The 144,179-nt window shown below is 44.5% G+C and overlaps 1 long non-coding RNA gene across 1 annotated transcript; it reads left to right on the top strand.

The window, feature by feature from the left end:
- Nucleotides 1-66,285: 66,285 nt before the first annotated feature.
- LOC144824462 (uncharacterized) lies at nucleotides 66,286-123,699 on the top strand. Its single transcript, XR_013608961.1, has 2 exons — nucleotides 66,286-66,472; nucleotides 123,409-123,699. It is a non-coding gene; the product is annotated as an uncharacterized LOC144824462 (long non-coding RNA).
- Nucleotides 123,700-144,179: the final 20,480 nt, after the last annotated feature.

Genomic DNA, 144,179 nt, shown 5'->3' with positions numbered 1-144,179 from the left:
AGGAGGTCTATGTTTAGAGGGCGGACTTCCCCAGGAGCCTGAGTTTGGTCTTTGATCCATTAAGTTTTAAAAATGAGTTGTTCATCCAATTAAAGACCTTCTCAAGGCAGGCAGCTAGATCAGGACCATGTTGGTTGTATTGCTTCATGGAGACAATTAACTGGGTATCGTCAGCATATGTGACGATCTGTACACCAAATGGGCATACAGTTTCTGCCAGTGACCTCATGTATATATTGAACACAGTGGGGCTTAGGGTGGATCCCTGTGGGACCCCACATTTCAGAGGTATTTGTTTAGAGGAGGATTCGTCTTCAAAAAATGTAAAGACCCTATTTTGAAGGAAGAATTGTAGCCATTTTAATGCTAATCCGGTCACTCCAGCCTCTCTGAGTGTTTGGATCATCAAATGGTGATTTACCGTATCAAAGGCTGCGCTGAGGTCCAATAAAAACAGGGCTGCGCAGCCTCCTAGTTTCTTCTATTACGGCAAGAAGAGCAGTCTCAGAGCCCTGTTGTGATCTAAATCCTGTCTGAGTGGGATGAAGACGATTGTTGTTTTCTAAAAAAGGCTGATAAAATCAATTTAGTGTGCTTCCCCGCTAGTTTGCTTAATCCAGGCAGTAAGGAGATGGGTCGACAGTTTGCCCAATCTTCTGGATCAAGATTAGGCGTGCTTTGACCCTGGTATGTTTCCATAGTGATGGCACGATCCCTGTCTTGAGTGATGTATTTATCACGTCAAGTATAACTGGTGACACAACCTCAGAGATCTGGTGAAGAATGGTAGGAGGGGCAGGGTCTAGGGAAGAGCCTGATTTAGCTCTCTCAGGAACCCTTGCAGGGTGGTAAGATCAAGAGGCGAGAATTCCTCCAGCAAGGCCTGAACTTCTGAGGTGGCAGTGTCTGTTAATGAAGGGGTTTGCTGATCTATGATTTGAGGGAATGACTTATAAATGGCTTGTATTGTTTCAGAAAAAAAATCTGCTATTTGATTGCACCGCAGTTGGGCTTTGTCTGAGGCGATAGGAGGGGTGGGGTGTGAGAAGGGATTTAGCAAACTTATATATTTCACATGAGGAATTTGCCGCTAATGTGATTTTTTCTTGGTAATAGAAGGCTTGAGCATTTTTTATTTAAATTTCATATAACAAATATAGTCTTTCGCAGTGCTCTCAGGGTCCAAAGAACCATTATCTTCGGCAGTATTAAGAGTTATGTATGTGTAGAATAGACAACATACACACCCGTAGATACACACACATGTTTTAAATTTACTAAGCAGAACAACATAGAGTGCACAATAATCTACACAAATTATTAGGACAAGAAAATGCCAAGTTTCTCAAAATTGTGACTTAAAATCCGATTTTAGCAATAATGAGAGTTTTAAAATATAATTCTTTAGAGACCAAACTCAACTTTCTTATCGGCTACCAATTGAAAGTTATCACTTATTAATTGTACCCGAGTGTTATTTGGTTAGGTCCCACAGTTGTGAAAAACGAATATAGGAGTTTTTGCTACCAGAACATGTAAAACTTAAAAGTACGTGTCCAACTTTCTAAATACACTGCACCATGCCCTGTGGGGGATTGACTGCTGTGGCGGCCGGCATGGCTTGCAGGTGGTGAGGCGGGCGCAGGGGGTGAGGAGGTGGGTGCAATATAAAAAGCATTTTACAAAAATAATGGCTACTTATATTAGCACCAAATGTCAGTGATATAATCCAAGCATTAATGTCACCGCTTATAGGTTTTATCTCAATCTTCTATGAAAATAGATGAGACATTCAAGGATATTTATCAGGAACTGTACAATAATAACAGTGCATTAGATCGAGAAAAATGCATAGAGTACTCAAACAGAATCAACCTTCCCTCCTTTACAAATGAAGAATATCTCTCCATTAATAGCCCCATCACTAGTAAAGAAATTGTAGAAGCTATTACCAAACTTCAGTCCGGCAAAGCTCCAGGTCTGGATGGCTATAATGCTAAATCCTACAAGACGTTCACCTCCACTTTGGTCACACCTCTTCTAAACCTCTACTCACACCTCACTACAACCGGCCAGGTTTCAGGCACACCAGCTGAAGCCATTATAATAGTAATACCTAAAGACGGTAAAGACCCCCTACTCCCTAAGTATTACAGACCAATTTCTCTGATAAACCTGGACAGTAACATTTATGCTACAATAGTATCCGCACATATACAACAACACATTTCCAAGCTAATCCATCCCTCCCAAGTAGGCTTCTTGACAACACTAGATTACTCTGTCACGCCATAGAGAAAGCAAAATGAACAAATTCCCTACAGTAGAAATAACGTTAGACACAGAGAAAGCATTTGATAAAGTTGATTGGAAATATTTACGCATGGTCTAGAGAGATTTAACCTAGGGGATAACCTTATACAGATGAGCATGGCTCTCTACGACAAACCATGCGCTAGGGTCAGAGCTGTAGGCATTAGCTCAACCTCTTTAGACCTAAAACAAGGTACCAGGCAAGGCTGCCCCCTTTCACCCCCTTTTTTTCCTACTAGCGCTGGAGCCCTTCCTTCAACACCTGAGGGAAAATCAGGATATCCCAGGCATGATATTTAGCAGTACTACAATCATAATCGCCGTTTACGCCAGTGACATACTTATCTTCTCGGAAAAAGCCCCCTCTGCCATTGCAGGCCTTAATGTCATCAATCCAGGAGTCCTCACAAGTCTCTGGCTATACTCTCGATAAAGATAAATCTGAAGTCAAACTCCTTAATAATCTAGGTAACAAAAGATCCTATGGTCCTCTGGGCTGGCATGGCTAAAAAGATACATTAATTATTTGGGGCTAGATTTCACCAGTGATCTAATTACCACCCTACAAACAATGACAAATCCTTACTTATTAAAATCAATGCACTATTTGACGGGTGGTCCCCCAAATTCCTATCTTGGTGGGGTGGGGCTGAGACTCTGAAAATGATGATCACACCATTGGTTAACTACCTTATTAGCATTCTCCCCATGGCTCTCTCTGAAGACTTCCTAAAAAAATATAGATAACCTTTTCAATAACTTCCTCTGGCAGGGTAATAAACCTAGAATCTCACTCAAAAAAAATAAGACTGACCTAAGATAAAGGCGGCCTTGTATTACCCATATTTAGAAACTACCAAACAGCTTTTCTCTGTAAACAAGGTGCAAACTGGTTCCTTGATAACCCGGAATATACTCTAGCATGGGTAACGGTAGAAAAATCACTTATAAACAATATCCCCTTGGCAGCCCTCTTGACAATGCATTCCTCTCATTTAGCACATTCAACTTCATCATACAGAACACAATAAATGCTCTCTTATGTTTAGACCTCAAATCTACCAATAAGATACGGAACTCTAATTTGGTCGCCCTATGGAACAACCCTAAAATCAAGATTGATGGGTTCTCAATATTCCGGCCTAAATGGTCAGATAAGGGTATCAATCTTATCAAAGACATCTGTGAAGGTAGCATACCTCTACCTTTTGCCTCTCTGCAGAAAGAATTCAGTCTAGACAGCCTGGACCTCTACAAATTATTAAAAGTGAGAGTACAGATCACAAAGGGTTCATTCTCAACGGCTGAACCATCTCTACCACTCCTGTTAGGCCTCCTTTCAAAAGCTGGACACATGGAGGCCATTATGATGTCGGGCGGATTGCCACCACCAGGCTGGCGGTAGACACCGCCAGCCTGGCGGGGACAATCCACCCGACATCCACACTCAGTTTCCACCCGCCTTATTAGTATGGCGGGGTGACCTCGGCGGACGGAAAGACCGTCCGCCACTTTTCAGGTGACCGGGGCGGAAAAGGAATAATATGGTGGCGGCGTCTATCAGACACCGCCAGCCATATTATGATGGTTGTCTTTAGGTGCCTATCCGCGGAGGCGATACCGCCACAGAAAGGCATGCGGTCTTCACTCTGGGGGCTCCCTGCGGGCCCCCAGAGTGAAGTATAGGTGGGGGGTGCACAAGGGGGGTACCTGTGTTACCCCCCTTCATTTGCATTAACAAAGCGGCAGGCACCGCGCGGTGCCTGCCGCTTTGTTAATGCAAATGCTGAAATGCATTTTTAGCATTGTGGCGAGCGGTGCAGAGAGCACCGCCCGCCATAATGCTAAAAATACAGGATGTGCCCGCCACTGTGGCGGGCACATCCGAATACCCCCCACGGGACCCCCGCCCTTATGGCGAGCGGTCCCGAATTCCGACAGGATGGCGGGCGGACAAAGTCCGCCCGTCATCCTAATGACCCCCCATGGTCTCCAGAATTTACAAACTTCTGCAATCAAACCTCTCATGGAACCAACGAAATGGGAAATGGAGTTGAACTCAAGTAATCTTCCGATTATTGGGAAGTGATAAACAAACCTCACTTGAAGAACAACATTTCACCAACACTGTCCCAAACAAAATATAAATAGATGGATCACTGACTAAATATCAACCACAAAAATATAGAATGGACAAAATATCGATAGCAAAATATCGAAGATCAGAATATCGACTCCCTATCTACAAACAGGTAAGTACAAAAATATCAAAGACAAAATATCGTTGTTTAAAATATAGCTGTAAAAAATATCGATTTTTTAAATATGTTAAAAGTAATATTAACTTAATTAAATAATCAATATAAGTAAATAAAACTTACTTAATATTAATTTACAAATATTAACATTAATAAATAATATATGTAATGTCTAAAAATAAATTTACATCAGTGTTGGATAGTGGGAGGGTAAAATGTACTAATCCCACTCCAGTGACTGCAACAGTAGGGAAAGCGTTGTATAGCGTAGGGTGGGAAATTACTATTCCCACTCCAGAGAGTGCAACAGTAGGGAAAGCATTCTATAGCGTAGGGGTAAAAATTACTATTCCCACTCCAGAGAGTGCAACCGTAGGGAAAGTGTTGGATAGGGTAGGGGTGAAAATTATTACTCCCACTCCAGAGAGTGCAACAGTAGAGAAAGCGTTGGATAGCGGGAAAGTAAAAATGACTATTCCCACTCCAGAGAGTGCAACAGTAGGGAAAGCGTTGGATGGCGGGAGGGTAAAAATTACTATTCCCACTCCAGAGAGTGCAACACTAGAGAAAGTGTTGGATAGCATAGGGGTAAAAATTACTATTCCCACTCCAGTGAGTGCAACAGTAGAGAAAGCGTTGGATAGCGTAGGGGTAAAAATTACTATTCCCACTCCAGAGAGTGCAACAGTAGGGAACGCGTTAGATAGCGTAGGGGTAAAAGTTACTATTCCCACTCCAGAGAGTGCAACAGTAGGGAAAGCGTTGGATAGCGGGAGGTATAAATTACTATTCCAACTCCAGAGAGTGCAACAGTAGGGAAACCGTTGGAAAGCATAAGGGTAAAAATTACTATTCCCACTCCAGTGAGTGCAACAGTATGGAAAGTAATGATTTAATTTTTATAAAAAATAAATTAATTATCAATACCAATAAAAAAATTATTAAAATGAATTACCAATCACAAAATATTTAATAATTAATTAGTTATAAATACCAATAAATAGTATTTATTCCAAATGAGTGACCTATTAATAATTAATTAACAACCAAATAATTTTCAATAACAAAAATGTAACAAGTAATAACAATGTTACCAATTAATAATGAATTAACAATACATAAATTATCAATACACAAAAATAATTTCAATAATTACTTAATTACAAATAAATTACTTCCCACCCTATTCCCCTATAAACCCACAACCCACTCCAAATAATGAATTTATACAATTAACATAATTATCAATGAATTAATAAAAAGTAAATGACCAATTAATAAAATGTAATTACCATTTAATAATTAATTAACAATAAACTAATTATCAATACCAATAAATAAAAATAACTATTTACTTAATTACAATTAAATTATTTCCCACCCTATTCCTCTATAACCCCAAAACCCGCTACAGAACTAAAACGCAAAATTAAATTAAAAATAATTAATAATTCCTAAAAATTCATATTTAATTGACTATAATAAAATTACTTCCCACCCCATCCCCCTATAAACCCACAACCCGCTACGGAATTAAATTACAAAAATAATATACAATTTTAAAATATACTAACATACAAAACACTAAAAAAAAATCGATATGATTAAAAATTCGATATATTTTAATGCCTGTATTATGTACTTCGATATTTTGACAGTCGATATTACTTACCTGCATTGCAATATTTCTAACCACTACATTATGTCCATTCAATAATATGTACTCAATTCAAAAGAGAGAGACCCCTTGGAACCAGGGGAATAGGGTACTTGTCAACAGTGAAGTAGAGTTATCCCTTGGCAAAATTCATTCATTAAGCCCACATGTTAATTTTGAACATTTGACATTAAACACGATAAAACAACAAGTAAGTATGTAAAAAGCTTGTAACAAATTTATTGTTCTGTTAAAAACAAAGAGAAATCACATATTAAAAAAATATAGTAGTACCATATCACAAGTTATATAAAAAAGGGGAAAAGGGGAAAACCTTTTTCCTTTACAGTATTAGATAAAACACGACAAGATTTATCGACAAAGGATAACAATTTGAAACCAAACTAACAGTACCACATGGCTGGTCAGATTATACTACAACACAAAAGAGAGACACATAAAGACAATAAAGTTTTGTCATTGAAACTAAAGCACATCAAGTATCTTAGTCTCAGACTACCAATCTTAGGCACATATACTTTTTGCACTGTACAGAATTGGCACGGTTACTCAATTGTGCAGGTTATATTGCGTCGACGCGTTTCGATGGCTTATTTCATTTTCTTGCCATCTTTTTCAAGACTGTTTTGTTAAGTCTCTCTTTATCAGCGGCACTGGATGGTTGCCTTAAAATTTGAAAAGTCCTGCGAGTAAACATATTACTGTCAGTATTTATTTTCTATGTTTCTAATTTAGACATTAATTGCAAAACAGCCTCATGACATAACTGATATCTATCCATCTCAAATACTACACATCTTATTTGTACACATTTGTTAGAGGTCTGTAGTGATAACTCCACAGTCATTATCGTTATTCTTAAATGACACATGCAGCTTTATAGGGCTGACGTTAGTCTCATCATTTCCAGTCGTCTTGGCACCTACATTTGTCCAGTATTATCATGTGTGCTTGTGGTTTTCATCTTAAGTATACTCACTCCCCACGGGCCAAATCCTTCCCCATGGGCTTAAACTTGTTGGGAGAAAACCGGGAGTTTAACATTTTAAGTGTTCCGCTTCCCTGCTCGTCTTCATTATCACCTTTTTTTTGCACTTTTTAACCAAAAAGGTGCGATATATTTATAGCAGTTATTACCTTTTATTTCATATTTAACAAAGGGCTTTTCTGGATATCCCGCATCAGCATGGTGAAATCAGAGGCTGTTCTGAAAAACAATAAATTATCTTTTCACTTTGCTCTTTGAGCAGAACAATGCCTGTTCATTACGACTACTGATATTAGCCCTATTTTTACCTTCGTTCCTGCTGTGGGATTTCTTATTATTTCTTGTTGTCCCAAGGTGGTGAGGTCTTACATCCAGCGTACAAGAGGGATATCTGTAATTGGGTTTAGTATTTATATTTTTATCATGCATCTCCATCTTCATAACTCGTATCATGTGAGCTCTTCTAACATTTTATTTGTTTTAAGGCAACCATCCAGTGCCGCTGATAAAGAGAGACTTAACAAAACAGTCTTGAAAAAGATGGCAAGAAAATGAAATAAGCCATCGAAACGCGTCGACGCAATATAACCTGCACAATTGAGTAACCGTGCCAATTCTGTACAGTGCAAAAAGTATATGTGCCTAAGATTGGTAGTCTGAGATTAAGATACTTGATGTGCTTTAGTTTCAATGACAAAACTTTATTGTCTTTATGTGTCTCTCTTTTGTGTTGTAGTATAATCTGACCAGCCATGTGGTACTGTTAGTTTGGTTTCAAATTGTTATCCTTTGTCGATAAATCTTGTCGTGTTTTATCTAATACTGTAAAGGAAAAAGGTTTTCCCCTTTTCCCCTTTTTTATATAACTTGTGATATGGTACTACTATATTTTTTTAATATGTGATTTCTCTTTGTTTTTAACAGAACAATAAATTTGTTACAAGCTTTTTACATACTTACTTGTTGTTTTATCGTGTTTAATGTCAAATGTTCAAAATTAACATGTGGGCTTAATGAATGAATTTTGCCAAGGGATAACTCTACTTCAACATTCAATAATATGTCCATTCTATATTTTTAAGTCGATATTCTGTCCATTCTATATTTTTGATTGGATATTATGCCTAGTTACCAAATATATATATTAACAGAACTTATTAGACCGCCGCTAGACTGCAAGATCGGTCTTACCCCAATTCCTCCACCTGGAACAGTGAACTACATGAATGTAAACTAGCTCACATGCTATTCTATTTCCCCATACTGCAAACCTACTGGGATCAGATCTTTGGCTGTATTAAGCTCACCTTCAATATTACCCCTGCTAGAGAGTTTTCGTACATAATTCTCGGCTCCCTAGACCCCCAAATAAACCGCTTTTTTACTAGATCGTATGCTCTTGCTCAAGATTAAGCCGGATAGATGTCCAACGATACCCACATCCTACCTTCCTTACACATTGCTGACAGTCTGCTCCACTGCTCTGCAAGTCATTCAATCTCGTAAATATCCCCCTACAGCTATTTCCTAATCAAATCAATCAAGCAATGTATGCATGTGAACCACACACATACAATACCCAGGTATACTGGCTAACAGACTTTTCTTGATGCTTCTATCACAAATATACTGCTTGATAAACTGCTTGATGTATGCACTATCAACATATACCAAGTTTATCTAATTAATCTAGATATGACTAGCCTATACATAAAGCCATGAATGCATCTGTTACCTGTAGTAATACTGCTTTGTACCACAGAATTGAATAACTTATTGGTATCACTATATTAATGACAGCATAGTCTGTGCCCCTCCCCTTTTCGCTGTAAACCTGAGTTCTGGTGTATATTACTGCACCTCCTTTGAATTTATTTCTTTTACCATTGTATTTGTGATTCTTTTGATCTCTGAAAATTCAATAAAAGATTTGAAATAGAAAAAAATCATTTGGTTTATCATTAGCCTTGTATACTGATGATATACAGATAGTAGTATCTCTTTCGAAAAATTATGTCCATTCAAGCTTTGTATTTAGGAATTGTATAAGCACAGTAAGCAAATGGATGAACTGTAACTGTCTAAAGCTTAATTCAGCTAAGACAGATATTATTTTCTTTGGGAATAACACTTCTTTCTGGTCCTCTGCATGGTGGCCATCAGATTTGGAGTTCACTTCCATCACTTGTTACGTAGGTTAAAAATCTTGGAATGCTGCTCGATGGCAAACTGAAATATAAAAAATGAAGTCAATAAGGCCCCATCATCTTCTTTTAACGCTTCTAGAATGATCCAAGTAATCTTAAAATGCATTCCCTATGATCTCTTAAAAATGGTGGTCATTGCATGGGTCTTGGCAAGACTGGGCTGCTGCAACAGTCTCTATATAGATCTACACAAGGGCTCCTTTTGCGCCAAACTCTGCAAAATACTGCTGCGTGTTTCCTTCTAAAAATCCCCAAATTCTACTCAGCGAAAGTGGCTATTAGTCAATTACACTGGTTGCCAGTCAACCAACGTGTTATCTCCAAAGCCCTATGCACACCTATAAGACTCTGGATTATCAAGGCCCCAGTTTCTTCAGGAAGAACCTGTGATAGTATGTCCGAGCAGGACTCTCCATTCTTGCTCTGCTGAGCACGTAGTGGTGCCATTGTTCAAACGATCATCTTGGGCTGGCAGAGGTATTTTTTCAGGTCGACGGCGCTAACTGGAATCAACTCCCTTATAATGTGATGGCAGGTACCTCTTTCTCCGTATTTAGGAAATCGATGAAAACTTGGCTCTTCATTCATCAAACTGGCTACTGAAGATTCACTGATCCTAGTCTCATAGCTCTAAGACGCCTCAGTTTAATCGCTGTGCTCTACAAGTCATTTGTTTGATTGATTCAATCATTCGAGATGGGGTTTTTTCTTTTAGTATGTTGTCTTTACCCTGCCACGGTACCCTATAGATGCAGCTGGCATCCCTTATTTATTTATTCTTGCATGATACCCCACTGCATCTCCAGAGTGCCCTCGTTGCCGGACCCTGGTGGCGGATAAGGTGCGTATGTTTTGGAGCTGTTCGTTAGTTAGAGTGCTATGGGTGGAGGTTTGCACCATACTGTCAGGTATCACAGGATGGGGGATTGAATGATTAACTGTTTGCAGGGACTTTATAGGTGCCGTAGAACGGTTGGAGCCTCTAATTGAGTCATTACCAGGCTCCCTTGACCAATCACAATGCTGCAATGCAGCTTTGTGATTGGTCTGAGCGTCGTGGTTCAGCACTCAGCCAGGGAATGGGAGCCTGAGCATGTTCTCCATCCAGGCTGTAATGCAACCTGGGTGGAGAACATGAAAAGTATTCATGACTGTTTGGCCGGCCCAAGAGGTCAGGCCAATTAGTCATTGAGCACTCACAGAGTGCCCTCACCTCCTCCCCTTGGGCCGGCCAATTAGTCATTGAGCACTCACAGAGTGCCCTCACCTCCTCCCCTCAGCTCTGGGCGCAGAGCAGCCCCGCCCCACCCCGCAAAAACGCCACAGCAGGAACAAATAAAGTGATAATAGCAATGAGTTAATATCATTTTATTTTTCGTTTATTTCCACTGCTGAAAGAAGTGTGGCGACGCTCCTCTGCCTTAACGGTGGAGCCACCACTGGTTAAGTGGGTCTTGCCATGCACTGGAACTGCCTGTTGTGTCGTTCTGGCAAACCGTCCCCATCCAGTAGGGTCTGGCAGAGGCGGCTGCGCTGTGCTGCAAAGAAATACGGGGCATAGAAAGGCGTCCCATCACGGTGGAATGGGATGCATTGCTGACCGTTCTTCAGGACCCCCTGATGCCGATGAGAGGTCTGACTGTTTAGATATGTCATGCACCTTACTGTCTTATTCATTTCGCAGCTCGACTTCCCCTCCTCCTGACATGCCCCTTCCCCATCGCGCAATAAAGTCACTGTCCACAACTTCTTAGTCAGCAAGAAAGGCCACTTTATTAAGACAGGTTATAAACAACACATCAAACCACTTCTTTATTTATTTATTTAATTACTAATTCAAACTGCTCTCAGCCTAACAGATCATTCCTACCCACTAATAAACCCCCCACCAAGTTAACCCTAACCAAACCAGAAGCCCCTAACTCTTATGTATACCCCTTCCTTTCCTACAACTGCCTATTGAGGATGGACCAACCCGCTCCAGGCTGCCCACCCCCCACTAAAATCCGCCGAAAAAGAAAAACAACCTGTTTTAAAGTGGCAAAATAAAAAACCCAACTAAACCAGCACGGAAGCACTGGAAAAACAAAAAGGCCTAAAGAAAAAAGGGGGAGGGTGGGGGGGACAAAAACTAACCTCGCCGCCCGCCTCCCTAGTGCGCAATGCTCCATTGCCCTGCGCTGGCCCTAATTCCCCCACCTTGCCCTCACCAATCAGCACCCCACCTGCCGTGGCCATTGACCCGCGCAACATACCCGGGGAGAGACCGGCTCGCGCACGGCTCTCCCCAGGTCCCCCCTCGCGCAATAAAGTCACTGTCCACAACTTCTTAGTCAGCAAGAAAGGCCACTTTATTAAGACAGGTTATAAACAACACATCAAACCACTTCTTTATTTATTTAATTAATTACTAATTCAAACTGCTCTCAGCCTAACAGATCATTCCTACCCACTAATAAACCCCCCACCAAGTTAACCCTAACCAAACCAGAAGCCCCTAACTCTTATGTATACCCCTTCCTTTCCTACAACTGCCTATTGAGGATGGACCAACCCGCTCCAGGCTGCCCACCCCCCACTAAAATCCGCCACCCAGGAAAACCTTTAGAGTTTTCCTGCCCCACCCAAACAGTTAAACTGAACTCTGAGAGCACCACAATTGAAAATCAAGAACTTGTGCAAGTAAATCGCGGAACTCTAAAAGATGAAATGAGGGATCCATGCGAGAAAGGTGGACACCATCCGCACAAAATAGGTGCCATTCCGAAACCTGCAAATGAGGGTGATCCAAAGCATAAATACAAAAAGCATTACAAAACAGTCTCAGAGAACGGTTCAGCGTCGTACGTGCTTTGTCCATCCGCTCCAGATCCCCTTCCAGAGCCCTCCGCCCCAGACTAAAACGCCTCCTGCTCAGCCCGTAACTGTGTCCGGTCAGCCGAGGACCGACGCACTGTAGCTGTATCCTTGCCGTTGTAGCCGCTCAAGCCAGACTGCACCGTACTGATATACCCACAAACCCCCGCCGCAGCAGTGGAAACAACCGTGCATGAATCGCCCCTTGAAGCAGGCTCCCGGACAAGGATACCGCAGCATGCATAGAGTCAGGCCCAACCACCTTGCTTCCCAAAGGAAAAGGAGCGGAGCTCGGTGGCCACACACCCCAACGCCCCACAAACAAGCCGACGGAGGAAACAAGTGAACCAAGGGCCCCAGGCTGAACCTGCTGGGAGAGGGGGACAGCACAGAAGCCCTGCCAATTAAGTGGAGAGACGTAGCGAAACCTGGCCAGCCCCACTACACACCGGAGAAACAGGGGCACGAGGAGGGGCCATTGTACCCAGAACTATGCTGATGTGACGCTCAGAGCATATCCATTCGCATCCCCTCCCTATGTATATATAGAGATAACTCTAAGCATTAGATATGCAGTAGCCCTCTGTATTCTACAATTCCTAAGTAACATGTAGAGTATACCCATGCGTATCCCCTCCCATGGATACAGAGATAACAATAAGCACCAGCCTGCTCATTGTGCAACCCTACAGGCTGCATCCTCACAAGTTCCCTCTGTGCATCCCCCATGCAAGTCATGCAAAACTGATGGTTATATAGGTATGTAGTTAGTCAGCCATACACGCGTTTCCAGAAAGCGCAAAGCCCACCCGAAGGCGCCAGAGCGCTCCCCAAAAAGACTGATACAGGAGGAGAACATTACACGAACAGAGTACAAAAGCAGACGTTAAGGAACATGAGGTAAAACGACAATTGTGAGAAAACAAAAGACAGGGGTAGCAAAAGCGCCATAAGGAAAAAATGACAAATGTGCGGGTTACAAAGGAAAACAAAGAACAAGTAGAGGTATAATACTGCAATATAAGCTACACAACCAGGCACAAGCATAAACGTAACGTAGGCAATGGGGGCACCTGTGCACGTATCAAAGGCAAACAAAATGTGAGAGGAAGCAGACTGTGCGTTACAAGGGAAAAAGGTGTGTGCAAGGTACAAAAAGGTTCCCAACAGGAGTACAAAGAGAATACAGCAGTTGCAATCTGGCTTCCATGCAAAGCGCTCCGACAACCCCCCCCCCCGGGGAAAACCCGCGCCACACAAAACCGCATAAAATAAAACAGAGAGAAGAAAATAAAGGAACAGCTGAGCGAGGGCTGCTCCCAATAACCAGGTTCCTCCCCCCGCCACCCCTGGGCTCCAGAAGCTGAACGCAGAACCCCATGTCAAACTCCCCGCCCCGCACCCGAGCAGCCCGACCAAAGGACCCCCCCCCACTGCCACCAGACGCACCCCCGCCCCAGAAGGGACAGAACGTACCTGCGCAGGAGTGCCAATGAGAAGGGGGGGTCACCATCCGACGGGGAGGGGGAGGGGGGGGAAGACTCGGCAAACCCAAACTGGAACAGTCACAATATTTATACACCTCAGCTGCGTCACCGATATTCCCAAAAGCTGACTACAATCAACCATGAGATAGAAAAGCACCTCCAAATGGCACGCTGCTGCCCTCCGTGTCGACACCCAGAAACCCCGTCCCGAAGCTTCCATGGCCCTACAAGCGGCGGCGCGGAACACCGGCTGGAAGGCGCCCACCAAGAGGCGCCACGCTGGGACATCGGCCTGGAGGACAGAGAGCCCAGTGGACAGCCACCTACTGGGGGTCGCCACATGACCCCAGCACCCCTCTCCCGCCCACCATCACACAAGGATCCCGCTTCTGGACGTCGGTGAGTGAGGACCGGCTCTGCTGCACCGGCCGGTGAACAACCGGACAAACCAATGGCGCCTTGTTAACGCGCAAACATGCATGCATGCATCAACCTCCAGTGCACCAACACCAATACCGAATGTCCACCTCTACTCCACATGTGTCCCACAAAATAACCTCGGGTGCCAGGAGCACCCGAGCCACCCTGAAATGCACCAGACACGAAGGCACCCGCCCCGTGCATTTGCCCCCCTCCCAGGCCGCGCCAAGGCACCCCGGCGGCATTGAGGCGCCAAGGAGGAGACAAAAGGCACTGCAGCACCCCAGCCCGCCCCCAGGCGCGCGGCACTCACCATCTCCCCGCACGCATCCCCGCTGAGCCGCGGGGTCAGCCCAATGGTCCCCATGAAAATGAAGAAGAGCCGGAGAGCCACGGACAGGGCCACGATGGTCACGGTCCCGGGGAGGCCATGGGGAAGCCGGGGCGAGGGGGCGCGCAGGTCCGCTCCACCAGGAGTTGGCGGGGAACCTCATCATCGAGCCAGAGCCCCACAGCAGCGCGAGGAAGCGGAGAGCCCAAAAACGAACCTCGCCGCCCGCCTCCCTAGTGCGCAATGCTCCGTTGCCCTGCGCTGGCCCTAATTCCCCCACCTGGCCCTCACCAATCAGCACCCCACCTGCCGTGGCCATTGACCCGCGCGAACATACCCGGGGAGAGACCGGCTCGCGCACGGCTCTCCCCGAATCCCCCCTCATAACCATGAGTGGTTCACAATTGGGTCTGTATACCTCTACTTCCCTATATATTTCATATAGGTTTCAAGGCTCATTTTAGGTTTTGTGTTTTACCGGTTACATATTAATATACGGTAATGGAATCCGATTACAATGCATAAGGGTCCGACTTGACACGATCAAAGTGCTTTGCTGGTATATTGATAATGCCTGTACTACTGCCTTTAATGTATATTGTTAAAACTCAGAAAGATGGTTTAAAAAAAATGAGAACTGCAAGAAGTTCATGTTAGAAGGAAGCATTTCCCTGTGCTGTAAGTGTTCTGTGTATATGAAGGAGGCTTGCACTGCTGCTGCAACCTGTGCAGAAATTGTGTGTGTGTGTGTGTGTGTATGTGTACAGTGTGGGGGTTATATATCAGAATACTGATAACAAAAATATCATATGACGGTAATAGTGTGGCCTAAATATTGTTTACAAAAATATGACTCCATTTTGTAGAGTTGCGGTCTAGCTTCCTAGAGTCACGTGACCTGCGGGGTATGTGATGAGGAGGCACTGCGGTGAGAGAAGAAAGCAGACAGGCTCTCCCCTTGTAATGAGTAGGGCATAACTTTGAATAATGTTTACGGTTAGCCAGCCCCATAGTCTCTGACTCTCCTTCAGGGGGGGCTGAACTCCCTATACCACAGTGGCGACGAGGAGGAAGGACGTGTGCACCACACGAACCCCGTCCAGGTAGGGAAGAACACCGGCCCATGTCCCGATTGGCGGCGCACCACTTCCCGCGCTTCCCCTGGGTCCTGCCGGTAATGGCAGCCCTCACACTGCGCAACCTCGGCATGCATTTTGGCGCGTAGCACTTTACTCACGCTCGCCTCGGTGCAGTAAGGCATGTCAAAAGAGGCAGCCACTACCAGGCCTAGTACACAGAGTGCCGACCGAGGCGCTGCTAGGCCTGTGCACCCAGGGCAGTGACCTCCTGGCCCACAGTCAATAAGAGACATTGCTGCACTGCGAGACCAAATGAAGGTGCATATCTTTGTGCGCACCATCCACGCCACCAGTGCTTCAGGAGGGTCTACAGCCCCCGCCATCCGCCCCATATAAAGGACCAGTACTGGCCCCTGAGAGCTCGGTGACACCGGAGACATGCCACTGCCAGTGGCGGCTGGTGACATTTGAAAGTGGTGAGGTGTAAAACTATTGGCTTACTGCACTGCAGCGAGTCTCACTAGTTGCCCCCAATATTTACTTGCTGTGCCAATAATGTGGGTTAGTACACAGAAGGACCTGTACAGATGAGGATTTGGGGGCTGTGTATGTTTATTAGTCTAGACTTCTGTCACATTTGGGATTCCTTCACAGAATACTGTACCCTCCCCTGGTAGTCTGTCACTCTCTACTTTCTCCCAGGAATGCACTGCTCTCCGCCGAGGCACTGCACTCTTTCCACCTACTTAGTTTTCCTCCAGAGGCTTTTGATACAATTAGCTTTGATTTGAAGAAGGCTTCTCTCGCGTTTTCCTTCCCGGGGCCCTCTCTCGCTAACCTATCGTCCCATCCCCATCTTCCGTCCCCTGAATACATTCATCACTTTCTCCCTCCCCTCCATTAGATTCATTTATTTGGTTTGGGGTCAGACTTCTCTGATGATTTAGGTTCCTAATAGGTATCAATGATGTACTCTACGGGACTACCAGAATCCGCAGTTTAAAAGGGTCTCTGTTCTACCAGTGATGCCCATACCGTAGGAGGCCTCTTACTGACTGTCTGGACTGGCTCTCTTTTTGAAATGGCCAGGGAAATCTGACATAGTGATCGTTTGAAGCCCATGGAACCAAAAGATACCCGTCCAAATTACAGATTTCCCTTTCACCAAATCGCATTATTCTGTGCAAATCACTTAGCTGCCTCATATTATTTCCCCTGCCCTTACAAACATTTTCAAATATATAATACCTAGTGTCCATGATGAAATGTGAACATTTGAGTTGTTTAACTCATGGTCTGCCGGTAGTGGTGTGTTCCGTATGTCGAACAAGTGACGTCATGCAGAAGTCATGGTGTGTGTACCCGGAAACAGTGTTTAGCTGACTCACACTTGGTCAGTGGGTTATATTTTTTATTTACTGCAAATGAATAGTGTAGTGCAATGTTTACACTCCTATGCAGCAGCGCAAGCTTAAGTTATCAACAGAATCACCTGTCCCATCAACAGCCCTGCTCTAGATGAGCTTTTTGTCCACTACATGCCTTGGAGCTTGGCCTCTTTGCTTTGACGTAAGTAGACTAGAATGATAGCTTTCGTCACCATGCATTTTTTGACAGGTGGGAACGCCCCCTGGAAATGACGTAGGAGCCGGAAGTCCCGCCCCGGAAGTCCCGCCCCGGAAGTCCCGCCCCCCGGAAGTCCGGGGCCTGAAGTCCCTCCCCGGAAGTCCAGGGCCGGAAGTCCGGACCCGGAAGTCCAGGGCCGGAAGTCCATGGCCGGAAGTCCAGCACCTGTGGGGCAAGCCAGGAAGTGGGGGCAGGTGTAATGTGTGTGAGTGCCCTTCACACAGGAATTAATGGATGTGTATGTGTGACAATGGTGTAGAGTGGTGGTGCGGGGTGGCTGGGGCTGGCCGCAAGGCAGGCAGTAGGGCCTACAGGTGTGTTTAGGGTTATGGGATGGATGAACAGAGACCTACCTGTGTGCGCCATGTTTGTTGGGCAAGGAGGGACATGTCTGGGCATGCATGGACATGTCCGGGCATGTCCAGCGGCTAGTTGCGGCTGCAGGCTGGTGTTGCTTGAGCAGCGACGAGGTCCATCTGTGGAGTGGGAGCCCTAGAGTGTTGCAGGGTCTTTTTTGGGAGGTAGGCCAGCCCCCTAGGAGGCGTGTCTGATGGCGATGGCGTTCCTGAATGGTGGCCTGAGGCGTGGGGGCGTGCCATAGTCAGCAGTGGACCGGAAAGCCATTTGTCCTAAAAGAGGCGGGAAGCTAGACCATTGGTTTGCTGTGGCAGTAATTTTGCCTCCTAAATTAAAAAAGTCTGGACTGTGAAATGACAGCATTTATGAAAATAAAATTTAAAAATAAATAAATAAATAAAGACAAGGGTTATGCAATTGTGATTTCTTTTACATATGTGGTAATGTATTTGGGCTGATAAACATGGTCATCTTGTAAAGCAACAGCAGGGGGTTGGCAACATGTCCATGCAGTGTTTTGTAACATGGTGGACGGTCCTCCATCAGCCCCTAGACTGCTAGGGTGCCTGTGCAATATTTTGCACAGCCTAAGTTTTAAAGTGCCTGGTGTAAAATGATTCCTGTTATGAAAAGGAAAAAATAAATAAATAAATATTTTAAAGTTCGCTGATGTAAATGGTGTCTGTATGGAAACCAAAATAAGGGAAATAAATAAAAACACGGGTTGTGGAATTGTCACTTCTTTCTTTCTAAAGGAACGTAATGTTTGAGGGATAATAAACAGGGGCCTGTGTGTAATGCAACTGTGTGGGCTGTGTATCAGCCAAGTGCATGGTTTTTTAGCCTCTGTAATGTGTTGTCACAAACCTAAAATGCAAGGTTGACGCTGCAGCATCATGCACAGCCAAAGTTGAAATGTACGATGTATGTGACAATTACTAAAAGAAAAAAAAGAAAATAAACATTTTAAAGGCTCTGATCTAAAATTATGGCAATCATGAAAAGGAAAATAAAATAAATACATAAAGACAGGTGTTGTGTATTGTGTTTTCTTTCTAAGTGGGAGTAATGTGCCAGGGCTGGTAAACACGGGCCCGTCTGTAGGGCAGATGGGGGCTGCGTAACATGCCCCATGCAGTGTCCTTTAACCTGGTAATGTGCTGTCACAAACCTAGACTGTCAGTTCCCTGGGGCAACATTATGCTCAGCCTATTTGAAAGTCTCTGTTGTAAATGACACTAGTAAAGTAATGTTGTGTTATGCAACAGGCTTTGCTCCACGTGTGAGTGTGCCGGGCATGACTGATAAACATAGCATTCTTGTACAACATGCACAGGGTTCAGCAACACTGCTAGGTATATTTCTGTAACTGCAAAATAGACTACCACAGCCCAGAAAGGGCTGGATGGTGCAAATTTCACAAAAGGCGGCAAACCAGTCATGGAGTTGTAACCTGGTGAAGAAAAATGCTTTTTCAGCCCAAAAAGAGCGGGACGGACCAGAGTTTCATAAGAGCGGCAAAACCAAAAATGCAAGTTTGCTGATGTAACATTTTCAGCGCCTACAGACTCGAAGAGGCTTCTACGTGGGAGACAGCTGGCATGGACTGATAAGCATGAGAGTCTTGCAAAAAGTGGCGCTGAGGGTCTGGAAATATGCACAGTCTTGATGTTCTTAGATAGGGAGAGGTCGGTGAAAGTATGACTTTTTTAAGGCACGCTTTTAACACCTTGGGAGTGGGCAGAGGAAAAATTGAAATAGGGACGTAACTACACTTGCACTCTGAAATTTGTTGGAGCACCTAATTATGTCTTTGCGGGTAAACAGGCTTTGCCTGAAGACTACAGATTTAACATGGCGCAGAGGGGAAACAGCCACGCTGATGAAACACACTCTATACTTAATGTAAGTAGCTATGGATTTTGTTTTTATTCTATAAGGCAGTTCTGGTATTTGTTAAAATCTTTAGACAAGGAATAACTGTAAAATAAGCATGCATATAGTTATTATTGTAGTACTATGTCATAGAGACCTAACAGCTTTAAGAGGGTAAAAATCACAAAATAAAACAATGCCTTTTATACACATACCTTAAGTGTTGGTGGTCTCCGGCGTCTGCTGTATTACAAGGGGCCAGTTGTGGTAGGTGCACTGGCTGCTGCTCTGCGCACTTGTTCTACCCCAGACACTACATTTTATTGACTGCTTGCCTTCTCCTGCTGCATCTTCTGGGAGCACACTCCTCAGCATACTGATACACGATCTTTACTAAACACAGCTAGCATTCCAGTACTTGTAGTGCTGGCCATTCTCAGGCTCATACTGTTTAGGGACAGTACAGTAATGTTATTGGGAAATCAACAATGACAATACTTCCTATCAACATTCTATGCATGTTTGCATTCATTTGAGAAGACTACTGATGTTTTCAGGGTGAGTGTGAAAACATCAGTTGATGCTGTTAGTCGAGTACATTTGTATTTACAGCAGCCAGGATACAAAGTGCACATCCGGGGGCTCAGACAACACCATTGCATTTAACAATTACAGACGTGGCATTACATTCCTCACCACCCTGCCATTGTATCCCCTTATTTGGCACCGCTGATAGCCTCCTCGTGATTGTCTTCTGTTCAATCCACTGCAGTATTGACAACACTTGTTTATTGTAGTTTTACTGCTTTGAGTCCATGTCTCATGGATACACAGGTTTTGCTCTCTTGATCTCAGTTGCAAAAATTGTACGCTGTCGGACATTCTTTGCAGTGGTTAATTTAAAAAAAAATAAGGGCTGGGGCTCTGGTCAGGAGGCAGCTTGCACCAGCCCATTTCTCCTGTTAGCACCGCCTAAAACAGAACCAACTACCAACCACGAAAAAGGGGAGAGATGTGGCGTAATGGCCAGAGTTGCTGACTTCGGCACATGGAAATCAGGTTTGAGCCACGGCATCGGCTCAACATCCTGTGATTCCGGACAAATCACTTAATCTCCCTATGCATAAATGAATGTGTCCTTAACTGGTGCTAATGAAAAGCACTGGTGTTGATGATTAAGCGCCGGCTGAGCACTGGAAAACATCAGCTCAAATTAAGAACTGATTCGTATGCTTCTTTGTGCTAGAGCTAAAACATACATGAACCTGTCAATCTGTGGAAACTATTCTTCAATGAAAGTGCCTTGAAGTACATGTGCTGAGGCAGGAGGACAGATCCATGCTCCCATACACAGAGTATACTCCTTGTGTTGTACATTCCCAAATGTACCATCCAGTGTAGATAGAAAAACACAAACTTCTTTTTGTCCACACCTATATCACTCACAATTACCAACAACTGGTGCCCCGGGTTTTGGAACTAGGGGTGTAGCAGGTGCTACAGCACCCCCAGACCTGGAAGGAGTTAAGAAAGGTGATGGAAAACAGTGAAGCCTTTCAATCTGTGAAATTTTCAAACATCATTAGCTGTGTGCTCAAAAGCAGTGAAAGATCAACGGAACTTAAGGAGAGCCCAGAGAACAAAGGTATGCCACTCTTTTGAGAGGGTGATATCAGATTACAAGAACAAACCACATGAAAGGTACTAATGTAACCAATAGCTCCTTTTTAAAGTTTGCCAACATCGCAAATAAGAATCATTTGAGTCTTTTAATTGGGAAATGTGGAGACAGACATGTGTTAAAGTAGGGTGCGAAAACAAACCAATCCACAAATTATTTTACCCATGCATACATGGCTAAAACCACTCTGATTTATTAATGGTCTCTTCTGACTAACTCATTTCTTTAATATATATATTTTTAAATAAATTGACACAATGTATTCACATGTTTCATAATATCGCACCATGATGCAAACTGAACCACATTTTCACTAAAAAAGGTCTCCGACTATCATTCACCCTCTTCCATCCCTTCAGCTCCCCACTTAATACTTTTTGTCATGCTCATTTGCTACACTTGCTTGTTCAGTAACAGCAGGATGCTCTTAGAACACCTACAGTTTTAGGGGGCTGAAGCCCCTGGCCAACATTCTGAATCAGAAATGTGTTCTAGCATCGCTGATGGCTTTTCAGAGCTCATGTGACATTGTTCACCAAATGGCCCCTTTGCAAGTTCCCTGGGAAGCAGATCCTACGTTGGTTTATGGCGTAGAGCACTTCTCCGGATGAGTCTAGACCTTCCATATTCTAGATGACAGAAGATTTTTGTTTTCCAAATCCTTGTGCAATTAAAAGTGTCTCAGAACAAGGTAGACATCCTCCATCACCATAACGACCTTTAAAATATACATACTCAGTGTGTCAAAATAAGACTTTCTATGGTGCATTGAGCCGAAGAAGAAAATGGACTCTGATATCCAGAAAGCGAGGAAATAAACCTGATACTGTGTTAGTAGCAACTGTGTAAATAGGAAATAACTCTTTGTTATGTTATGGTAGGTGTTTTTATTTAGCCACCCTACACTGTTTACATGGTCTGTTAACACCCTTAAGTGTTATGGCAGTTTGCTCTCCAACAGAAGGTTCATTTTATTGGGGAAATCAGACTTGTGTATTCCTGATTTGTTGTCCGTGTGTTTGTGGGGGCTTTGCTCAATTTGCATGGTGGTGGTGTGTCTCTATCCCTGAGCCTCGAGTTTATTGTTTGTCCATTTGTGGATGTAAACAAGCAGATGCCTCTGGGTGAGGGCTGTGTGGTTTGCATTATATTTTTATATTATACTACAGCTCTGTTTGGTTCAGCAGTGTGAGGTTTTGCTGGAAAAGTTTTGCCATAATAGATAGATGGTTTATACTAGATGTTGAACACCCTCATTTTCTGTGTAAGACTTGTGTCCTTCTGTAACTTGTGTAAATAAGCAGGTTGGTATGGCTTAGACTGATGTGATGTTGCAGTGGGCGGTGTAGGTTGTTGTGGGGAGTCAAATGTGGTTTTAGCCATTGTACTACAATGAATTAAATAGTAATTACATTGCAATTTAGTGTGGTAAGGTAAGGTATGGTGTTATGAAGCATTTGGTGATGTGGTACACAGACCTTTAAGGTGAGATGTAATGATACTGTATGCCAAAGTCTGAGAAAGTGTGGCATGGTGTGGTAATGAGTGTGTTGAGAGTGGTGTGGTACTGAGAGATGTGGTGTTAAAAATTGGGGACGTGACATGATGGTATCTGTTAGTGTATGAGCTGTAGTGAGGTAGACTGAAGTGGAGTGGTGCAATATGAGATTATCTTGTGTGGTATGTTGGTGTTCGATGGTGCGGTGTGGTGACATGTACTGAGTGAACTTTGTTGTTGTATAGTTCTGCTGTGCTGTGATGTGCAATGTAATTGCTCTTATATGGATAGTTGTGGTATTAAAGGGCACGTTTACTGCATGTTGTGGTGTAGACTGATGTGGAACCATAGGAACTATGGGAGGGGTTGATAGAGGGGTGGTTTGCAATATGATAACCTGTGATGTGGCTTGGTATAAAGTGGGGGATATTGTAATCTGCTATAAGTATATTTGTATCCGGTGGTGCAATGTGTAGGATGTTGCATTTTGGTGTGGTGTAGATTGGTGTGGTGTACAGTAGTGTGGTGTTAGATTTTGTGGTGCTATGTGGCTTATGTGGTATGGTGAACAGGGAGGTGTGTTGTGGTACAGTAGGGAGGGTTGTATATCATAGAATGGATGGTCCTGTGTGGAGGTATTAAGTCAAGGAGGATGCTGTGAGGTGCGGTAGTGTAACGGGAAGAGTTTTGCCATAATAGATAGATGGTTTATACTAGATGTTGAACAACCTCATTTTCTGCGTCTGACTTGTGTCTTGCTGTAACTTGTGTAAAAAAGCAGGTTGGTATGGTTTAGACTGATGTGGTGTTGCAGTGGGCGGTGTAGGATTTTGTGGGGAGTCAAGTGTGGTTTTGGCTATTGTACTACATTGGGTTGTATAGTAATTACATTGCAATTTAGTCTGGTAAGGTGAGGTATGGTGTTATTTGGCATTTGGTGATGTGGTGCACAGACCTTTAGGGTGAGACATAATGATATGGTGTGCCAAAGTCTGAGAAAGTGTGGCATGGCGTGGTATTGTGTGTGCTGAGAGTGGTGTGGTACTGAGAGATGTGGTGTTGAAAATTGATGATGTGACATGATGGAATATGTTGGTGTATGATATAATGTGCTGTAGTGAGCTAGACTCAAGTGGAGTGGTGCAATATGAGATTGTCTTGTGTGGTATGATGGTGTGTTCGGTGGTGCGCTGTGGTGATATGTACTAAGTGAACTTTGTTGTTGTATAGTTCTGCTGTGCTGTGATGTGCAATGTAATTGCTCTTATATGGATAGTTGTGGTATTGAATGGCTTGTATACTGCATGGTGTGGTGTAGTCTGATGTGGAACCATAGGGAACTATGGGAGGGGTTGATGGGTGCCGAGTAATATGATAGCATGTGATGTGGCTTGGTATAAAGTGTGGGATGTTGTAATCTGGTAGAACTAAACTTGTATCCGCTGGTGCAATGTGTAGAATGTTGCATTTTGGTGTGGTGTACATTAGTGTGGTGTTAGATTTTGTGTTGCTATATGGTATATGTGGTATGGTGAACAGGGAGGGGTGTTGTGATACAGTAGGGGGTGTTGTGTTGTACACCATAGAATGTATGGTCCTGTATGGAGTTATGAACTCAACGAGGGTGCTGTGAGGTGCGGCAAAGTGACGGGAAGAGTGTTGCCATAATAGATAGATGGTTTATACTAGATGTTGAACACCCTCATTTTCTGTGTCAGACTTGTGTCTTGCTGTAACTTATGTAAATAAAGAAGCAGATTGGTATGGTTTAGACTGATGTGGTGTTGCAGTGGGTGGTATAGGGTGGTGTGGGGAGTCAAGTGTGGTCTTGGCTATTGCACTACATTGGGTTGTATAGTAATTATATTACAATTTAGTGCGGTGAGGTATGGTGTTATGTGGCATTTGGTGATGTGGTACACAAACCTTTACGGTGAGACGTAATGATATGGTGTGCAAAAGTCTGAGAAAGTGTGGCATGGTGTGGTATTGTGTGTGTTGAGAGTGGTATGGTACTGAGAGGTGTGGTCTTGAAAAGTGATGATGTGACATGATGGAATATGTTGGTGCATGATATAATGTGCTGTAGTGAGATAGACTGAAGTGGAATAGTGCAATATGAGATTGTCTTGTGTGGTATGTTGGTGTGTTCAGTGGTGCAGTGTGGTGATATGTACTAAGTGAACTTTGTTGTAGTATATTCCTGCTGTGCTGTAATGTTGCATGTAATTGCTCTTATGTGGATAGTTGTGGTATTAAATGGCATGTATGCTTCATGATGTGGTGTAGTCGATGTGGAACCATAGGGAACTATGGGAGGGGGTTAATGGGTGCGTGGGGTGCAATATGATAGCATGTGATGTGGCTTGGTATAAAGTGTGGGATGTTATAATCTTTTATAAGTATACTTGTATCCGGTGGTGCAATGTGTAGGATGTTGCGATTTGGTGTGGTGTAGATTGGTGTGGTGTACATTAGTGTGGTGTTAGGTTTTGTGTTGCTATGTGGCATATGTGGTATGGTGAACAGGGAGGGGTGTTATGGTACAGTAGGGTGTGTTGTGTTGTATACCATAGAAGGTATGGTCCTGTGTGAAGGTATGAAGTCAACGAGGGTTATGTGAGGTACGGCATCGTGACGGGGTATATGGTTGTAGTGAGTGGTTGCAGTGTAGAGTTGTTGTGTGAGATGACGGATGGTGGTCTCATTTAGGATTTCGCCCTTGTTCCCCAGCATCTGGGTGCTATCCGGTAAGGTGAGAATTGATCTGGACTGACGTTTTGTGATGTGAGTTGCATTGTGCTGAACACATTATAGTGGGGTGTTAAGCTTACTGATTATATTGTGTGCCAGGTGTAATGATGATGTAGTATGGTATGGAATTGGCTGCGCTGGTGATGTTTTGTGAGAGGCAGTGATGCGGTTTGATATTGTATAGTCTGGAGGTGTTTTTGAGTGTGCTGTGATGAATGCTGTTATCATATAGCAGAACAACAAAAAGCCTTTAACTTATTTTAGGATCCCAGAAAACATAGCAGGCTGAGTACAAGACCACGTTATACCGGAAACAGAGTTAATTAATTATATAATTACATTAACAATTGGTGCGTCACCCCTTCTACTCATGTTCAGGTAGTGTTAGAAGTGGGATTGAAGATGCTTTCATTGTGGATCCAACAGTATACCAAGTGGCAGTAGGTCAAAGACATTTTCAATAGCTCTTAAATAGTATTTTCAAAAGGCCCTACAAGAAAGCAAGCTTTTCACATAGCCTCCATGGCTAGACTGCTAGATATGTAAAAAATGGCAGTGCAAAAAAGATTGCCCTAGTTAGACTATCAGCTGCTAAACCCAAAGTACACCCTAAAGTACCATCTTCCATCTTACAAAAATAGGTTCCAAGGAAGTACTCTACTTATTATTCATTCATTTTGAAGGTGTGGCTAAGATGGCAGGCTCTTAGGCACTACTGTGGGGCCAACATACCTCCTTTATCAGCAGAAGTCAAAGCCGCAAGTCAGGCCACTAATCCTGTGAGTGCTACACCTTATGAAGAACTTAAATAAGCCATTTTAGCGAAAAGTGGGCTCAATAAAGAGAATTACTAAGTTGTGCTCAGTGAGAAATGTGGGCTTATAAGGAAATCCCTAGGCATTATTCTTTAGAGTCAAAGACTGAGGAAACATATGGTACAGATGGGTTTGGCTAGTGAAGGTTATTGATAACATATATATGGAGTCATTCATATATATTTTACCTTCTAGTACTGTAAGATGAGCAAAGCAACATACCAGGGTAGGCCTACAGGAAGCCATTAATAAAGCTTGCGCCAATCCTTGTGCTCAAGATTGGAAATTGGGAAATATTTGAAGTTAACACCCACTCCTAATGTCTGTAAAGGCCCACTTATTTCTCCAAGAATAGATTTTTTTGTAATGGCTCAATATTTCCAAAATGGAGCAGCGAAGAACATCTCCAAAAATAGGCCACCTTTAATGTTAATCTCTCAAGGACCAAAATGCTTTTGATTGTGGTGAATGGGTCATCTTGGTTGACTATGTCTTAGGAAACACTAGCATAAACATTCAAACATGTTTTTCAGGAAGCATTGTGCTTGCAGAAGCACAAGCTCTTCCTTTCAAGCAGGCTTTAGATCTATCAGGAGACAAGCCCATGCACTAGTAGGTGCAGGAGATAAACAAACTGTCACCTTATAGTGGCTACACCCAACAAAGAACAGAACCTTTGCAAACAGGAAGGCACATCAAGGAAGCTTTGGGAGGGGTAATAGATAAATTACTTGAGGAACATATATTTGGAACCAACAATCCCCAATTCAGCAGCAAAGTGGCAATGGCTTCGCCATTAGGAAAACCACACCATTCCTTCAACCTAAATGAGAAAAGACATGCCCAAAAAATGGAGACTGTTCCCCCTTATCACATCTCGTAACCACCGGCTTTTCTCATTTAGGTTGAAGGAATGGTGTGGTTTTCCTAATGGCAAAGCCATTGCACTTTGCTGCTGAATTGGGGATTGTTGGTTCCAAATATATGTTCCTCAAGTAATTTATCTATTACCCCTCCCAAAGCTTCCTCGATGTGCCTTCCTGTTTGCAAAGGTTCTGTTCTTTGTTGGGTGTAGCCACTATAAGGTGACAGTTTGTTTATCTCCTGCATCTACTAGCGCATGGACTTGTCTCCTGATAGATCTAAAGCCTGCTTGAAAGGAAGAGCTTGTGCTTCTGCAAACACAATGCTTCCTGAAAAACATGTTTGAATGTTTATGCTAGTGTTTCCTAAGACATAGTCAACCAAGATGACCCCTTCACCACAATCAAAAGCATTGTGGTCCTTGAGAGATTAACATTAAAGGTGGCCTATTTTTGGAGATGTTCTTCGCTGCTCCATTTTGGAAATATTGGGCCATTAGAAAAAAATCTATTCTTGGAGAAATAAGTGGGCCTTTACAGACATTAGGAGTGGGTGTTAACTTCAAATATTTCCCAATTTCCAATCTTGAGCACAAGGATTGGCGCAAGCTTTATTAATGGCTTCCTGTAGGCCTACCCTGGTATGTTGCTTTGCTCATCTTACAGTACTAGAAGGTAAAATATATATGAATGACTCCATATATATGTTATCAATAACCTTCACTAGCCAAACCCATCTGTACCATATGTTTCCTCAGTCTTTGACTCTAAAGAATAATGCCTAGGGATTTCCTTATAAGCCCACATTTCTCACTGAGCACAACTTAGTAATTCTCTTTATTGAGCCCACATTTCGCTAAAATGGCTTATTTAAGTTCTTCATAAGGTGTAGTACTCACAGGATTAGCGGCCTGACTTGCGGCTTTGACTTCTGCTGATAAAGGAGGTATGGTGGCCCCACAGTAGTGCCTAAGAGCCTGCCTTCTTAGCCACACCTTCAAAATGAATGAATAAATAAGTAGAGTACTTCCTTGGAACCTATTTTTGTAAGATGGAAGATGGTACTTTAGGGTGTACTTTGGGTTTAGCAGCTGATAGTCTAACTAGGGCAATATTTTTTGCACTGCCATTTTGTGCATATCTAGCAGTCTAGCCATGGAGGCTATGTGAAAAGCTTGCTTTCTTTTAGGGCCTTTTGAAAATACTATTTAAGAGCTATTGAAAATGTCTTTGACCTACTGCCACTTGGTATACTGTTGGATCCACAATGAAAGCATCTTCAATCCCACTTCTACCACTACCTGAACATGAGTAGAAGGGGTGACGCACCAATTGCTAATATAATTAATTAACTCTGTTTCCGGTATAACGTGGTCTTGTACTCAGCCTGCTATGTTTTATGGGATCCTAAAATAAGTTAAAGGCTTTTTATTGTTCTGCTATATGATAACAGCATTCACCACAGCACACTCAAAAACACCTCCAGACTATACAATATCAAACCGCATCACTGCCTCTCACAAAACATCACCAGTGCAGACAATTCCATACCATACTACATCATCATTACACCTGGCACACAATATAATCAGTAAGCTTAACACCCCACTATAATGTGTTCAGCACAATGCAACTCACATCACAAAACGTTAGTCCAGATCAATTCTCACCTTACCGGATAGCACCCAGATGCTGGGGAACAAGGGCGAAATCCTAAATGAGACCACCATCCGTCATCTCACACAACAACTCTACACTGCAACCACTCACTACAACCATATACCCCGTCACGATGCCGTACCTCACATAACCCTCGTTGACTTCATACCTTCACACAGGACCATACCTTCTATGGTATACAACACAACACACCCTACTGTACCATAACACCCCTCCCTGTTCACCATACCACATATGCCACATAGCAACACAAAACCTAACACCACACTAATGTACACCACACCAATCTACACCACACCAAATCGCAACATCCTACACATTGCATCACCGGATACAAGTATACTTATAAAAGATTATAACATCCCACACTTTATACCAAGCCACATCACATGCTATCATATTGCACCCCACGCACCCATTAACCCCCTCCCATAGTTCCCTATGGTTCCACATCGACGACACCACACCATGAAGCATACATGCCATTTAATACCACAACTATCCATATAAGAGCAATTACATGCAACATTACAGCACAGCAGGAATATACTAACACAAAGTTCACTTAGTACATATCACCACACCGCACCACTGAACACACCAACATACCACACAAGACAATCTCATATTGCACTATTCCACTTCAGTCTATCTCACTACAGCACATTATATCATGCACCAACATATTCCATCATGTCACATCATCACTTTTCAAGACCACACCTCTCGGTACCATACCACTCTCAACACACACAATACCACACCATGCCACACTTTCTCGGACTTTTGCACACCATATCATTAAGTCTCTCCGTAAAGGCCTGTGTACCACATCACCAAATGCCACATAACACCATACCTCACCGCACCACACTAAATTGTAATATAATTACTATACAACCCAATGTAGTGCAATAGCCAAGACCACACTTGACTCCCCACACCACCCTATACCACCCACTGCAACACCACATCAGTCTAAACCATACCAATCTGCTTCTTTATTTACATAAGTTACAGCAAGACACAAGTCTGACACAGAAAATGAGGGTGTTCAACATCTAGTATAAACCATCTATCTATTATGGCAACACTCTTCCCGTCACTTTGCCGCACCTCACAGCACCCTCGTTGAGTTCATAACTCCATACAGGACCATCCATTCTATGGTGTACAACACAACACCCCCTACTGTATCACAACACCCCTCCCCGTTCACCATACCACATATGCCACATAGCAACACAAAACCTAACACCACACTAATGTACACCACACCAATCTACACCACACCAAAATGCAACATTCTACACATTGCACCAGCGGATACAAGTTTAGTTCTACCAGATTACAACATCCCACACTTTATACCAAGCCACATCACATGCTATCATATTGCTCGGCACCCATCAACCCCTCCCATAGTTCCCTATGGTTCCACATCAGACTACACCACACCATGCAGTTTACAAACAGCGCACCACCGAACACACCAACATACCACACAAGACAATCTCATATTGCACCACTCCACTTGAGTCTACCTCACTACAGCACATTATATCATACACCAACATATTCCATCATGTCACATCATCAATTTTCAACACCACATCTCTCAGTACCACACCACTCTCAGCACACACACAATACCACGCCATGCCACACTTTCTCAGACTTTGGCACGCCATATCATTACGTCTCACCCTAAAGGTCTGTGCACCACATCACCAAATGCCAAATAACACCATACCTCACCTTACCAGACTAAATTGCAATGTAATTACTATACAACCCAATGTAGTACAATAGCCAAAACCACAAAATCCTACACCGCCCACTGCAACTCCACATCAGTCTAAACCATACCAACCTGCTTCTTTACACAAGTTACAGCAAGACACAAGTCAGACGCAGAAAATGAGGTTGTTCAACATCTAGTATAAACCATCTATCTATTATGGCAAAACTCTTCCCGTTACACTACCGCACCTCACAGCATTCTCCTTGACTTAATACCTCCACACAGGACCATACATTCTATGATATACAACCCTCCCTACTGTACCACAACACACCTCCCTGTTCACCATACCACATAAGCCACATAGCACCACAAAATCTAACACCACACTACTGTACACCACACCAATCTACACCACACCAAAATGAAACATCCTACACATTGCACCACCGGATACAAATATACTTATACCAGATTACAATATCCCCCACTTTATACCAAGCCACATCACAGGTTATCATATTGCACCCCACCCCTCTGTCAACCCCTCCCATAGTTCCTATGGTTCCACATCAGTCTACACCACAACATGCAGTAAACGTGCCCTTCAATGCCACAACTATCCATATAAGAGCAATTACATTGCACATCGCAGCACAGCAGAACTATACAACAACAAAGTTCACTCAGCACATATCACCATACCGTACCATCGAACACCAACATACCACACAAGATAATCTCATATTGCACCACTCCACTTCAGCCTACCTCACTACAGCTCATACACTAACAGATACCATCATGTCACGTCCCCAATTTTTAACACCACATCTCTCAGTACCACACCACTCTCAACACACTCATTAACACACCATGCCACACTTTCTCAGACTTTGGCCTACCGTATCATAACATCTCACCTTAAAGGTCTGTGTACCACATCACCAAATGCTTCATAACACCATACCTTACCTTACCACACTAAATTGCAATGTAATTACTATTTAATTCATTGTAGTACAATGGCTAAAACCACATTTGACTCCCAAGAACAACCTACACCGCCCACTGCAACAACACATCAGTCTAAACCATACCAACCTGCTTCTTTACACAAGTTACAGAAAGACACAAGTCTTACACAGAAAATGAGGGTGTTCAACATCTGGTACAAACCATCTATCTATTATGGCAAAACTTTTCCAGCAAAACCTCACACTGCTGAACCAAACAGAGCTGTAGTATAATATAAAAATATAATGCAAACCACACAGCCCTCACCCAGAGGCATCTGCTTGTTTACATCCACAAATGGACAAACAATAAACAATAAATTCTTCGGCATCGTCCAGACGAGCGGATCGTGGATTCCACACGACCGCCGCCCAACAACGGCCAGCGAGCCCCGGCGGAATCTAGAGTCAATGCAGCTCAAAGGGTCATCTAACCCTTTTGAACATTAGGATTCCTAACCTGACTTGAAAGACGAAGTGAACTACAATTTTAAAACCGTACTTGAAGTGCCTTGACTGCTCCATAGATGAGCCCAAGAACTTACCGAGTGCCTTCTGCAATGAAAGGGAAGCATTGAACTCCCTGGCATCCCCGCGCCCCGTGGTACAATCCATTCCCAGTTGCCCTAATTTAGTTCTCAAAAGGCTAATCCTAATTGTTAATCCAGGCAAACAATTAATTAAGTCCTGATGATGATCCCCTGATAATTAGAGCACAGGATCGAAATGTCGACTCCTTTGAGTGGACATATAGTGAATTCAATGTGTACCTGTATTTGTATGTACCACTCCAGGACGATACTGTTAAATTCTTGACTCAAAAACAGTACCCTGTTTGCTCTTTTCTTTTGCCTGAAACACCCTTTCCTATCGTCTTATTCTTCTTTCTTGTTTCCCACGGTACAGCACAGGAGTGTGCTTTCCTGCAACAAATTATTGTTGTTTAATTGCATTTAAAATAAGATTCTGATTTATTCAAACTAATAAAATTTCCTGTCCGGCTGGACAAGGAAAAGAGAAACATATAGAGCCTATTGTGGTCTACAGTGCATTGTGTTTTTTGTTTTTATATGCTTAGGACCTTTGTTTGTTGAAACTTCAGGGATAGAGACACACCACCACCATGCAAATTGAGCAAAGCCCCCACAAACACACGGACAACAAATCAGGAATACACAAGTCTGATTTCCCCAATAAAATGAACCTTCTGTTGGAGAGCAAACTGCCATAACACTTAAGGGTGTTAACAGACCATGTAAACAGTGTAGGGTGGCTAAATAAAAACACCTACCATAACATAACAAAGAGTTCTTTCCTATTTACACAGTTGCTACTAACACAGTATCAGGTTTATTTCCTCGCTTTCTGGATATCAGAGTCCATTTTCTTCTTCGGCTCAATACACCATAGAAAGTCCTATTTTGACACACTAAGTATGTAGATTTTAAAGGTCGTTATGGTGATGGAGGATGTCTACCTTGTTCTGAGACACTTTTAATTGCACAAGGATTTGGAAAACAAAAATCTTCTGTCATCTAGAATATGGAAGGTCTAGACTCATCCGGAGAAGTGCTCTACGCCATAAACCAACGTAGGATCTCCTTCCCAGGGAACTTGCAAAGGGGCCATTTGGTGAACAATGTCACATGAGCTCTGAAAAGCCATCAGCGATGCTAGAACACATTTCTGATTCAGAATGTTGGCCAGGGGCTTCAGCCCCCTAAAACTGTAGGTGTTCTAAGAGCATCCTGCTGTTACTGAACAAGCAAGTGTATCAAATGAGCATGACAAAAAGTATTAAGTGGGGAGCTGAAGGGATGGAAGAGGCTGAATGATAGTCGGAGACCTTTTTTAGTGAAAATGTGGTTCAGTTTGCATCATGGTGCGATATTATGAAACATGTGAATACATTGTGTCAATTTATTTAAAAATATATATATTAAAGAAATGAGTTAGTTAGAAGAGACCATTAATAAATCAGAGTGGTTTTAGCCATGTATGCATGGGTAAAATAATTTGTGGATTGGTTTGTTTTCGCACCCTACTTTAACACATGTCTGTCTCCACATTTCCCAATTAAAAGACTCAAATGATTCTTATTTGCAATGTTGGCAAACTTTAAAAAGGAGCTATTGGTTACATTAGTACCTTTCGTGTGGTTTGTTCTCAAAAGAGTGGCATACCTTTGTTCTCTGGGCTCTCCTTAAGTTCCGTTGATCTTTCACTGCTTTTGAGCACACAGCTAATGATGTTTGAAAATTTCACAGATTGAAAGGCTTCACTGTTTTCCATCACCTTTCTTAACTCCTTCCAGGTCTGGGGGTGCTGTAGCACCTGCTACACCCCTAGTTCCAACACCCGGGCCACCAGTTGTTGGTAATTGTGAGTGATATAGGTGTGGACAAAAAGAAGTTTGTGTTTTTCTATCTACACTGGATGGTACCTTTGGGAATGTACAACACAAGGAGTATACTCTGTGTATGGGAGCATGGATCTGTCCTCCTGCCTCAGCACATGTACTTCAAGGCACTTTCATTTAAGAATAGTTTCCACAGATTGACAGGTTCATGTATGTTTTAGCTCTAGCACAAAGAAGCATAAGAATCAGTGCTTAATTTGAGCTGGTGTTTTCCAGTGCTCAGCCGGCGCTTAATCATCAACACCAGTGCTTTTCATTAGCACCAGTTAAGGACACATTCATTTATGCATAGGGAGATTAAGTGATTTGTCCGGAATCACAGGATGTTGAGCCGATGCCGTGGCTCAAACCTGGTTTCCATGTGCCGAAGTCAGCAACTCTGTCCATTACGCCACATCTCTCCTCACTTTCGTGGTTGGTAGTTGGTTCTGTTTTAGGCGGTGCTCACATGAGAAATGGGCTGGTGCAAGCTGCCTCCTGACAAGAGCCACAGCCCTTATTTTTAAAAAATTAACCACTGAAAAGAATGGTCGACAGCGTACAATTTTTGCAACTGAGATCAAGAGAGCAAAACCTGTGTATCCATGAGACATGGACTCAAAGCAGTAAAACTACAATAAACAAGTGTTGTCAATACTGCAGTGGATTGAACAGAAGACAATCACGAGGAGGCTATCAGTGGTGCCAAATAAGGGGATACAATGGCAGGGTGGTGAGGAATGTAATGCCACGTCTGTAATTGTTAAATGCAATGGTGTTGTCTGAGCCCCCAGATGTGCACTTTGTATCCTGGCTGCTGTAAATACAAATGTACTAGACTAACAGCATCAACTGATGTTTTCACACTCACCCTGAAAACATCAGTAGTCTTCTCAAATGAATGCAAACATGCATAGAATGTTGATAGGAAGTATTGTCATTGTTGATTTCCCAATAACATTACTGTACTGTCCCTAAACAGTATGAGCCTGAGAATAGCCAGCACTACAAGTACTGGAATGCTAGCTGTGTTTAGTAAAGATCGTGTATCAGTATGCTGAGGAGTGTGCTCCCAGAAGATGCAGCAGGAGAAGGCAAGCAGTCAATAAAATGTAGTGTCTGGGGTAGAACAAGTGCGCAGAGCAGCAGCCAGTGCACCTACCACAACTGGCCCCTTGTAATATAGCAGACGCCGGAGACCACCAACACTTAAGGTATGTGTATAAAAGGCATTGTTTTATTTTGTAATTTTTACCCTCTTAAAGCTGTTAGATCTCTATGACATAGTACTACAATAATAACTATATGCATGCTTATTTTACAGTTATTCCTTGTCTAAAGATTTTAACAAATACCACAACTGCCTTATAGAATAAAAACAAAATCCATAGCTACTTACATTAAGTATAGAGTGTGTTTCATCAGCGTGGCTGTTTCCCCTCTGCGCCATGTTAACTCTGTAGTCTTCAGGCAAAGTCTGTTTACCCGCAAAGATATAATTAGGTGCTCCAACAAATTTCAGAGTGTAAGTGTAGTTACGTCCCTATTTCAATTTTTTCTCTGCACACTCCCAAGGTGTTAAAAGCGTGCCTTAAAAAAGTCATACTTTCACCGACCTCTCCCTACCTAAGAACATCATGACTGTGCATATTTCCAGACCCTCAGCGCCACTTTTTGCAAGAATCTCATGCTTATCAGTCCATGCCAGCTGTCTCCCACGTAGAAGCCTCTTCGTGTCTTTAGGCGCTGAAAATGTTACATCAGCAAACTTGCATTTTTGGTTTTGCCGCTCTTATGAAACTCTGGTCCGTCCCGCTCTTTTTGGGCTGAAAAAGCATTTTTTCTTCACCAGGTTACAACTCCATGACTGGTTTGCCGCCTTTTGTGGAATTTGCACCATCCAGCCCTTTCTGGGCTGTGGTAGTCTATTTTGCAGTTACAGAAATATACCTAGCAGTGTTGCTGAACCCTGTGCATGTTGTACAAGAATGCTATGTTTATCAGTCATGCCCGGCACACTCACACGTGGAGCAAAGCCTGTTGCATAACACAACATTACTTTACTAGTGTCATTTACAACAGAGACTTTCAAATAGGCATAATGTTGCCCCAGGGAACTGACAGTCTAGGTTTGTGACAACACATTACCAGGTTAAAGGACACTGCATGGGGCATGTTACGCAGCCCCCATCTGCCCTACAGACGGGCCCGTGTTTACCAGCCCTGGATCATTACTCCCACTTAGAAAGAAAACACAATACACAACACCTGTCTTTATGTATTTATTTTATTTTCCTTTTCATGATTGCCATCATTTTAGATCAGAGCCTTTAAAATGTTTATTTTCTTTTTTTTCTTTTAGTAATTGTCACATACATCGTACATTTCAACTTTGGCTGTGCATCATGCTGCAGCATCAACCTTGCATTTTAGGTTTGTGACAACACATTACAGAGGCTAAAGAACCATGCACTGGGCTGACACACAGCCCACACAGTTGCATTACACACAGGCCCCTGTTTATTATCCCTCAAAGATTACGTTCCTTTCGAAAGAAAGAAGTGACAATTGCACAACCCGTGTTTTTATTTATTTCCCTTATTTTGGTTTCCATATAGAGACCATTTACATCAGCGAACTTTAAAATATTTATTTATTTATTTTTTCCTTTTCATAACAGGAATCATTTTACACCAGGCACTTTAAAACTTAGGCTGTGCAAAATATTGCCCAGGCACCCTAGCAGTCTAGGGGCTGATGGAGGACCGTCCACCATGTTACAGAACACTGCATGGACATGTTGCCAACCCCCTGCTGTTGCTTTACAAGATGACCATGTTTATCAGCCCAAATACATTACCATATATGTAAAAGAAATCACAATTGCATAACCCTTGTCTTTATTTATTTATTTATTTATTTTTTAATTTTATTTTCATAAATGCTGTCATTTCACAGTCCAGACTTTTTTAATTTAGGAGGCAAAATTACTGCCGCAGCAAACCAATGGTCTAGCTTCCCGCCTCTTTTAGGACAAATGGCTTTCCGGTCCTCTGCTGACTATGGCACGCCCCCAGGCCTCAGGCCACCATTCATGAACGCCATCGCCATCAGACACGCCTCCTAGGGGGCTGGCCTACCTCCCAAAAAAGACCCTGCAACACTCTAGGGTGGGACTTCCGGGGCGGGACTTCCGGGGCGGGACTTCCGGGGCGGGACTTCCGGCTCCTACGTCACTTCCGGGGGGTGTTCCCACTTGTCAAAAAATGCATGGTGACGAAAGCTATCATTCTAGTCTACTACTGACGTACACCAATGCAGCCAGCCATTTCGATGTATATCCTGTGATCCTGCGTCTGCTGCAGATAAAAACATGTCAGACGGTTGACAGAGTTAGCCTGTTGATGCATGGACGTGACAATCTCTGTAGCTTTGTAAACAAACTACGTTTAAGGGAGATTGAGCCACAATGCTGTGCAGACTGGAGGGGTGTCAGTGAGGGAACAGAACTTTTTAAACAAGTGAAAGGTGTCATGTGCGCGTTATGTAAAAACCTTTCACCAACCTGGTGGTCCACAGGGTTGGGGACTGTGTGGCTCCACACCGTAATAGGTCCCCGAATCAACTCATGCAGCCAGACAGTGAGTTAATCACGCACACCCGACGCACCGGAGCTAATGGCCTCCATGATAAACTACAGCGCCGGTAGCAGAAACCTCGAGTCTGCGCAGTGTTTATTCAAAAGACCTGATTATATACTGCGCATACTCGATTTCTTAGCTTCCCATCTGCAGACCCTACCCCTCCCTTTCCCGACTCGTCACAGGGTGGGGAACCACCCCACTCTGACGAGTTAGGAAAGGGAGGGGTGACAGTGCTCTCCACTCCCTGATTGACGTGAAGCCCCAGCACTTCAGGGCTTCAGTCTGAGGCGCCCGGGTTAACTTTATCCCCCCTCATCAGGGGGTGGAGACCAGTCCTTCAGGCTATGTCTTTGCTGAGCGGATGACCTCAGAGGCCTCAGGTCTGTGGGATCTTCCGCCCGGCAAAGAGTATAAACTTCATGGCAGCAGGTTTTAAGTGTCACTCGGCATCTGAAATGTTATCGCACAGCAGTGGGAGACTGCAGCCGCACTGGCCTCAGCAAGAAGAAATAATGATTGTGTGTACTTGCTGCATTGATTTAAAAACATAACAAGCACTTTTATTTTATTTTAGGAATTATTCTAATTGGGGCAAAAGTAACAGAAGCGGAGCCCTGACGCCCTTGACAAGAAACCGCCACTAACCACTGCCATCACCAGCACTAGAGACACCCAGCAGAAGCACCTGCAGCCTGCCATTCAGCCAGACGCGCCCTCTCTGCCCACGCCGGCGTTTCACCCCTCCAAGTCGGTAGACGTCCTGGTGGGTTCAGCGCGCATTGGAAAGTTCCTCTGCTGTCCTTATCACACGCAGTATGTGTGCCCAAACCTTCTCCTTAACTGACCCAGTGCCCTTCCTACCAAAGTCTGGGGAACCAGCCATGAAATGGGCTGACTGGAAGGGGTACTTCTTAAATTACCTCTCAGCGTTGGAGGACGAAGGGGAGGAGGAATTCTCCAGCAAACGGCGGAAGAAAATCCTATTACATAATCTGAGGCCGGAGGGTCTGCGCGTGTACGACCAAATGGTGAAGAAGCCCAGGGCTTCGACTGACGACGAAGTCTTCCAACACACCCTCGGCGACCTAAACAGCCATTACCAGCCCGTGATATGTACGGTCATTGACCGGTACAACTTCTTCCAACGGAAACAGGTGGAAGCGGAGTTAGTGGAGGACTACGTGGCGCGCCTCAAGAAACTGGCCCTCAACTGCAAGTATGGCACCCTGCACAATGACCTCATTCGAGACTAAATCATCATGCACTCCACCCTCATGAGTGTCCAGGAAAAGCTCTGGGTTAGCGGCGAAGCGCCCCTTCCAGAAATCATAGCGATTGTGAAACGGGCGGGGTTATCCAAGAGATGCGCTCTCGCGGCCAATAAAGACATGGCTCCACCAGCCACAGTGTGTAAAATCACCGATCGCAAGGTGCCACCATCAAAGTCCACGACGGACTCCGCCTCGCCCCACCAATCGAGCATCCCGGCAGAGGTCCCGGGCATGCCCCTCAAGGCAAACAAGGTTCCTGTTACAGGTGCGGCAGTCACTCCCACATGGGTAACGACAAAAAATGCCCGGTGTTCCACATTAAATGCTTGTTCTGTGGCATCAAAGGACACTTTGGCAAGGTCTGCCTTCGGAGGCCCAGAAATGCTGCAGTCAAATACATCCAGGATGTCTATGATGATCAGGAGCGAGCAGATCTCTCAGACCCAGACAGCATTCTCTGCATCGATGATCACATCCTGGGCATAGGGGGTGTTGCAACAAAGAAACCCTCATGCAAGTTGTCGATAGGGGGAGTCCACGTCACCATGGTAGTGGACTCAGGATCGCCCTACACCATCATCCAGAAACAGATTTGGGACCAGGACTTCGCCCGAGTGGTGGGGGACCAGCTTCCCCCCCACGGACATCCATCCAGTCGCATACACAGGTGAAAGGATCCCCATGGTTGGATTCCGGCAGCTCCGGTTCGAGTACAAAGGACGGCACACCACAGCAAAATTGTACGTGGCAAAGAAGGGCCCATCGGTCCTGGGTTGCGCCAACCAGGGAGCACTCGACATCCAGCTCAACTCCGGTGGTGACACGCAGGTGCTCCTGATGGATGACAAGTCCATGCCATCCGCACGCCAAGCAGAGTTCCCCACTGTCTTCAGCAACCAAATGGGTAAAATGTGCAAGTTCTCCCACAAGATCGAACTTAAAGACGGAGCGGTACCAGTTGCCTACAAAGTCAGGAACATCCCGTTCAACTGCAGAGAAGCAGTACAGCTGGAGCTTAAGTGCTTAGAAGACAGCGGCATCATCAAACTGATCGAATGTGCCGAATGGCTTGCGCCTCTGGTAGAGGCGTGCAAACCAAGCGTTCTCTGCATTGATCTCAGCGAACTTAACAAAAACATAATTACGGACAAGTTCCCATTGCTCAAAATAAACAAACTGCTCGCCCAGACCAAAGGCATCAAGTGGTTCTCTACCATCGAACTCAAAGCCGCCCACCACCAAGTATCACTCCACCCGTCGTGCCGAAAACGTACATCTTTCATCACACCTTTTGGATGCTACAGGTTCAGACGCCTGCCCTTAGGGCTCGCATCCATGGCAGCCGTCTTCCAAAAACTCATGCACAAACTGTTCCAAAGTGTCCCTGGAGTTCTCTACTTTCAAGACGACATCCTCGTCATGGGGAAATCCAAAGCTGAACACGATGACATCCTGCACACTGTCCTACACACGCTAGCAGCTAATGGCCTCACAGCCAAATTGGAGAAATGCAAATTCAGTCTCCGCAAGTTCACGTATCTAGGACATGAAATCAGCAACACAGGAATCACCCCCAAGTCAGCAAATGTGGAGGCCATCATGTCAGCTCCCTCCCCGAAAACTAAAGATGACGTTCACTCCGTCCTGGGACTGGTGGAGTTTTACAGTAAATTTGTCAGGAACTTTGCAACTAAGACGCACAGCCTAGGCCAACTGCTCAAGGAAAAGAATGGTTTTGCCTGGTCAGAGAAGACGGAAGCGGAGTTATTAGCCATCAAACAGAACATCTGCAAGGCGTTTACCTTACATAGGTTCGACGGTTCTGCGTCCAGCATCCTCACCACGGACACCAGTGACAAGGGACTGGGAGCAGTTCTTTCCCAGCTTTCCCAGAGGGCTTCAGATGGCACCAAAACCACAGTGGGGTTCTCATCTCGATCCCTCACCCCCAGTGAAGAGAAGTACAGTGTAATCCAGAGGAAATGCTAGCTGCCATCTGGCCAATGGAGAAATTCCAACAGTATCTGTGGAGGTCACGATTCACACTCCGTACGGGCCCACAAGCCCCTGATCAAGGTCCTCACATCCAGCGACAACGTGACAGCCACTCCACTCATTGCAAAAATGACATTGCATCTGTTGGACTTCGTCTACGACGTGGAATACATCCCGGGCCCGCAGAACAGAATGGCAGATTTCCTGAGCAGGGCAGCAGCCATGGAAGAACCTGTCACATCATCGGATTGGGATGAATACAGCATCGCATTCATGGCGGATCATGAACACACTATCAGTGCCCAGGACTGGGCAGAAGCCTACACGCAGGACCCGGAATTAACCCAGGCCAAGCAGTATGTCACGCAAGCCTGGCAGAGAAAAAGCACATCGGCAGCAGCCTCAGAAAATTCAGGATATTCCGCAAGGAACTCTTACTTGGTGAAGACTCCATGTTCCTGCTACGAGGCGACAAAGTGGTGCCCCCGAAGGCTCTGTTCGACCACATTCTTCATATCAATCAGGAAGGACTCCTGGGCTTATACAGGCAAAAAGGCGGATGAAACTGCTGTACTGGTGGCCCGCCCTGGACATTCAAGTGGAAAGGTTAGTGAGGTACTGCACCCATCGCGCCAAAGCTTTCGTCACCCTGAGGCCCCCCATGGGCGAGTTCTCCACTCCCAACAACCCATGGGAGGACTTATCCATTGACATTGTAGTTCAAGTCCTAGACACCTGGGGCACACCCACACACCTCATTGTCGTCCTGGACCGTTATTCAAAGGGGCCAGAAGTCAAAATCTGTGAATCAGTGGATTCCGACGCCGTCATCACCTTCCTCACCAACATCTTCTTGAGGAAGGGCATCCCCAAGTCCATCACCAGCGACAATGGACCCTAGTTCACATCAGCCAAATAGACTGCCTTCACCAACAGAAACGGAATCCAGACGAAGCACACTCCAGTCTACCACCCAGCGGGTAACGGCCAAGTGGAACGCTTTAACCGGGTGATCATGAGCTCGATCCAGCCCGACTTGCCAAACCAGGTCCCATGGGGCACAGGTTCAAGACTAATTTGCATATGGCTGGGTTCAAACTGGAATGGCATGGTGAACAAAAAAACGATGGATTTAGGCCCAGATCTCTGTACTGGGGTGAATGTATGACATTGTTCTGCATTCTGTCCATCAATTGTTGTTTTTGCATTTGTCACCCCTAGTGGGACGGTTATGCTCAAACGTGAGTCCCGTGCTGTCCATGCCACTGGAATCAAGCTATTCTGGCTGATGAGGGCTGAAAGCCCTAAACCGGTTCTAGGATGCTTGTTTCCAGTCCAGGGAGGACCTGGCTTGGTAGTTCGGGCTGGACTGTTCCCATGGGGCACAGTGTCAAGAATGATTTGCATATGGCTGGGTTCAAACTGGAATGGCATGGTGATCAAACAAACAATGGATTTAGGCCCAGATCTCTGTACTGGGGTGAATGTATGACATTGTTCTGCATTCTGTCCATCAATTGTTGTTTTTGCATTTGTCATCCTGGTACGGGTACGATCAGGGGGTATGCTCAGAGGAGTCCTGTGCTCTCTATGCCAATGGAATCAAGCTATCTTGGCTGAAGAGGGCTGAAACCCCAAAATCGGTCCTAGGATGCTTGTTTCCAGTCCAGGGAGGACCTGGCTTGGCAGTTCAGGCTGGACTGTTCCCATGGGGCCCAGGGTCAAGACTGATTTGCATATGGCTGGGTTCAAACTGGAATGGCATGGTGAGCAAAAAAACGATGGATTTAGGCCCAGATCTCTGTACTGGGGTGAATGTATGACATTGTTCTGCATTCTCTCCATCAATTGTTGTTTTTGCATTTGTCACCCTGAGTAGGACGGGTATGCTCAGACGTGAGTCTGATGGAGCAAGGAGGAGAAACAAACCTTTGTGTACCCCTTGTGAAGTCATACTTCAATAACAATAACATGAACTAATGGAATGACGTGTGGAACTATGTAATCTGGAGTAAAAATTGCACCTACACAGATACACGTGGGAATTAACTTTGCTTATGTGTTGCAATCATAATTAACTAATCGTGTGATGTTGTCGTGTCCTAAACTAATAAGCAGCTTTGAAATAATAAAATGCAGCATAAATGTGCTTTTGTTTACGTATTTGTGGCAGAAACCAAGGGATAAGTAAGTATATTACACTTAAGTGTTGCTTATCTGCTAGGTAACTACTAATAGGGAAACCTTAGTAAGGGGGAGGTAAAGATAAGGGCTATTTTTCTCTAATTAACGTCTATTTTGTGTTTGTTTCTATGATACTTCCCATTCTGGCCCGTGAGGCTACTAGAAAATGGCTGACTTAGTAAACTGCGAAAGAAATATGAACTGAGCATGTGCAGCCCAAGCCCGAGTCTGAATGCCAGCTGCCTGTGCCGGAATGAAGTTAGTTCAAGGACAGGCTGCCCTGGAAGTCCAGATGACTGCGAAGTATGATGAATGCTTAAGCTACTGAACGTGGGAAAAGACTCCTGGGCTTATACAGGCCAAAAGGCGGATGAAACTGCTGTACTGGTGGCCCGCCCTGGACATTCAAGTGGAAAGGTTAGTGAGGTACTGCACCCATCGCGCCAAAGCTTTCGTCACCCTGAGGCCCCCCATGGGCGAGTTCTCCACTCCCAACAACCCATGGGAGGACTTATCCATTGACATTGTAGTTCAAGTCCTAGACACCTGGGGCACACCCACACACCTCATTGTCGTCCTGGACCGTTATTCAAAGGGGCCAGAAGTCAAAATCTGTGAATCAGTGGATTCCGACGCCGTCATCACCTTCCTCACCAACATCTTCTTGAGGAAGGGCATCCCCAAGTCCATCACCAGCGACAATGGACCCTAGTTCACATCAGCCAAATAGACTGCCTTCACCAACAGAAACGGAATCCAGACGAAGCACACTCCAGTCTACCACCCAGCGGGTAACGGCCAAGTGGAACGCTTTAACCGGGTGATCATGAGCTCGATCCAGCCCGACTTGCCAAACCAGGTCCCATGGGGCACAGGTTCAAGACTGATTTGCATATGGCTGGGTTCAAACTGGAATGGCATGGTGAACAAAAAAACGATGGATTTAGGCCCAGATCTCTGTACTGGGGTGAATGTATGACATTGTTCTGCATTCTGTCCATCAATTGTTGTTTTTGCATTTGTCACCCCTAGTGGGACGGTTATGCTCAAACGTGAGTCCCGTGCTGTCCATGCCACTGGAATCAAGCTATTCTGGCTGATGAGGACTGAAAGCCCTAAACCGGTTCTAGGATGCTTGTTTCCAGTCCAGGGATTATGTATAAAGCGTTATATAAGGGTTTTTGATGTACAGAATTATGACTAACATCTGTTGAGTTCGTATTACGTTATATGTAGTCCTGAAAAGGCTTCCGAGTATTGCGTGAAGCTGGTCACTCTGTCTGCAGACAGAGGAAGTGTGGCAATGAAGTCACACATCGAATAGTCTTTTTTCAAAAAAGTAGTATCGTCGTATACTCCGGTGGTATCGTCGTATATCACTGTTTAGGGACACTAAGTGTGAAAGGATAAATGTATAGTGAGGGCAGTCTATAAAATCTTGGCTTTTAAGTACAGGGATCATTGTGTATCCTGATTTAAAACTTACTGCTGGGAGAGTAATAGAGCTTAACCCGAGCTTGAGAGAAGGGTAAAGTAGAGGAAGTGATGCTACTTTATCGACAAATGTAAAAAATTCTGTGGTGGAGAAGAGGTAAGCGCTGTCTACTGGAAATACAGAATACTTGTGCGATTGAGAAAATTCTATCACTTTGTTTAGCGAAACAGACAAATGGAGTTGTTTTGTGTAAGTTACTAACCGATTTTGTAAAATATCTTGTAAATAATGCTTCTTGAAAAAATCTTGTAAAGGAGGGGTCAGTCGGCGCTGCAGAAGCCAGAGCGCTGGTGACGTCAAAAGTGTTGCGCTGGGATTGGTCTGCGAGACCAAGACAGGGCAAAGAGCTGATTGGTGCATCACGAAAAGCAGCGAAACTATTGGTTAAGCACTAAGGAAACGTATCTTGTTCTAATTGGTACGCTAGTGTAAACCGCGATGTGATAGGTTGGTGTTACGGAACAGCAACAGGGAAGTGCGCGGTCTTTTGAAAGACAGGGAATTTACAGGAAAATGGATTACTATTACGGAGAGGAAAAGAAGAAACCAACCTTCATGGTTTAAGAAATTGAAAAATGTGTTTGTAAAGGACAAGGCGATAGTCACAAGAGAGGGAAAATTGCTTCCTCTGCCGAAAACGCCAGCTTCGTATATGTTGTCAAAATATGGTTACCATACGTGTATTTGGTTAGAGAATTGGGTGAGATATACCAGAAATGATGGTGTGTTAGCTTTTCCGGAAGGAGGATCTTTTGATGTGGCAGTATTGAGAAATTTGAGAGAAAAAATTATGAATCTTGACCTAAGACCTAGACCTACTCAATTCAAAGCTTTAGTTGAATAGGAGGATGAGATGCATGAATTAGAAAGCCAAAGATTGAAAGGACATGTCAGACCAAAAGGTAGATTTCGAAATTTATGGGGAGAGACACATGAGAGTAGAATGCGTAGATGGAGAAATGCTGACATGTGTGATGGCATGTTTCCAGTCAGACTAGTGGATGATTATGAAGGGCGGAAATGCAAAGAAAAGAGGAAAAATATAGAAACAGGGAGAGAAGGTTATGGTGACAGTGAATCAGAGGATGCTGTACTAGAAGACATTTTAAATAGGAGACCGCCACCATATCAACCAGGTTCTTTATGGACTACACCTAATGCTCCACCCGTAGATGAAAGAATTAATGAAACCCCAAATAAATTTTCAAATTTTAAAGACGTACCAGAAAGAGTAGAAGTGAGATATAATCCGAGTACCTCAATGACAGAACCAAGACTTACTGGTACTCCTAAGCAAATTAGTGACCGAGAGAGTGTAAATAGAGTAGAAAAACGAGTTGAAGAACAAACAAGTTCTGATGAATATACACAGACTACAAATGTGCTGACAGAGAAAATACAAGAATTAACGAAAAACATAGAAGCAGTAACAGTCCCAGTAACGATAGGACCTGTAATTCCCGTGTTTGAAAACCAAAGAATAAAAGAACCAAGTTTGACAATTCCTTTGCAACAGAGTTTGCAAAAAGTGAGAGGAAACATTTATCCAGATTTGTCAGAAATTAGACAAATAATGTAAATCCGCCTGACTTAACTTTCAATCAGAGTTTACCCTACAAATATGCAACTGGAGCAGAGTCTGATACTGCTACACCTGAAAAGAGCGCAGAGAAAATAGATTTAACACAAGCTCCTGTTGGACCATCAGAGCAAGAATTAAGTCATTGGATTAAAACTCTGAAATTAAAAGAGCATGAACCTAAAGTACAGGATGTAGCGAGATTAAAAGTCGATATGGAAGAATTAATTATCGGAACAATCGGAACAGATAGACTAAAAACGTACCAAGATGATGAACTCATGTTCATGTGTAAAAGCATAACATGGAAAGCGAAGTCTGTACAGGATCAGTTAGAGGGACTGGCAAATGAATTTGAAATAGAATTTGCGAAGAATAAAACATTGCAGAAATCCTATAGAGTGGATTTTTCAGAAAACATGAATACTGCCGGGAGGTCAACCCAAATAAAAGAGTTGATTGTGCTGTTAAGCAGATGGGCAGATGTGAATAAATGGAGAGTGAAATGGGCAAAGAAGAAAGAGGAGACTAGTGATAAATCCACATTAGCGTTTCCAGGAAGAAAAAAAGAGGCAGTCGTAAATGAGTTCCCTATGAGAGAAATACCTGGAGGAGGATATGTACATGTTCCTTGGAGTAGACAGGATATATTATCATTTACAAATGATTTCCCCAGATTGAGAGAAAAGCCAGTAGAATGGTATCGACAGGTAGATCGATTTGTGAAAGTTTCAAAAGTGTTATGGGTTGATCTGGATGGATTATTTGACATAGTTGTTCCAGCAGACTTATGGACTGAATACAAAATATCTTTAGATTGGCCAAGGGAGGAATATACTCGAGACAAAGTGACAGGTGCCCCATCACCGGATGTAATGCGCAAATATGAACAAGTAATTGTATTCTTGAAAAATAAAATTCCACCACAAGAGACAAATTGGGTTAAAATAGACAGAACTACACAGGAACCAAAAGAATCTGTATATGCATTCTATGAAAGATTATTGTTGGTGTTTAAACAATGCAGTGGATATGAAGAGTTAAGCGAAAAGGACATGAGGCACTTTGTATATCGATTTGTGTATGGACTAAGACCAGAAATTGGAGACATGATCCGACACACCTTGATAGGATTGCAGTCGAGCACTGTAGATGAGGTTTTGAGAAAAGCTAAATATTGCAGTGAAGAAATTGATGCAAAACAAAAGAAATTAAAAGAGAAAGCTATGTGGGCACAAGTGAAGGTAGCAGAACAAGTAGCACAAATGGACAGTAAAAATAATGACCCAAATCAAGGAAAACTGAAAGGAGGTTTTGGTAAAACAAAATTAGTAGGGAATATAGAAGAGCTGAAGAAAAAATATCCCTGTTATAATTGCGGCAGGATAGGGCATTGGAGAAAAGAGTGTAAGTATCCACCAAGAGTTAATCTAGAAAATACATCATTGAATCCACAGGTGCATAATGAGGTAATTCAACAGCAACCGCAACAGCAGCAGATAGTTACTCAGCAAAGTCAGGTGCCGCAACCGCCACTTCCACACAGTGTAAACCATCAGAGATACAGTGCAGAGACAGGATTCAGCGGAGGCGAGCAGGTAAATAGATCGTCTAGAGTGAATGCGAGTCCCCAGTATTGGTTACAAGAGGAAGGTGGGAGTGAGTCGGATGAAAGTTTCTGACGGTGCCTGAGAGGGGAAGAAGAGTGTGTGCTTGGAGCCACTCTTAAAGTAGATCAGTCTGGTCCATTTGTAAACGGAAAAGTGAATGATGTAGAAATAACTTTCCTAGTGAACACTGGTGCTACCCGTTCTACTGTATGTCAGTGGAAGTCCAAAATCTTCCTCTCTCGGGAGAACAAATCCAGGTTGTAGGTGTAGCTAATAGACAAATTAAAACCTCTTTGACACAACCAGTTGAAGTAGAAATTGGAAATTTCACAGATATGCACCGATTTGTGGTGTGTGATAGTAGACCTGTAAATCTGTTAGGACGAGATATTTTGTGCAAGATGAACTGTGCCATATACTGTTCACCAGATGAAATAGAACTGCAAACCCCAGATGAAGATAGCCTGTATAAAATGACTATGCTTATGATTGAGGCAGAACAAAACAAAGTGTTCCCTGTGTTTGATCGAGAAAAGATTCCTGATGAACTGAAAAGGGTAGTGAAAGAGAAAGTGTGGGATTTCACAGGTACACAGAAGATATTGGGTTGATGAAAGATGTAGACCCTGTAAAAATCTCTGTAAAAGAAGGTGCAAATTACCCAAAGATTCTCCAGTACAAAATGACTGCAGAGATAATTGAAGGAATAACCCCAGTGATAAACAAAATGATTGAACAAGGCATATTGAGAGAAATAGAGAGTAGTCCTTGTAATTCACCGATTATGGGATTGAAAAAGCCAAATGGAGCATTTAGAATTGTACAGGATTTGAGAAAGGTGAATAAAATAGTTGTCCCATGTTGTCCTATTGTACCAAATCCAGCAGTGATTTTATATCAAATTCCCCATGATGCAGAATGGTATACTGTGATTGATTTGTGTAATGCGTTCTTTACAGTTCCATTGCACCCAGAAAGCCAGCCAATTTTTGCATTCAGATTTGGAAATCGTATCTTGGCATGGTGCCGAATTCCTCAGGGGTATGCTGAAAGCCCATCGATCTTTAATCAGTTACTAAAGAAATCGTTCGAAAGTTTGAGCATGCCTGGAGAGTCTGTATTGGTTCAATATATTGATGATCTCCTAGTGGCATCAAAGACAAAAGATGCATGTAAAACTGATACCGTTGCATTGCTGGATCATTTGGCAGAAGAGGGACCTAAAGTGTCTCCATCTAAATTACAATTTTGTCAAAAAGAAGTGCAATACTTCGATCATAAGATTGCCAAAGGAATCAGACAAGTCACAACAGAGAGAATTAAAATGATACAAGGAATGCAACCACCAAAAACTAAAAGACAAGTGAGAATGTTCCTAGGAATGGTGGGTTATTGTAGACAGTAGATTAGTGGATTCTCACTGATTGCAAAGCCATTGCAGAGATTAACCAGAGCAGATATCAGACACCCTATAATTCTGACTAAAACTGAGATGGAAGCATTTGAACAGTTAAAAACAAGTTTATGTGAAGCTCCAGCTTTAGGGATGCCCGATTATGAAAAAGAGTTTGAACTGTACTGCAGTGAACGAGAAGGATGTGCATTGTCAGTACTAATTCAGAGACATGGAAGACTGAGAAAGCGGATAGCGTATTTTTCAGCCGTTTTGGATCCTGTTGCAAAAGCGTTGCCAGGATGTCTGAAAGCAGTAGCAGCTACAAGCGTCAGTTTAGAGCAAAGTGAAGGAATAGTGATGGGATTTCCTGTGAGAGTGCATGTACCTCACTCTGTACCGTCCCGACGCTGTTGGTAGCGATCCCTCCCCCACGCTCCCTGCTCTGCTTGGTATTGTTGTGCTGCGATCCTACCCAGACCTGCTGCCTTTCAACTCTGCTAGCCCCTGTCCTCATAATCGCTGTAGCGCGATCAGCATTGCATAGATTAAAACTGAATTTCAGCGCGTTTTGCCGACTTTAGCACTGTACTTAAATTTTACGCTGTTGAAACGCTATTTGTGTGATATTGCTCTACCTGATTAGGAAATCGTTCACTGTTGCACATTTTGCACACATTGTGTCAATATCTCATTTGTCTTTGTGCCTGTGTCTACTTTCGTTTTCGCTGCCATCTTTGTTGTTATTGTGCCTGGAAGTCCGTCCTCTACAGCCCGCCCCGCCTCCTAGCTGAGCCTCCCTCGCCCCTCCCCCTCCACTATCTACATATGACAGATGCTTTTACGCGCAGCGATCGCGCCCCATGCGCGCCGAAGGTGCGCCAAAGGTAAGCCCGTCTGCACCCGTCCGCGCCTGGACCGCGCCCAGCGCCAGACCCTCTGGTCCACTCAAACCCCACTCCACCCGCATAACTTATGACACCGCCACCCTCCTAGCCCTTAACCCCGGACGCACATCACAATGCTACGACGCTGCCCCAGGACACACCCATGGACCCTTCACCTGCCACTCCTGCGATTTCACCTGCACTAAGAACCCCACCGATTTCTCTAACTCCAAACACAGCACCGACCCTAACCACCTGAAGTGCATCCTGCTAAACACCCGCTCGATCCACAGACACGCCACTGAACTCTGGGACCTACTCGACACTGCTTCACCGGACATCGCCTTCCTCACAGAAACTTGGATGAACGCCTATTCAGCGCCAGACATCGCCATAGCCATCCCGGACACTTTCAAGATCATCCGTAAAGAAAGCACCAACCAAACAGGAGGAGGCATCGCCATCGTCCATAAGAACACCATCAGAATCACGACCAGCCTCGACGATAACCTTACAACCGCCGAACACCTCCACTTTCAGATCCACACCGACCACAGAACCATACTTAGAGGCACCCTCATCTACAGGCCACCAGGACCCCGCACACAATTCAGCGAAGACATCACTGACTTCATCAGCCCACATGCCCTCGCCTCCGAGAACTACATTCTACTGGGAGACCTCAACTTCCACCTGGAAAAGAAAGGCGACGGCAACACCACCTCCCTTCTGGACAACCTGGACAATCTCGGACTCAAACAACTTGTTGACACCCCCACCCACATAGCCGGACATACGCTCGACCCAATCTTCACCTCCAGCAAGCACATCTCCTTTGATCACACCACAACTCTCCATTGGACGGACCACAGCTGTGTTCACTTCAGCTACAAAACTACCTCGACCCACAACTCCCCACAACCTATTCCACGAAGAAACTGGAACAAAATCACCACCGACCAACTCCTCACATCGCTCAAACAATACCCTCCCGCCCCCCCATCGGACCCAAATCAAGCGGCCACCAAACTCAAACAATGGATCACTCACAGCGCTAATGAACTAGCACCCTTGAAAAACCACCAAACCAAACAGGGTAGCAAAAAGGCCCCCTGGTTCAACGAGGACCTTAAGAAATCCAAGAAACTATGCCGTACTCTCGAGAAAACATGGAGAAAAACCCAACCACTGACAACCTGACCACTCTCAAGACAGCCACCCGCAAACACCACCAATTGATCCAATCCACCAAGAAATCAGCATTCAAGGATCGACTCGACAACAACGCCCAAAACAGCAAGGAGCTATTCAGCATCGTCAAAGAATTTACCAACCCCACCACAGCCTCAAACGACATTACTCCCAAGAACTCTGCGACTCGTTATCCTCCTTCTTCTACAACAAAATCGCCGACATACATAACAGCTTTGAGAACATTCCCATAGAACAGTCCACTCCACCCACCTCCGAACCTAAACCGCCCTCTAACACCCTTAACGCCTGGAACCCAATCACCACTGAAGACACCATCCGCCTAATGAACTCCATCCACTCAGGCTCGCCAACCGACCCCTGCCCCCACCACATCTTCAACAAAGCAGACTCCATCATCGCACCCCATCTCCGTGATGTCATCAACTGCTCCTTCAACTCCGCTACCTTTCCAGAAAGCTGGAAACACGCCGAACTCAACGCCCTCTTGAAGAAACCCACAGCGGTCCCCTCTGAACTTAAGAATTTCCGCCCTATCTCCCTCCTCCCATTCCCTGCCAAAGTCATTGAGAAAGCCGTCAATAGACAGCTCGCCGCCTTCCTTGAATCCAACAACTCCCTCGACTCCTCACAGTCCGGCTTTCGTGCCAAACACAGCACCAAAACCGCCCTTATTGCAGCGACAGACGACATCCGAACACTACTGGACAACGGAGAAACAGTTGCCCTCATCCTACTCGACCTTTCCGCCGCCTTCGACACAGTCTGTCATAGCACCCTCACACAACGCCTCAGCAACATCGGCATACAAGGAAAAGCCTTGGACTGGATCATATTGTTCCTCGCCGGAAGAACCCAAAGAGTCCGACTCCCCCCATTCATTTCAAAGGCCACCAAAGTCATCTGCGGAGTACCACAAGGATCATCACTCAGTCCCACCCTCTTCAACGTTTACATGAGCCCCCTCGCATCCATCGCGCGACAACACAACCTTAACATCATCTCTTACGCTGACGACACCCAGCTGATCCTCTCCCTTACCAAAGACCCTAACACCGCCAAAACCAATCTTCATGAAGGCATGAAAGAAGTAGCCGAATGGATGAAAAACAGCCGCCTAAAACTCAACTCAGACAAAACGGAAGTCCTCATCCTAGGATCATCCCCCTCTGCCTGGGACGACTCATGGTGGCCATCGGCCCTGGGCACGGCACCCATACCCACAGACCACGCACGTAACCTAGGTTTCATCCTAGACTCCTCCCTCTCGATGACCAGACAAGTCAACGCCGTCTCATCCTCTTGCTTCAACGTACTTCGTATGCTCAAAAAAATCTTTTGCTGGATCCCCACCGAAACAAGAAAGACGGTCACCCACGCACTGGTCACCAGCCGACTGGACTATGGAAACACCCTCTACGCCGGAACCACATCCAAACTACAGAAAAAACTCCAACGCATCCAAAACGCATCAGCCAGACTCATATTGGACATCCCGCGCCAAGCTCACATTACCGGTCACCTGAAAGACCTCCACTGGCTTCCCGTCAACAAGAGAATAACGTTCCGTCTCCTCACCCACGCACACAAGGCCCTCTACAAACTAGGACCCGAATGCCTCAACACACGACTGTCCTTCTACACACCGACCCGCCAACTAAGATCCTCCAATCAAGCCCTCGCCGCAGTTCCGCGCATCCACAAATCCACCATGGGAGGAAGATCCTTCTCCTACTTGGCGGCCAAAACCTGGAATTCTCTCCCCAATCACCTCCGCCTTACCCAGAACCACATTTCCTTCAGGAAGGAACTTAAAACCTGGCTATTCGATAAATAATGCCCCTCTCCCCCAAGCGCCTTGAGACCCTCTGGGTGAGTAGTGCGCTATACAAATTCCTGAACTTGAACTTGAACTCTGTGGAGATTCTCCTCACTAGAACGAAAACACAGTATTTGACTAACAATAGGATGACCAAGTAAGAAAAAACATTTCTAGGAGCAGAAAATGTGACAATCTCTAGATGCGTAAATGTAAACCCTTCCACTTTGTTGCCTGATACTATGGAAACCGAAGTGAGAAATGAGGTTGATCACAAATGCCTGGATGTTCTTGAATACTGTAGAAAACCAAGACCAGACATCAGAGATGAGCCATTGCCTGAATCTGATTATGTGATGTTCGTGGATGGTTCGTGTCTGAGAACAGATGAGGGTGCTTTGAGTGCAGCATATGCCGTTTGTACAGTGGCAGATGTATTGGAAGATTCTTGTCTGAAAGGAATTTGTTCTGCTCAAATAGTGGAGTTGATTGTCTTGATTCGAGCATGTGAGTTGGGAAAGGAAATCAAGGTAACCATAGTGACCGATAGTCAGTATGGTTTTGGGGTTGTCGATGACTAGGGACAACTGTGGTCCCAAAGAACTTCTGCAGGATCCCCCATACGTAATGCAGAGTTCGTGAGAATGTTGATAGACGCAATACAGCTACCTGACAAAATAGCTGTTGTGAAGTGTGCAGCACACAAAAAGGGGGATGACTACATCACCCGAGGTAACAGGTATGTAGACTCAATTGCAAAGTACTGTGCTGAAAATTTGACCTCAATTAACAGGGACAGAGAAAAGGAGCATGTTTCAAGTCCTTTAATACTAACAACTGTAGTTGAGACTTGGCAGGAAGTGAGGCAAATGCAGGAAGAAGCTGATGAGGAAGAGAAAAATGGTTGGTTAAAAGCAGGATGCAGACAAAGAGAGGAAGATGAAATCTTGGTTTACAAAGATGAAAGACCAGTAATGCCTGATAGCATGATCTCAAATATGGCCGAATGTACCATGGTCAAGCTCATATTGGTAGAGATGCCATGCTTCGCCTATTTAGACAGACGTGGTATAATCCTAAGTTCGGGATGATTGCTGAGAGCTTGTGCCAGAGATGTCTGGTATGCCAACAGTTTAATCCAAACAGGAGAACAATTGTAAGTTTGGGAACCATAGGACGGGAGGGAGGTCCATTTATATGAATGCAATTGGATTTCATTGAGCTTCCGCCATGTAACAGACTCAGATATGTTTCGGTGGTCATCTGTTTGTTCTCACGATGAATAGAGGCCTTCCCCACGAGTAAGAATGATGGGCTAACTGTTGCGAAGTTACTCCTAAGGGAAATCATCCCTAGGTTTGGCTTCCCAGTGACGATCGAGACTGAGCTTGGCCCCCATTTTCAGAATGAACTTATGCAAATGGTATGTGAAGCACTGGACATTCGTCAGAAACTGCATTGTGCTTACAGACCTGACGCTTCAGGAGTAGTTGAGCAGGTAAATGGAACTATTAAGAACAGGATTACAAAAATGTAATTGGCAACAGGACTGAAGTGGCCAGATGCCTTGCCACTCGTTTTGATGACCTTAAGAAACATACCTGACAGAAAAACTGGATTGAGTCCACATGAAATTCTGATGGGTAGAGTGATGAGACAGGCATTTGTACCAGCTGATAAATTGTTGACAATAAATGATGACATCATACTGGATTATTTCGAAAACCTGTCTGACGTGGTGACTTCTGTGTTCCATCAGGTGGGAACTGAATCAAACACCAAAGAGAAAAATCCAGCTCGTGGCCTAGTTCCTGGAGACTGGGTGCGTATAAAGGTGCACCGTAGAAGAAACTGTTGGTGCCTCGTTGGCAGTGACCACGACCGGTCATTTTGGTTTGCACCACTGCAGTTAAGTTTGCTGGAGTGAAACGATGGGTACAAGCAAGCCATACTATTCATGTGCCTGAACCTGAAAATCCAAACAAAGGAGGTGAAAGCACAACTGATTCTGACTCTGAAGGTGAACCAGAGAGAGGTCCAAATACTGAAGATCGACAGGAACATCGATATCTGGAAGTATTAGATACTAGCTCTGCGTCTGAAGGAGAAGGAGAAAGTCTTGAACTACCGAATTCTGAAGATCAATCTGAAGATCGAGAATTGGTAAGGACTGACACTAGTGAAGACACTGAGCAAAGTGAAGATAAAGCTGATAAGGGAGAAAACTCTGAAGAACAGTCTGTAAGCTCTGGAAGCAGGAACGAAGATCCTGAAACTGGAAAAGAAGAAAAAACTCACGATAAGGATGAGATTCCAAGTACCAGCTATGGAGGTGTTCCTAACAGAGTGAAAGAACTGTCAAAAGAGAAAACTGACTCTGAAAAAGGAAAAGACGTTGTAAAGTTCATTGTAAACAAAACTGTCGAGGACACTGAAAGTGAAACTTACGACAGTGAAGATGAAATTCCGCTAAGAAAAAGTTCAATAAAAAGGGCTTGGAGAATGGAACACCACAGAGCCTAAGACAAAAAGAGTTTGTAAAGGAGACAATTGGCCTAAAGGAAATGATGGACTGAGATTTAAACTGGTTAACAAAGAAAGAAAGCCAGAGGAGCAGGTTAACGAAATAACCAGTCAAAAAGAGACATTGGGAAAGAATATAAAGGTTGTCCAAAGGCCAAAAAGAGTAAGAAGACCAAATCAGAAGTACAAATCACTTGAATGGACTTCCATCGTACTGCCTCCAATTGAAGAAGTTAACAGCAGTCAAGAGAATCTGAACTGTATAAAGACAAATGGGAAAAGTGAGTAAAAGATATTAAAGCACTGAGAAAAGTGGTAATCAAATTAAAAGATAAGGTAGAGCTAAAACCTGTAATCCTGTTAGAAGAGAAGGCATTGTAAATGGAAAACAAAATAGGTGACACAAGGTCGAAGAAAACCTGTTAGAAAATTAAAGCTTGTAGGTGACACAAGGTCAAAGAAAACCTGTTAGCAAACCTTGCTGTCTAAAAAAAAAGTCTACTAATAATCATAAGACGAAATGTTCTATTTTTAGAAAATGGTCAAGGACGTGTTTAATTTGTACTGGATTACTGGTATTGATATGGATCATTTTAGCTATTGTCATTCCTTCCAAGATAACTTAGTGAAACTGAAACATAATGTAAGTTCAAATTAACAAGATGTTGGATCAAAGTCTAACAAGCAGCATGTATATAGACCAGAATTACATCAAGATAGCTCCATAAGTGATTTTACCAAGAACACGTTTTCAAGATTATTATCTGAGTATGTTAGAACAATGGATGCCAGTGACTGCTATGTGTGTGTAAAGTTACCTGCATCTGTTTCCGAGGGGGTGACATATCACCACCTTTCGCTTACATATGGAGTCACATGTAGTGTGATTGCAAGCCTGTTTTATCAAACAGGTAAACTGGAATATTATTATTCTAATTTGGATGAAGTCTTTGCGAAGCTGAAAATTGATAAGGCATTGAATAAGAAAAAGCTTGCTACAGTTATGGGTGAATACTTTTTAGAAATACAGGAATTAAGTCATGGTTATGCGTTTAAAAATAATTTGACATGTAAAATGAGAGTAGAAGAGAAAGCCTTTTTTGATATGGTTGAAGAAAGGAGAATTGCCTATAAACGTAAAGAAAAAGTAAAGCATGAGAAATCCAAATATTGGACATTTAATGATGAAAATGTTGATGAAAGAAATGTGAATGTAGCAATAAATATAGACACTCCATTGTTGGTAACATTCTGTATTAGGAGAGACAACACTATGTATGACAATTATTTTGTGGGAACAAGTCAATGTAAAGATACTTACAGAATCCAAGGGGGTTGGGAATTTAAAGGGGGAAATGATCCAGTTGTTCCTGGTGTTTACTTCATTTATGGAAACAAGGCTTATTTTAGATTACCTGACCACTGGTATGGGACATGCTACGTGGGTTTGGTCTTTCCTAAAATCTTTCATGTAGATAGGAATCCATGAAATAGGTAAACCTTTAAGTCGTAGAAAGAGAGAGAGTGCCATAGAAAAAATAGGTGATGTTTTTGGAGCACTGATACCAGCAGTGGGAATATCTTTCAATGCAAATCGAATTCGAAGATTGTCAACGATAGTAGATCATTTGTCAACTGATACAGCAGGTGGACTCCTAATGGTAAACACCGAAATGATTGCTATGAGAACTATGGTAATACAAAATCGTCTTGCTCTTGACATAATATTAGCAAAAGAAGGAGGAGTTTGTGGAATTTTGAAGGTACAGCACTGCTGCACCTATATTCCTGATAAAAGTCAAAACATTGAACAGTACATCACAAATATTACAGAGTTGCATAGAGAAATTGAACCACTGGAGGTTGATGGTATTCTAGAACGACTTGGTAGAAGTTTTACTGCAGTTAAACATTGGTTCCAAGAAATAGGTAGTTCAATTATAGGCAAAATACTAATTCCAGTAACAGTCATAGTATTAGTTATTTAGTGATGAGATTATGTTGCGTATACAGAAAAAGAAGGAATGTTAGAAAGTCATTAAATAAGATAATTCAAGAAAAACGAGAAAGAGAGAGAGAAAAAGGTGATATAGAAATGGAGGAATTCTTTTTTTTTTTTAATTTATTTATTGAATTTTATGACAGCAGGTAGTTAAAACAAACAACCAGTTCCAAAATAGAGAACAAATTAAGAATAAATGAAAATGCACAAAACAAAGATTATCATTACAGTGAGCATATTATATCCAGTTACAAATGGGTGCCCAGAGCTTTTGACCAAATACTTTCTTTTTCTTTCCCTTTAAGTTATAGATTGCTTTTCCAAGTTGGTAGATATTTAATAATTTGATTTGCCATTGATAGAAAGTGGGGGGATCAACATCTAACCAGTGAGAAGTTATGCAATATCTGAAAACCGACATTGCAATAAACAAAAAGCCCTCTTCGGCATCTGTTTTAGAAACATTTGGGTCAAACTGAATTCCAAAAATTATTAAATCGGGAGACAATACCAATGATTTACTTAAGATATTGTTTAAAAAGAATTGTATATCATCAATAAATTGAGCTAGTCTGATGCACTGAAAAAACATATGAATTGAGTCTGCACCAAGAAGACCGCATCTATTACATTTGACGCCTCTGTTAGCTTTCCATTTCAATAGCTTCGCTGGAGTGTAATACAGATCGAATATACTCATAAAATTTTGACTTTTAAGTGAGCCATTGCACAAGACCAAATTTGCCAATTCTAATGATCTAAATATGTCAACATTTTCCATTCCTAATTCTCTTTGCCACTTGTTTTCAAAAGTTTCAACATTATCTTCAATTCGGTTTAGCATTGTCTGATATATTACCCCAATTTTTTTTTTCATTCTGCAACATTCCAGGACGCCAAATTCATTCATTTTACTAGTATGTAAGAGATTTTTTCTCTCTAAAAAACTATGGATTTGAAGATATTTAAAAAAGTCCCCTTTAGCAAGTCCATATTTTTGTTGCAGGTATGCATATGATACAAAATTGTCATCCTGATAGAGATCTCCTAATACGTATACCTTGGCGCTATGCCAGCGTTGCATCACAGAGTCTCTAAATATTGCTGGAAGGATAGGATTATTAAACAATGGTGTATAGTAATTTAATTCTTCACAACAGCAGAACCTTTTCCTAAATTGTTTCCAGATTTGGTGGGCCGCAATTAGGATTTTAAATTTAGTTTTTTTTATAATAACTAGGTTCAGTAAACCTAAGTAAACATTGTCTTGCTTAAGCTCCGAGAATCATCTCGTATATTGAGGGGCACATTGCATCGTCAATAACAAAATCATGAAAAATTAGAGTACCCATTAATCTGAGAGAAACTGCCCAATAGTAAAGCCGAAAGTTTGGGATCCCCCAGCCCCCCCCTTAATCTCGGAAGTGTGCACCATTTGAGAGCTCTTCTGGCTCTCCTGTAGCCCCACAGAAACCTATAAACAATCCTATCTAGTCTAGTAAAAAAGTTAGAAGGAAACAATAACGGTATAGTACGGAAAAAGTAAAAGAATTTGGGGAATATAATCATCTTCACTACGTTAGTGCGACCATAGAGGGATAGATGCAAGTTATTTAGCCTTTCTAGAGACCTAGCGGTAGAGGCAAGTAGAGGATCTAAATTGAGCCCCAATATATCGTCTACCTTAGCTGATAATTTAACTCCTAAATATACGGCAGTAGATGATAAAGCCACTTCATCTGGTATCATTGTATTGGAGTGAATCACTTGTGTTTTAGAGATATTTAATTTGTATCCTGAAAATGTCCCAAATTCGTGTGCTAATTCGACAATTTTAGGAAGTGCCATTTTTATATCTGAAGTCACAATCGCGACATCGTCAGCATAAGCGAATATTTTTTGCCTTGTCCCCCTTGTGATCGAAAAAGGCTCAGATGTCTCGTTAGCAACCCTTATTATGGCTTGAGGATCGACATACATCCCTCGTATTGCTCCTAAAAAACTCGACAGGAAAGCCCCTCCAGGCCAGCACAGACCAGAGGAACCCCCAGTCGACCCGGTCAAACGCCTTTTCGGCATCTAACAAGGCCAAGCCGACTCGGGATTCCGTGGCCTGCGCCCAGTCGAGGAGAGCAATAACTCTTCTGACATGATCTGTTGTGTCCCTTTTTTTAATAAAACCATGTTGTATTTTGGAGACCAATCTTGGCATAATATTATTCATTCTATTAGCTAAAATCTTAGAAAATATCTTGCTGTCTGCAGTAATAAGAGAAATTGGTCGATATGACCCCAAATCCGTAGCTTCTTTCCCTTTCTTTTGAAATACAACTATTGTTGCCAACGACCAAGAAAGCGGAGGTTTGCCTAAAAATGCCTGCTGAAAAATCTTAATAAGTTCTGGTTTGAGCATGTTCCGAAAAGTCCGATAGAATTCTAAAGGGATATTATCGGGTCCTATCGCCTTACCCGAAGCTAACCCAAGAATGGCCATTTCAATTTCTTCCCATGTAACCGGGTCAGCTAATAGATTTTTTTCTATGTCCGTTAGGGGGAGATTGTCCATATTCATCAGGTAACTGGCAGCATTACTATCAGTACTAGTCCCATCATTCGATTTGTTGTATAGAGATTGATAAAATTCACGAAAAGCGTTTAATATACCTGATCTAGATGTTTGAGTGGTTCCTACTGAATCAATAATTTTTATTATGTCAAGATTCTGCCTGTTTGTTCATTCAGTTCGTAACAATCCTTTTTAAATTGCTTGTGCTTCAATGCAACCTGGTCAGTCAGAAATGAGTAAACAGTAGAGCGTTCGCTAATCAACATACGTTGTGCTTCCTCAATAATATCCGAGCCAGATTTAAAACTATCGGCTAGCTTTAATTCTGCCTGTATTACCTTATCTAATGCTGATTTGAACTCATTCTGTTTCTTTGTCCGATGAAAACTAGCATAACTCTTAGTCTCACCCCTTATTCCAGATTTAAAGGCATCCCAGACAGTCTGGATAGAGGTGGTTTCATTATTGAATAAGAAAAATTCATCGATGATTTTAGCCATGTGGGAAAGATAATCTTGGTTTAACAACAAGTCTCTTTGAAACGACCAGTGCCTATACCATGATCGTTCCTCTGAAGTTAAAAATAATTCTAATATTATAGGGTTGTGATCAGAAACAACCTGCGGTAAGATTTCAATTTTTATTTTCTCCGTCAAAGTAGTAGAGATTAAAAAATAATCTAGACGAACGAGCTTTCGATGTGGAGCTGAAAAAAATGTAGCACCAGGTTCAGTGGGTCTTAATTTGTTCCAGACATCTATTAGCCCATTTCCTAATATTAGTTCGCGGAGAGCTTTAAAAGTCTTGATCTTTCGGCCTTTGTAATTCACACATTCCTAATATCAAAATCTGCATCGATGTGAATATTGAGGTCGCCGCAAAAAATAATCGGTTGGGGCCAGGAAGCCAGCTCTAAATTGATTGTATTTAATACTTCATTATCGTCTAAGTTCGGACCATATATTGAGCAAACAGTGTACTTCTTTCCTTCTATAACAACTTCAGCTAGCCCCCATCTTCCCCATTTATCGGCTATAGTTCTGGTACACTTTCCCAGTTTAGATTTCATAAGAATTGCTATACCTCTCTTAACACCGGACTGTTTAGAGCAGATTAAAAGTTCCAGGCCCAGTTTTTTAAGTATATTCCGCTTAGCCCAAGAGACATGTGTCTCTTGCAGACATAGTATGTCGATTTGAAGTAGCTGAATTAATTTGTATAATGCCCCTACCTTCTTATAATTATTCAGACCATTGATATTTAAAGTACATATTTTTATTTTTTTATCCATCTGATATCTTTCATCGTTACCATCGCTAAAATTTCGACTTTCTGGTTCTTAATCACCCTTTGCCTTATAACTGCCAACTTCGTCTGTTCTACTGGATATACAACCTGAACTACTGCTGTCTTACACCCTAAAACCCACCACCAACCCAGCCACTGCCTGACCTTGGTCAGTGGACAAACCCCCTCCCCCCTCCCCAACACATGAGGCTCAGGAACTCTCAGTTCCTGTAAAGTATGGAGTACCGTGTCCCCCCGACCCCGAGGACCCTGGAAGGGGGACAAAAAAGGAAAAGCCTAAAAAAAAACTTTTTATAAGGGCAAAAAAAAAATGATCATGCGTACACTAACTCAGAGTTATAATTCAGACAGAATCTAAGAATTCCTTAGCTTTAACTTCAGATAGGAAAAATTTGGTCTGCCCTTTCCAAATGACTTTCAATTTGGCCGGATTTTGCAGGTAAACAGTTGCCCCTTTCTTCTGAAAGTCAGGGATTATTTGTCTAAGATGCCAGCGTTTGGCAACTGTTGCCTGACAATAGTCCGGCCTAACAAAAAACGTGCATTGCTTGGCCACTGCTTTTTTATCGGGTCTAGCTAAGGCATAAATCTCCTCTCTAGCGAGGAAGTTATTAAAACCCACTAGGATCGCCCGAGGGTATTCGTCCGCGCCCTGCTGATTTTTTTTAACAGAGAAAGGAAAACGATGTGCCCTTTGTACTTCTTTCGCCCAATCCCAAGACGTCACCCCTGGGAAAGCCTCTGTTAGAAAATCTACTACAAATTGCCTGACATTGGTTCCTTCACTTTTCTCGGGAATACCTAGAAAACGTAAATTATTTCTACGGGCCTGATTTTCTAAACCCGATAGTTTGTATGAGAGATCGTCCCTATGAGCTTTAACAGACTCAAGTTCTTGTTTCTGCAAAGTTGATTCATCCTCTAGAGCCGATATCCTTGCTTCAGTTTCAGTCACTCTGTTCGCTGTTTCCGTCCCAGCTTTGGTTACACGGCGGATGGCATTCTTCATTTTCGAGCAAGTAGCATGAATACGGAGATTTTCCGCTTTACTCTCAGCACGGTGTGCCATCATTGTATTATAAATCATAGTTAGAGTGACTTCTGAGTTCGTTTCTAGAGTATTCCCATTATCTCCACCCTCGTGACTCATTGTAGTAATGGTCCCGATACAAGCTGCCCCGTCCTCCTGATCGACATTTAAAATAGTCCTGCTGATCACTTTTGGGTCTGCCTTTTCACAGTTTTTCGCGGCGGAATGCCGTGAGCCTCTTTTTTTCAGTCTTTTAACAGTCGATGCGTTACTGTTAGATGAGGCTGATTTGGTTCTCAATGCCTCTTCACCACCCGAGCTGCTTTCAGCGGTGTAATCAGCCCAGTCTTTGCTCAGGCTCATGCTTTCATCGGAGGTATGATCTGACAAAGAGAAAAAGTTTTCAACTGTTTCCCCTACTTCTTGTAATCCAAGCGCATCATTACCTGATCGGGTACAGGTGGCGACGTTTGTGGGGATATTGATCGTATTGGCCTGTAGTTCTTGATTTGAAAGGCCAGGACTGTCTAATGCAGTTGAAATACACACCATTCCGGTCTGGACTACATCACCCACAATCCCTCTGACAGCATTAGTTACACCCGGAATTTCATCCTGCTGAGCCATGTCCAGAAAACTCTCCAAGTTTGATACCGCAGAATGAGCAATCTCATTTTGAATCAGGGAAGGTAGTTGTTTAGCAGTTTTTCTTTCAAATAGCAAAGTTCCTTGTTTGGTATTGCGCTGTGACACAGTTTTTTTGGAAGATTGGTCACCCCTCGCACTACCGCCATTAACAATGTCAGCTTCATAGCTTTCTCCGCTTGCAGCGTTCATACCTTGTTTAGGTGGTTCTTCAAGAGTCGGATGTTTCGCTTTAGCCCCTCGCGTAGTGACCTTCGTTTGGGGTTTTGGTGGCATTCTCCTCAAGCCGATTATCCCGTTTCCTGGCAGCACAGCACTCCGAAGCCCAGCCAGTAGTGCCGGAAATCGCCACAGCGGAGTGCGCCGCAAGGGGAATAGGAGTAGAGCAAACCGCATTCACTGCTCCGTGTAGAATCAAAGGCGAAAAGCGGTAATCCGTCTTGTCAATCAGCCGGCTCCCGCAGATACAATATAATGTAAAGCGACACCTAACTTGTGTCGATTACGGTCAGAAGAGTGAAGGGTTTTCAACGGGTGATCATCCGTTCAGCTGCAGTTTTCATCCGCTAATGGGGCTCTGTCAGTAAGCTATCCCCCTTCAGAGAACGCGGAGCAGAGGGTTGAGCTGCTCACACAGCCCGCGCCACGGTCGCCATCTTGCCTCCCCTCATGAAGGAGAAATGGAGGAATTCAGAGAAAAGATTTTTAAGGAGACTAAAGAAAAAGATACAAAAGTATAGATTCATTCTAATCTGAAGAATTTGAAACATGTTCTGATAAAATTTGCTAAATTTTGGGAAAGTATTTGGTGATAAATCACCAAATGGGGGAGTTAATGGAGCAAGGAGGAGAAACAAAATTGTGTGTACCCCTTGTCATACTTCAATAACAATAACATGAATTTATGGAATGACTTGTGGAACTAATCAATCTAGAGTAAAAATTGCACCTACACAGATACACGTGGGAATTAACTTTGCTTATGTGTTGCAATCATAATTAACTAATCCTGTGACTTTGTCATGTCCTAAACTAATAAGCAGCTTTGAAATAATAAAATGCAGCATAAATGTGCTTTTGTTTACATAGTTGTGGCAGAAACCGAGGGAAAAGTAAGTATATTACGCTTAAGTGTTGCTTATCTGCTAGGTAACTACTAATAGGGAAAACCTTAGTAAGGGGGAGGTAAACATTAGGGCTATTTTTCTCAAATTAACGTCTATTTTGTGTTTGTTTCTATGATAGTTCCCATTTTGGCCCGTGAGGTCTACTAGAAAATGGCTGCCTTAGTAAACTGCGAAAGAAAGATGAACTGAGCATGTGCAGCCCAAGCCCGAGTCTGAATGCGAGCTGCCTGTTTCGGAATGAAGTTAGTTCAAGGACAGGCTGCCCTAGAAGTCCAGATGACTGCCAAGTATGATGAATGCTTAAGCTTCTGAACGTGGGAAAAGACTCTGAAGTTGCGAACTGAGAACAAGACTAGGCCGGACAATTCCGTAAAACAATAAGCCCTTGGGATTTTAGCTAACTGAACAGGAACTAAATTTTGTAATGATGAGGTGATGCTCATCCACCCAAAACTGTCCAATCATGTTGAAAGTTACACTTTTAGATAGAAGGAGCTAGTGAAAAAGGTATAAAAAGTGCTGATTTTAGTGAGGAAAAAACCTCCTTTTCGATTTCTTCCAGAGATGCTGTCTGTATGCTGATTTTTCCTGAGATGTAAGACTTTGAATAATTTTCTATTTCCTTAGAATGAGATCTGAACTTTAGGTGAGGTTATTAGTTAGGGAAGTTAGGAGAAAGGTTGAATTTTGGGAACTATCTGTCTTTTGCTAATGCTTGCATTTCTGAAATCTAAATAAAATGTCTATTTCGTAATTTTATAAAATAAATGAAATTAACTGTTTTGAAATAAAATCTTTATTTTCCTTTTAATGTCGTTTTTGATTAAAGAAATTAATAAGGTAAATAAACTTTAGACATGTTAAATTTGCTTTTAATAAAAATTAGATAAATGGAGAATTAAGCTGGTCTTGAGTTTTCCTACGCCTAATTTTTTACTAGCAGATTCGTCGACCACAGTGGTGGCGCGTCTAAATAAATGTTTTGATAATGAAAACCATGGTAAAACTCGTTTAAACTGCAGGTGTAAATAGTATAAATATTCAGTTATAGTTTAGACACTCCACTATGATACAGCAGCTCTCCTTTGAAACTCACCGATCCATGAAGTAGGGTGTAAGTGTTTGCGAGTAACTCGGGGTGTCATGGGCCCCACTGTCGAGTATATGTATTGATTTTGTACTTCAGGGAAAGGTGTCATGGTTTTAGAAATTATTTCCGGAGAACCGCTGAATCAAGTCCTGTGCTCTCCATGCCACTGGAATCAAGCTATCCTGGCTGATGAGGGCTGAAACCCCGAAACCGGTCCTAGGATGCTTGTTTCCAGTCCAGGGAGGACCTGGCATGGCAGTTCGGGCTGGACTATTCCCATGAGGCACAGGGTCAAGACTGATTTGCATATGGCTGGGTTCAAACTGGAATGGCATGGTGAGCAAAATAAACGATGGATTTAGGCCCAGATCTCTGTACTGGGGTGAATGTATGACATCGTTCTGCATTCTGTCCATCAATTGTTGTTTTTGCATTTGTCCTTACTGTTTCAACTCGATGTTGTGTGTCACATAAATGACAAATACCAACGACAATGTAAGGAAACGGTTCTTAAACTGCTGTTGCCTCTGCTATCCTGAGCGTGGCAGCCTCTTTCACTCCCGCTCTCCTTGCTGTGTGTTTTAGGTGTGCATGGGAAAGCTTACACTATTACAGGCGTGGTGAAGCTTGCATTGATGCATCCCATTGGGTATTTGAGCTGAATGTGTTGGTACAGTTTGTAAAAAACGTCTTCACTGTACACAAGCCTGAACTATTGGTTTTGTTGCATTCAAAACTGTTGCTCTATTTTCATTCCAAAAGGAGTAAAATATTAGAGGAATGTCGAAATTCAGACCCCTTAAAATGTGTAATGTGCCTGGGGAGCTGGGCGGTAATTTGTCAGTGGCCCGAGGGCCTGTCAGTGCACGTAAACACCTCATAAATAAGTGCCCAATATATTACCGAGGACGTGTTAGTCACACGTTGCTCTTGGCCCGAGGGCATTCGTAAAGTCTCGAGCGTGAGCTCGACTGTGCCAAGTCTCGCGGGATTCATTAGAAATGGCGGCTTACTCTCCCTCCGTCATCTGTCGTCCTTACTTTTACATGTCCGGATTATGCAGGTGTTTATGACCTTTGACAAATAAGGCCCAGCAGCTTCCTCTGCCTGTCCAATAAAACCAGTCCAAACACGGGCTGACGGAAAAATGGAACTCAGTAGACATGAGGTAAGAGCACAAAAAGTAAAAAAAAAAAAATGACCTGGTTAATACTTGCAGGCAGACCTTTGAAGCTTTCGGCGCGCGTTATTTTTGGTTTATGATTGTGTTGGTCGAGGCACAGAGCAGACATACCAGAGCAGTTACTTTAAGCACACAGAATCCCTCCCCTTCAGACTGTATTTACAGCAACGTGTCCAACATTCACAAGACCAAATAAAACCTGGTCTCCGACAGAGATAAAGGCACAATTATCTGTCAAAAACAATCAACTGCTCAGCTGTGAGCCAGCAGACGTGCACAGACTTAAATCCATATGAAAGGGAAAGAAAACACATTCTGTGACAAGTGCTGTGCAGTGTATCCCTGCCAGAACCTGAAGCCAAAGGCCAGTCATTAGCCTCATGCCCCCACTCTCCGGCCAGAACACCATCTGCATTATCTGGGTTCCTGCCATAATCAGTCTAGTTCGCAGGTCTCGTTGCCATCCTGTGGTTGTTTTGGAAGTCTGGCAAAAGAGAGGGGTAGGGGGGCTCAAAGTGCAACCTCGAAGAGCAGTTTACAGCCACATTATCATGAATGAACATGTGATATGAATTTTTTAAAGCGCACTGATACTCAATAAGGGTCATATAGCACCAGAATGTGTCCAACAACATAAAGGAACAAATCAGACTGAGAAACATTGGGGGATATTTACAATAAAATGTCGGAGCGCGGTGTTACTCCAAAAATGGTAACGTCGTGTGCCAACATTTTATAAATGCAAGGATGTACCGTATTTACAAAAATACAGTGCACCCCTGCGTTTCCCCTAGCACTGGCGCTAAAAATGCTGCATAGCGCCCCCGCGGGTACCCTTGTACCATGTTGCTAGGGTGCCTGCGCTGTAGGGGTGATTGTTTATGTGCAGGAAAGGACACCTTCCTACACATAAACAATCTTTACAGGCGATTTGCTGTTTCTATGTCTGCTGCAGAATTCAGCTCACAGAAAGAGCAAAATACGAGGAGAAATTATTCATTAATAATTTCTCCTCCTATCGCCATCTTAAGACCACGTTTTACCTGGCCTTAGGTTTTGGCGCTGCCCCATCCTTGTAAATATGCAGCAGCGTAAAAAAGAAATGGGTGTTGCAGCAGTGGTGCAGCACCCATCGCACGCCCCTTTCACGCTAATTGAAGCGTGAAAAGGGCCCTTATTTATAAGGCGGCTACTCAACGCGGGCTGACCTGTGCTGAGGGTTGTTTCTCCTGCCTCGGCTTCTGCTGCCGAGGCGCTGTGACTTTGTTTGCTGTGCTGCCTTGGGACGCGGCTCTTGGCCCGAGCTGCCATCGTTTCCATCAGGACCCGCCCTCCGCCCACACCGCTGCGGGACTGCGAGGCACTCCAACACCTGAAGCCTCTTCCCGCAGCGGCCCCGCCCCCCGCCCGGTGTGTCTGTATAACTTTCGCAGCACCCGCTGCGCGGGTGCTACTCAACGTGGGCTGACCTGTGCTGAGGGTTGTTTCTCCTGCCTCGGCTTCTGCTGCCGAGGCGCTGTGACTTTGTTTGCTGTGCTGCCTTGGGACGCGGCTCTTGGCCCCGAGCTGCCATCGATTCCATCAGGACCCGCCCTCCGCCCACACCGCTGCGGGACTGCGAGGCACTCCAACACCTGAAGCCTCTTCCCGCAGCGGCCCCGCCCCCCGCCCGGTGTGTCTGTATAACTTTCGCAGCACCCGCTGCGCGGGTGCTACTCAACGTGGGCTCACCTGTGCTGAGGGTTGTTTCTCCTGCCTCGGCTTCTGCTGCCGAGGCGCTGTGACTTTGTTTGCTGTGCTGCCTTGGGACACGGCTCTTGGCCCCGAGCTGCCATCGTTTCCATCAGGACCCGCCCTCCGCCCACACCGCTGCGGGACTGCGAGGCACTCCAACACCTGAAGCCTCTTCCCGCAGCGGCCCCCCCGCCCGGTGTGTCTGTATAACTTTCGCAGCACCCGCTGCGCGGGTGCTACTCAACGTGGGCTGACCTGTGCTGAGGGTTGTTTCTCCTGCCTCGGCTTCTGCTGCCGAGGCGCTGTGACTTTGTTTGCTGTGCTGCCTTGGGACGCGGCTCTTGGCCCCGAGCTGCCATCGTTTCCATCAGGACCCGCCCTCCGCCCACCCCGCTGCGGGACTGCGAGGCACTCCAACACCTGAAGCCTCTTCCCGCAGCGGCCCCGCCCCCCGCCCGGTGTGTCTGTATAACTTTCGCAGCACCCGCTGCGCGGGTGCTACTCAACGTGGGCTGACCTGTGCTGAGGGTTGTTTCTCCTGCCTCGGCTTCTGCTGCCTCGGCGCTGTGACTTTGTTTGCTGTGCTGCCTTGGGACGCGGCTCTTGGCCCCGAGCTGCCATCGTTTCCATCAGGACCCGCCCTCCGCCCACACCGCTGCGGGACTGCGAGGCACTCCAACACCTGAAGCCTCTTCCCGCAGCGGCTCCACCCCCCTCGTCTAGGAGGTTATAATCAGTCTACTTGTCTCGCGCAGCGGGACGCGCGCGGGACGTAGCTCGGGGCGAAGCCCGGGCAAAGGGCGGGCCCTCTGAGGCCCTCGTAGGCCAGAGTAGGCTGGGCTGGGCCCACCCCCTAATATCTGCTGTTTAGTAGCCTGTGCCCTGCCACGTAGAATATGTCTACAGAAGAGGAAACCCCTGGAAAAAAAGGAAGGTTACGCAATGGGTCATTGGATAATTATTTCTCCAAGGTTCAGTGTGAGGGTGAAAAGGACTCTATTTTAGCCGAGCGTAGGGCCGAGCGGCGCCGCTCAATTGAGAGCATGAAACACACACCCCTTAGCGACAGCTCCCTGATTGTTGTGACCCGGGAGGAAGGCTCTGTAGATTTGAGTGGGGATAATGCTAGTCAGGAAGGTGTTCCTCTTTTGTTTCGTGATTTTGTATCCACACCTTGCTTGCCCTCGGATAACATCATAACTGTTTCTCCTACCCCTAGTCCTAGTCGCATTACTGCCATAACTAAGCCTAGGAAACAGAAACCTAAGCATTTAGTTGCTGCCCAGATTCATTGCCCGCCACCTAGTAAAAAAAGGAGGAAACTAAGGGTGGCACCGGGTAAAGCTAAAATCTCGCATACTGAATTTGGTAAAGGGGCAAAAACCCTCAATACAACTAAGATTACCCTAGCAGAGGAGTCGGACTCTACACCAGCAGTAGTTCCACCACTTGTAAATAGCTCACTAGAAACAGTTGCACAGGCTGTGGTTCCTGTCAGCAATGCTGGAGCCACAGTACCAGCTACTCCCCTTCCCCTAACATTAATAGGGAATTTGGAGTTTTTGCTGAGATCACTCCTATTACCTATTAATGAGTCCATTAAAAAGGTGGAAATCAGACTGACCATACTGGAAACTGCCATATCTAGCATGGTTACTATGACTAAAACTCAGGGGAATGGGAATGGGGTGGAACACCCTACACCTATAGCCAGGCCCCCTTCTACCACCGTTCCAAAAAATCCAACTGTATCAGCTCAGGCGGCCAAAAACACCACGCATCAACAGGGTAGGGTCGATTTCCCCTCTCAAAACCCACTTCCTCCAAAACAGTTAAATGCACCTGTAATTGAAAAGGGTGGTGACCCAAAAAAACCAGGCCTAAAGGCCCCGTCAAGTAAAAACAACCAGAACGACCATGGGGTAGGTAGCTTTAATAGAATACCACGGAAAAAGGTGCCACAAGTGGAGATTCCCCCAGAAGCAGTGCCCTATGTGGTAGTTTTGACTGGGGTCCCGCCGTTAGCAGAAAACAAGAAGGAGGGATACGCAGAACTCAAAAATAAAATTATCCATTGGTTGAGGACTTACAGGCCGATAGCGCCCAATATAGATGGGGATATAGTGCACGTCAGACGGCTTAACTGGCTGGGGAGTAGAATTAAAGATATAGAGGGAGACCTAGTGGTGGTCAACTTCAGAGACCCCAGAGCATCAGACTATATCTTAAACTGGCCACCTGGAAATGGGGAAACTTGTATTATCCCTCGGGCCCTAACTTATTTCAATCCCAGGACTGAGGCTATTCCTCCCAAATATCCAATTAAGTTTCAAACATACAGGCCACCCCTCACCGTGCCATACAGCAACAATTATCCCCAGTATGGCCAACATTTTGCTCCGGTGCCTGAACAGCACTCCGCCTGGTCTACGGTGCCTTATAGACACAGGTTGAACCATGACAGCAGGATGGAACATCTAAGACCCTTCACTCCCCTGGACACTTACAATCGGTTTTCGCAGCTCTCAGGGCTGGAAAATTGCGATTGAAGTTTAGTGCCCATGGGGGTGATGTGCGAACATCTTGGGGAGGAGGCCCCACGTCTTTGTGGCAGTATAGATGCAGGGCAAGTTAGTCCACCTCTAGTACAAATTGCCATTACTAACAACATTACTGAGGCTCCCATGATAGTCGAGTCTATGGCCAGCACTTCTAGCTGTCCTGTAGACCCTACTCCCTTGGCCCAAGACGGGGACTGCTGTATGACCATGGTGGACAATGAGGGTGCGAATAAGGGGGAACATACCATAATGCCCAAGGGTCGGCGGGTAATAAACCTCCTATCCTGGAATGTTGCGGGGTTAAAAAGGAAGTTAGATTTACCAGAGTGGCACACGTTTATTGAGAGGTTCGATGTGTGCCTATTTCAGGAAACCTGGAGCCTATTACCCTTATATAAATCAGGGTATAACACCTACTTTTTACCTGCAGTAAGTAAAGGAAAGGGTAGACCAGCGGGTGGCCTCATGGTTTGGATTAAAATAGAGCTGGACTGGGCGGTAACACACCACAACTTGGAGTGTAGGGACATACTCCACCTCTCTTCTAGAGGGAATGCGGAGAGTGGTAGGCTAGATCTCTTTAATGTTTATGCCAGAGGGTCATCAGCGGACATCGCCTCCTTAACTTTAACAGCTCTGGACTCTGCCCTAGCTAACTGCCCCCTCTCTGCAAAAATTATCGTGGGGGGAGACTTCAATTGTACGTTTGAACCTCTCCTCGGGGACGACCCCCTGGGTATTGAAGTTGAAGATTCAAACTGGTCGATCCCAACTCTATCCCAGCCCCCCATCAGGAAATGGTCAGCTAGGGCAATTCAAATTAATGCATTAACTAGGGACCACAAGTTAAGAGCCCTTAATGGCAGGACTATATCTGACCAGGCAGGTGCACTGACCTTCAACAGACTAACTGGGCCATCCCGAATTGACTACATCCTAATGGATGTTAGTTTTTGGGCAGACCTTATTGATATGGAAGTGCTACCAAGTCAGGATAGTGACCATAATCCCCTGTGTTGCAAGTTTAATTGGGGCATCCTTAAAGATAGTAGGGTGAATGCCCCACTAAAAACAACTAAAGAGATTATCCCATATAACAACAATCGTAGATTGAAATGGGATAAGGCTAACCTGAAGGAGGATGACCTAGGGGCAATTAAATTCCTGGTAGAGGGCCTGTCCTCTGATCTGGAAGCCTGGGTCTGTGAAAATGAGTTTAGTACGTCGCCGCACTCTTCCCTCGACTCAGCTTACAAGGCTACAATAGATCATGTCAGCCAATTCTTTATCGCGAATGGTAAAAGTCACAGGAAACTGATTACACCTCCCACTTCTAAAAAACCCTGGTATACATATCAATGTAAGGGCAAGAGGAAAAATCTGACAAAAGCCCTGCTTTCTGGGGATCCTTTGCTGGTTAGAGCGTCCAGGAAGGAATACCTAAAAGTACTATCGCTGGCTAAACGTGAGTGGGAGGAACAGCATTGGCAGGATCTAGCCAACGCCGTGAACAGAAGGAACCCGAATCTCTTTTGGGATCTGATTAACAGAACAAGGCAGAGGAAAATGCAACAATTAGCAGCACACATAACTAGCCAGCAATGGTTTAATCATTTTTTATCCCTATATGGAGGTAATGATGAACTAATCAGCCCCGGGGTAACTAGTTTTGGAGCTGTGGATATCTTAGGGGTAGATGCCCCCGATTTTTCGACCACCGAGATAGAGAGGGCGATTAAACATCTAACCCCAAAGAAGGCGGCCGGGCCGGACGGGATCCCTGGGGACCTGTTGATCGCAGAGCCGCAGGCTTGGGCCAAGCTAATTGCCACAATTATGAATTTGATAACTAGGGGTCATCAGGTGCCAGACTCATGGAAGGGGGCTGAGGTGGTAACCGTTTTCAAGAAGGGGGCTAGAGATGATCCTGCGAACTATAGACCTATCAGTTTGATAGATATAATTCAGAAAGTGGTCGGCAGGGTCATCATCTCAAGGGTAGGCGATTGGATGGAGGAAGCCAGCATTCTCTCCCATCTTCAAGCTGGCTTTAGAAGGAAGGTAGGCACGATGGACCAGGTCTTTCGCTTTTTTGTCATCTATTGGAAGGCAGTTACCATCAAGAAAGGCAGTTTATACTTGGCCTTCATAGATCTCAAAACGGCTTTTGACCTGGTCCCTCGGGCAAAACTATGGGAGATCTTAGGTGAGATGGGATTTCCCAGTAGGCTCCTGAGTCTGATCGTAAAGCTCCATGAGGGGAATTATGCGAGGGTTAGATGGGGATCCCAGGGACAGTTAACAGATAGGGTCCCTGTGAGGAGAGGAGTACGCCAGGGCTGTGTTATGGCTCCGACCCTTTTCTCCCTATTCGTGAATGGAGTGGTGGACCATCTGAAAGGGGAGGAGACGGATGCCCCATCCCTGGCGGGGGAAAGAGTTCCGACTCTACTCTTCGCCGACGACACCTTATTGATCTCCAAATCCCCAGCGGGATTGCAAAAACTCTTGAACCGGTTTAGTTCTTTTTGTACCAACCGAGGTTTAATCATCAACACCTCGAAAACTAAACTGATGGCATTCTCCCCCTCTAAAAGATTCAAAAATAACTTTTTGCTTAATGGAGCGCCCCTGGAGATGGTCAACTCATTTGATTATCTTGGTGTCCGGGTAAATAGTCGAATGACATGGAAGGACCACTTGGCCAAAATGTTACTCAGTCACCAAAGAGCATCCGGGGTGACTCTGAGAGAGCTCCGTGAGTCAAGCAGCAAACCAGTCTCCCCTGTTATGGCGATTTATGAGGGCCAGATTCTCCCGTCGGCACTATATGGCTCCGAACTCTGGGGGTTTGAAAACGTCTCAGATCTATTGTCAGCGGAAAATAACTTCTTAAGGAAGGTGGTGTCCCTTCCTGCTTCCACCCCGCTGATCCCCCTGAGATTAGATCTGGGCAGAAGATCTCTAAAGGACTTGATAAGGTTACTCCCATTGCTCTTTTGGACTCGTCTAAGAAGAACTGAGGAGCTCGCAAAATATGCTGAAGGGTTGGACGATCTTCTTTTGCTGGACACGGGGGGAAAAATAGGATGGTTGAAGAAATTGAGAGACCTGGTTCTTAACTTGGGTCTAAGGGATGCTTGGGAGTCACAAACGCCGCCACCCAAGGAAGTGATTAAAAAGTTATATTGGGATTGGGTTCAGAGTATTGCACTGAGGGTCTTGGATGGGGGTTCACTCACGGACCAATTTCTGTTAATCAAATGGGTAAAAAAACTGGAACCCTTCCTTGACCTGATAACCAAACCTCTAGATCGAGCGCTATATCTAAAATTGAGATATGGGACGCTTCCGGTGCATGACTTCACGGCGAGGTGGTCTAACTCTGGTGCCGCCCAGTATTCGTGCCCTGGATGTGCAGCTCCAAAGGAATCTGTGGCCCACCTATTCTTTGCCTGCCCCGCATACAAAGTGGCGCGGAAAGTCTGGCTGAAACCAGTGTGTAGGGAATTGGGGGCTGAGGTGTCATAGCCAGGCATTACGTATACTCTCTACTGACTCTTCTTCCTCCTTCATGATTTGCGGGGTGGCAAAATTTCTGGGCAGTGCGTGGGTGACGCGCTCCCGTCTACTGAAATTGCACATGAGGGGACCGACGGCCTGATGCTTGAACAGCCTGTAGTAAATTATTACTGCGGAGTAATTCTTCCTTTTTATCTGTATTTTTAAAGTTTTACCGGTGAATTAAAATGTTATGTATATGTATGCTTTTATGGTGATCAAATTGCTGAATAAAGATATTTACAACAACATAAATAAGGCGGCGTTAAGTCACGGTATGTGGCTTAACGCTGTTTTGTAAATAAGGATAAGGGGATTTCGCTAATGTAAATACTCTAGGGCTACTTCAAATCGTTAAATATCTTAAACCATTATGAGGGAAAGAACAATAGTGACACTACAGAATTAAGAAAATGTAAAAAAGGTTTATTAAATAATTATCTTTATCTATTTTTTAAGTCATCATAAAAACATGTATTCAAATACGAAAAATTCATACAGAGCCTAACGCATATACACAACATTCTTCATTCACAAACACACATATACTACATACACATAATTATATTGATATATCTGATCTTTCCATCAAACAAAATAGAGTTCATATAGAGTATAGTAAGCAGACAATAAAAAAATTTTGATGAATGATTGGGTCTTTTTAGGTGGTTTCAAAGCTGACTCTACGCGCGTTTCGACAGAAACACTGTCTTTATCAGGAGTTCCACCATAGAATGTTGTGCTCAAGAGAGGATAATTAACATCCCTGAGTAGAAGATGAATAAAGAATGTGCTCCAGGATAGATATTCAAATCCGTCCAGCTAGAGTTTGCTGACCAAAGAGCTGTTTGCAGTAATACAGGTCGAAAAAAGATCTTGTAGCATCAAGGATTTTTGATCGTCACCCAAAGGACCTCTATGAGTTTCTTATGCAAAGATGGCCTTTCTCAAACACGAGGTGGTAAAATGGTAACCTGAATCCTCAGGAGGAAAGCTCTGCTTGGTAGCATGTATTCAACAGAACGGACGAGTTGCTAGTCCTTCTGATGGCAAGAATGGATGCAGTTCAGTCGTTTCAAAAGAAATTTGCAGCTCTGTTCCTAATGCGGCAGCCTTTTGGTGGGGCAAAGGACGCTAAGGGGATTTCGCTACCAGAATGTCACTAAAGGTGATGTTCTGGTGGCAATATCCCCCTGTAAATAAGCCCCTAAATATTGTTGAAGATGGCCCATGTCTCTTGCTGTTTCCGATCAGATCAGATTCCATTCTACCCTCTTTGCATAACTTTCATCAGTGACAGCTACTAAGCCTGCCTTGTCCTTTTGCACCATTTAACTGCTCTTGGTTAAACCGGTCTCAGAAGTCATGAAGAAAGCTGCATGAACCAAAAACAAATAGTGCTCTTAAAGCGCAGTTTACTTTCGGTAGACGCCACACTGTTCTCTCTTTATTAGGTGGTCAAAGGGGTAATTTCACTTATGCCACCCCTGGTATTTTGGTGAGTCAACATACCGGGTAAAAAGCCAAATATATGTGGAATGATATGCCTTTATTTGTATTTGTATACATTCAGAGCCTTCCCACATTTATATTTTTAGGCCTCGCCTACGGACAGCTTTAGCTGATCTTGTGAAAGTCCTATTGTGAAGAATACGGTACACACAATGGGGTTTGGGTCCACCCCTATCTCAGGATTGATTGGTTTTCTTGCTTTTCTCACTTTCCTGCTCCTGATTCGCCGACTTTCCTTCCGTATTCTTGTATTTGCCCCAGAAATTAGCATTTTAGTCTCATCATGGTTGGATTAGCTGGTGTGTATCTCTCCAATGCAAAATTTAGAACTGGCATTGTAGTGCATGTGAGAGACAATTTTCTCTCCCTCTCTATTTCTGACTACATTCCCTCCTCTCATCCATCACCCTATCTTTATTAAAAACAATTCCCGCACCCGTAGTACCACCTGCTGCCTATTTGGGGGAGGCTGTCTTTGAATAAATATATTTCTAAACTATAAGAAAATTCATTCAAAGATGGCCTCTTGCAGATGCACATACATAACTATCTGATAGAGATTTCTAGCTCCTTACATTTGAATTTCCCAGGCATCAGGCTGGATCTGGAAACTTTTGCTGAGCAATACCCCTTGCGCGTGACGTTGGATTGCTCCATACTGCTCCGCGTGATGTCGGCGGCGTCGGAAGCGTCAGTTATGATGTCGCAGTGCCTACCTTCATAGTGCTTCCCAAATAAATGATGGACAGAATGCTAAATAAATCATACATTCACCCCCAGTCAAGAGATCTGGGTTAAATCCATCGCTTTTTTGCTCACCATGCCACCCCAGTTTAGACCCAGCTATATGCAAATCAGTCTTGACCCTGTGCCTCATGGGAACAGTCCAGACTGAACTGCCAAGCCAGGCCCTCCTGATCCAGCTCCAAATTCATCTCAGTTTACTTAGGAGCTAACTTACTTTACTCGTCGGTGGGGCCCATAGCACCGCGAGTCACTCATTCACACAATCACACCACTCCCAAGATCAGGGAGACTAGAAGGCGAGCTGCTGGACAGCGGAGCACCCTATTAATCAGCTTTAAAATGTTATACATTATGTACATATGCATATATGAACGATTTCTCTTGCTCTAGATTCATAGGAAATAACATCAAGGCACCCCACTGTTTCGGTCGATGGGCCAGATAGTAGAAGTTAGTTGATGGAAATCAAGATCAGCCTAATTACAATTTCCCATTTATCTTTATTTTCATTCTGTCATGACATTTATTTAAACGAACATCTAACTCATATAATTAATAACATTTATTTAAATTTTAGTCAAGAAGAAAAATAACTTTGCATTAAAATCTAACATTTATTAGCACATTCAAGAAATAGAAATTTACAATTTATATTACCAGGTTTCATTAGACGACAAATACAGGATTAAAACGACACAGGTTCCCAATGCTGACTGTCTTTCTATCCTCCTCGATGTCTACCTCCCATCAGGACTCCGCACTCAATTTTTTGCCCCATCAAAAGTTAAAGTCCAAAAATAATTCAAAGTCTTTTGCACCAAAAATCCTTCAGGCGGACAGCATGTCGTGGTGCGAAAATAAATTCAGGAACCAGCTTCTTCTCTCTTTCGTACTGGCTCTTTTATACTCTTTTTCCCTAACTATCTAACTAAAATTTTAAACATTAGGGTCCACACTCATTTCCCATTGGTCCATTTGAGGGGTGGTGAAGATCACCTCATATCCTCATTGTCCAAACTTTGCAATGTCATCTTCACATTTCTCACACGGTCAAAATTGTCGCATTTTGCAATTCTTCATCCTGTCCTTGTATTTTTATACACCATGTAGTTACAGCATACAATTTTCCCAGGCTCACAAACTTGAGCATCCTTTGGCACAGTTCCGGTGCTTAGGCCAAGCTGACCTTGACATCTACAGTCCGAGCACAGGCCGTTCAAGCATCTCTCGCGTACAGTCACGCATGCGTAGTGCCATACTTCTTGAAGTCTCACATAAGCAGCCACTTTCGAACTAGGCCGCACGGGCCTCAATGTGAACTAATATGTAAACAAACATAATAAACGTTAGATTTTTAGAACATAACTAAATGCATTGTTTACTTACCACATTTGTTCAATTTGCCACAAAAATACTCAAATAAACATAAATGCGTAGCTCTATTACATTTTTTAAAACGTTACCGCACTATATTAGTATGACTTCTTTACGTTAATAATACATAAATGTTTGCAAATCAGCCAGTTAGTGTACCTTTTTCTGTGTATGTTTCTTTTGTTGATTAATTATCATGCTTCACACAGTTAATGCATATTATGGTTTTGAGAACTTGATTTTACAAGGGGTACACAAACATTTTTGTCACTCCCTTGCTCCATCAACTCCCCCCTTTGGTGATTTTATCACCACACAACACCTAAACTTACATTTTTAATAAAAACATGTTTCAGGTTCTTTTATTTTGTTAACTTCAGACTTTTGTATCTTTTATTTCCATTCTTCTTGTATCATTATACATTTTATCTTTATATTCCTTCAACTCTATTTCTCCCATTTCACGTTCCCTTTCTTTATTTTCTTCATTTTTATTTCTTATTAATTTTTCTTTTTCATGTGCATTTGCAAATGAATCTCAATATTAGTATCATAAAAGTTACTACGGTCAATGGAATTAATACTTTCCCTAATATTGATCTACCTATTTCTAAAAACCACCTATTTACAGCAGAAAAACTCTTACCAAGTTTCTCTAGAACACCGTCAACGTCCAGTGGAGTAATTTCTTTGTGTAATTCAGTAATGTTTGTAATATACTATTGGATATTTTGACTTTTGTTTGGGTAGAAGTACAACAGTGCTGTACCTTTAAAATTCCACAGACCCCTCCTTCTTTTGCCAATATTATATCAAGAGCAAGACGATTTTGCATCACCATAGCCCTCATAGCAAGCATTTCAGTATTTACCATTACAAATCCTCCGGCAGTATCTATTGATAAATGATCTACTATCGTTGACAATTTTCGAATTGTATTCGCATTAAAAGATATACCCACTGCTGATATCAATGCTCCAAAAACATCACCTATTATTTCTAAGAAACTTTCCCTTCTCCTGCGTGTTAATGGTTTACCTATTTCATGAATTCCATTAGTTCCTCTATCTACATGAAATATTTTTGGAAAGACCAGACCTATGTAACAAGATCCATACCAATGGTCCGGTAATCTATAATACGCTTTGTTTTCACACAAAAAATAAATTCTAGGAAAAACAGGATAATTTCCACCTTTAAATCCCCATTCCCCCTTTGATAATATATGTGTCTTTACATTCAATTGCACCTACAAAATAGTTTTCATACAGAGTGTTATCCCTACGAATAAATAATTTCCCTAATTGTGGTGCATCTATACTAATTGCTACAATTACATTATTTCCTTCAAGATTTTCATCTTCAAGTTCCACATTGTTGATTTTGTTTTACTTGCAGTTGATCTTCTTTGATATTGGATTCTCCTTTCTTCAACCATGTCCAAAAAGGCTTTTTCTTCTCTGCGCATTCTACATGTTAAAAGCGTATTCTAAAGTTATTTCTTGTGTTTCAAGGAAATATTCACCAAAAACTTTACCCGTTTTCATTTTGTTCAGTCCATGTGAAATTTTCAATGTTGCAAACGTGTCATCAGAATAGTAATATTCTAATTTACCTGTTTTGTAAAATAAACAAGCTAATACACTATATGTTATTCCAAATGTCAAAGGAAAGTAATGGTTAGTCACGCCCTCTGATACAGATGCAGATAACCGCATACATACGTAGCAGTCTCTTACATCCATCGTTTTCACATATTCATACAACAGTTTATAAAAATCATTCGTTGAAAAATCACTAATAGAATTATCTCTATGCAAATCAGTATTATCTATAATTTTCACATCATTCTTTAAATCATGAATCTTCTCACTTTCACTATCATTATATTCAACTTGTTCAATCTGTAGTCTAAAAGGGATTACTATTGCTAAAATAAGCCATACTAACATTAATAACCCTGTACATATTAACCACATTCTACACCATTTACATTTCAATCTATTAACATCATTAGTAGACATCTTATAAACCCTTTTCAAAAATAGTTTTTCAAAAATATAATTTTTTTTGTATTTTTTTATACACTGTTTTTCAAACCATATAATGCATCATTCTTATTCTTTTACAATTGCTAATATCTCTTTATCTCTTCCACATGAAAAAATGCGTCCTTAAAAATCTTTCTTTGATATCAATTTCCTTTGTAGGAATGTCTTCACTTCTTTTGTTTTTATCTTCTTTCGGTTTCTAGTTTTGCATCAATTAGTTTTTTTATCAATCTTTTCACTCACTTAGATTGTTTTGGTCTTCTTGGCTACTCTCCACTTCCTCGATAGTGGGTAGGGCAACATACATCCAGTCAGGCGATTTATATTTCTAGTTTGGTCTCCTTACTCTTTTTAGCCTTTGTACAGTCTCTTTGTTTTCTCTTGTCAATTCTTCTGACTGGTTATTTTATTTACTTGTTACTCTTGATTTTTATTTATGTTAACCAGTTTTAATATTAGTCCATCATTACCTCTAGGCCAATTGTCTCCTTTATGTGGCTTTTTGTTTTCAGGTTCTATTATTCCACGTTCAACTCTCCAAACTCATTTTCTGGAGCTTCGTCTTAGCTTTGTCTCTCCTTCACTGTCATCAGATTCAGTTTCAGACCTTTCTTCGCCTCCTCTTATTCTGAACCTTATTATTTCTGATTCATCCACTAAATCTGTGCTTTCTTTTGCTAGTTCAATTATTCTGCTAGGTACTTCTCCAGAGCTGTTACTTGGAATCTCATCCTTATCGTGAGTTTTCTCCTTTTCACCAATTTTAAGATTTATGTTCCTGTTCTCAGAATTTACAATTTGTCCTTTAGAACGTTTACCTTTACCAGTTTTCTTTTTGCTTTTGTCAGTGTCCAAACTGGTACTCTGTTTTTCCAGATGTCGACTTTCAGGTCGATCTTCAAGATCTGGTATTTCAACTATTTCACCTTCTCCTTCGGATGCTGAACTGGTATCTGATATCTCCAGATGTCGACGTACAGCTCGAGCTTCAAGATCTGGATTTTGGTCTGGTTCACCTTCAGAATCAGAGTCTGAACTACTATATGTCTCTTACAAATGTTGATTTTCAGGTCCAGGGACTCGGATTGTGTGGCTGACATGCACCCATCTCTTTACTCCAGCGCTTTACTGCTGTGGTGCTAACCAGGATAACTTATCGCAGTCTGTCCCAGCGAGAAACTACACAGTTTCTCCTTCTGTGTACTTTTATCCGAACCCAGTCTCCAGGACTTAAATCATGAGCAGGATGTTTTTCTTTTGTACTTGCATCAATCCCAACCTGGTGAAATACAGAAGTCACCACATCAGTCAGGCTTATGCAGTAATCCAGTATGATATCATCATTTATAGTCAATAGTTTATCTACTAGCACAAATGCTTGCCTCATTACTCTTCCCATCAATATTTTATGAGGACTCAATGCTGTCTTTCTATCTGGTATGCTCCTTGAGGTCATTAGAACAAGTGGTAAAGCATCGGGCCATTTCAGTCCTGTGGCCAAACACATCTTTCCAAGTCTGATTTTTATTGTTCCATTTACTTGTTCAACTACCCCAGAAGCCTCTGGTCTGTAAGCACAATGCAATGTCTGACGAATGTTCAGTGCTTCACATATCAGTTGGATCAATTCATTCTGAAAATTTCCTCCTCTATCTGATTCAATTGTTACTGGAAAACTGATTCTTGGGATGATTTCTCTTAAAAGAAGCTTTGCAACAGTCACTCTATCATTCCTTCTTGTGGGGAATGCCTCAACCCATGGTGAAAACAAACACATGATTACAAGGACGTACCTTAATTTATGGTGGCATTTCTATGAAATCCAACTGCATCCTGGTAAAAGGACCTTCCTCCCGTCCTATGGTTCCTAGGCTTACAACAGTTTTCCTTTCTGGATTCAATTGTTGACAGGCTAGACACTGTTGGCACAAGCTTTCAGCGATCATTCTGAACTTAGCGTTGTACCAAGTATGTCTGAAAAGTCGGATCATAGCATCTCGACTAATATGGGTTTGACCATGGTACATTCAGGCCATGTTAGAGATCATGCTACAGGCATTACTGGTCTTTCATCTTTGTACACCCAAATTTCATCTTCTTCTCTTTGTCTGCAACCTGCTTTTAACCTTGTATCTTTTCCTCATCACTTGCCTCTTCTTGCAACTGTTTCACTTCCTGCCAAGTCTCAACTATATTAGTAAGCATTATAGGACTTGAAACATGTTCTTTTTCTCTGTCCCGATTGATAGAAGTGTGACATAGCACTTCAGTAGTTAAAGTTATGACTCTTGTATGTTCTCATTAGAACACCACCATGTAATTGTGTTCCTATTCTTATTGGAATATTGTAATGTAGTAATGTTCTACTGGTGGCAGTTATTCTGTAGCAGTTGATGGCTGGGGTAAATAAAGTGAACCTGAAGCTTATCTACCTGTTCGGAGACTTTATCTTCGTCAAAGAACACCACATTTATTTGGCGAGGAGGTGGTCTCACCCCAACATCAAGGAGTCTCTCTATTCCCGCTTCCATCTTCGTGTTGCTGATTTTTTTTTCAAAGGAAAAGAGAAGTGTTGTATTTACCTTCTCCTGTGGCTGGTTACATTTTGGTCATCTGGTGAGAAGTGTTCCAGGGCTTCTCTAGTGGCAGTACAAGAAATCCAGAAGTCTTTCCGTGAAAAATATTAATCAGCGGTGAGGAGATTGGCGGGAGGGGCGTCGTGTGATTGACATGTGAGTTTCAGTGACGTTTAAAGCCCTGAATTGTTCTCCGGATTATCGTGGTTGGAACGCATCTGCGTTCCAGGAAAGGAGACGTTCTGGGAGGCGTTGAAGCGTCAGTCACTCTATGGTTGTAGCGCATCGACTTTTCTGGTGTAGTGATGTTGGCACCTTGTCACACAAGGACGCCATTTTAATTACAAAGAGAGTCACCTAGCAACAACACGGAGTCTGTGGATGATAAAAAGACTCCGTGCGACTTGCAAAAGTCAATATTTATTTTACGCTTCCGAGATATGAAGTAAGAAAAAATAAATATAATTTCTTTAAATAAAAAAAAACAAAGGAGTTACTGTGCTACAGAAGCTTTCACAAAGTTAATGCGCTACAGTTTTCTTTGGCCCAATGGTATTTTAAGATTTGACATTACTGGCTAAGCTTAAGACTACATATGGGTGCAACTTCGTGGTCAATTTAAGCTGCTACATTGTCCTTTTATGACAATTTGTCAAGGAGTTCTAAATTTTAGTGATTTGTGTGGCATATATATTTTTTCTCATTTAAAGCTGGAAGAAAAGTTAAAAAATTACGGTGATTGGCACACCTCAATCTAGCTGTGATCCCCCGCCAATTTTTTCTGTCATTATTATATGTAATCTAAGACTTGATAATTTATAACTTTTGTGTGTTACTATTTTGTGGGAACCAAAGGAAGTACAAACATGCAAAATGTCACACAGCCACCATTTTTTCTATCAAGCCCAGGAGAACCCAAAATAAAATGGCAGAAGTGGAAAAAGATTTTCACTAACTACGCTAGAGTTTGCGGCACAAACCTTAGTGCTGAACGAAAACACTCTCTATTATTGAGGAATTTGTGACTAGGTTAAGAAAACTTGCATCGGGGGAGGAGCTACGCGCCGAGTAAGATGGCCGCGTGAGCTCTAGGCTCTTCCGTGACCGTCCCCCAGCCTCACTATCCTGTCTTCTATCCTGGAATCTGAGCTTGGCATTAGCTCTGGGAGGCTACGCGGCGCACCAGGAACTAATTCCGACGTCCCGGTGACGCTGCGTTCCAGAGATCCGGGCGAAGGGGCTTACGGCCTGCTCTGTATTTGAGGCTGGGAGCTTAGTTGTTGCTGAGGCTGCCCACAAATTGGACAATAGCGGAGACCCGAACCGGAAGTCGCCGGTCGGGTCCGTCCGCGAAGACCGGATCGGCTCTGAGACTAGGGAGGTGAGTGGCGGGGGTGCGTGGTGTGGGCCGCGTCAGAGGTGCCACCCCCCCTGCGCTATTGTGTGGGGCCTTTGTGCACAATATTGGAGACCGTGTCAGCACGCCGCAGGTGAAGAGGCAGTCACGGTCGCTTGGGGCGCGGCTCGGCGCGAAGACGGAGGGGGGGGTGAGTGCCGGGAGGGGAACTTCCCCCCCCCCCCGGAGCCAGAGTGTAGACGCCTGAATATGCTGTGGTGTGCCGCGGAGGCTCCCGCGTCAGAGTCACGACTTGGGAGGCGCTTGAAACAATCACTGCCGCCGCGTAGTGGGACAGCTGTGCATCGGAGACCCCCCTCCCCCGACTTCTGGGAGGTACAGTAGTGGGAAGTGGCGGCCTGTGGGGTCGGAGAGGGACTCTAGTCACTTCTACAGGGCTCGAGATGCTACGTTTGCGGCAGCGGCGGATCGCAGGTATTGAGAACTTTCCCCATTGCCCCCCCCGTGGCCTGTGTACGAGGAACATTGTCTTGGCCCGTGCTGCCGCACAGGGGCTCCTGGATTGAATGCTGGCCAGCACCCTAGGCCTGAGAGGAGCGTAAACTTGGCGAAGGGGACCCTGGTCAGAAGATCGCAGGCTCTGGGGTGAACCTAATTGAAGTGGGCCGGGAGGATACGGGTCGACTTTTGGGCCCCCAGCTCTCCCCTCTGGTGGTCTTTTGGGGCCACCCCTTGGAGCCCCAGCGGATGTATACACAGACCTCTGGGACACTTGTACTATACGGCCAGCGGCTGCAGCTCTTGATAGCGGGGTTCCGGTGGCGGGAGCCTCAAAATATAGCAACAAAAACAGACGGCGAGAAGCACTCCTCCAGGGTTTCCAAGGGACTGAAACAGGTACAGGCGGACACACTTGACCACTATACAATGACGAAGGGCTCTCCCTCTGAAACTAGACTCAGCGTGGTGGGCGGCAGAGATTCTGGAGGTCCAGGGACGGAGATGACGTTGTCGGATGTCATGGCGGCGATAGAGGGAATTAAATCATCTCTTGGGCAGCAAATGGTGGCACTGGATACCAAGCTTGACACCGTCTGAATAGAAGTCAATCTCATTCGCGTGGACCTGACTAAAGTAAATGAGAAGGTCAAGTACCTGGACATGAAAACTGCTAGCTTGGTCGATGATGTTGCCCAGCTTCAGCAAGAAGAGAGAGCCCTTAAATCATCCACATCCCAGGCGGAGCGCAAGCTTGATGACTATGAGTGGAGGGTCCGGCGCAACAACGTCCGTATTTTAGGCTTGCCTGAGAAAGCTGAAGGTCCGGCCCCTGACCTGTTTGTAGAGGAGTTAATCCTCCAACATCTTAAACCCAAGGGCATAGGCAAATTATTCACCATAGAGCGCGCCCATAGGGTCCCGGGAGGGAGACCAAGGCCTGGAGCACCTCCGCGCCCCGTGATCGCCAGAGTGCTCAACTTTAGGGACAGAGATGCTATCCTCCAGGCTGCCAGTCAAGGAGGGCCCCTCCGATATGAGAATGCCACACTCTCCTTCTTTCCCGACTTTACTCAACTGGTGCAAAAGCAACGCCGTAACCTTCTGGCTGTTAAGAAAAAACTGCGTGACAGAGGGTACAAGTATGCCATGATGTTTCCGGCGCATCTTCGGGTGGAGGCTGAGGGCCAGGCTTGGTTCTTTGACAACCCGGACGTGGTATCCAACTGGATTGACAGCCGTCCACCAGATGGCCCTGAGTCTCGGGATCGAGATAGGGAGGAAGAGGTCGCTGAACAGGAATGAGTCCAGGTCAAACTACGTGAGCTCCCCACAGTTTGTCAGGTATTGGGTTGTGGCTCGACAAGCGGCCCGGTATTGACTTCCCGGAGTGCCCCTAACTGTATCTGCGCTTTTCTGCTCTGATGGAGAATTGTGACTATTGAAATGTGGGGTCATGGGGGGGTGTGGGATGCCGTTTCCCCCTCTTTACTACATTTAGTAGCTTAGAATTTGTTTGTTAAGGGCGACAGGCACTCTGCTAGTTGGGGATGGGCTTTTGCCGTATGCAGGGGTGCAGGGTGGTTGGGTGGGGGACTGGGGTCGTTTCACTCCTTGGTTTTTTTTCCCCTCTTTTTCCCTTTTTCTTTATACATCTGGTGGTAATGTTGCAGTTGGACGATATCGATATTGGTTAAATGTCGTATGTTAGCCAGGGTTCGGGGATAACGGTGCTGAGCTGGAATGTAAATGGCCTGGGGGATAGGATTAAGAGGGGAATGGTAAATCAGCTTGTGAGAAGGCACTCACCAGATGTTGTATTATTGCAAGAGACACACCTCAAAGGCAACCCCTGCATGGCCCTTCATAAAGGGGGGTATAAATTGGTGGCGCATGCTGGGTTTACCCCGGGTTCCAGGGGAGTCGGTATTTTGATGAAAAACTCCTTTCCCATGGCAATCCAAGCCACGTAGTCCGATCAGAGGGGCCGTTATATTTGTGTCTCGGGACAGAGGAGGGGGGAGGATGGTGACTTTCTTTTTTTTTTGTTTGTTTTTTTATTGAAGAAAACAAGAGAAATTTACATATATCGGGTGTCATACATAAAATAAAATGTTGCGATAGGTGAGCAAATGAATCAATATGGAAAATTCAATTCAAGGGAGTATGCAATTGCAACTTAGTTCGGTACATCAATAAGGAGAAGTGCGATCAACGATCCACCAAAGTAGCAGCCAGCAAGGCTCTCCCACCCATAGTTCAGGATAATGAAGACAAATCGGACGCCTCGATACATAAGAAAATCGAACAGGATAATCAACCCATCTCTCGTAAAAGAAAAAAGGAAAGAAAAAAAGGCCATAGAACTAAACTAAGGCAAAATAACAAACCCCTCCCCAATCCCCCCACCCTACACCCCTGCAATGGCTACGGCCCATCCCCACTGGCAGTGTGCCTGTCGCCCCGGAACTAGACCTAAATGAAGGAAAAAGAAAGAGTGGAGGAGGAAATATAAAACAGGCTCCCGGTCTCCCTTACCCCCCGCCAGTAGCAACCCGCCCCTACACGTATCCAGAATAATATAATGCAACGATTAAAATCAGACGGGGGGGAGCTTGGAAGAACCACCCAGCTCCCGTGCTAGTATAGGTTACAAATCCCGTATCGAGTTAAGTCATTGTTCAAACCCATCCAATCAAAGTCAACCCTGACCACTGCGATTTTTCATGCAAGCCCTGTCAGCTCGATCCGCCATCCCAATGAGAGTATCAAAGTGTTGAGAAAGTTCAAAGTCAGTACGGAAGGATTGAGGCCAGGAAAATAGTACACAAAGTCTAAGAGTTAAACGATGTCCGCTGTCCACCAAAGATAAATCGCTAGAGTGTATTTGAACCATCCAGGAGAAAAAGAATGAGGTAACAATACTGCAGTCACTTGAGCACTCGCTCTGAGATATAAGATCATCCATGTCCATCTGGGGCGGAATCGACACAGGGCATGATGTAGATCCGATAGTCTGGGGCTTGCTAGCATTCGTTCGGGGGTCAACAAAAGATACCAAGTCTGGCTTCAGCACGGGGTCCTCCATCTCAGACGCTTCTTGCTCCGCGGGTAAAACAGCTTGTTCCAGAACCAACAAAGGGTCGGAGTCCGGTCTCCGGCAGATGATATCGACCGTTACGACCATCCTCTGGATGGTGGCGGTGACCTGTGAATGGAGCTCCCCAATGGCGGCCATTACAGTATGCAGCGACGGTATACATTCCACCCGCTCCATCGCCCTTCACGAAGCGACCAAGCAGGTCTCTGAACCCCGGAGGTCGACTACTCCGGGGCACCAGGCACAGGCAAATCCGATGACAACTGTGGGCACTCTCAAAAGCGCGATCTCAACACCGTCGCCGCCAGCGAGAAACCAAGCCCATCAACCCCGGGAGCTCAACGGGGCCTCCGGGCAGCGGCTCCCCGACCACAGCAACCGATGTGTCACGCCGCCGTAGCTGCTAGAGAAGACTGCCACCGATCCACCATCCAAAACAGACAAGAAACACTCCACTTCGGGAGACCGGACGCTACCCACGTTCCGCGGCCGATGTTATTCAGTTCCAACCCGGCTTGGTTAGAAATCGAGGCCCCGGCTTCAACTCTGGGCTAGGCCGAGAATGGAACACGGCGTATCTTCGTTATTTAAGCAGCTAGAAATTCCGGGATTGCACCTTTAGAGTCAGGAACACATCCGCTGCACGGGAGGCCAGTGAGAAATCAGGATAACCGTCAGGATTTGTGAGCAACTGGCGGAGGTCGGCGGAGCCGGGAGTTTATGCGGCCATCTTGGTTGCTAGCATAGCTCCTCCTCCGATGGTGACTTTCTTGTCAATATATGTACCGCCTGGCCTTCAATCTGACACTTTCCGGGACCTGGACCTTTTAAAGTTACGACAGGATGAATATAAAGGCCTAGCTAGAGACAGGGCGATTTCCCAGAACAATGTCATTCAAAGTCGCATATATGAACATGGTGACAAGGCTGGTAAATTGATTGCGTGGCTTGAACGTGAGGCATGGGCATCGAGGCTGGTGCCTGAGGTGCAGGGGATAGATTCTGGTATGGTTACGGACCTGCAGGCAGTGGCGGATGAGTTCTCTCACTATTACATAGGGGTATGTACCACGGTTGGGGGGATATACAGAGACAGAGAATAGTGAGATGATTAAGGATATTTGCATGCCTGAGCTGTCTGAAGATGATAGGGGATATTTAGACTCCCCTTTTACAGACGATGAAGTGGCACAGGTGATTAGAGGTGTTAAATCAGGGAAGGCGACTCACCCCAATTGTACAAATTGTATGCTCATAAGCTTTCCCCATATATCTGAGACATGTTCATAGAAAGTAGGGAGATAGGTCAACTCCCGTATGATCAGTGGGTGGCAAATATCCATGAGGCAGGCAAGCCTAAGACACTTTGTTCCTCATATAGACCAATTTCACTGCTCAACACTGAGCCCAAAATCTTGGGGAAGCTCCTCGCTACCAGATTGGTCAAGGTAGTCACAACTTTGATACACCCCGATCAGTCTGGCTTCATGCACGGTATTGGTAAAGTTGGGGTTTGGACCAGAGTTCATCAGTTGGGTACGTTTACTGTACGCTAATCCCCTGGCCAGGGTAGTTGTGAATAATTGCAAGTCGGCTGACTTTCCTTTGGGGAGGGGCACGAGACAGGGGTGCCCTCTGTCCCCGCTTCTCTTCGCTCTTGCACTAGAGCCTTTGGCGGCATGGGTCAGGTGGGACCGGTCAATACGTGGCTTGCGGTGGACACCGGAATGGGAGGATAAAATTTCACTATATGCTGATAATATCCTGCTTTATCTTACCAACCCCAGGGCGTCTTTGATCAATTTTCTGGATATACTGGCCATATTTGGTAGGTATTCCGGATTCGCCATATATTGGTCGAAATCGGTGCTCTTCGTCCTCACGGGGGATCCACCTGTAATCCCCCAGTCATGACCCATGCAGATTGAGCCACTCGGGTTTAAATACCTAGGTATATATGTAACACTTGACCCGAAGCTGCGCTATGCTAACAACCTGGGTCCCCCTTTAAAAAGGACGTGGAGCGCTGGAAGGCTCTTCCGCTATCCTTGCTGGGTAGGGCGGTGCTGTTTAAGATGCTGGCGCTTCCCCAATTTTTGTAAGTATTTCAGAATGCAATGGACCCGGTACCATTATCCTATTTTAAGGAAATAGAAGCCCTTCAGAGGAAGCTTCTCTGGGACGGAAGACCCCGAATAGCATTTTCCAAGCTCACTCTCCCATGGAATAGTGGTGGGATTGGACTGCCAGATCTACGAAAGTACTATTGGGCTTCACAGCTTGCAGCAGTGAACCATGTTGTGTACGGGTCACTAGGGGACCCAGGTTATGCCATTGATCGGGGGCAGGCGCCGGGGGGGAGATATCACCAGGGCGCTCTATGCCAGGCCTAAGCGGTTCTCGCTGTTGGGCCCAATGGCATACAGTCCATGCGTGGCTGCCAATAGATATCTTGCCTGGGAAGGGAAATTAACCTTAGCCACCCCCCTGTGGAAATCAGAGAGACTTGGAAGCTTGTGGAAATCCAAGGGATTTGACAAGAGGGAGCTCATCGAGATCACTCAGATCAAGGATATGTCGGGAGGGGACAAAATACACACATTAAACTCTCTCAAACAGCAATATAGCCTACCCGACAGTTAGTATTATCGATACCTCCAGGTTAGATATGCCCTCCTCACTCACATACCTAGGGACGCCACGCTTCCAGAGGCCTCTTCTCTTGAGGATAGAGTGTTAGACGGGCACCTCCCCGAGAAAACTATCTCTTTAATATATAACAAGCTTATTAATAATATGGAGGACCCGCTGGGACTTATTAGAACGCAGTGGAGTGCAAATGGAATAGAGCTAGATGACGAGGACTGGACAGAGGCGGTTTCCTCCCCGAGGGTGCTGGCAATCCAGATGAGACTGAGACTGGTGAAACTAAAGATCTTGCACAGGTCGTATATCACTGGGCCTCGATTGGTACGTATGGGGCAAACAGAGAGTGGGAGAGTGGAGAGCTTGGTACCTTTATGCATATTCAATGGCACTGCGTGGTAATACAGGAATATTGGACAAAGGTTCATGACGAGATGAGAGAGGCTTTGGGGGAGGAGGTACGACCAGAGGGCTGGAGGTGCATACTGAATGTGTGGAAACCCACGGATCTAAATGTGTATCGTAAGCAATTGGTTACGCTGGCGTGTATGGTAGCGAAACGGAATATTGCTCTGCTGTGGGGAGACAGCAAACCACCCCGGGTTTCCAAATGGACGGGGGACTTCGATTGGTGTATATTCAGGGAGAAGTCTGTATATGTAGCATGGGGTTGTCCAGAGAAATGGGGAAAGGTCTGGGGGGTTTGGAATGGGCAGCGCGGTGAGATTTGTACGCCCCCGGCGCGACGAGTAGAAGCAGAGGCGCAAGAATACCCATGATCCTACGAATCATAAATTGTTTTAGTGATTCTGTAAGAGCGATATTTTAACTTGTCTAATGAGGAAACAGTTAACACTCCTGAAATTTTTTCCCTTTTTTGTTATTTTGTTAATAAAAAGAGTTTAAAAAAAAAATTACTTGCATCAACTTGTAAATTTGAGGGTGCAGTAGAAGAAAGGATAAGGGATCAATTTGTTTTATTGCTAAACGTGTTGAACACATGATGAAATGTGTGGTTGAATTGAGCACTGAAAAAAATAAGTCTAATACTACTAGTGCAAATGTAGGAGAAGTTGTGTATGCTGTTAGAAACAAACTACCCAATGAATCTGAGAGTGGAAAAATTATACGTCCAGAGAAAAATTTCACACAAGATAAAAATTTTGCACAAGATGAAAAGTCAATATGTTTAGGTGTGGTAGATCTGGACATGGAGCAAATGCTTCTTACTGTCGTGCGTTGCAAGTATATTGTAATACCTGTGGGAGAAAGGGTCACTTTGCAAAGTGTTGCAAAACCAAAGTAAAAAAGAGAGAACAATTTGTTGTAAAAGAACATCCGTAAGTTAAAGAAATTCTTTCGCAAATTGATGATTCTAAAGCTAATCATCCTTCTCATATTGTTTGTTGAAGGTGTTGAGCTTGAGATGAAGTTCGATTCTTGCTCGCATCTCACTATTATTAACAAGGATATATTTGAGAAAGATTTTAGAGACAAGGTTGTTCTTTTGAAAAATGATGTTTCACCCATGGGTTATGGTGGTATGCTCATAAATATAATAGGATATTTTATAGCAGGCTTTGATTTGTGTGGACGAATGGCTGCTGGCAAAGTTTATGTTGCTAAAAAAGGTGATGCACTTTGGGTTGGCCTCATCAACTATTGTTGGGGGTTCTTCTTAATCCCAATTCTGTTCCTCAAGTACAAGTGATTGGTGATACAGCAACTGTTCTTTCTGAATGTTTTTCTGATGTCTTTGAAGATAAGTTAGGTTGTCTGAGAGGTTACAAACATCATATAAAGTTGAAGGATGGTGCTGTACCTGTTGTTGCAAAAGTTAGGAGAGTACCGTTAAATGAACAACCCAGTTTGCAGAAAGAGATTTAAAGGTTAATTGATATGGGTGTTATTGTTCCGGTTGAAGCAACTGAGCGGTTGTCTCCCATAGTTGTTGCCAAGAAGGCCAGTGACGACATTAGACTTTGCATAGACTTGCGTGCTCTCAATAAGGAGGTAGTTGTAGACCGGTTTCCCTTGCCCAATATCGATGAGATAGTGAGCACATTGGCAGGTGCTAAGTACTTCACGACTCTTGACTTAGGGTCTGCATATCTTTAAGTGGAGCTAGAGGAGTTTTCTCAGGATTTAAATGCGTTTGTAACTCCTATGAGTACGTTCAAATTTCTAAGGATGCCTTTTGGGCTCATATCGGCAGCTTCTGTTTTTCAACGGATTATGTTTAATGTTCTCAAAGGTCTCAGAGGAGTTAAGTGTTATCAAGATGATTTATTAATCTTCGGAAGTACTAAAACTGAACATTTTGCGAGAGTTTGTGCTGTGTTAGAAAGTCTAAGAAAAGCAGGTTTGAAACTTAAAAAAGAAAAGTGCAGACTTGAGGTAGAAGAAGTCAATTATCTAGGCCATTGTATCACTGGTCAAGGTGTTTTTCCAAGAAAAGAACTGGTTGATACTATTGTGAAGATGAAAGAACCTTGTAATAAGGAGGAGTTGTTATCCTTTTTGGGTATGGTGGAATTTTACTTGAAGTTTATTCAAGGTTATGCTGACTAAACACAGAATCTTAGGAAGTTAACAGGAAAACATGTGATGTTTGAGTGGTCTCATGAATGTACAAGAGAATTTATTTCAGTTAAGGAAGATTTAAAGAAGGCGCCTTCATTACAAGCATTTGTGCCTGGTCATCAAACCTACATTTTTACTGATGCAAGTGCTAAGGGTATTGGAGCTATTCTTCTTTAAAAAATGGTGGTGTAGAACGCTTAATTGCTTGTGCCTCAAGATGTTTGAGGGGTTCAGAACTGAATTATTCAGTCATTGAAAAGGAGTGGTTAGCAATTTTTGGGGCTTTGAGAATATTTAAGAATTTGATTTGGGGCACAAAGGTAAAAGTTCTCTCTGACCATAAGCCATTAAAGGAAGTATTCTTAAAAAAAGGACTTGATGCTGTTTTTTCAAGGATGAGAAAATGGATTATTTGATGTTGATTATATTCCAGGTGCAATTAATAACTCTGGGGACTGTCTGTCTCGTTTGGGCAATGTTGAAGAAGTGGATAGTGCTTATTGTGGATGATGTAGTCAATGTATGTGAGATAACTTTAGGCACAATTGATGAGAATGAATAGAAAACTGAGGTTGCCAATGATACAGAGATTAAAAAAGTGATTGAACTTTTGGAATCAGGGAAGAACAAACATCTCACTAAGCCTTGGTTGTTAGTCTGTGATGAGTTAGCTGTTATGAATGGTCTACTTGTCCGTGGTACGCGCCTTGTTCCTCCTTCTGGTGTTTTCAGTAAACTTCTTAATTTTGCACATGTTGGTCACTTAGGAAATGTAAAAACTAAGGAATATTTGAGAATGCAGTTCTGGTGGCCAGGAATGGATAGAGAGGTTGAGAGAATGGTTATTGATTGCATGGAATGTTGTTCCAGTGACAAGATTTTTAAAACCAAACAGTTATCTATGGTTTGCAGAGAATTACCAAAACATCCATGGGATGAGACTGCTATCGATATAGTAGGTCCTTTACATGGTGTCTGTGAGATTCCATATTTAATTGTGCTCTTAGATCTGTATTCAATGTGGATGGAAGTGAGCCCAGAGACATTTCATCAGCCAATGTCGTAAAATCTTTGGAGGAAATTTTTAAGAGGGAAAGTTATCCCAATTGTATACTTTCAGATAATGTTCCCCAGTTTTGTTCTGCTGAAATGCAAAAATATTTGAAGGATTGTGGGATTATTCTCAAAAGGAGTTCTGTGTATCATCCGGAGACCAATGGTGCTGTTGAAAGGGTTAATGAAACTCTTAAATAAAGTATTCCATTAGCCAGGGCAAATAATCTCAATTGGAAGAATGTATTACAAGATAGAATTACTGCTTATCGCTTGTCTCCTCATTCATGGAGACACACAGGGAGGTCTCCATTTGAGTTATTCAAGGGTAGAGCCTCAAATTCTAAACTTTGTCCCGGTTGGATGAGTTTAAACAAAGGTTTGATAGACAATAATGTAGGTGATTAGAGAAACAAAGAGATGGAAAAGCAGTTGACAAGAAAAATGTATTTTGACAAGAATAAATGTGTTCAAACGAATGATGTAAAAGTTGGTGACTATGTAAAAATTAAGTCACCTGTTGGATGTAAGCCATGGTCTAAACACACGGATGTCAGACGTGTTACAAAAATATTTAGGAATGCTGTAAAGACTGGTGATGGAAGAATATGGAATAAAAGCAGGGTAGTTGTGGTTAGTCCTATTCATCAACCAGTTGAATCTCATTTTTTCTCATCAAAGAATCAATATGATTCAATTTCCTCAAGTTCTAGTTCTTTACCAGTTAATGTTAGAGCAAGGAGTCGGAGAATTTGTAGACAACCTCTGTTTATGAAGGATTATGTTTGTTAAGTTTTCTTTTATTTGTCTTATTTTAGACTCTTTCTTTTTTGTTTTATTTTTGTAAAGGAGAAAGATGTGTGACATGGCATTTCAATAGTTAATGTTATGACTCTTGTATGTTCTCATTAGAACACCACCATGTAATAGTGTTCCTATTCTTATTGGAAAGTTCTAATGTAGTAATGTTCTACTGGTGGCAGTTATTCTGTAGCAGTTGATGGCTGGTTTGAATAAAGTGAACCTGAAGCTTATCTACCTGTGTGGAGACACTATCTTCTTCAAAGAACACCACAAGAAGCTATATTTCTAGCAAAGTACTGAGCAATTGCATCCACGAACCGATTACCTTCAGTGACATAGTCGTCTCCATTCTTGTGAGCTGCACACTTCACAACAGCAATTTTCTTTGGCAACTGAATCGCATCAAGCAACATTTTCCCAAATTTAGCATTTATTATGGGTAATCCTGCAGAGGTCATATATCCTCTTTGAGACCACAGTTGTCCATAATCATGAACATCTCCGAACCCATATCGACTGTCAGTCACTATGGTAATTCGCACGTCTCTTCCCAATTTGCATGCTCGACTCAAAGCAATCAATTCAGCTACATGAGCAGAATGAATTCCTTTCAGACAAGATGCTTCCAACACCTCTGCCACTGTACATAAGCATATGCAGCACTCAAAACACCTTCATCAGTTCTTAAGCATGAACCATCCACAAACATCACAAAATCAGATTCTTCCAAAGTTTCATCCTTAATGTCAAGTCTTGGTTTGGTACAGTACTCAAGCACATTCAAACATTTGTGATCAATGTCATTTATCACCTCTACATCCAAAGTATCAGGTAACAAGTTAGAAGGATTTACATTTACACATCTTGCTACTGTCACATTGTCTGCACCCAGAATTACCTTTTCATACCTGGTCAATCTGCTGTTTGTCATAAATTGGGTTTTTGTCCTAGTGAGGAGAATTTCAACGGAGTGTGGTACATATCCCATCACTATGCCTTCACTCTGCTCCAAACTCACACTTGTAGTAGCAACTGCTTTCAGGCATCCAGGCAATGCTTTACTGGATCCAAAACTGCAGAGAAATGAGCAATTGGTTTTCTCATTCTTCCATGTCTCTGGATTAGAACTGATAATGCACACCCTTCTCTTTCACTGCAATACACTTCAAATTCTTTCTCATAATCAGGCATGCCTAGGGCTGGAGGTTCACACAAACTAGTTTTCAACTGTTCAAATGCTCCCATCTCTTTTTCATTCAGCACTATAGGGTCTTCCACATCTCCTTTTGTCAAACGTTGCAAAGGTTTTGCAATTAATGAAAATCCACTTATCCATTGGCGACAGTAACCAACCATTCCCAGAAACATTCTCACTTGCTTCTGTGTTTTGGGGGGTTTCATTCCTTTGATAATTCCTATTCTTTCTGTGGTAACTTGTCTCATCCCTTTTCCAATCTTATGACCTAAATACTGTACTTCTTGTTGGCAAAATTGTAATTTTGATGGAGACACTTTATGTCATCCTACTGCCAAATGATTTAGCAATGCAATAGTGTCAGAAACACATGCATCTTTGGTCCTTGATGCCACTAATAGGTCATCAATATATTGAACCAAAACAGATTTTCCTGGCATTTGTAGACTCTCTAATGACTTCTTCAACATTTGATTAAAGATAGAGGGACTTTCAGTATACCCTTGAGGAATTTAGCACCATGCCAAAATACGCTCTCCAAACCTGAATGCAAATATTGGCTGACTGTCAGGGTGTAATGGAACTATAAAGAACGCGTTACACAAGTCAATGACTGTGTTCCATTCTGCGTCATGTGGAATCTGATGCAATATCACAGCTGGATTTGGTACAATTGGACAACATGGGACAACAATTTTATTTACCATGCTCAAATCCTGCACTATTCTAAATGTTTCGTTTGGCTTTTTCAGTCCCATGATAGGTGAATTACATGGACTACTCATTATTTCTTTCATAATTCCTTGCTCAATCATTTTGTCAATCACAGGGGTTATTACTTCAGTTATTTCTGGTGTTAATTTATACTGTGGGATATTTGGGTAAATAGCTCCTACTTTCACAGAAATCTTTACAGGACTTACATCTTTCATTAGCCCTATTTCTTCTCCTGTAAAATCCCACACTTCCTCTTTGACAGATTCTTTTAATTCACTGGGGATTTTCCCTCTGTCAAATACAGAAACATTTCACTTCGTTCCGAATCTATTATTGACATGGTCATTTTATACAACATGTCACCATCTGCCATTTGAAACGCAATGCCATCTGGTGAACAGTAAATGGCACAATTCATTTTACAGAGTATGTCGCGTCCAAGCAAGTTAACAGGACTGCTGTCACATACCACAAAGCGATGCATCTCTTTAAAATTATCAATTTCCACTTCTACAGGTGCTACAGTGAGTGGTGTTTTAATCTTCTTATTGGTTACACCTACAACTTGGATACACTCACCTGAGAGAGGAAAGTTTTGAACTTCTACTGATCTAACGGTAGAACGTGTAGCACCTGTATTCACTAGGAAGGTAATATTTACACCATTCACCTTTCCATTCACAAAAGGATCAGACTGATCTACCTCCAGAGTTGCACCAAGCACGCACTGCTCTTCCTCTCATAGGCACCGTCAACAGCTCTCATCTGACTAATTTCCATTCAACCTCAACCAAAACTGCGGAATTGCATTAACACGCAGTGATCTTTTTACCTGTTCTGCGCCGTAGAATCCTGTCTCTGCACTGTATTTCTGGAGATTTACACTTTTTGGACGAGGTGGTACTGGTACTTGACTCTGCTGAGTAACTACCTGTTGCTGAGGCGATGACTGTTGATTTACCTCATTCTGCACCTGTGGATTTAATGATTTATTTTCTGGATTAACCTTTTGAGGTAACTTACACTAGTTCTTCCAATACCCTATCTTGCCACAATTATGACATGGTCATTCTTTTTTGCCTCATCTATATTTAATGGTCCTTTCCCTTTATTCATACCATCTTTCATTTTTGCTTGATTTCCTTCATTATTTTGATTACTAAATTGTGCTTCTTGTTGTTCAGTTACTTTTACTTGTGCCCACATAGATTTCTCTTTTAGCTTTCACTGTTTGGCATCAAGTTAATCAGTACAGTATTTTGCATATCTTAGTACATCGTCCACTGAGCTGGATTGCCAGCCATCATGTGGTGCTTTATCATGTCACCTATTTCAGCTCTTAAACCAAATACAAACCTGTATACAAAATGGCTTATATTCTTTTCACTTAATGCTTTATATCCATTATATTGCTTAAAAACTAAAAGCAGTCTTTCATAATAAACATGTACAGATTCTTTAGGTTCCTGCAAAGTTCTGTCGATCTTTACCCAATCTGTTTCTTTAGGAGGAATTTTATTTTTCAAAAACGTTATTACTTGATCATATTTCCTCATTACCTCTGGACCTGGAGCACCTGTTTCAGTGTCTCTTGGATATTCTTTTTTGTCCATTCCATTCAACGATAATTTTACATTCTGTCCATAAATCTGCATGCACAATTATGTCAAACAATCCATCTAGATCTTTCCACAATACTTTTGAAACTTTCACAGACCTATCTACTTGTCCATACCATTCTACAGGCTTTTCTCGTTATCTTGGAAAATCATTTGTAAATGACAATATATGTTGCCTAGTCCATGGTACATGTACATAACCTCCTCCTGGTATTTCTCGCATGGGGAATTCAGTCACTACAGGTTCCTTTTCTTTGACAGGAAATGCTAATGATCTTTTATCACTAGACTCTTCTCTCTTCTTTGTGCATTTGCTTCTCCATTGAACTACATCTCCCCATTTTCTCAATAACACAATTAGTTCTTTTATTTGGGTCAATCTCCCTGAAATATTCAAATTATCTATATCCTTTTCAGTAAAATCTACTCTATAGGGTTTCTGTAACATTTTTATTTTTGCAAATTGTATTCCTAATTCGGTTGCTGTTTCTTCCAATCTATCATGCAGATTTTTAGCTCTCCATGTAATGCTTTTACACATAAACATGAGTTCATCATCCTGATATGTTTTTAGTCTCGCAGTTCCAATTGTTCCAATAATCAATTCTTCCATACCTATTTTAAATCTAACCACATCTAAAAGTTTAGGTTCCAAATCTTTTTGCTGTGGGGTTTTAACCCAATCATTTAATTCTTCTGCTGTTGGCCCTATCGGGGTTTTTGTCAAATTTATTTTGTCTATACTTCTCTCTGGGGTTTCAGATGCTGATTCTGCACCCATAGGATTTCTATATACGGGACTATGATTTATAGTTAACTCAAGTGGCGTAATTCTAGAAGTATTTCTGGTTTCATTTAAATCTGGATGAACCTTTTCTTTTACTCTTTGTAAACTTGGATTCAAAGGAATTATTAACGAAGGTTAATTTATTCTTTGATTTTCAAAAACAGGAATTACAGGACCTATTGTTACTGGCACAGTTACAGCTTCTATATTTCTGGTGAGTTCTTGTATTTTCTCAGCTAATTCATTTGTGGATCGCATTAATTCAGAAGTACTAGGATCTTCAACAGATTTCTGCTCTTGTTTTTTGTTTGTATTACTTCCTATTTCAGGATACGTATTTGGGGCTCCTGTTAACCCAGTCTCCATCGGTGGAGCATTTGGTGTCACTACTATAGAATTTGGCTGATAATGAGGGGGTCTTCTATTTAAAATCTCCTCCAGCACCTCATCCTCTGTGTTACTGATCCCACAACTCTTTTCTCTAGCTCTACATTTTTCTTTTCTCTGTACTTTTCCGTCCTACAGTTTTATCAACTGTTCTCATCGGATACATTCCATCCCCCATGTCAGCATTTCTCCATCTTCTCATTCTACCCTCATGAGTTGTTCCCCATAAACCTCTCAAATTACACCTTCATTCCCTTGTACTTTCAAATCCCTCTCGTCCTAACTCATGTATCTCATCTTCCCATTCTGACAATGCTTCGAATTGTGTCGGTCTAGGTCTTGGTTCAAGTTTTGTCATTTTCTCTCTTCGCCCAATTCTCTAGCCATATGCAAGTATGATAGCCATATTTCGTAATCATATATGATGCGGGCGTTTTCGGTGGAGGAAGTAATTTTCCCTCTCTAGTAGCTATTTCTTTATCCTTTTTAAACAGATTTTTGAGTTTCTTAAACCATGTAGGTTTCTCCCTTTCCTCTCCATAATAATAATCCATTTTCCACAGCTTTCTTACTTCAAAACATGTGTACACTCTATCTCAAACTGTTCCAATATACTAACCTATCACAGCGCGATCCACACCGATGCACCAACAAGAAAAGATTACGTTACAGTCACTTCAAACAATGCTTGTGCAGTTCTTGCTAAAGTACCAATCAGCACTCAAAACGTCTTAGTCACGTGGACCTATCCCTGCGCGACTCTTGCTGATGTCAGCTCTGCTCTAGTTTCTGCTGACCCCTTTACAAAATTTATCGGCACAATATTTCTGTATTTAACACAACTTAATTCAGTTAGTTACGACACAAAACATTTCCATTCGTCTGTTTCGCTAAAACCAAAGTGATAGTTTACTCAAACTCACAAGAATTCTGTATTTCCAGTAGACAGCGCTTACCTCTTCTCTACCACAGAATTTTCGCCGATAAAGCAGCACTTCCCTCTACTTTACCCTTTTAACAAGCTTAGGTAACAACTTCGCTACTCTCCAAGGGCTAAGTTTTAGTCAGAGTACATTTGAATCCTGTTCTTAGAGCCAAGATTTTACATGTGTCCTTCACTATACATTCACCACTTTCACACTGAAAATGTCCCTAACTGTAACACACGACGATGTTACCACTTTGAAATCAGACTATGTAATGTGCAACTTCACTTGCCACACGTTCCCCTCTGCCTGCAGACACTAACCAGCTTCCTACTTCCCAGAAGCTTAAAAAATTCAGACTTCACATAACATAATACAAACTCAACATAAAATGTTAGTCATAATCCTGAACATGAGAGCTTTATGTACATTAACCTTGTCAAACTATACATCACTTATCCAAACTAACCTATAGCAACCAGACTCCTGCTACCAAGAAATCTGATCCAGCGCGGCTCTCAAACAACCCTCCAAATTCATCTCAGTTTACTCAGGAGCTAACTTACTTTACTCGTCGGTACGGCCCAGCACCGCGAGTCACTCATTCACACAATCACACCACTCCCAAGATCACTGAGATTAGAAGGCGAGCTGCTGGACAGCGGAGCACCCTATTAATCTAACTCTAAAATGTTATACATTATGTACATATGGATATATGAACGATTTCTCTTGCTCTAGATTCATAGGAAATAACATCAAAGCACCCCACTGTTTCGGTCGATGGACCAGCTGGTAGAAGTTAGTTGATGGAAATCAAGACCAGCATAATTACAATTTCCCATTTATCTTTATTTACTATTCTACCATGACTTTTATTTAAACAAACATCTAACTAATATAATTCTTATTAAAAACATTTATCTAAATTTTAGTCAAGAAGAAAAATAATGTATGACATTGTTCTGTATTCTGTCAATCAATTGTTCTTTTTGCAGTGGCTACATAGGCACCACACAGGCGCTCGGATATCAGTTCTTTTCTTTATGTGCCAGTTAAGCGCCGAGCTGGGAAGCGCTACCCCTCTGATGCTTTTTGGAAGACTTTTTCTCGACTTTTGTTGAAATTTTCGGAATTGACTGTGTGCGAGGGATGTCTTCGAGGAAGACAGGTTTCAAACCATGCGGGACTTGTTCGAGCATGATGCCGGTTACTGATCCCCAACGTGTGTGTCACTGGTGTCTCGAGTGCGACCACAATATGAAGTTGTGTTCGGACAGTAGGGCGATGGGTCTGAAGAGCTTAAGGGAGCGAGCAATATCGTGGCCCGGCAGTCGACACCGTCAATCGAGACTCTGAGGAGGTTGCCGTCCCGTGCAAAAAAGAGGAGGTCGCGTTACTGCTCACGGAACCCTAAGTCCTTTTCCTCCTATTCGAGGTCCTCGGGACACTCGAGGAAGAGGCACAAGAAGAAGAAGTCCAAGCTGACTTCGTCTTCACCTCAACTGGCATCCGTCTTCGAGAGAGGTAAGGAGCACCAACGGTCTAGTCACGGTACCGTGGAGCAGAGCTAGAGTCAACTTTGCGCCTCCCCCACTTTCCGGGAACCAGAGTGACTCCCGCTCAAATAAAATAATTTTACGAGACCATGCGACACGTATTTGAGCGGAATGACTCCACTGGAGAGCCGTTGGGCCCCGTTGGGTCTGAAGGGGTCCCATTGGGTTTGACGCCGCCGGCTCCAGCCACGACACCGGTGAGGCCTCAGAGATCTGAACCCGGGTCCGGTTCAACGCTGGTCATGCCAACATGATCTTCCCTGGTGTCGAACCCGAAGTCTGGGCCTGCGACACCGCCGAAGTCCATCAGTGGCGCAAGCCCCATCCTCTTCCCTGATGACACGGAGCCAGAACGGCATCGATCGACGCAGATTCCGATGTCGACAGTACCCAAAGGTTCTGTGTAGTCGCTTGAGCGCATTGAAGATGTGCTAGGCTCAGGAGAGGAATGGGAGGGGTCCGAGAACCCTCTTGAGAACCAGAATGTCTCTGAGGAGAATTTGGACTGGTATGGGGAACTTGGGGCGGCCAGTTGTTTGGATAACTCTGCAGATTCTGGCATACTCTCACCTCCTACAGTGGCTACAGAGGAGTGAGCGTCTTATGCCATGGTGGTAATGAGGGCAGCTGAGGCCCTCAGACTGGAGCTGCCCTCCGTGCAAGTCAGGACTGATGTCCTGACTGAAGTGCTTCAACCTGGGGCTTCCACCTGGGGCTTCCACTTTTGAACCCCTGTTGCCCTTTAATGAGGCACTTACGGACGTCCTTCTAGGAACTTGGTCCAAACCTACCACAGGGGCTCCTGTGAATAGGACGATTGCACAACCTCATCCCCAAGCTCCGGGCGACTCTCCTCAGTCAACACCCCACCCCAGAGAGTTTGGTGGTGCAGGCCTCAAAGTCCCATGGTGCATTTCCTTCTGCCCCTCCGGATAGGGAATCCAAGAGGTTTGATTCACTTTGGAAGAAGATGTTTTCTTCCTCTAGCCTTGCGTTGCAGTCGGTGAATACCCCATGCTTATTGGGCCGTTTCTCCGATTCCCTTGGGAGACGATTGCGCAATTGCTGCCACAAGTCCCGGAGGAGGGCCGGGCAATGCTCTCCCAAGCTGTCAAAGACAGTAGGGATGCATCAAAATTCACCATACGGTGTTAGTTGGATATGACCAATTCACTGGGCAGATCGATTTCAATGACGGTGGCCCTAAGACCTGGCTTTGTACCACTGGCTTCTCGGGAAATATCCAAGCTAATTTGATGGACATGCCCTTCAATGAAACCCGCCTTTTTAGGGAAAAGGCAGACTCGGCCCTGGTCACGTTCATGGACTCTCGGGCTACGGCCAGATCCTTGGGCCTTTCCTCCACTCTTTGTGGCCAGTCTTCCTTTCCCCCCCTTTCGTGGCAATGGAAGGGGTTTCCAGCCGCGTCAGCCCTACCCCAGCCACCGTCCAGCACAGGCTTCCCAACCCGTGCCTGAACATGGACGCGGTGCATTCGATCTCGGAATGGAGGCCAGAAGTCGTCTACCACACTGCCCCCAGCAGCTGCAGCCTCTAAGCACTGCTAAGCTGATTCTGTGGGACCACACTACTCCAGTTGGTGGGAGAATTCTTAATCATCACCCCCACTGGAGATCTATAACATAGGACAAGTGGGTCTTGCAGATGGTTCAGGAGGGCTATTCTCTACCTTTCCTTTCTTTTCCTCGTACTATTCTGCCAAGTCACGGAGGATCATTTAAAGTTGCTCCAAGAGACATTCATGGCTCTTTTGGCCAAGGGAGCTATAGAAAGGGTCCCAGTTTCAGAAGTAGGCAGTGTCTGTTATTCACGCTACTTTCTGATTCCAAAGAAGAACAATGGGCTACGGCCATTTGAGATCTTCGTCCATCAATGTCTTCTTGAAAAAGGAGAAATTCTAAATGCTCACTCTGGCTCAGGTCTTGTCTGCTCTAGCCCAGGAAGACTGGATGGTAGCCTTGGACCTGCAGGATGCCAATTTTCACATTCCCCTCCTGCTGGGACACAGGTGTTACCTGAGGTTCAAGGTAGGCCGCAAGCACTTTTAGTTTACTGTGCTCCCTTTCGGCCTTACCAGTGCCCCTCAGGTGTTCACCAAGGTGATGGCAGTGGTTGCAGCTCATCTGCGCAGGTTAGGGGTGTAGATCTTCCCCTACCTCGACGACTGGCTGTTGAAGGCGTCCTCGTCCCAGGCAGTCGTCTCCCACATTCATACTACGGCGAACCGCCTGCATTTGCTGGGGTTCTCCATAAACATGCTAAAGTCACACCTTACTCGTTCCCAGACGCTCCCTTTCGTCGAAGCTGTTCTGGACGGTAAAACACCTTCATTCCGCAAATTTCACTCCGCATACCTTCACTCCTCATACATTTATAACGCAAGTACCTTTACTCCGCAAAAGATTACAACGCATGCCATTACATGCTTTTACAACGAAATTTGTTGTAAAAGCATGAATGGTAAAAGCATATGTTTGTATTATTAAGTGTAAGGTAAGTATATGGTTTTAGTTTGGGGGTGTTGGGGTATATGTTTTAGGGGTTCCTGGGTATTTTAAGGGTGGGTTTGGGTTATGGGGAACAGGGGTATTTAAGGGTTAAGGGATAGGTTTGGGTATTGGGGTATAGGGGTATTTTTAGGGTTCAGGGGTAGGTTTGGGTTTTGGGGTACAGGAGTAATTTTAGGGTTCAGGGCTAGGTTTGGGTTTTGGGGTACAGGGGTATTTTTAGTGTTCAGGGCTAGGTTTGGGCTTTGGGGTACAGGGGTATTTTTAGGGTTCAGGGATAGGTTTTGGGATACAGGGGTATTTTAAGGGTCAAGGGCTAGGTTTGGGTTTTGGGGTACAAGGGTATTTTAGGGTTCAGGGCTAGGTTTGGGTTTTGAGGTACAGGGGTATTTTAAGGGTTCAGTGCTAGGTTTGGCTTTTGGAGTACAGGGATAATTTAGGTTTAGGGCTAGGTTTGGGTTTTGGGGTACAGGGGTATTTTTAGGGTTCAGGGCTAGGTTTGGGTTTTGGGGTACAGGGGTATTTTTAGGGTTCAGGGATAGGTTTGGGTTTTGGGGTACAGGGATAATTTAGGGTTTATGGGTAGGTTTGGGTTTTGGGGTACATGGGTATTTTTAGGGTTTAGGGATAGGTTTGGATTTTGGGGTACAGGGGTATTTTTAGGGTTCAGGGGTAGGTTTGGGTTTTGGGGTACAGGGGTATTTTAAGGGTTCAGGGCTAGGTTTGGGTTTTGGGGTACAGGGGTAATTTAGGGTTTCTGGGTAGGTTTGGGTTTTGGGGTACAGGGGTAATTTAGGGTTTATGGGTAGGTTTGGGTTTTGGGGTACAGGGGTATTTTTAGGGTTCATGGCTAGGTTTGGGTTTTGGGGTACAGGGGTATTTTTAGGGTTCAGGGATAGGTTTGGGTTTTGGGGTACAGGGGTAATTTATGGTTTATGGGTAGGTTTGGGTTTTGAGGTACAGGGGTATTTTTAGGGTTCAGGGCTAGGTTTGGGTTTTGGGGTACAGGGGTATCTTTAGGGTTCAGGGCTAGGTTTGGGTTTTGGGGTACTGGGGTATTTTAAGGGTTCAGGGTTAGGTTTGGGGTACAGGGGTAATTTAGGGTTCAGGGGTAGGTTTGGGTTTTGGGGTACAGGGGTATTTTTAGGGTTCAGGGCTAGGTTTGGGTTTTGGGTACAGGGGTATTTTTAGGGTTCAGGGATAGGTTTGGGTTTTGGGGTAGTGGGGTATTTTAAGGGTTTTAGGGGGTCAACGCTAGGTTTGGGTTTTGGGGTGCAGGGGTATTTTAAGGGTTCAGTGCTAGGTTTGGCTTTTGGAGTACAGGGATAATTTATGGTTTAGGGCTAGGTTTGGGTTTTGGGGTACAGGGGTATTTTTAGGGTTCAGGGCTAGGTTTGGGTTTTGGGGTACAGGGGTATTTTTAGGGTTCAGGGATAGGTTTGGGTTTTGGGGTACAGGGATAATTTAGGGTTTATGGGTAGGTTTGGGTTTTGGGGTACATGGGTATTTTTAGGGTTTAGGGATAGGTTTGGATTTTGGGGTACAGGGGTATTTTTAGGGTTCAGGGGTAGGTTTGGGTTTTGGGGTACAGGGGTATTTTAAGGGTTCAGGGCTAGGTTTGGGTTTTGGGGTACAGGGGTAATTTAGGGTTTCAGGGTAGGTTTGGGTTTTGGGGTACAGGGATAATTTAGGGTTTATGGGTAGGTTTGGGTTTTGGGGTACAGGGGTATTTTTAGGGTTCAGGGCTAGGTTTGGGTTTTGGGGTACAGGGGTATTTTTAGGGTTCAGGGATAGGTTTGGGTTTTGGGGTACAGGGGTAATTTATGGTTTATGGGTAGGTTTGGGTTTTGAGGTACAGGGGTATTTTTAGGGTTCAGGGCTAGGTTTGGGTTTTGGGGTACAGGGGTATCTTTAGGGTTCAGGGCTAGGTTTGGGTTTTGGGGTACTGGGGTATTTTAAGGGTGCAGGGTTAGGTTTGGGGTACAGGGGTAATTTAGGGTTCAGGGGTAGGTTTGGGTTTTGGGGTACAGGGGTATTTTTAGGGTTCAGGGCTAGGTTTGGGTTTTGGGGTACAGGGGTATTTTTAGGGTTCAGGGATAGGTTTGGGTTTTGGGGTAGTGGGGTATTTTAAGGGTTTTAGGGGTCAACGCTAGGTTTGGGTTTTGGGGTACAGGGGTATTTTTAGGAAACAGGGCTAGTTTTGGGTATTGGGGTACAGGGGTATTAATAGGGAACAGGGCTAGGTTTGGGTTTTGGGGTACAGGGGTATTTTTAGGGTTCAGGGATAGGTTTGGGTTTTGGGGGTACATGGGTAATTTATGGTTTATGGGTAGGTTTGGGTTTTGAGGTACAGGGGTATTTTTAGGGTTCAGGGCTAGGTTTGGGTTTTGGGGTACAGGGGTATCTTTAGGGTTCAGGGCTAGGTTTGGGGTTTGGGGTACTGGGGTATTTTAAGGGTTCAGGGTTAGGTTTGGGGTTTGGGGTACATGGGTAATTTAGGGTTCAGGGGTAGGTTTGGGTTTTGGGGTACAGGGGTATTTTTAGGGTTCAGGGCTAGGTTTGGGTTTTGGGGTACAGGGGTATTTTTAGGGTTCAGGGATAGGTTTGGGTTTTGGGGTAGTGGGGTATTTTTAGGGTTTTAGGGTTCAACGCTAGGTTTGGGTTTTGGGGTACAGGGGTATTTTTAGGGAACAGGGCTAGTTTTGGGTATTTGGGTACAGGGGTATTAGTAGGGAACAGGGCTAGGTTTGGGTTTTGGGGTATAGGGGTATTTTTAGGGTCAGGATGGGTTAGTGTTTAAGGGTGCTGGGGTATTAAAAGGGACTAGGGTGGGATTCGTTTTTAGGGTGTAAAGGGTAATTATTAATTAAAAAAATGTAATATATATGAATATATATATATATATATTTTTTTTTTTTGTAAAATTGTAAAATGTGATTGAAACATGATAAACTACGTATCCCAGAATGCACTGTATGTAGAAAAGGCATAAATACAGAAAGAGACAAGGGACAAACTGTAGAAAAACTGCCGTGATCAAGAACTTATAGTTCGAAACGTGTAGGCGAACACAGTTGAATAAACTACTTTATAATGGTCTGCTGACTGAAGTGCCTTCACTTTGTATTTGTGGAAAAATTTTAACGGGACATTGCCTTGGTCCCGGTGACGGCACCGACTGTAAAAGTGCTCCTTCTGCAAACAGGGCAACTTGTGGAACAATATATATACATATATATATATATATATATATTCACTGAAAAAACCATAGGTTATAGACCATATATAGTTAGGAATTAGCATTTACAAAACCTTGAAAATTCACTGAAAAAACCATAGGTTATAGACCATATATAGTTAGGAATTAGCATTTAAAAAACCTTATTTTACTCACACAAAACCATTGAAATTCCATATATAGTTAGTTGCACTAACTATATATCGCGCACCTGCAATCCACTGCTGATGATGTCACATATTACATCATTCATGACATGGTCAGTGACATTACTGATGACATCACTGATGACATCTCAAATGACATCACTGATGACATCACTGATGACATCTCATTTGACATCAATGACCACATCACTGATGATATCATTCATGTGACAATACAATGCATCTCCTCACATTTTAATATAACCTCTGTTTCACCCAGTGTTAAATACAGAATATAATTTTTGAAACCATTGACACACCAATACTAGTTACTACATACGCACTCACTGATTCCTACGTCTACACACACCTTCACTCATTCACCCATACTATCATTCATACATACAATCACTCATCTTTACAACACTATCATATGCACTCATACACCTATACAGACACTCACAGTCTGCCACTCATCCATGGAGTTACTCACACACCTAGTCAGTCCTGTAAAGAATCAATGACACTTCCATTTTCTTGTCTATACTACAGACACTCACAGTCTGCCACTCATCCATGGAGTTACTCACACACCTAGTCAGTCCTGTAAAGAATCAATGACACTTCCATTTTCTTGTCTATACAGTTAAACATAGAGCACCTTACATTTTCAAACATATACTAACACATACTTACCTTGTTATACAATCATTGATACAAGTACACATTGATCTGCACAGAGTCACACACCTCCCAGCCAGCCACACACACACTCAGTCTCACATACAAATACTTGGACAATCAATCAGTAACCCATATAGTTAATCATATAGCTACTGATCAAAACATGCAGCAGTTTACAGAACAACAGACATAATGATGCACAAATTAAGACACTTTAGTCACTAACCCATGCACTCAGTGAGACACATTTAATCACTCACTCATGCATTCAGTCATGCACCTACTAAATCCTTTGTCCAGACACTTATACTTCCACTCATTCTTCAATATGTAAGACACATTTTAACTTTACAGAAACATACAGTCACTGGATGTTGTCATCAGTGATGTCATCAGTGATGTCATTTGAGATGTCATCAGTGATGTCATCAGTGATGTCACTGACCATGTCATGAATGATGTAATATGTGACATCATCAGCAGTGGATTGCAGGTGCGCGATATATAGTTAGTGCAACTAACTATATATGGAATTTCAATGGTTTTGTGTGAGTAAAATAAGGTTTTTTAAATGCTAATTCCTAACTATATATGGTCTATAACCTATGGTTTTTTCAGTGAATTTTCAAGGTTTTGTAAATGCTAATTCCTAACTATATATGGTCTATAACCTATGGTTTTTTCAGTGAATTTCAATGGTTTTTTAATAGCAAATATCATAAGCTGTCGAATGTCAAGTACGTGGTAAGTGAAAACATTTTCGTGTTTATGCACACTGATCTGCTTTGAATGGTGCCCCCCCCCTCATTTCTATTAGGAGTACTCTCTCTTTGCAGATAGTGAAAGGTAGTTAACGCAGGTCTTTGCCCCCATTGTAATCCGTCGTGCCTGCTTCTCTCTCCATTTGATTCATTGTTATCCAAGTATTTACTGTTTTAGAATTAGTTCTCTTTGGTTCATTCTCTATTTACAAACAAACACAGAGTCGCAATACTCTGTTTAGTCTTTGCAGATAACGAAAAATCGTGTAAAAAAAAAGAAAAGGAATCGAGCAAAATCAGTAGGCCACTAATGGGATCTCTTTTTGACCTCGCTAAAATAGAAACATTAGGAACAACCCCTCATGACAAATACAAAACTAGTGAGATGAACTGAACTCCACACAATGATGGCTGCAAAACAGCTCTGCTCCGCCACCCACCCCGCCCAAAATAACGATAAAGAACGGCTGCCATGATTGGTTGCGGAATGACCACGACGGAGCTACGAAATGGTGCTGCTCTCATGCTAACCCCAGCTTCACTCTGAAACATCCAGAAACACTGTAGACTACCAATTCGATCAGTTCCGGTAGCGCCCCAATGTAACCCGGTAGAGAAGAACTAGCCCTCCCCTCTTTGACTGATGGTTCTTGTTGCCTGTCCCTTCTGTTGTCATTTAACAGAACTATTTAGCCTGCTGAAAGGGGTTGTGTTCCGACCGCTGGTTGGTGGAGACATTTTGACTATATTCTGTACCTGCGTTGTCGCGTAATGCGTCATATGACGCGCCGCGTTAGCGCATCCGGAAGTCATCCGGGGCGCGCAGCGCGTAACGTAAGCATAACAAGTCATGTGACTTGTTAATAAAACTTTTCATTGGTTCATTTTACTTTTCTTATTGTAATGATGAAAGGCTTGGTCATATGACCTAAAAATTACGCTTTTCATTACTTCCGAACATTATTTTTTCTTAAATATATGTTATAATGTTCCAGGCTAATGTACTTTCCCGGAAATTTTACAACTGTCCTGCAAGTAAAATATATTCTTTTTTCGAGAAAAAGAGCGTTTCTTCGTCCCATGACGGAGCCGTTGAGCAAAAGAGGGTCGACCTGCTGTCTTAGTCGCCGATACGCCTGAATATGAGATTCTTATCGATCACTTTATGTTGCAGGAATAGAAAACACAACAGCCCTTGACCATTTATCTTTACTGCGTTCCTTCGTATTATACCTTTTACCCTTCATGTAATTGGTCTGCTTTATTTCACTTGCCTTTTAATGATTCTAAAACAGTGACTATTATTAAAAACTTTACCAATGTATATACTACTACCATGTTTTCTTTTAAAAACCTTTATTGTGAAAATTTCATTATACAAATACGAGCCTATAACCACGTGGGCCGGCCACGGAGCAAACTGTAATCGTATATGATAAATAGACATTTACACTGTAGAGGAACGTAACGGGCGGGCCATTAGGTTGCAAGAACTAAGGTGTCTAACAGTTACGGAATCGGTGGACGTACATTTTATAATTAAAATACGACAGGGCCAGTTACAATAAAATTATCTAGATATACATTTGCGGGCAAGTACCATGGGTGACGTTAATTCGAACTTTCAACAGTACAGTAATCAATAACACATCAGAACTTAATATCAATAGGGATGTCGAAATATTCAATCAATTCTCGTCCCCGCCCGCCATGTGCTTCAAAACTGCATACGTATCTCGTGATTTCAAGGTTCTGCAACCAGTACACAACAAGGAGTTACGAGTCCCATTTATTCCGGCGCCATTTTGGGCGAGGACGGGCAGGTCCAGGATATAGTCAAAATGTCTCTACCAACCATCGACTATGATGATGTTCATATGCTGTATTTATTAGAGTAACACTCAGATGTCCACATGAAATACATTTGCCACAATCTAAACATGTCATTTTAATCTTTCCAAAGTTCTTCTAAATATTTGGGACCGTTTCCCTTGCCTCTGAAGCTCTCAGTGCCACTTCTTTGATGAATGTACTACCAGGTCAGGGGTTCTCCTCCAAATCTCTCTTTTATGCAGCACTATAATTAATTGGTGCCACCTCTCCATATGACGATGCATGGTATAGTTACCACAACTATATTTTTTTTCGGTTCCTCTAGAGAGTTCATCGTGGCAGATGAAGCGTGTAACGTACCGGGCATTTACCTTTTTTTGCATGTACAGGAAAGGAAAAAAAAATCGAGGCCATTTAGTGACAGCCCAAATCCAAAGAAGCGCAGCGCCAGTCCCGCTGTAGCATCAAGAGCAGCCTAAAGGCCAGAGGCAGCACAGGCCAAACCAAAGAACTGCTATCACAAGACTAATGGGGCGACCCACGCCGAGTTTCAGCACTTTAGGATGACCCACACAAGTCGGCAACTTGCTAACAGCCCGACATCCATCGGGCCATCCGTCGCGCCCACTGCAGATGAAGTGCCTCTCAACTATGAAACCACCACGGTGACATCCGGATCTTGGCGCGTTGTGCTGCCTTCGGCCTATTCGCACATCGGTCCGCTACTGACGCCATCTCACAGGCTAATGGGGCGACCCACGCCGAGTTTCAGCATTGTAGGATGACCACACCAGTACAGCAACTTGCTAGACATCACCTCGGTGCCATCCGGATCTCGGCGCCCCACTGCAGATGAAGTGCCTCTCAACTATGAAACCACCACGGTGACATCCGGATCTTGGCGCGTTGTGCTGCCTTCGGCCTATTCGCACATCGGTCCGCTACTGACGCCATCTCACAGGCTAATGGGGCGACCCACGCCGAGTTTCAGCATTGTAGGATGACCACACCAGTACAGCAACTTGCTAGACATCACCTCGGTGCCATCCGGATCTCGGCGCCCCACTGCAGATGAAGTGCCTCTCAACTATGAAACCACCACGGTGACATCCGGATCTTGGCGCGTTGTGCTGCCTTCGGCCTATTCGCACATCGGTCCGCTACTGACGCCATCTCACAGGCTAATGGGGTGACCCACGCCGAGTTTCAGCATTGTAGGATGACCACACCAACTTGCTAGACATCACCTCAGTGCCATCCGAATCTTGGCATCTCAACGCCTAGTGGTATCTTCCATACAAAAAATATTGTTACGCTGCCTTTGGCCCCATTCGCACATCAGTCCGCAACTTAGACATCACCTCGGTGCCATCCGGATCTTGGCATCTCAGCGCCTTGTGGTGTCAGTCAGAAAATATTGTTGTGCTGCCTTCGGCCTATTCGCACATCGGTCCGCTACTGACGCCATCTCACAGGCCAACGGGGCGCCCCACGCCGACTTTCAGCATTGTAGGATGGCCACACCAGTACCACAACTTGCAAGACACCACCTCGGTGCCATCCGGATCTTGGCATCTCAGCGCCTTGTGGTCTCTTCTACACCGGAAATATAGTAGAAAATATTGTTGCGCTGCCTTTGGCCCCATTCACACATCAGTCCGCTACTGACACCATCTCACAGGCCAACGGGGCGCCCCACGCCGACTTTCAACATTGTAGGATGGCCACAGAAGTGCGACAACTTACTAGACACCACCTCGGTGCCATCCGGATCTTGGCGCGTTGTGCTGCCTTCGGCCTATTCGCACATCGGTCCGCTACTGACGCAAACTCACAGGCCAACGGGGCGCCCCACGCCGACTTTCAGCATTGTAGGATGGCCACACCAGTGCGGCAACTTCCTACACACCACCTCGGTGCCATCCGGATCTTGGCGCGTAGTGAAGCTGCAGCAGCTGCAAATAAGCTTCAGACAGTGTTACAACCGCTGCTCAGAACTCTCAACTATGACACCACCTCGATGCCATCCGGATCTTGGCGCGTTGTATTGCCTTCGGCCTATTCGCACATCGGTCCGCTACTGACGCCGCCTCACGTGCCAACGTATTTTCTCCGCATTTTATACCCTATGCCGCATAACAGGTCATGTGACTTGTTTATAAAACTTTTCATTGGTTCATTTTACTTTTGGTTTCCTAATGATGGAAGGCTTGATCATATGACCTAAAAACAACACTTTTCATTGGATGAAAACTTTTTTTTCCCCCCAAACGATGAAAGCCCCACCTTGTTTCTGGATGTTTCAGACTGAAGCTGGCGTCACCATGAGAGCACCACCATCTCGTAGCTCCGTCGTGGTCATTCCGCGAGCAATCATGGCAGCCGCTCCCCACCAGAAGCCTGCAGGAGTCGGGGCCCCCAAAACTTTTGATGAATTCTCAAGGCGGAGGGGACGCTTTCGAGAATGGGGTCCAAGACCTAGCAGACAAGCGTCCGATTTCCAAGGTGTCCCAGGGCCATTTCAGTGGACCAGGCCCAAAAAGGAAACAGCCTGCCGCCATTTTGAGAGTCCTGTGACAGCCGCCTATCGCTGCACCGCAAGAGTGGGCGCAACTCAGCTGAATGGCGGATTTTGACACAGTGGACCAAAAGCGGACGGAATGGCAACTGAAACGGTAAAGGGGCGCCCCACTACAACAGACGAGACTCCACCTGGAGAGGCCCGTTCACGCCGCCTCCCCCGGGGCGCTCCACGCCGTTATTCGGAGCAGCATTGTAGGATACCAAAACCAGTGCGGCAACTTACTGGACATCACCTTGGTGCCATCGTTCTGCTGCCTTGGAACTATTCGCACAACAGTTTGCTACTGATGACCCACCCCCCGCGACGCCCCACGCCGTTATTTGCTGGGTGGCAACTTACTAGACATCACTTTTGTGTCATCTAGATTTCGGCGCGTTCTGCTGCCTTGGAACTATTCGCACAACAGTTTGCTACTGATCACCCACCCCCCGCGACGCCCCACGCCGGAAATCTGGACGTTGTGCTGCGTTGGGACTATTCGCACAGCCGACCGCTACTTCGTTGTTTTTCTCTAAAAATGTTTATATGTTATTACTATTTTTGTTTTCTTGTATATATTTATAAATTATTAAAGTTTTATAATCTTACTACTTTGTCGGAGTGCTATATATTTTTAATGTGACACATAATTGTAAAAACTTTGATGTACAAAGAGTCATCCCTGGAATCTTCCGCTTCACGCTCGGTCCCCTCCCCAATCACAATACAGAATGGTTTTCAGATAATAGCAACGCTTCTGCTGTGACGGATCTCATCGAGTGTGGGCCTTGATCTACTATAACTCCTTTGAAGACGGGTGATTCTTTACAGCTGTGGCCATAAACTACATCTGCAGGGCTAGCTGATAGCCTAGGACCGGCCTGGACAATCGGACACAGAGGAAAAGGAGTGTCAGAGGGTGCGGTAGTGAATAGGGCGAAAGGGAGGTGTCGGGCGGGCACAGGGTGTGATTCTCAGGGAAGAACAGCGCAGATGGGGGGAGGTTTATTACCCATGCATAAAACAGAGAGCGGGGGTGACCACTGCCTGGGGGAGATGCTTGCGAGGGTGGGGAGCCATGCTAAGGATCGACAGCGTTCACAGAGTGGATCTGGTCAAGGCATCTAAAATGGCTGCCGTGCACGACAAAAGTGTGGCATTTGAAAAAAGACAAGATGGCGCACACAATGTTTTTCAACAATTCCTGATTTCCTTCGAATCGAACGTTAACAGACGTTGGGGCATATTACCAAAGTTAAGCGATATTTATCCCTAACGATGCATTGCAAAGATATTTTTACCGTCAGAAATTATCGCAGATAAACCTTGCTATTATCAAGGTTTATCGCAAATACGATAAAAAACGAGCGCAATGCATTAATGTCGCTGAAAACTCCGCTATATTCATGCATTACCGAGCTAATGCTCTTAGCCATGTTATCCACCTCCCATTGGATAACATGGCTAAGAACTGCTCAGGGCAGCTGTTACTTTTTGGAGATATTCGCGCTTATCTCGAATATTTCCAAAAGTTGATAATAGGAGATAGCGATGTTAGCGACTGTTTCCAGTCGCTAACATCTTGGCATGCCCACTTTGCATGTCATTAGTGATAAATATCACTCACATGCAAAGTGGGACCCAAGATGGTCGCTATCTCCTACTAGCCGTCGCTAACTGGTGTTAGCAACAGCTAGGTAATACACATATAATTTTATCTCCGCGAAGCGGAGCGCTGTTACAGATATATATCTTGTTTTTGAACGTTAATTTCTCAAAATGCACTGAAGCACATATATTGAGACATAGCAAAGGCACATCGGGCTACCAGTCCCTAATATTTTACCAAGTTTCGTGCAAATCCATTCAGCCGTTCGATTATTATTATTATTATTTTTTTTTGCCCCGCGGGGCCCTTTTAAAACCTCCACATCAAACCTAGGGGGTCAGCGAGGATCTACTATGCCCCCTTATGGTCATCAGCCGTTCGATTATTATTATTATTTTTTTTTTTGCCCCGCGGGGCCCTTTTAAAACCTCCACATCAAACCTAGGGGGTCAGCGAGGATCTACTATGCCCCCTTATGGTCATTTGCCCCTTCGCTTTGGCCTCCTCTTGTCTCTCGATCCTACCGAGAGACAAGATGGCGGCCGCTACGTACTGTTTGGAATGTTTACAGACACCGGAGAGCCAATCAGCTTCGCTTCGCAAAGCTCCGTAACGCGAAAAGTACGCGAAGCGGTGCGCTGTTACAGATATATATCTTTTTTTGAACGTTAATTTCTCAAAATCCACTGAAGCACATATATTGAGACCTAGCAAAGGCACATCGGGCTACCAGTCCCTACAATTTTGCCAAGTTTCGTGCAAATCCATTCAGCCGTTCGATTATTATTATTATTATTTTTTTTTGCCCCGCGGGGCCCTTTTAAAACCTCCACATCAAACCTAGGGGGTCAGCGAGGATCTACTATGCCCCCTTATAGTTATTTCCCCCTTTGTTTTGACCTCCTCTTGTCTCTCGATCCTACCGAGAGACAAGATGGCGGCCGCTACGGACTGTTTGGAATGTTGACAGACGCCGGAGAACCAATCAGCTTCGCTTCACAAAGCTCCGTTGCGCGAAAAGTCCGCGAACCAGAGCGCTAACCGGTCCGCTGTTACAGATATATATCTTTTTTTAAACGTTAATTTCTCAAAATCCACTGGAGCACATATATTGAGACCTACAAAAGGCACATCGGGCTACCAGTCCCTACAATTTTGCCAAGTTTCGTGCAAATCCATTCAGCCGTTCGGGCTAAAAGTGAGGCCAACCGCCCTATGGAAAACTCAATGTTAAAAACACGTTTTGGGACCCCCCTTTTTTCTCGGCCCCCACTGGACGAACCCCCCCCAAATTTTCAAGGGCTGCTCAGAAACAAAATGTGCCATTTTCCTGAAAATTTCAGCCGATTCCGTCCACAAACGCCAAAGTTATTAGACATAGAATTTTCAAAAAACCCATAGAGAAAAAATCCTAACTATATATACCTACTGGCGACCGCCAGTAGGTAATATATATATATATATATATATATATATATATATATATATATATATGTAATATCAATATAGATAGACATATAATACTATCTTAAAAAAATTATGTTTCATTTTAATAAAAAATATATATATATGTGCGAGCAAGGCGACTGAGATCGCTGAAACGCGTTTGGTGGAGGGCACAGCAATGCACTTAAAAGAATGAAAAAATAAATAAAGTTACAGCGGCTGCTGTTAAATTCAAGAGTCCGTCTCTCTCGTCTTCTTCGGCGTGGATATATATCACGTAGAGAGTGGTTGTCGGATATATATACCCCAGAGGGGGGGAAACAGATTATTAACACTGAGGAGACTGGAGTCCAAGTACATAATTCTGCTAAACAGCAGAGCCCCACATGGGCTCAATGCAGACGAAGCTCTTAATGTACATCTCTAACAACACCCCTTTAGTCATTAACACATCAGTCTGACTAAGCATTCATTATCCCGCATTCTGCCAAATCCCCCTCCGCCATAACATCTGAAACTCACCACCTTGTAAATACCCGCAGAGCACATGGCAAACACAACCACAAACACCGTATGTACAGGCACCCAACAAGATAGACACTCTTTTCACTAAGTGCTATACCTCGAATATATACCAGAATTCCGAGCCAACAACTCACAGTTGCCGCTCATCGTGCGCAGTCAATGACAGGCAGAAATTCCACACGCACACATGAGAACGCGAACCACATAGGTGAACTCACGCGGACCCTGGTCTTCCAGCGCTACAAATCCACTAGGAAAGCGACATGCGTAAAGCCCGAGCGAGCTCCCATGTGAGGTGACCAAACAACATTATGCCTTCATTCATGCACACCAGTGCCCCCGCACATCACGTATAACCTAACCAACACCTTACCTCAAGCACGGCCTCAAACCGTGTCAAGCGCCAAGCGAGTTCACCGCAACACTAGCAGCTCACACGAGGGCCGCTGCAATCTGAGGTTGAAGTTACAGACTGCGCGCGCAAGCGAGTGCTATTATCCATGAGTTGTCAAAATGCTCGCATTATCCATCACTCCCTGAATTTACCTTTACACACGGCAATTGGAATAGTATGCTTAGCTACCGAATATAATATACAATGCAACATGGAAATACGGAAAATACACTGTGTAAATTGGTTTCCAATATGAATGTTATTTTACCATGACTTGCGTTTTCTGCCGTTTTAACTCCACCATGTCTATCGTAAAAGTGCCTGTAACCATGACAATCAATGGTCTGTTTTCTTATTATTTTCACCTACTAGGAACACTTTTTTCACTTTAATTTGATCACATGGTAATTTGTGGCTTGTATAAAACACGTATGCACTTGGAGAGTAGTAGATGTAGTGACCAAGGCGGCTGGGTCCGTCGAAACGCTTCTACGGTATGGAATAAAGAAATAATCCTTGATACTTACCTCACGGTGTCGGTGCCTACTTTGTATGCTGTGGAGAAGGAGTGAAAGAATATATATATATATATATATATATATATATATATATATATATATATACTACTATTATAAAGAGAGAACTGTGTCCTTTGAGCCAGGTAAACTCGAAAAGTACACCACCAATCCAAACACCCAAGACATCTTTGAAAACCTCAGGGCAAGCAGAAGGACATAGGCTATACAAATTTAAAAAATAAACGATATTTAGAAAATGTATATAAAAAAAAAAGTAGTCCCTCCAAAGTAGCGCCGGCCGCGACGTGCGTGCTCACGTCAGGAGCACTGGGAGGAGCGGCGTCCGAGGAGCGGCAGACAGGGCGCGGGGGAGGAGCGGTGACCTGAGGAGCAGCGGACAGGTCAGCGGCGGTGCAAGCAGCGGAGAGGCGGACATGGCGCGGGGGAGGAGCGGCGGCGGACAGACGGTGAGGAGCAGAGAGGCGATGAGCGGAAACTGAGGAGCGGCGGATCAGGTAAGCCTCCGGGAACAATGTCCGGGCAGGCGGGTGTCGGGCCGCGGTGAGGAGCAGAGAGGCGAGGAGCGGTAAACTGAGGAGCGGCGGATCAGGTAAGCCTCCGGGGACAATGTCGGGGCAGGCGGGTGTCGGGCCAGGCGGGGGACAGGGATCGGCTGAGCACAGATACTCCTGCTACCATTTGGGGTTACTGCAACACGCTGTAGTATGTCGGGCCAGGCGGGGGACGAGATGTTAGGATGCACAGATACTCCTGCTACCATTTGGGGTTACTGCAACACGCTTTAATAATGAATAAATGCATGTGTGTCTTTATGGAGCACAGAGGCGAAAGTCAGAGTCTTGGGGGCATAACAATCACCACCTCATCTGTCTTCCCATTCACTGTCAGAATCTACTTGGTAGTAGACCCCACCACGAAGACAGGTGAACGCACCTTACACTGAGGCAGCCGGGGGTCGTGGCAGGCGGGGGCATGGGCTGCTGGGCAATGTCGGGGCAGGAGGGGGTAGGGGAAGCCTGAATGCTCCCGGACAAGGTCGGGACGGGCTGCTAGTATATATATATAAATTAAGTGCAGTGATGGTGGGTGCCGAATTTAATAGCATAGAGAAATGTTTTTTCCATGTCTATGCACCATGTGATTCACTCAGGGGCTGGAGCACTGCAAAGTAAAAAAACGTATTTAAATGAATTCTGACCAGGTGCATGGTGTGTGATCAAGAGCACGAGTTGCTCGAAACGCGTCGCCTGAGAGGTGAATAAAATCTCCCTTACTGCAGCCTGGGGTCCGTGTCTTCTTTATGCAAAGGATTGAAGATTTGGTGTTCATATATATATATATATATATATATATATATATATATATATATATATATATATATATATATATATATAAAATATATATATATATATTTTTTTAATAAAGTACTTTTACAAAGTATATGACTTCACCACACATGCATTTGCGTTGTAATGGCATGCGTAATAAAGTCATATACGTTGTAAAAGTTTGAGGAATTATGGGTTGCGGAGTAATGGTGTTTTCAGAGTAAAAAATGCGGTGTGATGGTATGCGGGATGAAAGAATGCGGGATATCATCATATATTCGTTCTGGACACAGTGCAGTTTTGGGTTTATCCTCCTGAGCAGCGAGTCATTTATTCATGCTATGATTCCGATATTTCAGCCTCTATTCTGGATTTTGGTGAGACTGACTCTGAAGTTGTTGGGCTTGATTGCCTTTTGCATCCTGTTGGTAAGACATGCAAGATGTTGTATGCGGGCTGTGCAGTGGGACTTGAAGTTCCAGTGGGCACAGCATCGGGGAAATCTCACCAACATGGTTCAGATCTCAGAAGGAACTGCGAGAGATCTGCAGTGGGGGTTGCCGAACTGTGATTGGGTCAATTGCAGACCCCTCTCCCTTCCCCAACCAGATCTCACCATCGTGACAGATGTGTCACTTCTGAGATGGGGCGGCCGTCAGGGAGAGGTGGAGATCAGGGGACACTGGTCTCCGGCAGAGTCGGAGCTCCACATAAGTTTGTTGGAGCTCCGAGCGATTCGGGTAGCATTGAAAGCATTTCTTCTCTCTGTCAAGGGGAAGCTAGTGCAGTTGTTCAAGGACAACACCACTGCCATGTGGTACTGCAACAAGCAGGGCGGGGTGGGGTCGTGGACCCTTTGTCAAGAGGGCCTGCATCTCTGGACATGGCTAGAACAGCAGGGCATAACCTAGTGGTTCAACACCTGGCAGGTTCTCTGAACGCCAGGGCGGACAAACTCAGCTGTCGATGCCTAGCGGATCATTAGTGGCGTCTCCAGTTGGAGGTGGCGCAAGGTCTCTTTCAGCAGTGAGGAGTACCTCGATTAGATCTTTTTGCCTCCGAAGAGAACATGCAGTGTCAGCAGTGCTGCGCGCTGGCGTTTCCAAGGCGGCTATCGCTCAGTGACACCTTTCGTCACAAGTGTTGTTCAGGCCTGTTGTACACCTTTCTGCCCATACCACTCCTACCCAGGGTTCTGAAGAATCAGGAGCAACCGGGTCCAAGTCATTCTGTGGCTCCGGACTTGGCAAGGATGGTCTGGTATCCAGAGCTTCTGGGACTGAGTGTCGATCCTCCAATCAGGCTGCCCCTTCAGGAGGATCTTCTGTCATAGCAGCAGAGGAGGGTTCTCCACCCGAACCTGTCAACTCTGCGCCTCCATGCGTGGAGATTGAGCTGCGATAGTTGATAGCCTTTGACCTTCCTCCCGAAGTCTGTGATGTTATTCCTGCGGCCTTCCACTAAGACTGTATATGCCTGCCATTAGCAGAAATGTGTGTTATACTGTACATAAAGGTCTATTGAGCCTCTTTCTGCTTCTCTTTCTACACTCCTTTTATTTATTCTAACCCTTTCCCAGCAGGGATCGGCCGTGGGAACTCTCAAGGTTTACATTTCTGCTCTCTCTGCTTTTTTGCAGCTGCCGGACCAGCCCTCTGCCGTCCAGAAAGATGGCCAAGATTCGGCACGAGTTGAGGCAGACGATCGCCGGCCCAAAACTCATACCTCTCTCCGACAGATTGCCCGAGTGGTGGGCCTGCTTTCCTCGTCCATTCAAGCAATCTTCCCGGGTCCCCTTCACTATCGTGCCCTACAGCGCCTTAAGGCACATCATCTCAGGAGGGGTCTGTCATACGATCAGACTGTTCACCTCTCGGCGGAAGTGAAGGAAGAAATGTTGTGGTGGCTTACCCACATGTGAGCCTGGAATGGCCGGGCGATCTTCGGGTTGGTCCTGGACCTGGGTATAGAATCCGACGCCAGCAGGTCAGGATGGGGCGCCCATTGCGGAGAATTCTCCACAGGCGGCTCCTGGTCATTAGATGAGCAGCAGTTGCACATCAATTGTTTAGAGCTCCTGGCGGGGTCATTCTCAGTCCAATGCTGGACCAGAGACAAGGTGCGTACATGTGTCCTGTTAAAGTTGGACAACGTCTCTCCAGTCTGCTACATCAATCACCTGGGAGGCCCTCGTTCCCGAGCACTGGCGGACCTGGCATAGGAGTTCTAGGACTATTGCCTGGCCCATCACGTATCCGTGACAGCGGAGTACCTCCCGGGTCAAGACAATCAGGTGGCAGATTGGCACTCCAGGCATCTGAGAGACTCCAGCCTATGGAACCTGGATGTTCAAGTCTTCAAGAGGTGGCACGACCTTTGGGGGCCATTCTCGGTGAATCTTATTGTGTCCCGTCTGGATCATCAGCTCCCCTGTTTTTTCAGTTGGAGACCGGATCCCCTCGCGTAGGCCACGGATGCGTTTTTCCAGGAGTGGAGTCAGGAGAAAGATTATGCCTTTCCTCCTTTCTCGATGGTGGTGCAGATGGCGGCTCAAATCTGTCTGCAGAAGGCAGAGCTGGTGGTGGTGACACCATACTGGAGGTCCCAAGTTTGGTTTCCAGTTCTTCTGGAACTATCCTGGGATTCTCCAATCCTACTCCCCCTATTTCCTCATCTTCTTCGCAATCCGGACGGAGAGCAGCATCGCCTCATCAACCAGGGTTCTCTCCGCCTAATGGCATGGCGGCTTTCGGGCAACATTGGTCTCTCCCAGGCCTTTCGAGGCCGGCTGAAGCTCTCTTGTCCAAGGTCTGGGCAGACAGTACCTCAAAGCGTTATCTTTCTGCGTGGGCTAAGTGGATGCGTTGGTGTCTTCGACGAGACTTGAATCCCATGGTCTTAGGCGTCATTACCATTCTAAACTTCTTGGCAGAATTGGCGACAGACGGCCTGGCGTACCGATCTATTAATACAGTGCGTTCCGCAGTTTCAGCGGCTCATTATCCGGTTGAGAGAACCCCAGTTGGAGAATACCCGTTTGTCTGTACACTTTTAAGGGGTATTCGTCGGTTGTTAACCCCGGAACCGCGTTATTCGGTCCTGTGGGATGTCAATCTGGTTTTGAATCTTTTCTTTTCTTAGCAGCCCAATAAATATCTTTCTTTAAAGGAACTTTTGGCCAAGTTGGCCATGCTTTTATGCCTGGTTTCCTGTCGCAGAGTTTCCAACGTCCGGGCAATGGACATCTCGGCGAGATTTTTTACCCCGGATGGGGTTACGTTTGCGGTGGGTCGCCGAACTAAATCCTCATCCAGAACGATTTCGTACCTAGCCTTTTCAGAGGTCCCCAAACTATGCGCTGTAAATTGCCTCAAGGCATACGAGGACATGACTCTAGAATTCCCCCCTCCTGGCGAATGACAACTTGCTTTGTGAAAATCGCACAAAGCGCACAAATCGCACAAAGCGGTCTCCCCCCCACTTTAGCAAGGTGGGTGCGGTGGGTCATGCAGGAGGCGGGTATTGACACAAAATTGTCCGGAGCTAACTCCGCCAGAGGGGCAATGGCTTCCAAGGCTTTTTCTCTTGGAGCTTGTTTGAGGGACTTAATGCACGCTGCACATTGGATCTCAGATTCCACCTTCAAACGGTTTTACTTCAAATCCGTGGTGGATGTTTGCTCAGTTGGTGTTAACTAAGCTTTGAACTAGCATAATCAGAGCCTCCGGTCCTGACATAGAATCCAAATGTGCCTAGCATAGTAACGGGAAGTTTAAATTCTATTAAGGACACGGAGGTGAGGATTACGCCCCCTGGAGAACTTTGGTGCGAACCTAGTGTGGTGTGAGTAAGTAACCAAGTGTTGAGTTCCTTTATTTTTGTGTAGCGTTGATGAATTCACTCCGTATTTCCATTGGCATTGTGATGCTGAAATTTTCAGAGCAGACCTGGTTAATTCTTACGTTGTTTCTTTTTTTTAGGAAATGACGGTTCAAAACAGGACCAGTAACTGGATGGCGTGACTCGCGCAAAGAAAGAGGGGGATTACACAAGATGGAGGAGCTATCTACCCTGCACTGACACTATTGAAGGACTCATGTTGGGACTGTCACCATTGGACTCATGGGATTTGTAGTCTATTGTCAGACTTGGTTTGAGTTTTCGTTTTAAAATGCTTTTTTCCCTATGTTGTTGGGATTAAAAGATTTTTGTTGCTTTTCTGGCTACTATGAGAGTTGTATAAAAAATAAAGCGGAGGAGGAAAAGCATAATCCTCGCCTCCGTGTCTTTCATAAAATTTAAACTTACCATTACTACGCTAGGCAAATTTCCATTCATAGAGGATGAGTATGCCTGGAAGCTGTGACAGCCCCTCATTCCACAGAAGCACTCCCGTTGCGCTATGTGAATTCCACATAACTCTAATCAAGATAAATTTTTTCATGCTTAAATGTAGCAAGTGTACAGGTCCATATTTATATCCTTGATGTTCGGGTGCTATTTCACTTGACATTTTTGTTCCCAACAGGACAAAACCCCTAGGCAGAAACACCTTCCACATACCTACTATTCATTCCCACCTTGCTTTGGAATTTACTCCTACCCTTGACAGGAATAAAACTTCAAATTTACTCAGGGTGGGTGTGTGCTTGCTAAAAGTTTGTAAATACCCACAAATATTCTAGCATGTGGGTGTTTACCTACATTGACAGGCTTCCTCACATTGAAATGCCCATAACAAATCTCTGGAGGTCATTTGCTGAACCAAATATTACACCATATTATGCAATTATATTATTGTGCCTATTTGCTCAATTTTCTTACGTAAATATTTGTTGAAGATAAAACATGTCTCCATTTAAATTTACTAAGTATCTACAAAAAGATATCAAGCAGGATTACATGCATTTACTACAACAGGATTGACTGTGTGCAATTATGCAGTAGTAACCCCATCCAAGGGGCAATGATCAACATCTTGAAAGAATCATTCCCGGAACTGGAAGCCTGGGATATGGCAAGGGAGATACAACGGGCCCATCGCTTCCCCTTGACTCCTTCAAAACATTCTAAAAAGCCAAATCAATATCCGAGAGCAATGTTGGTTTGCTTTGGAAACTTTGTTCTCCACGAAGCAATCTATGATCTTGCAAGACCAACAACACAAAGAGAACATAAGGGATTCAAGTTCTTTGCGAGACCAGACTTCGCTCACTCTACCGTAGAGCGCAGATGGAAAATGCGCCAACTATTCAATCCATTTGAAAAACTTGAAGCGAAAGTATTTTTGCAAAACCCGTCACGCCTGAAAATTATATACAAGGGCTTCACAAGAACATTCAATAGCGAAATACAAGCGGAAGAATACTTACGCGAAATTACAGAGAATATCCAACGAAAGTCTGGGAAATAATATCAGGATATATAAGAAGATAAGATAATCTAAATTAATTATCTCATCTCTTATTTTTTTTCACAACAAAATGTTATTGATTGAGCTGAGCAGAGTGAGAGATGTGGTTCCCCACAATCAGGAGAGCACCACCAAGTATCATAGTACAGTTTACATTTTAATAGCTATGACCAATCAAGAGTAGGAGTAAACCAAGAAAATCAACCCCCTCCCCCACCCCTACCCCCACCAACTCCCAACGCCCAACTGCCCCGCTACCCGCCCCTTATCCCTCCCTAACCCCATGCACGTGCAGATAGAAACTCTGCAGTACTTGTTCGTAGTGTGACAGGCATGGCACAGTTTACAGGCCCGTATGGCTCCACCACCTATACTTCTTCCTCATGTTCCACAGGGGGATCCAATGGCAACTCCCTATAATCTGCCCACCTCTTCCAGATCTTGAAGTGTTTACGGGGGCATCCTCTCGCCTCAAACACAGGTTGTTCCAGCCCCATATAGTAGTCCAGTCCGGCCTTCCATGCACACAGGGGGGGGGCTCGGTCTCCCTTCCACACTCGGGCCAGGTCCCGTTTGGCAACTACCAGCCCCAATAACAATAAATGGCGTTTGTATAAGTTCCCACCAACCCCCTCAAGTATGTGGAGTAACCCTAATCGATGAGTGCGTGGGAGGTCCCATCCCAGAACTTCAGACAGGCAATTCCATACACCCCTCCAGAAGCCAATCAGTCTAGGACACGACCACACCGTATGCAGCAGCGTGCCCACTGCAGCCCCACACCGCAGACATTCCGGCGAACCAATCAGTCCAGCCTTCCAAAGCCGCTCTCGGGTATAATAAGCCCTGTGGAGATACTTGAACTGGATTAATCTAAGCCGCATTGCTATCGCGGTCCCCCGCGGGGATTCTAGGGCCTCCCTCCAGTCATCTTCGTCGAGGGGACCAACATCAGCCTCCCAAGCCGCCCTCAGGGGAAGCAGGGCGGACGAGCAATGAGTGACCATCGTTTGGTAGATGCGGGAGACCTTCTTATCTCCAAGGTCTCCCATGAACTCATCTCTTATTTTTGCTTAAAGTATAAAGTATAATTGAAGATTTGTTTATAGATTGAATAAGCTCCACAAGAACATTCAATAGCGAAATTTAAATCGGAAGAATACTTACGCGATTACAGAGAATATCCAACGAAACTCTGGGAAATAATATTAGAATATATAAGAGGATAAGATAATCTAAATCAATTACCCCATCTCCTATTTTGGCATAAAGTATAAAGTATAATTGAAGATTTGTTTATCGATTGAATAAGCTGGAAGACAAGCCTATCCAATTGATAAAAGAGATACGTATATTGAAATATACGGGTCGTATTGTATTTGAGATTTAATAAATATGTAAAATACATTTATAAACTAGCCCGGCCCATTGGGCTCGCTTACACTGATGTCACATCCCTGGTCGCAACGAGATCAGGTAACCTTCAATGGTGGTGGGTGGGGGGTGGGCAAGAGGGAGGGTGGTCGGGCAGATCAGATAGTTCATCGACAAAATTCCCACGAACTAAAAGAAAAGCATTATTATACAGACACAAAAATCAGGATTGATAGATGGGTCCATTAAAAATACTCTCAGTAAATATTTGTGGCTTAAATGACATCAAGAAGAGTCAAATGGTAGCAGTTGGCCTACAGACTATTGGCGCCAATATCGTATGCTTACAGGAAACCCATATTGAAGCGTCGCAATTATAAATATTAAATTCATTTGGATACAATCTGATTGGTGCAACTACACAAAGTATGCGGGCAAGAGGGGTTGCAGTTTTGGCTAGAGGCAGAGGGTTTAAGTTTAATAAAACTAAATCCGATAAATCGGGAAGATGGGTGATTTCAGAAGTTCATGCAGGACAATCCTCATCAATGACCATCTGCACAATTTATGGATGTAACAATGATGATCCTCTGGTAATCAATAATCTCTCCAATGAACTTACCAATTGGCCACTACCACTTATAATTTGTGGCGACCTCAATATAAATCTTTCACATGAATGGTCTACAAAAGACAATTGGCATTATCATGGTCAAAAATCAAAAGTTTTTAAAACAATCAGGGAACTATGTATTACCCATGGGCTAATTGATGCGTGGCAGACTTTAAATAGTAATCCCGATGATCCAGGGTATACATATTATTCAAATCCACATCATACACATGCTAGACTCGACTATTTTCTGATATCTAGTTCAATCAAAACTCCCTCAAAAATAGAAAAATTACCCCGAATCATGTCGGATCATAATCCCTTAATACTAACACTTGAGACAACATCTTTAATACAGACACCACAAACGTGGACCTTTGAGAGGTCTTTGCTCCTCGAGAGTGAATATTGTAAACATATGAGAAGCTGGATTTCAAGCTTTTTGATCATCAATAACGGCAGTACAACTATAGATTTTGTTTGGGACGCTTTAAAAACTGGTATTAGGGGTGAAACTATACAATATTCACTCCGGAGCAACAAATATGCAAGAGAATCATTAAGATTCTCACAAGAAACTTTAAAGAGGTTGGAGGAAAACCTTATAAGGGTAACAAGAAGCTCTCCTACTTTAGAAGAGATAAGCAACGCACAAACTCAGGTTGCAATGGCTAAGGCATCAATCACAAATATATATATTAATAAATCTATTAAAAAAGAATTTGTGGATGACCCCTCAAGTTTGTTGCAATGTATTAATTCTTTTTTTCCACCCACGAAAAATTTGGAGATTTGCTTCAGAAAAGCGCTGGGGTCAATCTACTTCCAGGGTGGAAAGGGAAGAAAACCCTCCCAAAACTTCATAAAGGTTTTGTTAAGGGGGTATGTCCATGAGAAAATAATTTTCCATATGGAGAAAAAAAACAAAGAAAAAAATGTCCCTTTCTCCAATACAGAACTGTAGTGTGCTCACAACTCTGATTTGGGCAAATGGCAACTTCCAAAAAAGGTTACTTGACTTTGCAAGTAGTACACCTGCAACCTGGGGCTGGCAAGGTTTTCCAAGTGTACTACTGCCTATATTTGTGAATTAAAATATGTAGTAAATATTCACACATTCACAGTAGTACTTCTTGGTGTGCAGATTTGCTACTCTTTTTGTCAATAGGGTAAATTAGTCCGAATTCACATTTTGCGAAAATTAACACCAGTTTACATGAGTAAACGAAGGCATATGAGAACTAACGTTTGACTTTCCTGTTGTATTTTAATGCTTAAAATTAATCTGTTAGGTCTGGTTTTAGACAAGACCTTTTGATTTTACTAACATTATATGGATAATATACTTCCTTAAAGGGGCTTTCAGCCAGCTCACTTCATCAATTGGTTTACTCAAGGACTAAAACAAGCTTCTAATAATTTCACAGAGACAATGAATTTTTCGACTCACCTTGGAGACTACGTGAACCAGCATGCCATTGTGCAACTCTTGTGTGTAACGCCCAAAGCGGGTGGTGTTCTCAATAAAGCAACTAAAGAGACAACACTGGTTAGTCAGTCATTTCCCCTGTGTAGCAGCCCATGAAGAAGAGGCGCTGGCCTCGAAACGCGTCGGGAACAGAAAAGGGAATCCTTAAGGGAACAGAAAAGGGAATCCGTAAAATGAAATGGATGCAAAAAACTGCAAGCAGCCTCAGCTTTTAGACCGGATGGTAGGAGCTGCATCGTGTGACCTCTGTAAAGCTCAGGGCATTTGAGAGGAAATATATATATATATATATATATATATATATATATATATATATATATATATATATATATATATATATATATATATATTATATTTATAAGGTTTTCCATTTGTCTGTCTTTGCAAGGCACTTTGTTTGAAATATAAAATAAAAGATTTACAAACACATTGCAAAAAAGCATTGGCAAAACTTAAAAGGCCTGACGACTGGCTTTTTTAGGTCTACTTTTCGTCAAGACCTTTTGATTTTACTGAAATTATGTGCATAACACAAAAGTTAGAGGGATTTTTAGTCATATATCATCCATTAATGTGTTGATTTATTTGTATTTATTTATCGAGTTTTGTATAGTGCGAACTTGATCTGAGGGTAATGCGCTTTACAGAGTTAGCACAGTTGTAGTTAAATGAGGTATGTGTGGCGTACATACAGATACAAAGTTTGTAGTGAGGTAGATATGGAAGCGCAGTAGTGTCAAAAAAGGCAATTTATATAGCGATGATATATAAAAGAGAATAACAGTAGACGCAAAATACGTAGGGAGGGCTGAATGGTAGCACAACAGTAGTTGCATGAAGCGCGTATGTGGTAAGTAAGAAGAAAATACAAAATACATGTTGATGACATATACAAGATTACAATAGACACGAGTAAATGTGGACAAATTAGTTCAGAGGTAAATTTTGTAAAAAACCTCAGAAGTAGGGGAAGTGGAGTCACCGTTTTCTCCCAAGGTCTTGGTGTTCAGGCTCATTGGAAGGTAAAAGGTAAGAGCGTCAGACAAATGGTCAGTTTAAGGGGGAGGATTTACGTATTTGTTGAGAAGAAGCAGTTTAAGTTTTTTCCTGAAGTGAGGGAACGATTGGTTGTCATGTAGGTTCTGTGGTAGCGAGTTCCAGCTATTCGGCGCATTCCCGGAGAATGAGCAGGAACATTTTTTTTTCTTAAATTTGGGTGGAATCAGCAGTAGGGTTTTGGACAGGGCCAGACTGTCCATAGAGGGCACCGGATGTTTCCCCTGTCGGCCGGAAGAGTGGGGGCCGGTTTTGGATTGGTGGTGACCGTTTTTCATACAAGGGACCGGTTTTGCAGCAGTGCTGCAATATCGGCCCCTGTACCAAAAGCAGCAGCAGTGTTTCCCACCAGACATCTCACCCCCCTTGCGGCCGGTCAGACTTGATTGCCAGGGCTGGTTTGCATTCCCAGTCAGGCACTGGTGTTAGAGCTTCCAAGAGGTATATTTTGGCAAGCTTTTGCTAGTTTGTTAGCGAGGTAGGACGGCTTTTTAGTGTAGAGAGCTATACGGGTTATACAGGGAGTTTTGAATGTACCACCTTGCCTCGATTGGTAGCAAGTTGAGTCTCTTGAGTGTGGGAGTGATGGGGCCAAAGCGACTCTCCCCAGAGTGTAGTCTGGCTGCTGCGTTGAGTTTAGCTTTCAATTGGAGGAGGTGTAATTTGGGGGTGCCCAATATTGTTGCATTTCCGTAGTCCGTCTCGAAGAGGACTAAGAACTGCGCCACGGTCTTTAAGTCTTAAAGGGGGATGAAATGTTTGATTTTTTCAGGTGCTTCAGCGTGTAAAAGGCCCTTTTTTGCTGAGGTGTTAATATGTTCGTTCATGTTCTGGTGATTGTCAAGTGAAATCCCTAGAGATTTAACAGAGTTGGAGATGGATAGTTTGCAGTTTAAAGCAATGAGGTTGCAAGCCAGATGTGGATAGGATAGGGCTTATCTTTTGGGTGGATGAAGAGGAGTTCGTTTTTTTGTGGTGGAGCCTAAGATCTTTGCTAGTCAGACAAGATTGTACTGTGGGAAGGGTATTATTTAATTGTTTGATGTCGAGACCTAAATGTAAAGTTGGGTGTCATCAGCATAAAGATGGTAGGCATATCCGGCTTGTTCCAGGATCATTGTAAGGGGTTCCATGTAGAGGTTAAATAGGGGGGGAATAGGTTTGACCCTTGCGGGACTCCTTGTGAGACTGGCTTTCCTTTTGGAGTTCTGTATTTTAAATAGCTGATAGCGTTGGTTCAAAAACAGAAGCAAACCACTGAAGGACTATACCATTGATGCCTGCCCGCTGTGATAGGGTGTTTAGGAGAGTGTCCTGTATGATGGTGTCAAAGGCAGCGAGGACTATGAGGCAAGCCTGCCATTATCCAGAGACCCCAGGTTTATTTATTTATTTATTTACAGGTTTATATAGCGCTATGAATAAACTCCCGTAGGAGTATCTCCGCGCTGCAGACAACCGGTACATGAACTGATAAAAAAAGCAGAGAGTTAAAAAGTGCTGTAAAACTCCGATAAGCCTTCAGAGGTACTAGTTAAAGTAAACTAAACAGAAAGGTTTTCAAATATTTTCTGAATTGAAGATGGTCATTGCATCGTCTCAATGAAAGCGGGAGTGAGTTCCACAGGTTGGGACCTACAACAGAAAGAGCCCTGCCACCTAGCCTAGATTTAGTTATCTTAGGAACATTTAATAACAGCTGGTCGCTGGATCTAAGAGAACGGATGGGAACATAAGGAACAAATTTGTTCGCCAAATACTCCGGTCCTAATTGATTGAGGCCTTTATGGATGATGCAGCATGTCTTAAACTTCACTCGTTGGCGTATTGGTAACCAGTGAAGTTTATGAAGTAACGGTTTGGAGGAGGATCTGGGGGGTGCATTTAGCACCAACCTGGCTGCTGTATTCTGCACCACCTGTAAACGATCCAGAACCTCCTCACTTGCACCTGCCAAGAGACCATTACAATAGTCAAGCCGGCTGATAACCAGAGCCTGAACTAAGGTTTTCCTATGGGAGTCAGGGAGGAAAGGGAAAATTCTACGGAGGAGACCAATCACATGGAAGCAAGATCCCACGGTGATATTGACATTTTGCTTCATGGTCAGCTCCAGCTCCAATCTAACTCCCAAATTCTTGACTATTGTTTTAGGCTCAGGAACTGGGCCCAAGTCAGAAGGCCACCAGTCAGGGGACCATAGGATCCTGGCTTCACCAAAGAGCATCACCTCTGTCTTTCCAACGTTGCATTGAAGAAGGTTGGAAGACATCCACCTTGCAACTGCCTTCATCCCATCGGAAAAAGATTGTAAAATTTCCGGGGTAAGTTGTTTAAAAGGGAAGAGCAGCTGCGTATCGTCAGCGTAGGATACTGGGCAGAATCCAAAAGCTCTAGCAACATCTGCCAAGGGAGCCACATAGGTGTTAAACAAGGTTGGGCTCAGACAGGAGCCCTGCGGGACCCCCTTGGTAATGCTAACTTCCTCCGACTTAAACTCACCCAGGTTGTTGGTGATATTTAGGATTGCAGTCTCTGTGCTGCAACCTTTCCTGAGCCCAGATTGGAAGGTGTCATGCAGCATATATATTTCTCAAAGTGACTGTTGAGTTATGCAAGTACACACTTTTCAATGCTTTTGGCCAGTAGGGGAAGTTTGGTTGTAGGTCTGTAATTGTTGAGATCATTTTGGTTGGCATCAGACTTCTTGATGAGGGGGGTGACCTGGCGAAATGGAGAGAGGCCGGCCTGGAGCCGGTGGCCATGGAAGAATTAATGATTTTAGTTTATCTAGGAGAGATGATGTGTTTCATATTTTTTTTTGTTTGATGTTTTTATTATTTTTACAGTAATAGATGTCAGTTTATACGGTACAGCAAAGCCAGTAGGGAAGAAATGACAATTACAATCATGGGTCACTCATGCATCGCTCTCTATTGCATTGCATTTCCATTTCTACTGTAGGGGAAACACACAAGTCCCCTAGGTACTCATTCCACTTACCCCACTTCTTGTCCCATTTCTTGGGGCATCTTCTTGTTTTAAATACCTCTTTTTCTGCTATCATGCATTTGTCATACTCTCTAATCCGCAGTCTGAGTGAAGGTTTATCCGCCACCTCCGATCTCCTCGCAATTTTCCGTTTAACTAGTGTATCCCAGTGTTGTCATTTGTTGTTCAACCTCCGTTAAGTCTGCCTGGTCCCACATGTTTAGGAGCCCCAATCTTGGCGTGAGGGCTAGCTATTTCCCCAGGGCATTGTGAATGTAAACCGCGGACCCTTCCCATACCGGTCAGATCCACGTGCAGGTCCCAGATCTTATGATAAATGGTCGCTTCGTTTTGGCAACCCCAAAGGCAAAGTGCGCTCGTCCTGGAACCTATTTGCGCTAGTGTTGGATACGTCGGCAGCGAAGGGTAATGGCTGCCTCTCGGGGGGCCATTAGTGCTGTCTGCCAGTTTTCAATGTGCCCAAGGTCTACTTGCCACTTCTCTCGAAGTTTATGGAACTTGTTGGGTACGTTGATACATAATTTGTGTACGTAAGAGATAGCCTGTCAAGTAGCCTTTCTCCCAAGGGGGATGACTCCGGTATGTCCATCCTGTCAGGAAGATCAGTGATAAGGGCGTGTCGAATTTTTGATATCTAAATACTTCTCCCTGGGCCATGTCATATTTCTCTCTTAATTCTCCAAATTTAAGGAGTGTGCCCTTTTTCACCAAGTCTCCTATAGTGGAAATCCCGATGGTCCCACTTATCAAACCCGGGTTGGTGTCACAAAAGTCCCAGTCGGGTGTACCACAGTGGTGTGGCTTTGGTGAGGACATTTAGCCAACCAAGACGGGAGTTTGCCTGGTGCCATATTGCCACTGTGTGTGCTGTGGTGCAGAAGTACGCTGGGTCAGCTGAGGAGCGATAAATCCAGTGATTCACTACTGTCAACTGCAATGCCCAAAAATAGAGTTTAATGTCCGGAAGGGCAATGCCTCCGTCGTACCATCCCTTGGTTAACTTGTTCAACGGTGTCCGGACTTCACACTCCACCCGTGAGAAGTATGCGTCTGGGACCCTATGAGGACAGTTCTGTAGGATATAAAGAAATCGTGGAAGGGCCAGCATTTTAAAAAGAGCAGCTCGACCCACTAAAGATAGGGGCAGAGAACGCCATTAGTTAACATCCGCATGTAGCTTAGCGAGAGGAGCGGCTAGGTTGTGATCATAAAAAAGTTGTGAGTCTGGGGTTATGAAGATGCCTAAGTAGCGAAATCCCTCGGTGGTTACCTCTACAGTGCATCCCGGGGGGAGCCGGGGAGGTTGGCTCTTGAGGACAAACAGTACTGACTTGCTCCAGTTTATAGCATAGCTGGAGTATTTCCCAAAATCTCTGAATATATTCAATACCCCATGTATGGATCTGTAAGGGGATGCGAGGTATAGAAGTATATCATCGGCATACAGCGGTATGCGATCATCGTGCCCTTCCGCCCACTTCAGCCCCGTCACGTCTGACTCATGAGGCCAATGGTTCCAGCACTAAGTAGAAGATTAAGGGGCATAGAGGACAGCCCTGTCTAGTGCCCCTCTTTAGTGAAAAAACGGGAGATGTATAATTATTCACCCGAACTTGCCCCATTATATCTGTGTATAGCAGCTTCACCCACCCATGAACTTCGGACCAAAGCCCTGGGCGTCTCAGAACTTCGAAAAAGTATGCCCATTCAATAGAGTCAAATGCCATTGAGGCATCAAGGGATAGTATCACTGTATCTTCCTCAATAAACTCTTGGCGCGCGGAGCATGTTATGAAGACGTCGGATATTGAGCGCCGTACTTCTCCCTGGCATAAAGCCTGACTTATCCGGGTAGACTAGCGATGAGATAACCTTGACTAAAACGTAAGGCCCGCACCTTCGCTAGGATTTTCGCTTCACCATTGATCAGAGAAATAGGCCTGTACGGGCCGCAATCGTCAGCGGGTTTTCCTGGCTTTCGAATAACCACAATAGAGGCTAGTCTCTGATCTTCTGGTAGGAGCCCCGTCTCATAGCTTTCTTCATACGTGGCCCATAAATGATGTGCTGAATGGGTAGCTACCATTTTCAGGAATTCTATGGGGATCTCATTTGGCCCCATCGCCTTCCCGGATTGAATTTTGCTCATAGCTTGATGGATTTCAGTGTCTGTCAAGTCTTCGTCTAGAGCTTCCCTGTCACTGTCAGAGAGTGTTGGTAGGTCACTAACCGAGAGGAGTTGATAGGAATGTTCCGTTGTATATGTGGTGGATGGGGCGTAGATGTATTCCAGGTGGTCCGTGAATGCTTCCGCTATGTCACTTGGGTGTGTGATCTGCAAGCCATGTCTAAGAGTTAACCTCGGTACTCACCTTTCACCTTGTTCCCTCTTCTCCAACCATGCTGGTATTTTCCCTGCCCTATCTCCTAATTCGAATAGCCTATTATTGGTGCGGAGGAGTTTGGCCTGTGTTTGTTCTCTGGCTAGGATCTTATATTCCTCTTGTTTAAGCATCAGGCGATGCGTGGACTCCTTCGAGGGGGTAGTGACACTTTCGTCTTCTAGTTGCTGGAGTTCTTCTTCTAAACTGACAATTTGTTGTTGCTTTTTTTGGTCTATCCAACCTTAAGGGCTAGGGCCTGTCCCTTCACTACCATTTTAAAGGCTTCCCATACTATCTTTGCCGAATCTACTGACCCTACATTTTCCTTGAAATAATTGACAGTCTGTGTGAGTAATTCCTCTTTGATGTCAGGGACTGTTAGTAACCAAGGGCTGAGAGTTATTGTGGCCCGTGGCTGGCAATCAAAATTTGTAAGTTCAACCCACAGTGGGGAGTGATCCAAAATACCTCTTGGTAGAACATGAGGACTGCGGAAGTGACCGATAGATGTCGAATGTGTTAGGAAATAGCCAATGCGGGATGAGCTCTTGTGGGCGTTGGAGTAGTAAGTATGTTGAATTCCATCCGGCTGCAGTGTACCCCACACATCAATGAGACCCATGGCCGCAGTGAAGTCTGCCATACATTTATGGGGTCAGGACAGTGGCCGTTGTGGATTTCTATCCCTATGATCGTCCATAGGGTGCCCATGGGGAGGTCAGCTAAAATCTTCCCTAAATCCACCAGCGCGTCTTTACCCAGCGCCGGTGGAAGGTACACCAAAATCACATTTAGCGCCCTTCCCTCCCAGTGCGCATCTAATACTGCAAACCTGCCCCGCGGGTCCGCCCAAGTGCGTGTGGATGTGAGTGCAAGGTATTTCCTGACCAGAATACCCATCCCATGAGATCCAGTAGTATAGTCCGGGTGTATCAGTAGTTTATATCCCCACCTTGTGAGGGCTTTACATTTATTGCCCACCATGTGTGTCTCTTGCAATAACACCAGATCAGGGGCCCGTCGTTTTAATTATTGTTGCACAATACCTCGTTTGATCTTGTCCCCCATTCCATTTACATTCTAGGTCAGTATGGAAAGTAATGTCTCCCTATTAACCCCAGTCGTCTGATGTCAATGAAGATAGACCTGAGTACTCCAGAACACTCCAGAGCTCGGTTGCTGCTACTCGGAGGCGTGGTCCCCCATGCTCATAGTTGCCGAAATAGATACACTCATATATAGCAACACAGCTTGCGTCGAATTTCCCCCTGATGTTACTGTCGATATTGGAAATGAAGCATGACATCATTTGACTTCTGACTTGCATACCCAAACAATCAAAAGTCTCTACTCCCTCCCACCCTCCTCCCTGTCCCCCTGCCAGTGGATTTAGAACTACCCACACCCCAACTTGGCAGAGTGCCTCGTTCCCTACCCAAATTACTCGTAGGTGCTGGCTCGCAGCTCTCCCTCCCCCACTTAAGGCGAAGTCTACCCTGTCTCTCAATGCAATAACTGAGGTCCGCTCTCCTGTCCCACCCATGTCGCCTCCCAACCCTGTGGTGCATTTACTACAAACTTGCAAACCAATCACGTCTGTCTCCTGGCCTGTCTTGCCCTCCGACTCCACCCGAAGTTTTGCAGGAAACAGCATGGCGTATTTCACTTCCCGATCTCGGAGTTCCTTCTTCACCTCCAGAAAACTACGTCGTTGGGCTTGGACCTTGGCCGTGAAGTCTGGGAAGAATGTGACCATGCTGTTGTCCAGTTTGAGCGGAGTATTAGCTTGAGCCGTCTGTAGTATTATATCTCTGTCTCTATAGTTGAAGACACGGGCGATGAGTGGACGTGGAGGGGCCCCTGGCTTAGGGTGCCCTCCCGGGACCCGATGGGCTCGTTCAGTGGAAAAGTAGCTCGAGAGCCTTTTGGGCTGCAGATGATTCAGTATCAGATCTTCCACATAGAGGTCCGCCGCAGGCCCCTCTGTGTGTTCCGGCGTACCTAGGATGCGTATCTTATTTCTACGTGCCCTCCCTTCATAGTTGTCCAGTTGTTTTGCCATCACTGCCTGTTGGGCTTGCAGTTTGCTTACTTGTTTCTGGAGTTGGGATGTATCTGTTTGTAGTGCAGCCGCCGTGGCCCCATGGTCTTTGACTTTGGCATCCATTTTGCGGAAATCTGCGCGGAGTAGGGACACTTCCACATTCACAGAGTCAATACGTGCTTCCAGGGAGGTACGTACCCCTGTGATAGCCTCCATTATATCATGGAGCGTGAGATCTGGCAGCGCTTGATGACTGTTTCCTTTGTCTTGGGCTTCCATCGACCTTCTGTCTTGCTTATCTGAAAGAAACAGGTTAGTGTTAGATTCCTTACCTTAGAATATATCCCAGGCATCAGACTGGATCAGGAATGCTTTTGTCAGCAGTACCCCTGCTGGTCGGTAGGCATCGTCTGCGGCTCTGCGTTCGTTGACGGCATTGTGATCGCCGGGATGACGTCGTCGGAGTACTTAGATGCCGCCCTCGCGATGACGTCAGTTCTTCTTTTAACCGCGCCAGCAAGCGCAGATCTGGGAAGAGCTAGTACCCTAGTCACTTTTTGACTAACTTTTTGGCCTATTTTGGCTATCTTTTTCGAGTTGATTCGACTTCTGGTGCCGGTAGGGATGCCTGGATTCAAACTGTGAGACGCCTGTCAACGCCTGATGTCGGTGACCGACCCCCACCACCGGTGTCTCTACTGCCTAGGGGCCCACCACGACAACAAGTCGTGCCTCGACTGCCGTGCCTTGACGTCAAAGGCTAGGCGGGAGCAGTCCTGCTAGCTACTCGAGCTCCGGCAGTCGGCTCAGCGCCACTCGAGGTCCCGGTCGTGGAGGAAGTCGAGGGGGTGGTCGCGGAGCCGGAGCCCGCACCGTTTGTCGGGCTCCAAGTCCTCGCATTCAGGTAAGTCGAGGCACTCTAAAAAGAAGTCGAAGAAGCTACATCGCTCTTCTGACTCCCCTCGCCGGTCTCGCGAATCGGCTGAGGGTTCGGGTGGCACCACCCGGACGGCTCCACCAGAGCCGCAGGCGTCGCAGCCAGTCCCATACCCTTTGGTCCCTGGACTGCATGCGACGCCGGAGGAGGTAAGTGATTTCCTTGTGGCCATGAGGACTCACTTCTCTCTGTCGAGGCCTGTCTGCGTGCCTTCGGACCCCGCACACCCGACGAGGGGCCTTAGCGAGCCGGCGGCTTCGGCCCCGGTGCCTTTGTCGACTTTGGTCCCAACGTCGCAGGGCCCCTGGGGGATCCAGGCCTGTATCCCGGTTGACGCCAGTTTACCTCACAACTCCTCCACTGGCGCCGACCCGTTGGTGTCTCTCCTGGCGCCGTCCTCGGACGACGCCGTCCCCAGTTTCAGCTCGGTCCGGGTCCGGCGTCGGACTGGCGCCGCTCGGTACCGTCTCTGGCGTCTAAGGGTGAGCAATTCATCTATGACCCGGCTCCGTCATTCCTGCCTTTTTATCAGGACACGGATGAAGGGGAGGAATGGGAGGGGTCTGAGAACCCTCTGGCACAGCAGTGCCAGTTGAGTCAGGACTGGGCAGACGAGCTAGGGGGTGCCAGTGGCCTTGACACTTCGCCTGACACTTGCTTCCTTTCTCCTCCCTCTGTGGCTACGGAGGAGGGTGCTACCTATGGTGTGGTCCAAGCCCTCCACAGTGCCCCCTGTGTATCGGAACGTGGCCAGCCGCGGCCCGTGGAGGAAGTAGCGGTGGGGCAGGCAGGTGGGGCGGGGGAGGGGCAGGGTGGGGGGTGATAACAGAATCTGGATGATTGCAGGTAAGTAAACAATTAAATTAATAAAGCTAATTTCGTAGCGGCCCTGCATCGCATTTTGCGATGCAGGGCACGGAACGAAATTCCTTTTATTAATGTAATTGTTTACTTACCTGCAATCATCCAGATTCCGTTGTTTATCACCCCCCACCTGCCCCTCCCCCACCCCGCCTGCCTGCCCCACCGCAACTCCCTCCACGGGCCGCGACTGAATGTGGCCCGACGCCACTGCCCGGCTCCTGGCGACCCTTGCTTTCTGTCCGTACACCCCACTCCCGAGATCCTGGTGATCCAGGCCTCTACGTCCCAGACCGCATTCCTGACTGTCCCTCCAGATCGGGAATCCAAAAGGTTTGACCAGTTTGGGAAGAAAATGTTCTTCTCACTTAGGGGCTGATTACGATGGCGGTAAGTCTTCCACCACCGGGCCGGCGTTGAGGACCGCTAGCCCGGTGGTGGCGGACCGCCCGCTATCGATCTGAATATTCCCACTGCCAAATTGGATGGCGGTGGGAATGGGAATGGTACCGTGGCGGACGGAAAGACCATCCGCTGTGGTCCCGCAAGGCGGTCCTTTTCCACCCGCCTTGTGGAACACAGTACCGTGGGGCTATGACGGCGGAGCCATGGGCTTTACAATGCCTGTCTTTTTTGGCGGAGATCCCGCCGCAAAAAGACAGGCAGAGAATGCCTTTGGGGGCCCATTGCGCCCCCCCAGGTGGTTGGGGGGGGTGGGTGCTGCACGCGGTACCCCCCTGCATTTGCATGTACAAGGTGGCTGGCACCGCACAGTGCCTGTCACGTTGTACATACAAAAGCACCCGCCCCAATGTTAAAATACAGGATGCACCCGCCAGTGTTGCGGGCGCATCCTAATTCGTATGGTGAGAACGCCGCACCTATGGCGGGCAGTCCCTTTTGCTGCTGCGATGTAATCGGCCCCTTAGTCTGGGGTTGCGGTCTATCAACACTGCTTGCCTTTTGGGCCATTATACCCACTCCTTGTGAGATACGGTTGTGGACGTGCTGCCCCAGTGTCCAGAGGAGGCCCAGGCATGGCTCACCCAGGCTCTTGCTGAGGGGCGGTGAGATGCAGCACGTTATTCCATCAGATGTGGACTTGATACCACGGACTCGCTGGGCAGAGCGATTTCCACGACGGTGGCAATCCGTCGCCACTCCTGGCTGAGGTCTGTCAAATTTTTGGGGGATGTCCAGTCCACGCTCATGGACATGCCCTTCGATTGCTGTTGCCTTTTTGGAGACAAAGCAGATAGTGCGGTTGAGCGTTTCAAGGACTCCAGGGCCTGTCGGGCCAGCGCCAGCAATTTTCTGCTTTTCGCCCCTTTCGTGGCCAAGGAAGGGGCGCCCCCACACGTTCGTCCTGCCACAGGCCGCAGAACTAACCTCAACGCGGACGTGGTAACAGCCGTGCCGGTGCAGGGGGACAGAGGCCAGGTCAGTCCACATCCGCTCTTGCAGCATCTGCCTCAAAGCCTTCCTAGTCCGGGCTTTCAGGCCCATTCACCGCCAGTGGGGGGCAGGTACGCCATCACCTCCTCCACTGGCGTACCATCACTTCGGACAAGTGGGTGCTGCAAATCGTCCGAAGGGGCTACTCCCTCCCCTTTGAGGTGATCCCTCCAGCCATGTCACCGCAGTACCACCAGATGTCGGGGGATCACTTGCAGCTTCTGCAGGAGGAAGTCACGGCCCTCTTGGCCAAGGGGGCCACCGAGCGCGTTCCTGGGCCAGAAGTAGGACATGGTTGCTACTCCCACTACTTTCTGGTTACCAAGAAGGGCAAATGGGGCCTGCGCCCTATCTTGGACCTCCGTAGCGTGAACGGCTTCCTCCGCAAGGAGAAGTTCAAGATGCTGACTTTGGCTACGGCTGCGATCTTTTTATTGGAAGAAAAAATTAAGAAATATAGAATGCACTACAAACAATTCCACTGAACTATTATCATCTGTTTCTATTATGCATTGTAAATATAACTGCTATTACTATTTGGAAATTGAGTTACAATCACAATTAGTGTGCTGGACCACTGTATGTTGTGACTATAGCTCAGGTCCTGGCTGCCCTATATCCTGGAGACTGGATGGAAGCTTTGGACTTGCAGGACGCATATTTGCACATCCCCGTCCTGCCGGCCCACCGGCGCTACCTGCGGTTCACGGTAGGCCACGAGCAGTTTCAGTTTACTGTGCTCCCCTTCATCCTCACCAGTGCCCCTCGGGTGTTCAAGGAAGTGATGGCAGTGGTCGCGGCTCATCTGCGCAGATCAGGGGTTCCAGTCTTCCCCTATCTCGACGACTGGTTGTTGAAGGCGGGCTCGCTCCAGACAGTCGTCTCCCACCTCCAGACTACGGCCGATCTCCTGCACTTGCTGGGGTTCTCCATCAACGTGCCGAAGTCACACCTGTGCCCCTCTCGGAAGCTCCTTTTCATTGGAGCGGTTCTGGACTCGGCGCAGTTTCGGTTTTATCCTCCCGAACAGCGGGTTTGGGATATTCAGGCTCTGATTCCGATCTTTCAGCCTTTATCCAGAGTTTCGGTCAGGCTGACGCTGCGGCGCCTGGGGCTGATGGCCTCCTGCATCCTGCTGGTACATCACGCCAGGTGGCGGATGCCGGCTCTGCAGTGGGACCTAAAGTTCCAGTGGGCACAGTATCAGGGCAACCTGTCCGACCACGTCCTGATCTAGGAGGGCACTGCAAGACAGTTGCAGTGGTGGCTCACGGACCGCGATTGGGTCAGTGGCAGATCCCTCTCCTTCCCCAACCGGAGCACACAGTGGTGGTGGATGCGTCCCTCCTGGGATGGGGGGGCCACATAGGAGAGGCGGAGATTAGAGGCCTCTGGTCTCCGGCGAAGTCCCGGCTCCATATCAACCTTGTGGAGGTGCGGGCGATCCAACTTGCACTGAAGGCATTCCTTCCCTCTGTCCGAGGAAGTGTAGTGCAGGTGTTTACGGACAACACCACCGCCTTGTGGTACTGCAACAAACAGGGCTGGGTGGCGTCGTGGACCCTTTGTCAGGAGGCTCTTAGCCTCTGGACATTCCTGGAACACCAGGGCATCACCCTGGTGGTTCAAGACCTGGCAGGTTCCCTGGACGCCAGGGCGAACGCACTCAGCCGCTGGTGCATGATGGTTCACGAATGCCGTCTGAACTCGGACAAGGCGCAAGTTCTCTTTCTGCAGCGGGGAGAGCCTTGGTTAGATCTATTCGCCACTGAAGAGAACGCGCAATGCCATCAGTTCTGCGCGTTGGAATTTCCAAGGCGGCACTCGCTCGGCGACACTTTTCGTCACGAATGGAGCTGCGGTCTGTTGTACGCCTTTCCGCCTATACAACTTCTGCCCAGAGTGCTGAAGAAGATCAGGTGCTACCGGGCCCAAGTCATCCTTGTGGCTCCGGACTACTACGAAGATACTGGTATCACGAGCTACTCAGTATGTCAGTCGATCCCCCGATTCGTCTGCCTCTTCAGGAGGACCTTCTGTCGCAGCAGCAGGGGACGGTCCTCCACCCAAACCTGTCCAGTCTTCACCTACATGCGTGGAGATTGAGCGGCAACAGATGAGGCCATTTGACTTGCCTCCTGAAGTCTGTGATGTGATTCTGGCAGCCAGGCGTCCCTCCACAAAAACGGTATATGCCTGCAGGTGGAACACATTTGTGTCATGGTGCACAGCAAAGGCTGTGGATCCGCTTTCTGCGCCTCTTTCAGAGGTTCTCCTCTTCCTTCTTTCTCTTGCCCAGCAGGGCTCTGCTCTGGGCACTATCAAAGGTTATCTCTCGGCCATTTCAGCGTTCTTAACCCCTTCGCTGCTAGGCCTTTTCCCCCTCCTGTGCTAAGGCTTTTTTTGGTGTTTTGGGGTAGTGCGCGCTTAGGCCCTTGTAACTTTTTGACCACATAAGGGATCCGCGCCAAATTTGCGTCCTTTTCTTCCAACATCATTGGGATTCTAAAGGCGCCCAGGGTTTGTGGATTCCCTTGGAGGGGGCCCAGAAATTAACCAAAATATAGTGTTTTTTTTGTTTTTTTCAGAAAAATGGGAAAAACGGGCTGCAAATGAAAGCCTCTGGCTTTTTCCCTGAATATGGTATCAAAAAAGGGTTTGTAGGGCTGAATTCTCCATTTTCTCAGCTTTTAGGGAATGACAGTGTTTTGTCAGAGAACCGAAATTTTTCACTCAGTTTTGGCATTTTTCTGGGACATAGCCTATTTTTGCTATTTTTAGAGCTTTCCACCTCCTTCCAGTTAATGGTAGAAATGAGTTTGAAAGCAATAATGGATCCTGGAAAGCTTTACATTTCCGAAAAATAGACAAAATTCTGAATTCAGAAAGGGGTCATTTGTCTAAATCCATGAAGGTTTCGTTATAGAAACTAACAGTTAGATATTGGAATATTTGAAAATTTGTTGAAAACAACGGCCTTTTGTCTCAACGTTTTCACCTATAACTTTCTCTAATTTTGACAGCTCTTGGAAAGCAATATACCGTTGCATCCGTTAGACCTTCCTGGTTGTGGGGATATATGGGACTTGTAGTTTCACCAAGAACCCGACGAACCCAGATCCAAAAACTGAGCAGCAACTTGCAATGGTATTTTTTCATTTACTGGGTATAGTGCACTTTGTCTTGGAAAATGTACACATGGAATAATCTGCATGAAAGACACCTATGTATGTATGAATTGGGTACAAATTATAGAGTTCAGAAACAGTATATAATTGCACATTTTCAAAGTTGGGAATACTCATACTAGCATGAGAATTATTGGTCATTTTTCATAAAGTTTTTTTTTCTACACAATATCTTTCATTCAAAGGGAGAAATGCAAGAAAGCTCAATTGGTAATAACAGTTGATTTACAAATCTGAATTACCCCAAGTGTCCCGATAAAAACGGTACCTCACTTGTGTGGGTCGGCCTTGTGCCTGCGACAGGAAACGGCGCAAAATGCAACGTGGTCACACCTAAATTTTGCAGTTACAAATTGACCCTTTTTTGGCAAAGTGCCTACCTGTAGTTTTTGCACCCTAGTTCTTCCGGCACCTAGGGAAACCTAGCAAACCTATACATTTTTGAAAAGTAGACACCCAGGGGAATTCAGGATGGGATGACTCGACTGCCTACCACCAGGTTTTGTTACCCAGAATCCCTTGCAAAGCTCAGATTTTGACAAAAAAAACACATTTTCCTCACATTTCTGTGGTGGAAAGTTCTGGAATCTGCGTGGATCAACAAATTTCCACCCACCCAGCGTGCCCCCAGGTCTCCCGAAAACAATGGTACCTCACTTGTGTGGGTCGGCCTTGTGCCTACGACGGGAAACGGCACAAAATGCAACGTGGTCGCTCCTCAATTTCCCAGTGAAATCTTAAGCTCATTGGACAAAGAGACTACCTTTTGTTTTTGAGCCGTAGCTCAACCAGCACCTAGGGAAACCTAGCAAACCTATACATTTTTGAAAACTAGACACCCAGGGCAATTCAGGATGGGGTGACTCGTCTGCCTACCCCCAGGTTTTGTTACCCAGAATCCCTTGCAAACATAAATATTTGACCA

This window comes from Lissotriton helveticus, chromosome 3_1, assembly GCF_964261635.1.
Source record: "Lissotriton helveticus chromosome 3_1, aLisHel1.1, whole genome shotgun sequence".
In the NCBI taxonomy this organism is placed as follows: domain Eukaryota; kingdom Metazoa; phylum Chordata; class Amphibia; order Caudata; family Salamandridae; genus Lissotriton; species Lissotriton helveticus.
Note: the sequence above shows the minus strand (reverse complement) of the source record. Positions and strands in the feature narration are given on the sequence as shown.